Source organism: Triplophysa dalaica, chromosome 7 (assembly GCF_015846415.1).
Source record: "Triplophysa dalaica isolate WHDGS20190420 chromosome 7, ASM1584641v1, whole genome shotgun sequence".
NCBI lineage: Eukaryota > Metazoa > Chordata > Actinopteri > Cypriniformes > Nemacheilidae > Triplophysa > Triplophysa dalaica.
Window position 1 is genome coordinate 19,423,069 of NC_079548.1, and position 115,464 is coordinate 19,538,532.

At 39.2% G+C, this 115,464-nt stretch overlaps 2 protein-coding genes across 2 annotated transcripts; one reads left to right on the top strand and one right to left on the bottom strand.

Annotated features, from left to right (window-relative positions):
* Window positions 1-28,858: 28,858 nt before the first annotated feature.
* On the bottom strand, window positions 28,859-35,624 carry rdh8a (retinol dehydrogenase 8a). Its single transcript, XM_056753933.1, has 6 exons — window positions 35,294-35,624; window positions 32,654-32,815; window positions 32,272-32,451; window positions 31,977-32,070; window positions 30,135-30,318; window positions 28,859-29,975 (listed from the first exon to the last, which is right to left on the bottom strand). Exons 1-6 carry the CDS (start codon window positions 35,400-35,402, stop codon window positions 29,748-29,750), a joined length of 957 nt encoding a protein of 318 aa, XP_056609911.1. The 5' UTR covers window positions 35,403-35,624; the 3' UTR covers window positions 28,859-29,747.
* Window positions 35,625-49,715: 14,091 nt separating this feature from the next.
* Window positions 49,716-112,273, top strand: col5a3a (collagen, type V, alpha 3a). The gene is made up of 67 exons (XM_056752040.1): window positions 49,716-49,959; window positions 59,923-60,090; window positions 60,196-60,409; window positions 60,657-60,819; window positions 69,604-69,726; window positions 73,007-73,465; window positions 74,847-74,966; window positions 75,057-75,179; window positions 75,313-75,363; window positions 75,447-75,488; window positions 76,375-76,437; window positions 77,743-77,817; window positions 78,306-78,389; window positions 79,729-79,785; window positions 79,913-79,966; window positions 80,057-80,110; window positions 80,321-80,374; window positions 85,007-85,060; window positions 85,233-85,286; window positions 85,622-85,666; window positions 86,267-86,320; window positions 86,445-86,489; window positions 87,170-87,223; window positions 87,303-87,347; window positions 87,976-88,029; window positions 89,693-89,737; window positions 90,197-90,250; window positions 91,529-91,573; window positions 91,761-91,814; window positions 92,251-92,358; window positions 92,443-92,496; window positions 92,762-92,815; window positions 92,922-92,966; window positions 93,289-93,342; window positions 94,211-94,255; window positions 94,382-94,435; window positions 94,512-94,565; window positions 94,686-94,739; window positions 94,841-94,948; window positions 95,632-95,721; window positions 95,890-95,943; window positions 96,057-96,164; window positions 96,258-96,365; window positions 96,453-96,506; window positions 96,607-96,660; window positions 96,751-96,858; window positions 97,105-97,158; window positions 99,796-99,849; window positions 100,706-100,759; window positions 100,905-100,958; window positions 101,040-101,147; window positions 101,227-101,280; window positions 101,372-101,425; window positions 101,519-101,572; window positions 101,649-101,702; window positions 101,779-101,886; window positions 102,013-102,066; window positions 102,198-102,251; window positions 102,496-102,603; window positions 105,624-105,677; window positions 105,833-105,868; window positions 106,151-106,204; window positions 106,301-106,610; window positions 108,186-108,298; window positions 108,417-108,485; window positions 109,169-109,402; window positions 110,519-112,273. Exons 1-67 carry the CDS (start codon window positions 49,878-49,880, stop codon window positions 110,663-110,665), a joined length of 5,676 nt encoding a protein of 1,891 aa, XP_056608018.1. The 5' UTR covers window positions 49,716-49,877; the 3' UTR covers window positions 110,666-112,273.
* Window positions 112,274-115,464: the final 3,191 nt, after the last annotated feature.

Consider the following 115,464-nt stretch of genomic DNA (forward strand, 5'->3'; position numbering starts at 1 on the left):
TAAAGCGACGAGACATTTCTAGCATTCCAGTGTCCTGTCGTGTTTGTCTCCTGGTCTCTAATTTGGGAACAGATGTCAGGCTCTGCAAGGCTTCCATCAAACTCAGCTTAAAGGAAGGGGGCAGTAGAAAGCAGCCGCTAAGGTCAGCCCTACTGAAAAATGTCCCAACTACCCAACACACTTTCCACTCTCTAGCGACTCATACATAACACCTGGTTGCACCAGGTTAAACACAGTGGATATTACAGGTTGACTGGAAAGTCACTGGGGGCCATAATATAACAGATGGTCACTATTAGCTGCAATATTGTCCGATTGGGAACATAGCACTTACTGTCTTTTCAGTGTTTCTCTGTCTAGCTAGGTGCACAATGAATCTGAATTGAAGTGTTTGCAACGGCAGCTGCTGTGTTTCACTGTGAGTAAGATAAGTGACACGAATGTGGTCTACTACTGGCTTGCTTGGTTTACAATTTATATGGGTTAGCTAAGCAGGGAGTGACCTTTGAATTACTCACATTACTCATGCACTGAACACCCTTTAGTTTTGCTATGCCTGCAGATTTGAACGGCCAAACAATTTTTTTCTATCTGTGGTTCCTGACATAAAAATGTCTCCTCAACCTTGGATTGCGCCACAACCTAAGTGACTCTGTGTGAATAATAATGCTTTTATGACTGCAGGTACCCAAGAGTGTGCAGTTTCTCACACTCTGGTGGGCTTGTTGAGACACACATACCCCTGAGGATTCCAGATGTGGTCTGGTTTCTGTTCCACGAAAACCGTTAATTACACCATTAAGTCTTCTATAGGCCATAATTAGTGGGAATCAAACTCTGTTCCAGTTCAGGTGCACACTGATTGATTTATATCACCTTGTCTGCTCTCTCACTACTCATCTCGCATGCGCTCTACATGTAACCGTTGTACATGTAACAACGGTTCATTTTTGTTTTTTGTTTTAACATGGTTGTGTCATGGCTTTTGTCAGTTTCAGCTGGCATTTTGGATGTTTCAGTCTCTATAAAGGTATGAAAACAGCTTGGGGATGCAGGAAGAATAGGCAATGCTGTTCTCTTGAGTAGTTGCTATTTTAACAGCTTGTTTTGAGACAGCTTATTCCATTAAGACAAACAAAGAAAGAAGCAGCAAATCCCACAATCCCAACAATAAGATCAGGCAGGAAGAGAAGCTTAAGCAGTGGGAGTCAGGCCTGGGGCAGTGTTAAAGTAGGGGTCTGCAAAAAACGACAACTTTCTGTATCCTTTATGTTAATAAGTTTTTTTTTGTCAATATAGATGAGTCATCTTTGAGTCTTAGTCCTATGTTCCGAGTTTGAAAATGTCTGTAATTGTTATACCAATTTGTTTTTGTTTTTTCTCCGTGCCCCCAACCACCTGTCACATGGAGACCATTCCCAAGTCCCAAATTAAATTCCCAGTAGATTAAATCAAGTCACACCCTGCATTATTTTTCATTGTATATCCTGTTTCGCTCGGAGACGACTTGCTTAACGACCATAAAATGAATCGAAAACATCGCTTATGTTGACTTTAAAAGCCTTTTTCCTGTTGAAGTTTCTTCTCAATGGGTGATGATGCTGAGTTGAATCGTAACAGTAACACTTTCAGTTTAAACACAGCTGGAACGCAGAGGACGGCCGTTGTGAAAACACTGATCTAATACTTCTCTGGAATCAAGAATAAATAAATGCATGGATTTTGTGTGTATGGTGAGCAGACTTGACACAGTACATTTGTTTCTTTAATGGCACATACTTGAGAGCGGTCAAAGATGTTCAGACATTTAAGCGGCTGAGGGCTTTGGCAGAGCTGAGTGAACAGGTAATCTATTTTCTTGATGATTTTACTTCAAAGAGTATACAAACTAGAAAACTAGAGAGCTAAAGGTCAGTAGCAGGTTAAGACAGAAAAGAGGTTTACAGGGTCTTAGAAATCGACTGAACTGCCATAGAGGTTTTTTAACATAATTACATGTTGTAATAAATGATTTTTCTCCTTTGTACTTTGACAGGTCTTTCTGGAGCTTAGAGCTAAGAATGTTTTTTTTAACAAATAAGGAAATGGAAGGCTTTGTTCAAAACTAATGAAGCTTGACAGTGTTCAAAGTCTGTGTTAAGCACGCTATTTGTAATTTTCTTTGGTATTCGTAACTTCACCTTGATTTCCTTATTTAAATTTTACGCTTCCACATTTAGCGAGTTTCTTGTTTTGTTCTCTAAAGTGTTTTCCTATGTCTTGCACATCATGTTGTTTACAGATTTTTTGTGACAGTTACATTGAGGGTGTCTTCAGAAGCATCATATACAAAGGTCATTATTTTCAGTACAGGATAATATACTGTAAACGTGTCTAGGATGCTTTTTGGCACTAGTGAACTCAAAAATGAGTAGCAGGGTGAAGCAGAAAGCACAGCAGCGCATGGAGCAGATGTTAGACTCTGTGTTTATTTGCGTTTCGGTAGGGGGTGTTAGTGTGGGAAAGCTCCTCTCCACGGTTGGAATCAATGGGGGAGAGATAAGCTTATGATGTGGCCTTGGTCAAGCATGGATGAAAAAATGTTTTGGTGTGAGAACCCTCTCCCATGTTGTAATTTCAACATAACATGACTTTAAGCAAGGTCACTATGAGAACTGTCTGTTTTTTCCTCTCCCTGTCTGACAGCGGTCTCTGCACACACTACACCGCAAGCCTTTGGGAACGTATCTTTGGGTCCGGATCTGAAATTTTCCCATCAGGTTTGTGGGTTCAGCGTGGGAATCCAGAGCGGAGATGAGAAGATGTGAGAGAGTATCCTCTGTCACTGATGTACACAAAGAATACTGTATAAGATGGATAAGGGCTGAGAAGCATTCGGGAGTTTGTATACAGCATGCCGGATATTAAAGAAATGGCAGAACAGATTTGAAGACATTTTCTTGCAAGACCCCTATGTTTTCTGAATCCTTGATGCATATATTGCCGTGGTTGCTGCCTGATAAGAACAAGAGCGAACCTTTTATCTATACATGATGTTATCAGTGTTTTCCCATTTGACTTATGGCTTTCTCATTTTACTTTCTTTTTTCACACTCTAAAGTCCATTTCACATGGGACAGGGCCGTCGCAATTGTGTTGGTAATTTTCATTCAGAGCTTCCTAGAAAGTGAGAAATCTCAGGCGGTTTTCATAATGTTACAATGCGCAGACCGTGTGTAAGCGCCACTCATAGACCCAAAATGATGTGGCTTGAACGTCAACTCTTTAGAGCAGACACAAGAGAAGATAAAAAACATTTATAATGGTGGTGGCAAACTACATCAAAACTCCTCCTCCTCCCTAACCACTTTATAATACAATTTGTGGTAATAATAATGATTTTTAAGTTGAGCTGTCTGGCCAAATTTCATGTTTAGGGGTGAAAATAATAACAATTGTATGTTTAACAGAACATTTTATAAACATAAGACATAAATAAATAATTATGGTAAGGCAGCAAATAGAACGCCTTAAACAAAATATACAACAAACCAAAAACATCTCCTAGCCACTACATTCAATTTGTTTATCTAAACTTCCACTAGTTTGTTGAAGTTTAACTTATACACAAGAGTCCTGAGAAACTATAAACAACACGTTTTGGTGTTTTTAACATCATCCGCGTTTGAACCCGCAACACCAACCTGAGAACAGAAATACTTTGAAAAACATAGAAAATCAATAGCCAAACTGTGATAACTGCATGCCACGTCCTGTAGGAAGCAGTCCTAATTTTCTTTTGGTTTGACACACATCTGCGGCAAGAATATATTTGACATTACAGAAGGGAAAAGCAGTTTAAATCTAAAATGCAGATTTTTGTTAGTGGCCTATGTGGCCTATAGCCTTAAGAAGCAGGTATGGTCCGTCCGTCCGTCTGCATCCTTGCGCTGCCCGCATGGCGTAATTTTTTTCATCAGGATGGTCCGTGGTCGTCAGCACACCTCGTCCGCGTCAACCCCTTTTTTGAGGCCGTGCGGACCTGTCACGTACAACAGCGCATGCTCAAGAAAAGTGCGCTAGTCCACAAGGTGGCAATACACACAGAAAGTGTGCAGTGCTGTTGTCAAAGAAAATCGATACAAAACCAACACGCTGAATCCAAGAACAGGATTCCAAGAACGTTTTCTGGGATTGTTTGCAATGGCGAATGACTTCCTCTGTCATTAATTTGCAGTGGGTCTGTGAATGACGCGACTCCGCACTGCCCTCTGAAGGTCTGGTAGAGCACACGTACTCATTTTTACTGCGCATGTGTTGAAATCGGATGTCCGCGCATGAGACATACACGGAAGCGAAAATTCAAGTATACCTCGGGCTTTAAAGCACAAGGTGTCCCCTTTCAACTTCTCTGTTTGTCTTTTTCTATATTTGACAGCCCAAATTATGTATACTACTTAAAATGAATTAGAATGACTTATAATCTCTTAAACTGCCAATGTTACTGAAGCACCAGTGCTGCTCGAGGCAAACATGGAACACTTATTCAGAGAGAAAGTATGAAAATTCGAAGAAATCCTTCTTTTGAGAAAGGGAGAAACACAAGGAAAGAAAGGATTAAACCGTGGTACTCTAAAAAGAAGAAAATACTATAATGTGGCTTTTAACTGTAAACAGAAGTTTGGGCAGAGTTGTGCGGTGCACCCTGTGTGGTCTGTGTCTTTCCTCTCAGCGGTACTGTGGATCTACAGTTCTTAGGCTCTACTGTGAGTTTGTGTGAGTAAAGGGGAGAGGTCCAATAAACAGGCCTTTCTGGTGCACGAACAAGCCCTCTGCCAAATCCTCCTTTTGTCCCAGCACAGACAGCGCCGCCATCTCACAGTCTCTTCTGAATCCATTCCTCTTAGCGGCTGTATGGCAGCATTCACTATTCCTGCTGTTCACAACCTGCACAACAGAAAGTGGGCTCAAACGGAGAGAAGAGGGCTTTCTTTACCCATGTATGCTACAATCTGTTTCTGTGCATCTTTATCTTGTGCTGGAAACAATACTGGCTTTGAAACAGCGCAGGGCTCAGTAGGCATCCATCAAGGTTTGAGTTGACTAGCATAATCTCTGATCATGCTTCTAGCAGGTCTAAAAGTTTTAGGAAGGCCAAGCATTCCTGTTCTGTTATAAAATAATGATAAGAAATCTGTGTTGGGAAAACTAGTGTTCCATTGAGCCATTTTTTTCGTGCAAAATTTTATTTATGGGTACAATTACATGTTCCTTGAACAAATTTGTACAAGTAGTGCTTCTCTGGTTGTCCATCTCACATGAACTACGGCTTGGCCTAGATTCTTGGTATATCAAACCAGCTGGCTCTGGTGCAAGTACTATTATTTTCTCAGTGTTAGTAGTAGGAAAACAAGATTCCTTTAACTGCATTTTGAATAATGCTTTTAAAGAAGCATTGAAAGCAATATCATACTACATAATCTATTAGGGTGATTTGATTTGGTTCTCTTTGAAGAACCAAACTTAGACCACTTCAAGGACAAAGACTACAAAGACAAAGAGCCTAATTGTTATTGTACTAATGCTCCTAAATGCCTTGAAAGAGGACTCGGATTTTGCTTCACTTACCCTTGTGGGATCGGGTCTCAAAAATAATTGCCATTACATGCGTGTTACTATTCATTTTGCTTTAAAGAGTTCACCCTTCTGTCATCATTTATTCCCCTTAATGGCATTTAAAACCTGATATTTAATATTTTATTTTATGAAGTAAATGAGCATAAGTGTTGTTCGGTTTCCAGCATTCTTCAAAATGTATCTTTTTGTGTGTTTGGCAAATAAATACATTCTTACAGGTCTGGAATGACAAGAGGGTAGGTAAATGATAAGATTTTTCATTTTTGGGTGAACTGTGCCAGTTCACCCAAAAATGATTATTCTGTCATGTATTACTCATTCTCTAGTTGTTCCAACCCTGCATAAATGTCTGTGTCCGATTGAACACAAAGAAAGAAATTTGGACGAATGGTTGTAACCAAGCAGTTCTTGGACCCCATTTACTACCATAGTAGAAAAATGACAATGTTAGTCAAAAGTGCCCCAGAACTATTTGCTGTCCAACATTCTTCAAAATATCTTCTTTTGTGTTCTACAAAATAAAAGGCAATGGTAGTCAATGGGGTCCAAGCACTGTTTAGTTACTAGGATTCTTCCAAATATCTTTCCATGGGTTGATCAGAAAAAGGACATTTATACAGTTTTGGAACAACTCGAAATTTTAAAAGTTTGTTTGGACACTTAATAATTCATAAAGACTAGGATTGTAAATACTCCAGTGTAGATCCTTCCTATCTGCACTAACTACACCTGTCGATTTCTGTTGTATCCCGACCCCCATGTGTCACAGTGAACTTTTCTGCACCCAGCTGGAAGGGTTTTTTGAGAATTGGATTTAAAAGCAGAGATTTTCTCTCTCCGTTTTTGTTCTCTCCCACTTGGCAAAAGGGACTTGGAGTTGTTCCAGTTGTCAAGGGGACTGTGATTATCACCATCAAATGCCATTTTGTTGAGTTGTTATTTCAAGTTAAGCCCGGCTTCCCTGCTTCTCTCTGTTTCTTTTAATTTGTGCAGCTAACTCGAGGAAACTCAAAACTGAGCTCGAGATCAGATGCACCCTACACGCCTTTTTCCCACAGTTGGGTGCAGGCGGCACAGGCCAGATATTTGACACTAATCAGTCATTAATAGCGTAATGCAGCTCTTGGCCAAACCAATGAGATCGAGCCTGTGACAGCTGCTGGTATGTCTATAAGCGAGATTCCAAGAACACACAAAAACACAGGGACAAAGAACAGAGTCTATTGTGGAGCTCCCTTTCTTTTCCAGCGCCTGCGTTTCTTTCTGTGTGATAGTTTCAAGATGGCGAGAGAAATATGGGAAGCTTACCACTGGGAAGAAATAGCCAGATCAAATGCTTGGAGAAGGACAAGGGAAGATGAATGAAAGAGAGGGACTGATGTTATTTTAGAGAGAGAAAGTGAGAATGGGTTGAGTGAAGCTTCATAGTCAACGTTTTTGTGGTTTCTTGTAATATTTACATTTAAGATCAAAATGAGGTTCGGGAAGGCAGATCTAAAAAAAACTGTCATCATTTATTAACCCTCAGGTCATTCAAAACTTGTTCATGACTCTTTCTTATGCGGAACCCAAAGGAAGATATTTTGAGAAATGTCTCAGTGGTTTTGTTTCCATACAATGGGGGCCAATGCTTTTCAGAGACCAACATTCTTCAAAATATCTTCTTCTGTGTTCTGCAGAAGAAAGTTTGTCCTACAGATTTGGAAGGACATGAGCGTGAATAAATGACTTTTTAATTCTTGGGGAGATGGAGAATGAGCCTTGAGTGTTCCTTTAAGAATTCTCGTATAACTGGTATCTAGCAGCTGTGAGAGCCCTGGAACCGGCATATGGAGTTGTGGAATCAGCGTGAAACACAAGCAGTGTGCTCTCTGTTCAGCCGGTCTATGAGATTGAGATAACAATAAACCACCATTCTAAGATCCAGAAAGTCGATTGTATGTGTTATTGGAGATTTCATATCACGACAGTGATTTAATCGTTGGCTGAACCCAATATCTTTGTGTTTGAATAATGTTTGGCCTGTCATGTTACGTACTAATCTGAGGTGGATTTCCCCCTCCACGATATTCTCAAAAAGTACAAAGCACTTAAGGTTATGTTATGACTAACAACGATGTAGACCGCTACATCAGCCTCAGACATTTTTCAGTGGTTTTTTGAAAAGCATAAAGATATCAGTGCTTGTCTCCTTAACTAATTTCTTCAGTTGACCTCTGTCATTTATAACGTAAGTAAACAACTGTGGTTAAAATTCAGTCCGAGACATAGCAGTTGTTTTGTTCGGTGTAGTGAATGGAAAAAATGCATGGCACCTCTGGCACCTCTTCATTCTTGGTATAGGGATGTAATAAAGCCTGACTTCTGACTTCACGGTAGGGTTGTGTGTTTGACATGAGTCCTTGCATGAATCGTGAAGGTCCATTTAAAAAAAGAATGCTTCAAATTAGAAGGGGAAGAGAGAGCAGCACTTTCCCACAGTGTTGTGGAAAGCCAGCGTGACCGGTCCTGAGGCCGGTGCGCTACACTCCCCCTGCGGCCACACAGTTAGAGCATTCGAGCATAGAGCCATTCCCTGCTCCAGTTACCAGGCCTGCGAGTGTGTGTGTGTGTTCACATGTGTGTGCGTGTGTGTGTGAAATGGCACTTCTGAAAATGAGGGAGACACGGTACACATACATAACATGAATGTTAGGACTGGGTGATATATTGAACATTAGATATTATTGGGATAATTGTGCTAAGGAATTAAGTTACAAAAAATTGTGAATATGGAATAACATTGTAAATTAAGATCAATGTGTCGAAGACAGCACCAAGAGGCAGCTTCACTCCCCCTGTTTATCTCGCGAGTAGCACAAAACGTAACTCATCATTATGAAGGCGACAGGTCTAGAAGCAGAAGCAGACATGGCAGTAGATGATGAATTTGTTCTTTAACTAATGCACATCTGTATTATGGGATGTTTGGTTTTTAGAAAAAATCGACGATTGAGACAAATGGTGGAAACACAATCTATTTCATTACCTCGAGCAGCATTTACTTATGTTCATTTTTTTGGGGGATCATTGTGTCTTGAGTCAGTGCACATTTTACGCCAAGTTTGTTTTTATTAATCCCATTATGTATGTAGAAGATTGTTTATGGGTCCTTGACAAACATACTATGTATTCTTTAGAAAATGCTGTTAATAATGAGTTCATTTGTATTGTTGAAATATATGTTTATAATATAAAATAGCATAAGGGAGATTTATTTTTAAGATCGTTTTTTCCCCAATTTTTCCCATTTTTTCCCCCACATAATTAACCTTTTTTTATTGGGTCAAAAGAAAGTCACTTCTTTAAATGATTCTAAAACAAAAGCAAATATATGGAAATATATAACCCAGCCATAATGTAACATTGTTTGTATAAAATTATGTCAAATCTACTGATTACTGATCGCTATAGCTTGACAATTACAAAGTTTTAGTTTTTCCAAACAAATAAGCAAATTCAATGTGGAAAATGCAATGTCACTTAATTTTAATGAACGAGTTTAAACTGAAACAAATTCATGTCACATAAAGTATTGGTGATAGCGTAAAGCTATCTGTTGCTGAATTTTTTTATTTTTTTTGGTGACTAATTTGTCTAAATTTGTGCAATGTGAATCATACAAAAACGTCTGTTTAGTAGAAAAATGCAATACTGAAGCTGAAAATGTTGCAATACTGATGATGACGCAAAATGACAATTCTGAAATGTACAAATTAGACTGAATGAATTCATACGAATTACCACTTCCTTCAACAAGTTATAAATTGCACGAGATTGTGTTGACTTGACAGAGTTTCAAAGTAGCTTCCCCATGTTAGTATGAACATAAGAGGATCACCCAGTGATGTGACCGCTTGGCCTGCCATAAGACCCATGATCAACAAAGCACATGTGTAACGTGTAAAGCCGCCCTTACACACTGGCCACCTGTTACATGCATGAAAATGAACTGGACTTGGATCACTTACAGCTAAAATCCTCCCTAAAATCTCTCAAACGCTCTGCCGTGCTCCTTACAGAGCTCCTCAGTTGGCTCACTTCCCCCTTTTTACCCACATTTTATGGCTATCCAATATCATCTACCCTGTGCCATTTGTCTTTTATATCAACATTGTACTTTTAACTTCTAGTCATTGTGGCTGCAAAGGTATGAGACCCCCCCCCCTGTGTGACTGACGTGTGGAAATTATGCTTTTGAAGAGGACTTATTGCGGATTAACATTCACTTTTAACATGGCCCACAACAATTTACCACAACGTTGGCAAAGCATGAACAGCATCGTCCAGATGCAGGATCAAATTTCAAAAGAATTCTGGGACGAGTGTCTCATTCTGGATGTGTTACAGCACCTGTAACTTTAAAAGTCTACAGTGGTAAAAGCTGTAAATGGCTCGAGCTCAGAACCCAAATGCACAAAGTTAGGTTTTCAAATCTCACTTTAGCTGGAGAGCTTAAAGCCAAGAGTTTTCATCCACTCATTCTTTTCAGTGCGACAATGAAACCAAGTGCTCACAGGAAGTGTGTTGGCATGCATTATTTAATAAGTTCTTCGCAGCTGCTGTGCAGCATGAAGTCCATCCGATATCCATTCGGCACGCCGGAGCTATGAGAACTACAAAGGGCTGTAATGCACCCATGCACTAGTGCTCATCTGAATAATTTTTATATGTTCAATCCATGCTTTCATATACTAGAGGCCATGTTTGTTCTCTGACTGTCTCCCGTAGTTTCTGAGTCATGTGGTTCATCGTTCCCACATTACAGATTTGCTGCATGTGGTGCGGTCAGCCTGTTCCGCTTCCTGCGGTTCAGCTTGTGAGCGTGTTTCTGTACACTGACATATTGCATCCATCACGCGCAAATAAGGAGTCATGACTTTCTATGCGTCCATTTTCTTCTGACTTTCCCCCGAGTGGGAAAACCCTGGCATTTTCTTTTCCTCTCGTCTCTCTTCTCTGCTTCCCACAGACGCCCCCAGCATGATGACTTAGACTTCCCACATTTAAGGATGGCTAAAAACAGCATCTTTAAATTGCAACCAGAAGTTCCTCTAACCCCCCTTCATGTTTATGAGGCTAATGGGGCTCTAAGCACTGGGAACCGGTGCAAATCTCACAGCCACGAAGCCTCCTCGGCGTGTGAGAAATTGGCATGCTATTCTAAAATTACCTAAATACACCTTTAATAAGATTAAAATATCATTTAAAAACCCAGCAGCTCATTTTCCAGGACCAGAGTGGGATATTCTCACAGTGGTGATCTGGGTTCACCAGTGGAGCTAAACTGTTACTCACTTCAATGTAAGGGGTCAAAGGTAACCTCCCAGAGGACAGCACGGGGGATTAAATACGTTTGTTTAATGAGATCACTTCCTGTGGAAGCGTAAGCAATGGTGAGAACGCCACCAGCAATATGGAGCAGGACAGGAGGCTGTGCTTCCCACACTCGTAGTAACACGAGAGAGTTTGTTCTTTAAACAATTGTGATAAACACAATCATTACCAGATATGCAATTCATGAAATGTATGAACAATTCCCAAGTTCTGTATCTTCTGAGGATCTTAAAACTCTGTTCTTACATAAACCATTGACACTTGGCCCTTTTAAGACACACATCTATAATTATTTATAAAAGGGTTGTTGAAAAATAATGTAATTGAACCGAATGCAATTTTCCATAAGCTATGTGCCATATATGTGTTTTGGGAATAGAAGCTAATGCACACTGCTCAAGTGACATTTGACTGATCGACGGAATGATGCGAATAACAATTACAATTCAAAGGTCTGCGTCCCAAATTGTGTCTTGTTCTGATTTGATGGCTAATAGATTACAAGCGCTAAATGTGTCCCATCATGTTCATGTCTCTGTCTGTCTCTCATATGAAGGATCCAGGCGGATCTTGGAACTTGATCACTGTGAGACACTCATAACAGATTGTCACTCACACTCTCACGTCCGCTCACAGAAAGTGCAACAAGCTGCCCCATGCAGTCATAATCCCATTCTCACACTAGCCATAGAGGCGCTTTCACAGCAATACAGGTGAGATGTTTGAAAGCATAATGTAACAACTGTTATCTGTTCTCCTGTGATGAGAGAACCCATATAAACCGGCTTTAAGATGTGGGGCATCATCTGTTAAGAGATTTTATAGAGCGAGACCTAGAACGAGAGAAGGTGAGGCTGTATGGACTGACAGTCCCTGAATGTTTTGGCAACATGCACGCTGCAACCTGCAGTTTACATTTGCACAACACGTGTCAGGATTTACATATAAGATGAAAAGGGCTTGCTGTAGGACTATGTATTTTCACACTGAATTCTTATGGTCTTCGGATATTTTAGTATGATCTGCTTTTTGTGCCAGAGACATTGGGTTTAGACTTCGGTATTGCGTTTTTCTAATAATCATAAAATTTTTACGGTTCATATTGTACGAATTTGTAGGAATTATCCACCCCAAATTCCTGTAATGTTAAAGAAATTTGAATACAAAAAAGTACACTTAAAAAAAGTGCTTCAAAAGGTTCTTCAATGCCGTAGAAGAACCTTTTGGTTCCATACAGAACCTTTGACATCTAAAGAACCTTTCTGTTTTACAAAAGGATTATAAAATCCTTTAGGTTATAAAAAGTAAGAAAGAGATGGTTCTTTAAAGAACCTTTTTTGGAAATAGGCTCATTCTCCAACTCCCCCAGAGTTAATAAGTTGAGTTTTACCATTTAGGAATCTATTCAGCAGATCTCCGGGTCTGGCGCTAGCACTTTATGCATAGCTTAGCATAGATCATTGAATCCAATTAGACAACTTTACTCCCATTAAGGTGTAATAATCAAGGAAGTTTGCAGGCGCAGTGATATCACGCAGCACTTGATATCCAACGTGATCAACTGCTTGCACAAGGAGCGTGATATCACCGTGCCTTCTGAGGCCATGTTACGGCAGCAAAGGTCCTTGATTATTACACCTTAATGGAGGTACAGTTCCTTATCATATCGACCTAGAAATAGCAACCTTTCATTTTCCGCCAGTCTTAGCACACAAGATAAGTACAGAAGAGTCAAGTTTTAAATAGGAAAAATATCGAAACTCTTTGGTCATTTTTTAAAGCGATGCTACTGGTCTAATTGGATTCAATGATCTATGCTAAGCTATGCTAAAAGTGCTATCGAAAGACCTGGAGATTGGGTGAATATGCTCCATAACGGTAAGACTCAACATATTAACTCTGGGGGAGTTTGAGAATGAGCCTATTTCCAAAAAAGTGGAGTGTTTAAGTCCTTCACGGCTGAAACAAATATTATCGTTTGTTTTAGATGTAATGCAATGAGTATACACAATGTAAAAAACAATGTATGTTCCACATACCGTGCATGTTTGCATCTCCTCTTTGCCCCGCATCTCTGAAATATGCAGTTTTTTATGAAGCTTATTGCTCTGAAAAGCGAGGTGTGCTATGATTGGCCAGTTAACCAGTGCGTAGTGATTGGTTGAATACTGCAAGCGTGTGACGGAAATGTAACAAACCTCTTACCGTATTTGGAACATCAGGTTCAAAAGCAATTGTACTGACAGGTAAATCCACCTTACTTGCATACACATTTTGGCGGTCTTAGTCAAATCAGACCACAAACTGACGTAGATTTGTGGGGGTGTGGTTACAAGAGACGTTTCAGGAAGGTCTGGGTGAGCATTCGCTTTTGAATAGAATGCATCTTTTGAGCCGACACTTTCATTTTTGCAATTTTACATGTCTAATACATGCATGGGCAAATTATAACACACCAAAGACACAGAAAAACACATATTCGTTTCATATGACCCCTTTAACTGAATGTTTTTTTCTGGAAGCAGAAATGATTCTTCAATGGCATCGCTGTGAAGAACATTTTAAGCTCCTCTATTTTAAAAGAGAGTATACACATAACAAGATTCAATACATACATTTAATAAAACTATTTATTTTAAAATTTTAAATAATCTGAATATTCTCTGAATCTTTGTTCGTTTTGAAAGTTTATCCCACACTGGCCTCTTTTGTTTTCCATCTCTTCTCTGGAAATGATTGACGTTGTTTATCACACTTCGGCCTACAAGCAGGAACATGTCATTCCTCTTTCGGGCGCCGAGCCTGTGTGAGGAGTTGGCAGATTTTACACACTGTGTGGGAATGGGTGCGAGGGTGCGGCCATGGGCTTTGTCTGAAGCCTTGTTTTCTACAAGTTTAAGCTAATGGATGTGTTGATCATGTACGACGGAGTCTTAACCTCCCTTTTCGACCTGCCAGCCAAGAACAACTCTGTGCGTCTCTCTCAGGGGTTTCATTAGACGGAACAAAACCGAAGATAAATAAATGAAGTAACCCCAAAATTGCTGTGTGTGCGTGAGAGAGTTCAGAACTCTTAAAATATCTTGGAGTAGGAATTGAGGAATGAACTCAGATATCTGGATTGTTTCACCATACAAGGACCTGCCACCAGACCACCTCCTCCAGGGTCACCACACCCTCCAGCGGCTAGCGGCTAGCGGCAGCACACTGGGACAGTTCCCCTTCGCCCTTTCGTCTCTTTAATTTTCTCAATTCTATACTTAGGGACTCATAGCACTTTACATTTCAAACTTCACCTTTCTTAACCTGATTTAACTCTCATCCGAATTCATCTGAATACATAAAAAATTAGTCTTTATTTATGGTCACACTAGACTCTCGGCATGCAAAATCTATACGGAGTTCCCTGAAGTGTTTTCTCCATTTCTGATTTTCTGAAAACGTCAAACCGTGACGTATTGATCTTCTATTGGTCTTTGTGCGATATGAAACCACCAGTCATGTGATGCAGTCTTGTGATCTCCTTAACTCAAAACAATTAAGATGACAGCTCATGTTTCTGTTGTGTCTGCGTTCAATGGTAATGTTACTGAAAATGTAAAACACACCTGTATTTCAAAATAAACTGTAAACACGCCTGACAAAAAATAACAGACTTACACTTTTTTGTATGCACAGGAGGGGATTTACATGTTTTGTGTGCACAGCTTTTTGAATTTAAAAAAGTCAGTCCAAACACGATGCTGGCCACCGAAGTACAAAAAGATGTCGTTCTCATGTTGACTGTAGAAAGAGCGATGTCTTATTTATTACATAAAATAAAAGGTCTGTGGTTATTATTAAAAGAATGATATAAGTCAGGCAGGAGTTAGGACCTGCGTTGATATTTTAAAGACTTCCCAACAGATACGAGTTAGGACGGGCGTTACTAAGGCTTTTAGCAGAGATACTGATAGATATCTATGGAGATACTTTCCAGCAGAGACGTTGGAGAGAAACATTGTCTTAAAATCAATAGATCCTCCTAAAAACGGCGTATTGTTCCTTTAAATATGCACTACACTATCAGAGTGACACTGAGAGTGTCAAACACACACGCTGACACGCGTCATTCTACAGATTTCCACAACCATGTGCTCGATTGGTTCACAACCTGTTTGTGTTGTGTGCGTTAACCACACTACCAGACATGAAGAAAACTAACTTAACCTGATTTGTTTTTTGTCAGAGCTCCAGATTTTGGAACTGATTTTAAAAACAACCCTGCAGGCCACCGTGTCTGCCTGCAGACACAAAACAAACAGAATGATTATATGTATCTGTACGAAATGTTCATTCTCACACTGTTTTAGTTATATGCAAACATGCAAAACTGTTCAGAGTTATCAGTATAGTGCATGTAGGCAGTTTTATTAAAAACAGCCAAACTGAGCACAACAGAATGGAATAGAATCTAAGGGACTATTTTTGATTTGTTGTTGTGGCAATGCGTCAAAGCGGAGTTATTTCAAGATGTGATTAAGAGGCTTGCACATTCAAGAGGAGTAAACAGATTAACAGCTTATGTGATGTGAAGTTGTGTTGTAGTCAAAACCACCTAATCCGAGACCAAGTTAAGACCAACCCAAAATCAGGGTGAGACCGAGCCAAGACCAGACCAGCACATCATGTCTAATTTATCTGAAAGATAATCATAACAAGTGTATAATAAGTAAAGTAATTGCAAATGGGATTTTTTGTGTAGAAATTTGCATTTGGTTTGTAGAAGCAAATTCATCGCCAAATAGTCACTTAATGTAAACTACATAACTAGGGATTTTTAAGCTCCTACTTTAGTTTATGGAGTGTCCACCAACAAGTTTAAGTACATATAAGGTGTGAAAACACTTTTATTTCGTAATAAGAGGCTGTTATTCTTACCTAACTTCTTGACTGATTTGTTCCGCGATTCATCGGTCTAATCCCCATCTTTCCGCTTGTCTAGTCTGATTGGTCAGATGGTCTAGGCTGCTGTGATTGGTCTACCGTGAATGAGGCACATGAGCTACAGTGTTTGGGGGAGAAGAGTGAAGTTTTCGAGTGCAGTCCTAGAAAAATGTAGGCGGGACTATGTGTAGTGATGTAAATCTGCGGCGGTTTGCGAATCCGACTAGGGACGACTCGTTGCATGATTCAGGGTCGACTCCCTTTTTTCTAAGCAAATAACTTTGTTATTCATTCACCGTTGGATTTACAACTTGGCAGACTGCTTACTTTCAAACACGGCAACATTACACACTGTAAAATACATATGTAATGCAATATATATGTACTCTTTAAATGTTTGTATGGAAGCAATATCACACTTGCAAGCATGTTCATAATGAAAACAGCTCTCTTGCGTTTGATGAATTATGTTGTAATAATTAGTCATAATCAAGATCGCATGCTCTTTTTTACTATCATATCTTAAATATAGTGGCTATTTGTATTCATTGTATTGACATTTTTCACACAATTCAGTTTTCATTTCCGTCCCTGCACAATGTGAACAAAAAAAATTACATTATTGAATTTGAAGCAGGAAGTTTTAGATCAAACAAAAATCAAACAGTGCACTGGAAATATGGTGATGTTGTTGCCTTGACTGGTCTTGAAACAAAATCCAGAGACGTCTTAGTCTAAAACCAAGACAAAACCAAATATAAATGCAGTTGAGATCAAGACAAGAACAAGACAACGTTGTCTTGAGTATTAGAACAGTATTGTATTCTAACAGTCAATACACTTGTTAAGTGGTGAAATAAGGCAGTGGTTCCCAACCTGGGGTCCACGACCCCCTTTGGGGGGCGCCAGAGTTCACATGAGGGGCGCGGGAGCTGACATACATTGAGGTTAAATAAAGTTGCATCAAATGTTCCACTAATCATTTTATATAAAAATCATGTTCTTACAATGCCAAGATAACGCAGTCAAAAATAGTAATATCTTATATAAAATAATTATTTCAATTTCTGGCTCCATCAGCAGACATTCACACAGGGCTTTGCAGTAGCTGGAAGCACTGACATTGGCTGTTCTCGCTATTGGACTCACGTGAGAATTGTCCTCTGTCAGGCGTCAATGTTCATGTCAACATAAAAATCACAAGGAAAAATAGCAGAGAAACTTTTTTTCTTTTTAAATAAACAAACCACAAAACGAAAGAAGAATGCCCGGCAGCTCCCTCACGGTCGACTACCGGCCACACAAACATAATAAAACATGACAAAAAATCCAGGACTGGTCCTCTCTCGTCGTACACTCCTGTGGGTCGTCCTTATATGCTTACGATCTCCTCCGTGGGAGATGCAAGACCGGTGCAACGCACAGCTGACACTAATCACTCGCGTTCCCTCACGGCTCTAACCTGAACATCTGTTTGAGTATTCATGTAAAAATGTCATTAAAATCTTTAATTTAATTTAATTTATGAATTAATTATTTCATTTAATTTATTTATATTTACTATCTATATATGTGTGTGTGAGTCGCAATTATGTGTGTTTACATAACACACACAAACATACACACACATATATGAGGGTTGGGGGGGCTCCGATTGTCATATATTGTATGTACGTGGGGGGCCCAAGCAAAAATGGTTGGGAACCACTGACGTAAGGAATACTGTTTCCTGGTCCAAGCCTCCACTCATTTCAAGTGAAAAATAAACACTACAATCTCCAGGGTCACAGAATCTCTGACATAAATATCTTAATAATTTTTAAAGAATTGATTGGGGTGTTAATATCACGCCATGAGCATTTTTTGTTATTTTTGTTTGCATTTGATAGGGCAGTTGGTAAATGACCTTCCATACAGTATAAATGGAGCATGACTTCATGCCTAACAAGCATAGTATAATTTCCCCCAGTTTTTACAATAATAGTAAACTCATTAAAACTATGGCATAGCACACATGTAAATATGGCAATTATTTGACCAAAGCTTAATATGTTATATATTTTCTATTAACATTTTTAAAGAAGTGACCTTCTGCCTGGAATTCGTCGATATTCTTTCGGCTTATCAACCAGCTTAAGGTCTCACCCCAGAGATGCTTTTTATATTCTGGGTCTCACTTTCAGTTCAAGCCATGCATATTTTTTTATTTTCTAATAAAATAATTTATGTTGGTACAATTAAATTGTCAGCAAAGCATTTCGGCATACAGTGCTAGATTCGAGGCTTTTAAGATCATGAGAAACATTTTAGTCGAATGACTCCAAGCTTTCGACTCTAAGTGTATGTACATATATGTGTAGATAATATATCAATGTAACTCATGCATACTCTCTCTAGGTCTCCATGAGGTCAGAACCTTGAAATCTCTTTTGAAGACTTTCTTTCCTGCTGTCCCTGGTTCTCATTCAGCTCTGATTCTGTGCCATTCCCCATGTTTCACTGAAGAAGGCTTTACATCATGGGCCCCAGTACTGTTAGCAGGCCGCTTTAATTGCTTCTCTTGTGGGCCACTGCCAAGTTGGATCCCTACAGTGTGAAGAAAGACCCCAGAACAGCATCAGTCCTAAAGTTTTGTTTGACTGTTCTTAGCCAGTCGGGCTAATCCCGTGTCCTTGGTTTATGAGACTTTCGGAGGTTTAGAAGTGCTGGCATGTAGTGAGAGCTGTCAGTCTACACGACTATAGGAGAGCCGTGTGAGAGGGACAGACCGTTGCGAAATAAGGACAGGGCTTTTGTGACGGATTGTGGTCGTTCGGTCGCTGTGTGTGAGGTTAAGTTGCGATGTGAGTCATTGAGTAAAGAAAGCAACATTATCATTACCACATATTTTCAAGTTCCATGGGGGTTTGTAGACAATAGTGCGTGTTGTTTTGTGGTTTGTGTGTGTGATTTATACAGTATGATCTTATTGTTGGTGAGTGTGTTCTCCTCCAGTTCATCTGGCCCCGTTCATAGCCTCAAAACCCTGGGAGAATCTACCTCCAAGATTTCTCAACTGTGTCAGAGCATGTCAAAGCATAATCTGCCCCATGGACGTGAGCACAGCTCTTGAGCAAGAGTACTTTGCCGTTTCCCAACCGATGCTTCCATCTGTGTTTTCGTGTGTGTGAACATTTAGGTTTTGTCATCTTTGTGTTTTTGGAACATCATAACACGTCAATGGAGAGTGATGAGCGTGTTTGGCAGCGGGGTGTCTGCATGGGCTTGTGCGTGTCATGCGCTCGCGTGTTTGATGAAAGGCAGAGGTAGCGCGATGGAGAACGGGTGACGGAAAACGGTGAGCCCGAACCAGTTTTTCTGGTTCCCTGTTATGGGACTCTATTGGACTCTATTGCCCTCTCCGCTCCTCCCAGAGCCTGGGAACGAGCTCACCGCTGTGCCTCAGCCTCTCCACACACACTTGGAAGCCTTTCCCATCCATTTCATGTTTGTTATTTTCCTGTGTGGACTTGTGTGTTGCGGTGAAAGAAAATGGGGAGCAGGAGGGGGTTGTAAAAAAGATGAAGTGCTCGTATATTTCCTGAGCAATATTCTGAGAAAAAGCTGAACTATGTACGTTTTTTAAACAGAGGCATATTTGTCTTTTCAGTTGTGAATCGAACTAACATAAAATATTCATTAAAGTCACTGGGACAAACTCGGCTTTCAGTGTCCTACGAGGTCTTGCCAGAACATGCAATACTTTGGTTTTTGTGTGCCGCTGTTCTTCAATCAGTTCATTCATTTTAGGTTTCTGTCTTTGGTAGAGCATTGTGTTAGAGGCTCAAAGGTCATGGGTTCGATTCACGCACATACTGTTATACATTACATGCACTGTAAGACGCTTTGGAAAAAGCGTTGCCAAGCACAGTGTACGCTCTACGTTGTATGTTTCACTTTTCACAATTTTATAAGCACTGAAAGGTTCAGACACTTTGCTTTTGGACTGAATGAAAGCGTCTGAGGCACAGCATAACAATTATCCCCGGCAACACAAGGGTAAGTGATATAATAGACCTTGAACCAGACGCACATTTGTAAGTGATCCGGTTTCTTTTTTCGTGCACCTTTTTCCCAAGGCTTGATAAAGATTACTCATCAGGTGACAACTCTGGTTCCATTCATTAAACGGATGGGTGAGTCTCAGGGCTTCTCAGCAGGCACATTTGTCATGCGGCAGCGTAATACAGAGCCAGAAAAGAGCCGTTGTCCATACTGTGAAATGCTTTGTATGGCGCGTTTGTGAGGTAGGACCGAGGGAGAGCTGAGTGCCTCTTTCTGTTTGCCTGTGCCCGAGGGGCTCGGACTGGAGGTACAGTATGTGTTGTGTCAGCAGGTTTTTTGTATTAGAGAGTGTGGGTATGTGTTAGAGAGAGCATGGCCTGACCATCTGACCCCCCAGATTATGTTTTAGCCTTATGAGCTGAGAAATACAGGGCCTTCATGCCAGCCCTCCCCACGCCCCTCGCAAAGTCACATTCCGAGGGATGCTTTTCCCACCGAATCCCAAACACACAACTCTATTCTTTCCTGGCAGATGACCAGGAAAAGTGGGTGTTCACATGAGAGGGATTCTGCTTTCTGCTCATGACGCCGGTGACCTCGCATTTGAGGGCACAACCAAGTTCATCCAGCCCCACAACTAGGGACGAACACTGGCTTCTGTCACACACTGACAAGAGTATGCAGGTTCCATAACTCGGACTTGGACACACTTTTTAATTCTCTGAGGTTGCAGTTTCGTTGTTTTGGAGATATGGGCGTTCACAATGATTTATTAATTATTATCCTTAGGGAAATAAAGATTATCATATTGTGAAATTCTAGATGAATTTATTGTGGTTGTTAGAGCATTGTGTCGTAATTTTGTGATGTGTGATGTGTACTAAAACTCTTCTTGAGAAGCATGTGGAATTACCCGGAGTATATGTAAGTAGCTGGAAGCAAAAACAATAGTTTTATGTCTGTCGATGTTTTTCAATATTTTTGAAAATCGAAAGTCTCTTTTTATTATGTAAGGGATAACGTTCAGCCAGCAGGGTGTTATCGTTTCATGTCGGGGTCTTGATTAGCCCTGTCTGGGTTTATTTTGAGATAACAACCGGCTGGATTTACATTATCCCACCTGCATGGCTACTTGCCACATAAAAGTAAATTATTGTTTTAATTTGATATATTCAGCGAGGAAAAAACACTTCCTATCGCAATTATGACACAATATTAAGCATGCAATTTGGCGTAATAATTTGTCTATTTAATCTCATATATGTTATTAATTAGGCATACTTATATTTCACATATTTTTAAGTAAATTATTTCTATGGTCAAAGGACATGCAGTACACAGATGAACATTTGTTACTAGTTTTAAGCCGTTCATTTGGTTCAATCATTTGTAAATATAATGTTATATAGGTTATTAAAAGACATGTTTTTATTCAATTTGCCAAAAATCCTGTCAAAATGAGTTACTGCATCCGGGTTAACGTATGTTTTAAGTTTTGAGCGGTTGATATCTGGGAATAACAAACCGGCAAATGTTGCGAACGTCCAATCAGAATCAAGCATTCCAACGAGCCGTGTAATAATCTTAGTTAATGTTTGTTTTAACACTAATGCATTTCAAGATCAAAATTCATTTTTATTTTAACATTAATGCTACAAATTTTGTAAAACTATATTGTTCATTCTTAGTTTACGTTATGCTTTCACTTATGTTAATGAATGAGCTCTTATTGTTCATTGTTTCTGTTTTTAGTTTCTGCTGTTGGAGATATGTCTTGGTTTAAGCAGTGGCAGATGTTTGGCTTTCTGTTGTATTTCAACAAGGGCAGGAAATGACCTCCGCTGCCAAACACTGATCGCTCTACAACAGCTGTAGTAGTTCCTGCACCTCCCCTGGTAAAACAAAAGAGGAAGACAACACAGGTGATTCTAGACTAAATCTAGACACCTCTAGACTTTTTTCTCAGCTCCGTTTTTAAATATTTTACCACCTTTTAAACTTCTTTAAATTAAATACATTTTATTTCACTCCTCTTATTAAATGTAAATATTTGCCTAGAGCGATACTGTTCTTGTGCACTCATACACACCCTCCACTGTGTCTATTACTCATTCACCCCTCTCCATTACAGTTATTATGAATCACAAAACAAGACTTCAACAACAATTACCAGAACTCATCTACAAACAAACTGATGTCATTTAATTGGTTTATAAAAAAAATAAGCTCAAACTAGTTTAACTCACAACCTCTCATACTCAAAGCAAAATATATTGTACATTTGATGTCTCATATGAACGTGATGCACTGAGCCCCCCGAGGCTCAGAAACACTGATCTCTACCAGACGGACCACTTGTACTTGACAGAATTGAGGACGTAATGGAGAAAACTTGAAAAAGGCAGAAGACGAATATAGAGGAGAAGAAAACCGTCGAATCGGGTTAAAGAGTAAAAAAAGGATGGAAACTGAGAAAGAAAGAGGAAGTTTGGTAATGGCAAGATTTAAGTGTGTGTGTGTGTATGTGTGTGTGAATGAAACTGGGAATGGGGAACAGCCGTCAAATCATAAAGGCATGTTTGCGTTCGGATCGGCCAGACCAAACAGAGACAGTGATTACTTGGAAACAAACATCAGACGACTCAGAAATTTAATTTCCATATTTTAATCAACCTCAATATTTCTTAGTCAACAAACCCTTTTAGGGGAATTTTGCTTATTTAAGGGAACTCTCGTGTGCATGTTTTGTATGAAACTGTGGAAAATTGGAGTGCGCTCCTCATTCACTTGCCAAGAGGTGATGTACTAAAGTTAAACAAATAAAGATGACAGCTAAATGACCTACGTGCAGTCAGCTGGCATTAAGAGACGTTCCCACCCTAACCGGTCCAGAGAGAGAGAGCGGGCAAGCGAACAAGGTTTCTTAGCCCAGAATCCTGGCATCCTGGCTTAGGTTTTAGCTGGAGAAAATGTCAGGGCCACACCTAACAGATTCACTACAGACTCACAGAACTCAAAGAGGTATTTCTTCAGGACAATATGTGCCATAAGCACAAAATACTGTTTTAATATGATAAGAAATCAAAGTAACATTGTGGAATGGTCTGTATACACCTCTGAACACACAGTTATGCATATTATATTGCATTTGTGTCCATGGTCCTCCAAAACTATTACACTTAGCACTTTCAAATTCATGCATTTTCAGTATTGATTTTTGCAGCTGTCATTCTGTGTCGTGTCCTGCATCGCAGTGTTTTAGCAATAACTGAACAAAAATGACACAGTTTTCATTTTGCCTTTCACTCTTACAGTGTGCGGTGGCGTGATCAGTGAGCCAAACTGTGACAGGATAAAACCAACCAAGAAATTTAGGAAAACTGTAATATTCATATTCATAATCAAACTGCTTGGATAAACACCCCACAACAGACCCAAGAAAATAACAAAATTCTCAATTTAAACCTTGTTTCATTGCCACATTTTTTGTTAAAAAAATAAGATAAACCCTAGAAAGATGACTTGAAGGGAGAATACAGTTGTGTTCAAAATTATTCAACCCCCAATGCTGTTAATGGTTTTAGGGAATTTAGTGTACATTTGTAATTGTATTCAGAATGAAATCCTACAAGGACTTCTTAAAGAACCATATGCAACTAAAATGACATCAATTAGTTTTGTAATACAGTAGTAAATGTTTATTTTGTGAATTCTTCATTGACATAATTATTCAACCCCTTAAAGACTACCACTGTGAAGAACAGAGGTTCAATGAAGTGTTTTCAATCAGGTATTGAAAACACCTGTGGATATCAGGGAGCAGCAATAAAGCCTAATAAGCACCAATTAGGCAGCTTTAAAATGACTGTGATACTCAGCTCCTTCTAGACATTTACTGGTGTGGTTACAAACATGGTGAGGTCAAGAGAATGGTCCAGGAAGACAAGAGAACAGGTGATTACTCTTCACAGGAAGGGCAATGGCTATAAGAAGATTGCAAAGATGTTATACATACCAAGAGACACCATAGAAAGCATCATTCACAAATTCAAGGCAAAGGGCACTGTTGAAACGCTACCTGGTCGTGGCAGAAAGAAGATGCTGACTTCGACTGCTGTGCGCTACCTGAAGCGTAGAGTGGAGAAAAGTCCCCATGTGACTGCTGAGGAACTGAGAAAAGATTTGTCAGATGTGGGTACTGAAGTTTCTGCTCAGACAATACCGCGCACATTACTGCGTAATGAAGGCCTCCATGCCAGAACTCCCAGGCGCACCCCCTTGCTGTCCGCAAAGAATAAGACTCGACTGCAGTATGCCAAAAGTCATGTGGACAAACCACAGAAGTTTTGGGATAGTGCTCTGTGGACTGATGAAACAAAATTAGAACTGTTTGGGCCCATGGATCAACACTATGTTTGGAGGAGGAAGAACAAGGCCTGTGAAGAAAAGAACACCTTGCCTACTGTGAAGCATGGCGGGGGGTCAATCATGCTTTGGGGCTGTTTTGCTTCTGCAGGTACTGGGAAGCTTCAGCGTGTGCAAGATACCATGAATTCTCTTCAGTACCAGGAGATATTGGATGACAATGTGATGCAGTCCGTCACAAACCTGAGGCTTGGAAGACGTTGGACCTTTCAACAGGACAATGATCCCAAGCATACCTCCAAGTCCACTAGAGCATGGTTGCAGATTAAAGGCTGGAACATTTTGAAGTGGCCATCGCAGTCACCAGATTTAAATCCGATTGAGAACCTCTGGTGGGACTTAAAGAAAGCAGTTGCAGTGCGCAAGCCTAAGAATGTGACTGAACTGGAGGCTTTTGCCCATGATAAATGGGCAAAGATACCCGTAGATCGCTGCAAGACACTTGTTTCAAGCTATGCTTCACGTTTAAAAGCTGTTATAACTGTAAAAGGATGTTATACTAAGTACTAAGATTGACTGTCACTTGGGGGTTGAATAAAACTGATAATGATGTGAGCTCAGAAAAGACATTTGTGGTTATTTCATTATAAATGTTATGTTATATTTGTTTGACCTACACGTGCCTCTTTGATTTAATTGTAAGCAGGATGACTGAATGATCATAATCAATGTCAAACCGACCAAAACAATCAATTTCAGTGGGGGTTGAATAATTTTGAACACAACTGTATATGACATTTGTATAAGAAGGAGATGAACTCAGATTTCTAGAGAGAGGGATGGAAATGAGGAACAAGAAACTGTTCCGCGATAAAGTGTATTTGTAGGATGGAGGAATGTGTCCCGGCTGGATTAGAGAGAGCAAGAGTTACAGGTGAATAAAAGACGAGCTTGAGTGGGAAAAGAAAAAGGTGTCGAACAGGGAGGGTGACTGACAGAGCCTGTGGTTTGGATGTCGACCAAGAGCAATCCGGCTGGGATCGTGGGAGTAGGAGGAGTGCCAATAATTACCTGGAGTAGGGAAAAGAGAGAGAGAGAGTCAAATCTCTCAACCTTTTCTCCTGTTACCTGCGTATACAACTAAGCCCAGTGGATTACCGCAGTTTCGGTTTTTTGACATCCCTCTCCTCCTCTTCCTTTCATGCTGTGATCGGTCATAAAAAGCAGCAGTTAAAGGGGCTTATGGGGGTCTGTGCTGTGTAAGTTGGGGAGTTCAGTTTTGGTGTCCACAGAAAGAACAGGCATATCATATATCTACCCAGCTGGATGGCAGCGGTGTACTAGTAATTTCTCGCCCAAGCCTGGCACAATCCCCGTAGCCAAAAGGGGGTCAGAGGAGGTTAATAGCAGAAGGAAGATTGAGTCCTTTCATCAGGATTTCGGTCATTTGAATCGTCATTTCAGAGTCGTTCACCCCTGTTTTCAAATTGAGAACAGAATAGGGAATTACACTTTGCAGGGTGAGACATTACATGGATGACGAGACGGGATGGTTAACAAGAAAAGTGCAGTTATGACATTTAAAAGTTTTGTTTTGATAACACAAAGAGCTGTGGAAAGCCACTGAAGGAGGATCACACGGATATGACAGGCAGCTCTGTAAACATGTTTGTTTATTTCACATTGATTTGTGTGTTCTTTAGCAGGCATGCGGAAAGACAGAAAGGAGATAGCCCTGGGTGCTTTACTGGCCTGTTGTTTACACTGGCAGATTTGGACGGGTTGTGCTCAAGCCTCGGTGCTCAGTAATGTGACCCAGATGTTTTGACCTTGACATAATCGTCTACGAAAAGCTCAAACTGATGACAGTCTCACAGGTGATAAGTAACATTTGTATCATAAATCAAGCTGTATCTACACATTACTCATTGTAATCGTTTGTATTGTGATTTTAATTCATGAAATTCCAGTCTTGCTGGCTCCCTAAATCCGTTTACAAAAAACTGTTTCAAAGTATTGTGGAACAACCAAGCTGAACATTAAAGTGCTGCATTCTAATGGAGCTGTCACACTGTCACACCGGAGCAACCGGAAATTATATCATGTCATTCAGCAAAGTTTTTTCAGTGTGTTTTCTGACATGCTGAAAATGTTTTACTTGTGACACATGGAAATGCAAACTTCTTTCCCATGAGCTTTCTCCGTTTCCGGTCTGTGTTAAAATGTAAGTAAAGTTTTATGCAGCTTACTAGGTTTTAGCAGATAGCAGTATGTACTACACATAACAGTAAGCACAAAAACATCCAAATATTACAAAACGACAGTGATGTAAATCGCCACTTATCAGGGGAAAGCCTGGATATGGGAAAATATTTAAGCATCTAGTGGTGAGGTTGTGAATTGCAACCAACGGCTCACTCCACCGCTCCCTTTTAAAGCACTACGGCGGATGACACAGGACGTCACGTTTTCACTTCTTTGCCGAATGAGATAAAGTATTAATGAAACGTGTCCTGTGAAGCAGTTTGTTCATTTAGGGCTACTGTAGAAACAACATGGCGAATTCCATGTAAGGGGACCCAAAGTGTATGTAGTGTAACTAATTCTAAGGTAATAAAAACATAACGCTTCATTATGTAAGGTCTTTATACAAATCTGAACATATAGTAAAGTATATTATATTGCATTTCTGTCGACACTGATCCTTTAAATAATAATTCCCTCAGCCTTAACCCAAAACCCTCACTGATGATTGACTAAAATGTATCCAGGTGTACTTCTAAGAAGAACAGAGTGCCTTAGCAACGCAATATAAGAAAATCTCATCCTGAGAAGAGAATAGCACGCTTGCGTCTAGACGTCCACTGCTCCTGCCGAGATCCCGTGGGCTGAGACCTGCGATGCTCTCTGTTATGTCCAGCCTCTGGGTGTTGCTGTCTGCAAAGGGCTGAACCAGAGATGACCCAGACTCTGAGAGGAACGGCCCAGACGCTGCAGGAATGTGTCAGACAACCAGCATGCCAAAGATAATGCTGGAAGTTTCTGGAAGAATGCTGGCAGCTTTCCTCTTAGTTCTTTCAGTCGTTGAATGTGTACGTCTCCGAGAGCCAAATCTATGCTCGCTTGGCACTTTGTCTAATTTTTGTGCACTGTCTGGGTCGGTGAGTATTCCCATGAGCGGGTCGGTACCTGCCATGTGCTATGTCTGATGATGTCATCGTTGTCTTCCTTGTTTTGCGACAAGGCAGAATAATGGTCTTGTTTAATGAGATTTGTAACTCCTGTATTCGCTCAATTAGTAAAGAGGTCCTCTATTCAATGCCGGGAACCTCGGGCCTCGCTCTCGAATCGAACACCTCCCCACTCCACTACCCAAACCCCCGGTCCATGCCCCACATCCACTCCATATATTCGGGACACACAGCGGCATCTTCCTCCCCCTCAGGACTGCGTTCCATTTCCCTTTTGATTGTGATTGGCAGATTCTTTGTCCCATTGTATTAAGCTGTCGCTTCTGATGAAGACACACGCACACACATGCATGCATAAGAATGCGCACTGGCACACCTTGGCCTTCTCTGGAAGCAACAGGTTGAGCAGAACAAAATGACTCACAAGTAGCAAGTGCGTTCACATTATCTGCAACAGGTTTAGTCATTTGAAAACTGGGGACTCACAGTTTGTGATGCCGGATGCTGGACTCTGCGTCCGTCTGCAGCGGTGTGGCTGAGAGGGACAGCTGGTGGGGGAGGTGAAAGGGATGCTCAATGTTGTCTGAAGAGGTTGTCATTAACACAGCTCCTCAGGGATGGGAACCAGGTCACATTCTCCCACTCCGCACAAAGCAGTGTGTGTGTGAGAAGGCTGGGGGTGCCGAGGGAGGGTGGCAAATGGGGACTAGGCCATGACCTCTTTATATCCATCAACATATCATTGGCCGGGTGTGCGCTGTCCAATCTGCAATGCGTCGGCATGTACTTATGCGCTCATTTGGGTTAAATAAACCCCCTCTTTTGCTCTTTGCTATCTGTCTGCTCCTCGTCTTTCTGATGACTGTCAGGCTGCTTGGCAGTCGTTCACAATCTCCATCCAATCTTTTCGTACTTCGCTCCACCTGATGATGCACGCCAAGTGTGTAAACACAAATATTCTGTGTTCACATTTGTTGGGAGGTGGTTTAGTACTGGCGTTAACCATGTGCTTCATGCCGTACACAAAGTGACAGTGATGTTAAAACACTTGTTGCATGTTTTCATGTTTTCTTTTTGATCCCTGTCTTCTCTGTTCACATGGTTAGAAATCCTCAAAATGCTCTGCTGCCCTCTACTGGTTCCGTTAGGAATTTCTGGCAGGCGTGTTCTTGGCTGACATCCCGTGTCCCTAGAAGTTCCACAATGTTAGGATCTCTTTAAGGTTGTGTTTGGGTTGCTCATCCACTCTCTATTAAAAGCTGAGTTTAAATAACTTCAAGTAAAGGATGCGCCAGGAAACAATAATAGATCAGAATAAGAAAGACAAAAGACAAATGCAAAACTATTAACTATAGTTTAATCCATTTTCACGATTGCTAAAACATAAAATATGGCTTTATTACTGCTTAACCGCTAAAGTTATTTAGAAAAAAAAAAAAATAACATGGACTTAGCTTATAAAAGGAGAGAAACTGATTTGAAACAGACAAAAGTCAGTGAAGTTTAAAATTAACATCTCAAGTAAATCATTAATACATATAAAGGCAACTATGTGATTGTTTGTCACTTCATGAACGATACAATCACTGGACCTTCACGTCTAAGTTTAGCCTTGTCTGTTTAATGACTTTTTAAACTGGTCTTGTCTGGATTATGTGAGTATTTGTTTTGTCCAGATGCAACAGTGTTTTGTAATTCACAAATACAATAATAACTTAAAAAAAACTAAATCCTCTTAAACAGCTTTGCACTCACAGTAACTATTTAAAGTGATAGTTCACCCCGAAATAAATATTCTGTCATCTTTGCCTCATGTTGTTTGAAATCTGTATGACTTTTTTCTTCTTTGGAACACAAAAGAAGATATTTTGAAGAATGTCTGTGACCAAACAACACTGGACCCCATTGACTTCCATTGTATGGACACAAAACCGAGATATTTCTAAAAAAATCTTATTTTGTGTTCCAAAGAAGAAAGAGTCATATAAATTGGATGACATGAGGGTGAATAAACAATAAAATAATTTTTATTTTGGGGTAAACTATCTTTTTTGTTGAATTAAGGATTATCAATGCAACATGTTTATAAATGTAACCTACAAACGTATCTCTTAATATAAATATTTTATTAAGGAATACTCTTGTAGGTTTTGTAGTGGGTTTTCATTTATGTGTGACTTGTTCTCCTCTAAAGAGATGTGTGATGTATGTGTCTCACTGGTGCCCTCTTCAGTCAGGAGATATGGTGCGTCTGCGCAGACAGCTGCATGTCAGGCACTTAAGAAGGCTCATGGTAAAGTGCATAAGCGAGCCAAAGTTAAACAGTAGATTGTAAAAGGCGTGCACTGAAAGTCCACCAGTCTCATCTGCGTACTTCATGGCCACGATAGGCGTGTAGAGGCTGTTGGTCAGATTGCGGAACCGAGGTCGACTGGACTCGACGACTTTCTTGACACACTGGAATGGGGGATATTTATTTAGTTCATTATAGAAGTACATTTCATGTATTAAAATGCATAAATATATACAGGGATTAAAACGTTGTAGCAATACAGCTTGCAGTGCTTTTAAAGAGCATGTAACAGATTTTTCAAACTGGTAAAGACTGATACATACGTTAGCAATATCGTCAGGGGTTTGACCCATTGCCTGGAAGATATCGATGGAGGATGGCAAGTACACATCCTTGAAGTATCGGACTGTATCTGCATCTGCTCCAGGATATTCCATCTTTGCCACTTCCTCCATCATCTTTGTCTCAAATTCTGTGTGTACTGGTCCCGGCTCAATCATAGACAGTCTGGGAAGAGACAATGTTACTGTTTGGTAGGACTGTGAAAATAGATCATTTATACAAATGTTGGATGCAGAATTGTTGTCATTCAAAGTAAGTTTATCAAATTTTTAAGCATCTGAACATTTCTTTTTAAAGTTATAAACCTTGGAATTTAAAATCAAAGATTATAAAACGGTCAGTTCTGGTCCTTGATTCTGTTTGGTTGAGCCGAGTTCCAAGACGTTACAAGATTTATAACGGCGGACCGCATTACATAGCCTAGCTATCACTTTATTTATTTTATGTTATGAAACCTTCCTACACATATGGAATAACTGTTTTATAAAAGCAATAAGCCCCTGTGAAGCAGTGGGTTACATGTGCATTTTATAACAGCTAAGGGAGTTGTGGCACTGTAACCCACTACTTCTTTGATCTTATTGCTTTATTGATATTTCAAGATCTATGTGAAGAAGTTAATATAGATTTGTTTCTTTAAAGTATTTTTTTGGCAAAATTCTTTGAGTAGTTTGAATCGTTTTACTTCTGAAACCTTGAGAGGTCAAAATGAGCTGTTTTTCAAGAAATCGAAAAACACTGTAGGCTACTTTTTAAACGATTAAATACTCTGTTGTCAAAGTTGACAAGCGCTTTCAAATACCTTTAATTGGTTTTATATTTGCAAGTGACAAACATGACGGGTGACAAATGATAATGATTTATGACAAAAAAATAAAAATCACAAAATATGAGGTTTCAGAAGAACAGCAGCGCTACAGATAAATACAATGAAAAATCCATATACACGACCTGTCATGGCCTCCTGTCTGCCCTGACTCACCACCAGACTACACTACCCATCAGCCTTTGCACCCGTCATCCATCGTTGATTACACCCGCAACTGATGCACATCACTGGACTCCTCAAATACTCCCACTCATCTTTCAATTGTTGTCCGGTATTATTTTATGTCAGCGTGTGGTTTGCGCATGAGCCTTCTGTTATTCTTTGTGGATTTATTAAAACAACTCTTTTGGAATACTTCTAACCGTGCATTGTGTAACCATTACATGTTACACTGCCGATCTAAAGATTGGGATCACTCACTCAATATATATTTATTTATTAATTCAACATTTTAACAATAATAGTAAACTTATCAAAACCATGTATTAATACAGATTTAACTGTGAGAATTGTGTTGTGACTAAAAGCATTCCAAATTAATTATGTCTAAATTTAATTTTAGCACCTTCAAAGGAGTCTTTGACTAGAGTTTGGAAAATCGTTCTTTTGGCATTTTGTAAGCCAGCTTCTTGATGTCTCAACCCGGGACGCTTTTCAAACAGTATTGAAAGAATTTCCAACTATGCTGGACTATTATTGTCTGCTTTTTATTAATGATTTTCTGCACGTAATCCATAAGATTTTATATAAGTTTTCCTGAAAGAAATCTGTATGTTGACAATTATATTTTTTTCCTGACAAATCATTTTAAACATTGAAATACACCTTCAGATTAAAAGATTTTAGAGCACCAGAAACATTTTTGTCAAGTGATCCAAAACTTTTAACCAGTAGTGTATATAATTATGTGTAGATAACACATTTCATAAACAGTTGGAATTCAAAGTCCTTGTCAAAACTTTAAGGACCAACTATAAGACAACACATCACTTACTTCACATCAAACTTCAGCAGCTGCACCGCCAGACTCTCACAGAAGCCCTCAATTGCAAACTTAGAGGCCGTGTAGACGTCATTGAATATCACACCTACGGTTGAATTGAATATAAATGCTCTCAGTTATATTGCATTCGCTCAAATCATGTATGGTATGTCTGGTATTTTATACTACAATACAACTGAGTGCAAAACACTGAATGGCTCTATTGTGCCTGTCAACAATTCAGCAGTTTGACAGAAGATTTCATCCATCCACAGTCACCCCTCTGAATCCCACCGAGCTGTCTTACCCTGCAGGCCCATAACACTGCTCATGACGATGATGTGCCCGCTTCGCCTCTTCTTCATGTCAGGCATGATCTCTTTAATCATGCGCACAGTTCCGAAGAAGTTGGTCTCGAATACCTTCTTCATCTCATCCAGAGAGATGCTCTCCACAGGGCCCAGCAATCCCACGCCAGCATTATTAACTGGAACAGACAAAGGGCAGAAGGTCAGTCACAGATGGTTACAAAGGATGAGTTTGACCTTTCTCTGAGGCGTTGGACTATTTACTGGATTATTTATTGAATTCTCATTGATCTTTGAGACTGCTCCTATTGTTTCCAATGAGGTAAACTAGCATCTTACATTACATCAGTAACATGTCTTGGTGTGATCAAATGCACTCACTGAGAATGTCAATGTGACGGTCCTTGACACTGTCGATACACTGCTTGACAGATTCATCACTACACACATCCAAAGCCAACAGCGTCAACGTCGTTCCATACGCGTTGCCTGCCGCTTCCACCAGCCGGTCCTTCTTTTTCAGGTCTCTCATGGTGGCAATGACTTAAAGTGGCAGAGAAACATGTCATCATGTACAGTACAATGTAAGGCTAATACATGCAAGGGCACCCGTGGAGATGTTTCAGTCTGAAAATCACAACAGGAGATTACAGTTTGATTGACTTTGGCTTTGAATATGTCAGATATAAGAGACCAATGTATTCAGTGTCAAGTGTTGCTTAATAAGCCGTGGTTAAAAGATAAACTGGATTTTTTCCTTTTGCACTTTGAACAGCTGAGAGACACTGACCTACATCGTGTCTCTGATTAGGATTACAGGACTGATAATACAGTAAGGTTGTGATGACATTAATCTATTCTAGTTCAAGTTGTTAGACATGACATAATCAGGACTTCTGATGACAACCCCACTCTGATGAAAGTCCCCTTTCATCCTCTCATCACTATTATGTCATTCAAAACCTGCATATGAGTTTCTCTTCTGTGGAACAAAAAAAAGATATTTTGTGAAATATCTCAGTGGTTTTGTGTCCTAACAATAAAAGGGGCCAAATGTTGTGTGGTAACCGGTGTTCTTTAAAATATCTTCTTTTGTGGTCTGCGGAAGAAAGAAACTTTTACAGACATCACATGCGGTTTGATTAATGACGAGAGAGTTTTTGGAACTTTCATCTCTTTAAGTCCTTTTGGGTTTTCTTCTTAGATATATACCCAGAAATCTCTCAAATGTCCCTGTTACTGTTTTAGAAGAGTTGTCAAAAATGACACAAACTGAGCTCAGATCTGCCAAGTCTGCAAAAAAGTAAAAATTATTGCAGAGAGCATTTCTCATATGTACCCAAATCTAAATCTTTTATCCATACAACTTAAATTAACTGTATAGCTCATCTGGAGATAATGCATTTGTGCAAAAAATAAATTAATAAAGCACAGTAGATTACCACTAAATTTTCTGTATTTCTTAAAGTGAATTGTCTCTATTTTCCTTCTACTGCGACCAAATTTAGGAGAAACATCCAAGACAAATTCGACACAGATGAGTTGAGAGTATAAAATCGCATTAACTTTTGCCTATGGGAAAATTATGTTTTGAAAATAATCATAATTTAGTAATAAAATCAATAATAACTTTGTTATATGTTTTGTGCAGTTCAGTTACAAATGTTACGTCATATTTATTTCTGTCGGTTGTGGCCTGTTAGGCTTATTTTGTCCCATTATGAGTACAGACTTGATATGTTCTGACATGATCAACTCCTTTCTGATTCTACAGACGATGCTCCCGAGCATCTTGGGTTTAAGATTCATTCCTTTGGCAGATCAGTCTGTCATCAGATAGTATCCCTGATCAGCCACAAACCAGCTGTTGTTGAAAAGGGCCAGTGAGCGTGACTGGCCTCAGGAGGAGGCCGTGATGCATCTGTAAGGTGATGATGGAGATGCAGCTGCTTGGAAATCTCCGTTTCTGTCTTCTCAAACAAAATTGCACATGCTTACATAAATCATAATCCTGCAAGGAATTACTGAACCTGATGAGCGAAAAAATGTAATCTTGCAGAACACAACATGGCCTGTTTGGCCAAACTGGGGTAGAACATTAACGCTTTGGCGAAAACAAACATCTCATTATTGAAGCTGTATAAGAGTAAGACTTGAGGCAGATTTAACATTCTTGAACGGGCCAATGAGCCAACTTTGGCTGATTTGAAGATGGCGTATATTTCTTCACATTGAAACCAGAACCAACGCAACGTTTAATCTCAAAGGATTTTGTTTTCTGCAGAATGCCACTGTCGCAACGTTCTTGAAAAGAGAACAAAGTTCAAATGGATTTTATTTGGGAGACGAGAAAGAATATATTCTGCAAATAGACACGTTCATGGGATTTCTCTATGTTGACTTTAATAAAAGCTTCCCACTCTCAAAGTAAACCCGCAAGCACTGTATTTGACATTCATGGGTCTTCAAATGTAGCCGAGTAGGAGATAACAGCACAGTGTTGAGATGAAGTCTTCAGATGACCCTAGCTTTAGCCTTCACTTGTCCAGGTCTCAAACTTTGTCCCTCTCCCGACACTCAATCCAGTGTGTGCACTATGGGCGCATTAGACACGGCACTAAACCGGGGCAGCGGTCTACAATTCACAGCCATAAAGAGAGCTTTGTACTGGAGAAGTCACTTGAAAGAGAACTGGCAGTCTCTTTATGATCTCCGCCTGGCAAGCGGTATCCTTGCGGAACCCTACCCAGGAAACTGCGCTTTCACATGATAATAGACCAACGAATGCGGGTTAAAGAGCCTTTGGGTTCAACAACTAGAGTAAATTAAATTTACATTATAAGAGTTCGTACGACGAGACAAGCGAATCCCGTGTTACGTAACAAATACACATCAAACACGTATCACAATAAGACTATAACAGAACTCTTTGTGCAAACTTCTAGATGCGGTCAGTCAGTTTCAAAACGTTCTACAATACGTCACGGTGCTTTTAGAATTCCTGCAAATAAGCGCGTTTACCATGGTAACGCTTCCGTTCGTCCCTGGCCAGCAGCACGGCGATCCGCAGTCCGATCCCAGAGGAGCAGCCGGTGATGAGTACCACTCTCTGTTCGCCGCCGCTCGCCATAGAAGCTCCTGTGTCAGCGGCGAGATGGATCGGTGGACTTTAAAAAACTTAAAGCGGATCGGCGCTCATGTGAGCGGGTTACGCGGTCACATGTCAGGCAGAATCGATTACTGAGAGGAGGCGTAAACACGTGCGATTACGCGTCCGTCAGCATTTACTGTCCTGCTTTGAAAAACACAGATTAACTGAGCGGGACGACGCGTTGCCAACGGGTTTGCCAGTGTGTACGTGTGTTAAAGGAAAGAAGTGTGTGTGTGTGTGTGTGTGTGTAGGGGGGGGGGGGGGCTGGTAAATAAACAGGAGACACAATCAACAGTTAGAATTAAACGGATATACATGTTTATTTATAGAACAAAGTTCTTACTGTATTGATTAAAGGCCTGCATGCAAGTTTCTCATAAATACACACTTTATGTTTACTCATTTATTGTAGTTTTTCTCCTTCTGTCCCGAAATCTGTAATTTAGATTTGTTTTGATGTCTTGCTATTCCAAATATTTACACAGTCCTGCCAAAAACTAGCCCTGTTCATTTTGGTACGATACCAAATACATTACAATAACACGTAACACTATTTGTTTGATATTTCGTTTTATGTTGAATGATCTCAACGTGATATGACTGTACTCTTTAGACGGGACTCAGAAGTAAATGCTTACGTTTAAGAAGCTTATGGAATTATATTAGTCTGTACTGCCATCTGCTGGTATAACTCAGTACCACACATTTACATTTATGAGTTTGGCAGACGCTCCAAAGATCCTTTTATCAGAAACGTTATTTACAAAACATCAGAGATTAATTTACAAGCGAATACACGATGAATCCTCTTTTTACTTACCATACATTACACTTCATTAGCCATCCACTCAGCATCATATTTTTAACTGTCCCCCTATTTTTATGGGGCAAATATGATGATTTCCTTTTTTATGGATAAGTATGGACAAGTTAACAAGTTATGAACCTGCTCTAAATAAATGTAAAACAGTTTTGAATCTTCCACAGTTCCTTATACTATATAAGTGGCCTTAAAAGACAAGTTGATGGTAGCTAGTGCATTGACCAAAGGACAAGGTTATCAGTTATTAGATACTAAATTTAACAGCTGCAGTAATAAGGTATAAACAATAGCTACTCAAACATTTGAATTAATGGTCCGAAGATCCTTTCTCTTTCAGCAAAGGTTCTTTAGTGAAAAAAAGTTTCTCAGACAATATAAAAAAAACCTTTATTTATTTTTATTAGTTTTTGTATTTTTCTTGATAAATTATTCTTTGTTAATTTAGAATCGTTTAGTGAATGGTTGCTTGGTTATGACATCCCGATGAAGAACCTTTTTTAGCACTGTTTGGTGTATTACCACTCTTAAGATATTAGAATCACATATTTCTGGAGCAATCATTTAAACTTTTAAATAACACAATTGAAACAAATAATTATGTCTAAAATAAGTCAAAACTAGCATAATCGATCACTCTTTGTCTAAAATTGGCAGAAAACCTTCTCTTTGCATTTGATCAACCTTGAGAGGCTTTTTAATATAGGAGTTTCCATCTGTGCTGGGCTCTTATTTGCTGATTTCCCCACATCATCTAAAGAAAATTTAAAACATTTTGAATAAATACATTTTCATTTTGTAATGAAAGCAACACAGATATATACTGTATATATACATCTGCCTAAAAAAATACTGTGCATGCAAGCATACACATTTAAATTAAAAGCTCTGCAATGTCAAGAGAAACATTTCACTACAAATCACCCTGAACCATTGAACAATACTGTAGAAACTAGGATTTTATGATTTGTAGAGAAACTAGAGATTGAAGACATGTCAGCCAGTTAGGGGGGTTCTGGGTGGTTGCTAGGGGTTGCTATGTGGTTGTAAAAGTGTTCCAGGTGACTGCTAGAGCATCGCTAAGCCCTTAATTCAAGAGAGCCCACCCCCTAGTCTCTATAATATACTATAAGTAGACTATAGGTTTGGTTTTGGTTCCTCCATCAAAGGGAAGAATTGTCTGCCAGAAGTCCTGTCCCTGATATGACATCTATTTAAGTAGATGTCCTGCATTTTGGCAGCTCTCATGAACTACATTGACTTCATTACACGATTCCCTGACCAAATAAAATCTTTTGAACTGGAAATGTGTGTGTGTGGTCTCCTCCCTGATGTTTCCTGTCTAGGTTCTTCCGGTTCTTACTGACATCCAGAGATGTAATATAAAATAGCCTTATTGCTTTTATGAAACAGTTACTACCACAAGGGCAAAATAGATTTTAAATATGTTTTGCTTGAGTAAAATCAATAAATGGCATCCTCCCATGAGAAGATAAAGTCAGAGATGTGTAAACCGTAACAGAACGTTGTTATGTAACAAAACTATTAATCATTGTTTTGTCTATTTTGAAGTGTTGGTCATGTGTTTATTCCATGATGTAAGGGTCTTGGGTCTACATTACCATCAACCAATCAAATTTCAGAACTATTTTTCAATCATTTGCGTTTAATTTTAGTTCATGGCTGGGTTACGGGATATGGTCAGCTCTGTTAGGAATGTTGTTCCAGGATAAACAAAAAATATTGATACAGGAACGCATCACATTCACAACAGCAAGTCTGGTTCCACTATTCATGCCTGAGCTTTACAGGAGTCAAACTGTTTCATAAACAAAATACATAATCGGACGTCCCATTTCACCTCTCTGCAACCTTGTGCTATATATAGTATTTTATGTTTGATTGTGGTAGTAAAGTTTTTATAGTAAAGTGTCAGGGAGTGTAGTAAACATTTGAGTGTGTAATAACATTGAGATGGGAAAATGCTCGTAAATTTTTACTTTTTTTATTTGTTTTAAGATATTTTCCCATTGTGCTTGGAATGGTTACATGCTGTATAAGTAGCCACACAAACATTAACCAGATGAGGCAAACACTAAAATCTAGGTACAGAGAAATCCTACCCCAAGATCATTTATTTATCAATCATAGTACACTTGGAACTAAATGGGACTATATTTCACTTTAGTAAAAAATATGGAGATAATTGAGGGGTGTCAAAGAGCAAACAAAAAGAGCTTATCCAGAGACCACACGAGTTTGGGCATGTTGGCTGTATTGTCACCACATTAGAGGCTGTGAAGGACTGTTAAGAACCACCAAACAAATGGAGATCACCACCCTTAATCCATTCACGCAAAGTAAAAAAAATTGTGACCCCGGACGACAAAACCTTTTGGGTCAATTTTCCGAAATTGAGATCACATGAAAGCTGAATAACAAACTTTCTTTTGATGTATGGTTTGTTAGGAAAGAACAAATATGGCGGAGATACAGCCGTTTAAAACTATTGAGAAACATTGAGAAAATTTCCATTGAAGTTGTTTATCAGAGTCACTGTAGCAGGCCATCAAAGTTTTTGTATATTTAGGGTAGGAAATTTACAAAATATCTTCATGGAACATGACATTTACTTATTTTCCTAGTGATTTTTGGCGTACAAGAAAAATCTATAATTTTGACGCATACAATGTATTTTTGGCTCTTACTAAAAATGTTCCTGTTCTTCTTAAGACTGGTTTTGTGATCCAGGGTCACAATAGTTTTGCCCTTCATTTTACTGTTATGACACATCATGACACTTATCATAACACACCAGCTTGGACTGCATGAGTCAGATAGTTTGTTTATCAGCTCTGTTGATGCTTTGATTATTTTCAGAGAGATCTGCTTCAGCAGCGCTCTCAATGGTTGTGTTATTGATTGCATCAAGCCTTTGAATGTTTCATCCTGATGGCAGGCGTATAGTTTATCTTGCTCCAAATCCTGAGAGGTTCAGAAATCATCCCTCATATTACATGCTGATAGAGTTACACAGAGTGAACACAAGTTAAGCATTGTGATGAGAATCCTGCCACAAAACCAACAGTTAATGATTAAAGAGAATGGAGAGGTTCAACAAAAGGAGAAATGGATCAGAATTCATAAAGAGCTCTGGGAAATCCACAGGGATTTAACCGCGATAAACAAAAAAGTCAGGCTGTTCACACAAACAGACGCTCACTATACGCTTTAATATCTGTGGCAGTTTTCCTTTCCACCTGCTGCTTTCTTTGAAAATGATTTTTGACTGTTTAAAGTCGGACATTATATTTGTAACAGGTTTTTTTATGTTAAGTTTAAAATTGAATCACTCTCTTATAGAGAATACCGTTAAATATCTACTGAAAGAAATTGATTGGGTTTTATTCTTGCAGAAGCCTCAAGCTTATAGCTGATTGGACAAGGATTATGGATATGAGACAATTAGGGAATATCATCAACTTCTATTGTCTTTGAGGTCAGCAGTTTAATCACATTTTGAAGTGACAGCTCCCCAAAAAATTACAATTCTGTCATTATCTACTCACCTTCTTGTCATTTTAAAACTGTATGACTTTCTTTTTTCTGCAGAACACAAAAGAAGATACAGTATTTTGAATAATGTTGTTTTAAGTAATTGATCATATGTATTGGAAGACCTTTTGTAACTTTCACAGTTGCGAGGCGTTAAGGTCATCTGTGCGATTGTCCTACTTCCACAAATGAGCACTCATCATTATGAGATTTACACTGTGCTTTTTTTTGGCAGGTGAAAAACAGGTTCAGTCCAGATATTTGTGAAATAAACATCTGTGATAATAGTTTGTGGGAAGAGAAAAATAAAGCAAGATCTTTTGGAGGAGATAGTAATTCAATAGCTTTGAGAATCCATCTCGAGGGAAAATCTCCTCTCTGCAAATTTGTTCCTCATTATGCAGCTCTTTCAACTGAAGAAAATGCAACACTGATGATTTTGGAGATTCACACAGCCACTAATATAGATTTTAATGCTGCGTGAGACCAAATTTACAAGGTATTATGTTGCGAATTGTTTTTTCATTCAGTTGATAGAAGAGAGTGTGATTACCTCATTTTACAATAGTAGTACATACAAAGATGTAGAAGTGCTGAAAGGGAGCTTTAGCCTGTAAAAACAATTCTCTGGTGTCTTTCATAAGTTGAGAGAGGGATAAAGAGAAAACTATGGTGTGTGTTGAATTAATAAACAGTAGTGTAGGCCTCTGCATGCTGTCTTCCTCAGCCATCTGTTATCATGTGAATGATGCTTCTCATTGTCGGTACATGTCAGCTTCACATCTATGCAATATTTACATTTGAACAGCATAGCATTTCTTACTTCGACTATGTTGTTTAAATTCATCTGTTACTTACTACTATATTGTGTTATCTGGAATTGACCTTTGACCTCTTTTACTTATAGCATGACTGTACCTCAGCTGGTTGCTCTTGAGTCATCTGTAGATGGCCATGAGATCAGAAGCACGTTTGTGTGGATTCAGTTTGATAAAGTTATTTTGACATCGTGGCTAAATTGTCTGCGTTCAGCTATCAATAGTAAACAAGAATTGTCAACACATTTTAGCAAAAAATTTAATTCATCACCCAAATTGATGCCGAAAAGGCAAGCACTGTTTCCATCTGGGTCTGATCATGACTCTCCATCCCCTGAGGTCTCTATATCAGATGCTTATTTTCTGTTCACACAAATGCTGTCGGTGTCTCTTCGAATGACTCCAAATGCAGATCACATTGAGCAAAATACTTACTAACAGTATTATAAGTGCAATTTGTGCATTTCAAAGAAAAGCGCTTGTGACACCTGCTTATGTGCCAGCTGTTTTTAAGCTGCATCGCTCAGAGTAAGATTTGAAATTGTTCCTGGAGTGAGAAATTGCTCTTCGGTGTCTTCTGTATATAAGACACACACGACTCCAGACTCAATCTCTCTGGGGAGAGTAAGAGAGAGAGGTTCACAGGAATGTTTGCTGCGGGTCAAGAGTGGCTCTCTCGGCTCTTTTGTTTGCTGTCTGCTAAGGAGGTGTGGAATGCAAACTTCACAAAAGCAGGGGGAGAGAGGAAAGAACGACGAGAACAGAAAAAGAAAATGTGCCTTTTTAAATGAAGGGAGGGGAACTCATGAAGAAAAGAAAGAGAATGAAGACTTGTAGGAACGTGGGCAGATGGAATGAGGAGGGAAACGGCGCATCCGAATCTGGAAGTGCTCAACGAAATAGAAGCTCATTAAAGAAATTGATCCTACACGTTAATGATTGTAGGCCCCACCCAATTGTAATTATCAAAATAAACACCACATTGAGAAGTCCTCCATCAAACTAAACAACACAAACTGAGGCAGACGTGGAAAATCTGTCCGTGTTAATACAGCAGCATTTTCCACATCAAGAATGTTTCATTACAGGAAGTGTGGAGATGGTTTCACTGAATTTCATGTGTTGTTCTGGTTTAAAAGCAGTGTGTATGATGTCAATGTAATTATAGTGTCAAGCATGACCATTTTTCCCTTCGTTTTGTAGTTTATCAATTTATTTCTACAATCCACGATGCTTGAACTGTTGGAAAATACTGCGAATAAAATTAAAGATAGTAAATAGATTCATTTTAGTTGTTTTCTGGGCCCATGGCTCTTTTTTAGTGCTCTATCAAATCTACAAACTGTACAAAGGGTTTATTCTTACCCCTAGCCATCTTAGGAAATACTTTAATTTTTAAAGAAACATCATTTAGTTTAGATTTATAAGCTGTTTTCCTCATATATGCATCAAAACATGTTGCCACAAATTCAGAATGTACTGGTATTACTATCTTTTTGGGCCACACACACATCATCCTAAATTTGACCTCAATAGCTGTGACATCTTTCTCCACAAACACTTGACAAATGATTGTGAGAAAATCTGAGAAAAATGTGTGGGAACTTACCCAGGCATTACTCGGGACATTGGTGGCTTTTCTAAAGCTGGACACTTTAATATTATATTCAACATTGATTGAGAATGAACCAGTATTCAATTTAGAATTCAAATGAATCAATTCCAGTTCTTTATTTAAAGAAAGGAAAACCTGTTTTGAATGTGAACAACGTTTAAATGCCAGGGACAGTTTAATTTCGTTGAATCGCTTTTACTGTAAATATTAGGGAAACCAAACAATAAATTGCGATTAATCGCTTCCACGATAAAAGTTTGTGTTTACGTGCACTTTGTAAATTTTGTACTTATTTATGATTTATATTTACCAATCATTTAATGGGTACATAAATGTTTATAAATCTTTTCATTGTATATTTTTCATAAATACATGCATGCATGTATATGATTTAAAAAATACAAAATTAATACACAGACACATATCATGTAATGCGATTGAATGTTTTAAAGTTCTAGAGTGTCATATATTATTAAAGATCATATTTAAATATTTTGTATAATATTAAACTGTGCCACGTCAAAATGATTTGCAGCACCAGGGCTGCATGTGTAATTAGCTTTGTGCAGTTGTTATCTAAGAATATCAGACGAATTTGGCCAATCAGAATGAAGTATTCCAGGACGCTGTGTTTAAAATGAATTAAACTTGAGTAATAAACGATAAATAATACTATTACTGCACAGTGTTGTGGTTTTGATATAAAAAAATGTTTAACAGCAGAAGTGTTTCATAAGGCTGTAAAAAAAAATTGCTGGATATTTAATTCTGAGGGGAGTGTTTCCCAGAGATTCTGAATCTGTTGGTACAGTCATCCAGTAAATCATCGGTCATGTGTGACATACGGAGCTGATAGTAGCCATATCTTATTCCTCAGGTCTGTTTCTCTGCCTCCCACACTGCTGTTTCATCTAGTGATGCATAAATACTGCAGATACCGGAGAGAGTTTTCCTCTGAAATGCTGAAAAAACTATGGATAGTGTTAAAGGAGGCATGAATTAAAATCACAATTTTAACCCGAGCTTTTGTTGTATAAGAGCGAATCGTATTCACGCAAATAAGTGTAAGTGTTAGAACTGAAAACGCACTTGTAACTGAGATTACATCTGCTATTGACACCAGGTCCAGCGAACGCCAGGTTCTGGAATGCACCTATCTATGACAACATTTATAGGTTGAAAACCACCTCCACAGAAAAATATCAACGACTACTTCTCTAGCCCCGCCCACTGATTCCCGCATGAAAGAACCAGTGGCATGGAACCAGATAGAGCGATCAAGCAATAAACAAACATGATGTGAAAGATAGCTAAATATTGTGACACCCCTGGTTATCGAAGAAGATTAAAGTCGCTGCATAACCTTCCTTCGGATGCCGATATTGGGAATGTGGGGTTAAAGTTTATTTATAAAGACGTTCCAGCTCATGTAGGAAAACATGGAGCGTTAGTTCATTTCATTTCTCCAAGGATTCCTTTGTGAACAAGGCATTAAAGATGTAATTAAAAATTAAAAAGCAGTGCTGTGTCTTCAATTTTGGATCCGATAGGAATGGTGCAGCAATTTTATGTGAGTGAAACATTTTTGTACTATGCGTCACTATTGCTTTGTTAGAGATCGCTTAATGTGCCCTGAGCACCATTCACATGCGATTAGTACTACCTGAGGACCTCTAGTCATTTGTATTAATTGCAGAGGTTGTCTGTGATCTTAAGTCCATGGGAATCGGCATCTCTGTAATTTGGTGGGCTCATATATCATTTTTAAGGTTTTTCCACCGTGTGCAAATAAAGGAGCCTGTTTTGAAGTGTATTGGTATTATTTCAGATGCTGGGTGATATCCATAAATTACCGGGCGTCTCACGTTTGTTTATTTATTATGGAAACTCTTGTAACATTTGAGACCCGCGATCATGGTGATCTTTTGTCCGGTTCGGGATCACGGGTCTCAAGTGCAGACAGGTACGGTCATATCATAAAACGCAATACATCTATAGGCTATACTAACTATACACTAAGCCTTGCCATCACATATAAGTCAGTAAATTTGAGTAAAATCATCCCGTGCGATTGCGTCACATGAAGTACTGATGTGGGGAGGTCATTTATAAATCACAGGAGGTCTCCAGATAAAAGTGATGCTGTGCGAAAATTGTGAATGGTGCTAATGTTAACCTAACGTCTCAAACCAAATTCACAGAAGGCTCCAACTACGCAAACTGCTATCCAATCATAGCAGTGGGCCTTTACTTATAAGGTCTTCAGTGCTGCACGCCCATTAAAACCAAGCGTTTGCATAGCTGGCCTCAAAACCAGTGTAGAAAATGGCTATTACTTCTTGATTTAGATGTTTTTGGATATAAAAACCATGGGAACGTCATAAGTAGACCTCATATAACACCAAAAACAATAAACAAGCACTGTTCATCAGCCCTTTAAAGCATATTGTCATTTAATGAGATTTTTGGTTGAGAAATCAACAGTATGAGATGTGTTTTTGCCTCTCTTTCTGAATGTGATCTGTAATTTCCCTGCATGCATCACAGCTTTTTTATTTATATAATTGTGTGAATTATCCCTAAACTTTTATCCTATTTTTCTTAAAGGCTACATTGTACTGCTTTTGTTTAGTCAATACAACATCACGGACATGCTTTACAGTCCACACCTGAATAGAGTGAATTATACAACCTGATTATGTTGTTAAGGCTAAAAAACTTCACTTTCACATTTTCTTCTTAAAATGCACAAATGATACCTTGGCAGGATTGAAGACCCTTTATTATGCTGAACGATCGGATTCCTCTTCTTGGGGACATTGGTGTCGTGTCCCAGCATGTCCCAGCATGAAGCATTAAAGAAAGCAAACTTTCCTGATGTTCGGATCTCCCTTACTCTCTCTAATTCTGTGATTAATGGTAAAACAACGCTGTATATTCTCTTTTCTCTTCCACATACCAGCAGTATCTCATGCCGGTGTCAATCCAAAGCCCTTCCCTGAAGCTCTCCTGAATGACAGTCTCCAGTCTGTATCATCACTAATTCACGAAGACTACTCAGGAAGAAATGATTGCTAGATGAATGCTGCTGATACGCTCGAGAACTTCACTCAAGAGCCCGTCAGAGATATGTCACTGATGTGACCTCAAGATTTGGGTGGCTGTTCTGTTGTTTCTCTGAAAGTGTTTCATTACCTGCCAACTCTTCTATCTTCTGTATGCTTCTGAAGTGTTACACCGGACCCATTTGCGTCAAATCACAGATGTGTTTTAATGCACAGCGGTCCATATGGTTTGTAAAAGTGCTGGCTGCAAAAGAAAACGTGCAAACCATGATGCCTTTGAAAAACAAAATAATGCAGAGATTTCTATATTTAATGATGAGTTGACTGCTCATCAGTTTAATGAGTTATGGGTTGCTCAACACTATCAGCAAGGCATCCATTAATTAGAAGAGGGAAATTGGATTTGAAGATTTTGAGCTTCTAAACTGATTTTAGACTCGGAAACCCCATAAATGGAAACTTTGAAGTCTGAGTCACTCTATCATTTGTTTGGAAGCTGGGAGGTTGTGGACTTTCCCAGAGCCAAAGATAATTTGGACAGCTATGGGGGTTGGTTAGGTAAAGTGATAATGTTATGACTTTAATGTTTAAACAAGCTTTGTAATTTGAGGATTTTTTCTTTCTGTGCAAACATTAAGAATCGAGGTCTTTCTAAAGTTCAGTGACTACTGAAAGTGAAACTTTTCATTGAGAATTTTAATCCTGACAATATATACAATATAGCACAGCCTGTCTTATCTTCTTAAATTTATTGAACAATAAACACATTATAACAATAGTAGGAAAACAGGCTATTATTACAATTATATTGTATCAAGCCAATTGTTTTATGGCAACTTTATTGCTGACAGTCAAATCAACAAAAAAACAGACCAGAATGAGGGCGCTCTGTAGTAAAACACACATGTGCACAGATTTGATCGTAGAGCGTGTGTATGCAAAAATAATAATTGTTAAAAAAATGTTCTTTGACATGGAAAATGCTTAGAGCCACGTCAGGGTCTGAGCAGACGTATGCACCTTTGATTGTCTGAGTGCTGCAAGTTTTGGGAAATATAAGCCATTCTTGCCGCTCGTAAAGAATTTGGTCGTTGACAGGTGCTCTTTCATCAATGATGTTAATAAGACATTGTTTACAAGGCAGATATCTGAAACTGTTCTGCTTCGCAATTTTAAAATCCTGTGCAACCATTGATTTCACTTCTGAAAGAAAGCCATGCACATGTTTTCTGTGCGTACATTCGTTCTATGAATCAGACTGATGCACTTTAATAAATGATCGTAAAATCTAATTGCTTTCCTTTAACTCAGTGGTAAGAGCATTACGTTAACACCGCAAGGTTGTGGGTTCGATCTCAGGGGAATGCAAATACCTATGTAAAATGTATAGGATAAAGCAATGTAAGTCGCTTTGGATAAAAGCGTCTCCCAAATGCCTAAATGTAAATGTAATTAAGGACGGTTTGTATTTTATAAATGAGGTCAATAAGATGAATCTATATGTCATGTTATACTGTGAATATAGCACTGCTGTTAAATCCGGGAGTATCCATTTAAAAAATAGGATTCAGTGTATGATTAAGGTCATTTACTGCTTGTCATAAGAATCGTGTAAAAAAAAGAATAAGGGATGAGGTTAAGTATTCTGAGACCATGTATGGATCCGAAATCTCAAGGAAATGGAGACCTCTGGTTTGAATGGGATAGACAAAGTGCACACTGACATTTAAATGTGGTATACAAGCTCGCTGCGAGAATGTCTCACTCTCTGCTTAAATGCGGCTTCATTCTTAGTAACTATCTGCTAAAACCACAAGGAATGCTGGTCTAACTTACATCAGCCTAGAATGAATTCAAGAAAAAGTGTGTGTGAGGATATAGTGTTTACATAAAGGATCTGTAAAGATATATGAAGATATATGAATTTCACTGTGTGCACTGCCCAAATCCTTCCAATGTTTATCTTCACACTTACAAGGGTGGATTGTCTTTTCAACAAGCGTGTTTCTGTGACTCTGTTAGAAAGAACATTAGCATTTTCATAGTATTGCAGTCAGAAATTATTTAGTCAAGATCAATTTCTGGATTATTTTAGCTACACTCATCTATATTGCGAGCTATGTCTTTTGAAGTTATACTAAAACGTTTGTAAGGAAAAGGTTGAAATGTAAATTCTTATGCATCAAAACACATTTGACACTCATTTATTTATTTTTGGGTGAACAATCTCAATCTGAACTATTAACAATCTGTATTAATATAAATTATGATGGCACGCACTGACCTGACAGTAATAAGCATTTTCTGTGAGGAAACAAATGTAAACAGAGATGCTGTGAGAACACACCAGAGAGACACTGAAGAATGGAGAGATTGTTTTATTTGATCGGATGTCCCAGTCCCACGCTTTCCTCCATGTTGTATTCTCTGATCTAATCTTTTTCCCTATACTGTAGGAGGAGACTTTGACAGGAAGGGCCCGGCATCACTTTCTTCATTCAATTTTACTTCTGTTTAGATTCACAAGATTGCTGGCTCATGCACAAAGGCCTGTCATCATGATGTCAGTCTTATCAGTTCTTGTCGATTAGAGGAATCTGTCCTGTAAAGACTTGTCAGTCTGCCTGTCCAAACCGCACCAGAACTTTAGCCAAAGTTCGGGGATCCAAGGAGATAAAATGGCATATTAAAGCCCTGATGGGCTTTTCCTTTTTATCTATGCAAACATCTCAGGAAAGTCTGTTTGAACATGTGATCTGCTCTCTGGAATTTTGATATGTAAGTAGAAAGAAGTATGGATAGATAATGAAAGACGCATCTGATTATATATATCTGTTGGTCAAATACTAGTCACATGTGCACGGCCAAGCGTAATTTAGTCTAGAAACCCTGGGGCCACCATCCACCTTGTGAGAGATCATGGGATCATGCCCTTTGTGCAGGAGTTGCTCTGGGGAATTGTCAGTCTGAGAGGAGAGATGAGGAGATGACCCTTAACACGGCTCCCAGAACACATCACTAACTGACCAGAGGTGCTCAAGTTCGTATACTTTTATTACACTGAAGGTCAAGGTTTAGTCACCTTTTCAATTTCACCTGTTTATTTCATAGAAAATGTATTGCAACTTCCATTAACTTCTAAGGTAAAATACATAAACAATTGGTCAGATGTATGCCTAGGTCAATTAACAACTATATACTTATATTATTATACATATGTTGTTGATATAATATTCAGCTATCCACATTCCCCTGCATAACTACACAATCTAATTAGTATATAGCACGTCTGTACATACAATTTACTGTCTATTGTCCTTTTGTCTAATATTGTCCTTTTTGACAAATGCGTATGGTCTCTCACATATTTATTTTTTACGTTTTGTTACCTGTGGCTTGTCACTTTTTTTAACCTGTATGTGCACTGGAAGCTTCGGTCACTAAAACAAATTCCTTGTGTGTCCAAGCATACTTTGCAATAAATCTCTTTCTGATTCTTAATCGGTCAAATTTTTGGGACTTTTAGATTGTTTGGAGTTTTGGATTATTTGTACCTTTTGATTTAGATGATTTGGCCTTTTCAAGATATTTTGACCATTTGGAGTATTGACATTGTCTGCTGTGGGAAGTGTGCCAGTTGATGTTTTGACTTTTTAGGTTATAGACATTGACTCATCAACTAGCAGAAATCAAATCAGCTCCATAATTTTTTGCCATGTTTTATTATAAAGTGCTATCATGTTTTTGGCAGACTGATTTGTATACCCTAGTTTAAACTGCGCGCATTGTGATGTAAAACAAGACAATCATAAATCTGAGTTTGCTGTGGTTAAAATAAAACATAAACAACACAATTGTTAAATGATGGATTATTTTCGAAAATGTCTGAATAAATTATTTAAAAAAATATTTGTATTGTATAAATAAATAATATGTACACCTAATAAAAAAAATGTTTTTCAGGGAGCTGTAGACATATATTATATGCTTCTATTTAGAACCTCTAATATCCACAGAAAAAAGTTATCTGACGTAAAATAATGTTCTCCAAACAATTAAAATGTTTCAAAATGTTCTTTAAAGAACCTTTGACTGTACCAAAAACGGTCCCTCCATGGCATCGCTGCTGAATTGTTCAGGTTGGAAATATCTTGCTCTCATGAATCCCACTCGTCCATTACGTGGTGTTATAAACCAATACGCATTTAATTCATACGAGCCTTTAAAACGTTACATCACAATAAAAACCGCTCATGACAAACGCATTTAGAGCATTGTGCAATTTCTGACACGTGTCGTCTAGATTCATCCTCAGAGTTAACCTTCTGAGTCTGGAAGCGCATCATGGGAGAGGAGGGGACGAGGAGAAAGTTTGGGAAGGAGTGAGAGGAGGCAGAAATTGAATGAGAGGGACAGAGCTTGGCGCTCGTGGAGGAGAGAGAAAAGTCTCTCCATCTTGTGCAAGTATAGACAACCGGACCGCAGTTTTTACAGCTCTCTCATTGCGTATGGCTTTTGGGGTTGTACAATCGTAATCTTTTGCTTGAATGATAAAGCACTTCATCGGAGGTAACTGTAGACATGAAGCGAGTGAAGAGGAGTCCCGTGTGCGCAATATTGCCGTTGGCTCTGTTTATTGTGTGCACCACAACGACGCGAGCAGGTAAAGTGTATGAAAACCTTTTCAGTAATGTTTATTTTTAATAAAATGACGTATTTATAATTGATGGGTCATGGGTCATGTATGGGTCATGCGCACTTGTGTCAGATGTGTCGAGTCAACAGTGTTAAAGTTCAGCAAAGTGTTTATTGATTTGTTACATTGTAACTGTCGCGTGTACATCTGCATCACTTTTATTTTTTCATTAAACGTTTCATAACGAGGCTTTATAACTGCGGGGGAAACTCTTGGAACAAATGTTGAATATTCAGTGTTCTGGTTTGAACTTGTTCAGTGGTTTGAAGATGCAATGATCCCGGATAGTTATTTAATTTATGAAGTGTTCATTAAATTGTATCATAAGTCTTTTCTTATAACGAGACCTTTAAAAACAATTTCTTAAAATGATAGCAAATACTCATTTGCGTAATATGTATTTTATTCGCTGCAGTGGGTTTATATTGATTTGTCGCGTATAGTTCAGATCACGATGGAAATAAATTCTCCAGCAGACTGTGATGTCATGTTTGAGTTTGTTCGTGACCCATGTCGGTTTGCTGTGAAACAGTTTAACATGGGCTTGAGACATTGGTGAATGGAGGCTTACAGACCTACTCCAGTAGATTAACATTCCTTCAGTTGGCCAACTGTGCCTATAAAGATCACAACACCAAAAAAGCTGAATCAATCTGAATACATATTGTGAAGCTGGAATGCTGTTACCTAAACATAATACTAGTCTACAAGAACTATAATAATAATAATTTAGTATTTAGTAATATTTTTTGTTATAACAATAGGATATGGTGCTTGATTTTGTTTTTATTAAGTCTGACAACATTTTATTCATTTAAATATTAATAATAATAATTTTATTTTATGCCTATTTTATAGCGGATTCATGAATGTAAAATTGTCTTCAACACTCTCAATTTTTTCTCAAATGGACCAAAATGTATTTATGCAATAGTGAAGCATTCACTTTAAAAGCATTATGTCATTGCTAAATATTCTGAAAACATTATTCCTATTGGAATGTGTAAAACTGTTAGAAATAACATTTGTAATGGAAATGTAAGGAAAGCGTTTTTTTAAAACAATTTTGTTAGTTGAGTGGAAAAATCATTGAAGTGTCTTCAATATAAATAAATTGTTTCAGTATATGCATCCCTGCATTTTGTAGATACAGCATTTGTATGTGCGGATCAGGTCGTAATAGTTCACATAATACGATCTGCAGAGATGTAAGGAGATGCGCAGTTACAGTGGCATCACTCCGGTCTGGTACATCTATGGCTCCTGATGTAGCAGGATGTGGTTAGTTGAGTCAGGTTTTGGGTATTTGCAGGATCGCCCTGCAGAAGTCTGGCATGAGTTTGTATGTGTATAACTGTAGAACGTTGGAACCGTTCTTTACAGTAATGTTTGACGTGGAGAACAAAGGCATTTTATCCGTTTGTGATTCTTCTTTCCGGCTTCCTCCCCATATTTATTTAGAATTTATCTGTGAGCCAAAGGCCTTGAGTCTTTTAGGGTTGAAAGAACTATGTCTGATGTTGCATCTTCTCTTTATTGTTATCACGTGTGTCTGGTTCATTCCGGCATCACTCTGTTCCTGCGGCTTTCACGCGGCCTGATGGGAACTTCCACAAAAGGGCCGCCATAGATGTTCTTTTTGATCCCAGTACAAGTACAGAATAAACAAGCAAATGAAACAGTATGTATGAGAATAGTTGAAGAGATTGTGCCAGCGAGCATGGAAGCTTCCCCTTAGATGTGCAGGGGATCTGAAAAGACTTTCCCCTCTCTAAACAGAAATGCTTCCCTGCTGATGAGGAACATGGGCCATCGTAGCTGCTGTGATTCCATCTGAAATCTGTCGTACATCCAGTAACAATACAAGCAACTGGCTTACAGAAGTGGACCCATGTCTTTTTTTCAATGCAGTTATATCACCTAAAATATTTTTTAGTTGCATTCACAAGTTTTCTGTTGTCAGTGGCGCTTTAGTCGTCAAACAGAATATGGACAATATCTTCTCATTTTGTGGTTGGATAAGGAAAGAAAGACGTGGAGCTGAAATTACATGAGCGTAAATGAATCATTTCATGTGTATTTTTGACTGGTTAGGTTTGCTTGCTTATTTTATGGGGGGGGGCATCAATGTTGAGTTAGGAATGTAGAGATGCAGGTGTTTCCTTTGTGGACCCATTTACAGTGGACGTCTCACTGTGAGCAAACATCACAGAACAAACTTTACAGGCAGCGGAATGTCAGAGTGATGTGTAATGATGCTCAGCTCCATGGCATAGCAGTGCTGTCAACTCAGCAGTTCCCAGACTCCGGATACAGTATCCCACAGTGTTCCAAAGCACCATCTAAAGGCCCACCTACTGCTATCAATACCAAAAACCGAAGTGAAAATTTTGCAGTAGTGCATCAAAGGCACCCGTTCAGCTGGGAAGCTTGTCGTATATTGTGAGAAATAAGACGTTCTATTAAATATATCATGATATATCCATAATTATATATCGGTGTCTTGTTTATTGTTGTAGTACATTCCCGTACAGATGGGTTAACTAAAGTGTCACTTCAAAGTGTGTGTAAATGTATTGTTTTGATAAAGGGACAGTTGAGTTCACCCGAATATGAATATTCTGTAGACATTTACTCACCCCTTTGTCATTTTAGACTTGTATGACTTTCTGTCTCCTGCAAAACGCAAAAGAAGATATTTTGTAGAATGTTGGAAATGGTACCCATTGACTTGCATTGATCCATACAAGAGAAGTGAATGGGTACCGCCGTTGTTCTGTTGGCAACTCGTATGGATGAGAGGCATTTTGGGGCAACAAAAACTAAAGCTCAGCTAACACGAGCCAGAATATTATTTATTATAATCCTTATATATTATTTAATTAAATACATTATTAAATTCAGCTGAAAAATGAGAATCATGTACAAAATCAGTATACACCTAGCATGGCGGTGAGTAAATTAAGGAGTCATTTTCATTTTGGGTGAACTATCCCTTTAAATGATGTCCATTGAGGAATACTCATAGTCTCGCAGGCATATAAGCAAAAGAATGTAGTTTCTTGAAGAAGTTTTTATAAAAAAATAACATGTTCAACACATCACAAAAGAAATTCAGACCTTTGTGGTTTGTAGCTGAAGGGTGGTGATCTAGGAGAGTGTTTCGCCTTGAGAGCCTTTGGGCGTGTCTGAGTTGTATTGTCTCCTCTGTCCTCGCCTCAGTGCATCTACTGTCAAAAGGGTTTGGTACCGGGCCCCTCAAGGTCAGGGGTTAGGGCCAATGTAATTTGATTAGACCTCAACTTCAGAAGGGTGTTGATTTTTACCAATTTAGACTTATACAGATCTTCAATTCAACATTCTATAAACTAACAATCTGTCACTGACATGTACAATAAACTGTATTTAAAGCACTCTGCTTCTGTACATTAGGGTGTGGTACATTGTTTTAAAGAGCTTTGGACCAGAGGCGTCCTTCTCAAAGTGCGGTAAATGATCCTGTGGTCTTGAGTTTTAACAGTGGGAGGATGCACACTGACCGATGCATGCTAAAGGGAGTTCCCTCAAAATAAACTTCATTATACAGCTCATCATTTACCCAAAGACTACCATCCACAGTAACTCAAGTTCTGTAAATACCAGAATAAAACATTATGGGAATTGTCAAAACAGGAGGAAAACAAATTTCAAGTGCAACTAGTTAACCAAAATTTATATTTCAACATATTCAAATATTAGTGCTTTATAAGCTCATTCGGAGAATATTATGATTGGACATACAGTATTGGTGTTTTATTTTACAATGTAATGATTGGACATATTGGTGTTTTATTTTACAATGTTATGATTGGACATATTGGTGTTTTATTTTACAATGTAATGATTGGACATATTGGTGTTTTATTTTACAATGTTATGATTGTATATGGGGGGCACGGTGGCTTCGTGGTTAGCACGTTCGCCTCACACCTCCAGGGTTGGGGGTTCGATTCCCGCTTCCGACTTGTGTGTGTGGAGTTTGCATGTTCTCCCCGTGCCTCGGGGGTTTCCTCCGGGTACTCCGGTTTCCTCCCCTGGTCCAAAGACATGCATGGTAGGTTGATTGGCATATCTGGAAAAAATTGTCCTTAGGGTGTGAGTGTGTGAGTGAATGAGTGAGTGTGTGTGCCCTGCGATGGGTTGGCACTCCATCCAGGGTGTATCCTGCCTTGATGCCCGATGACTCCTGAGATAGGCGCAGGCTCCCCGTGACCCGAGGTAGTTCGGATAAGCGGTAGAAAATGGAGTGGAATGATTGTACATATTGGTGTTTTATTTTACAATGTAATGATTGGACATATTGGTGTTTTATTTTACAATGTAATGATTGGACATATTGGTGTTTTATTTTACAATGTTATGATTGGACATATTGGTGTTTTATTTTACAATGTTATGATTGGACATATTGGTGTTTTATTTTACAATGCTCACGCTGTAAATAGTTCATCATTATTTTTTATTACTTATTTTGGAAAAGCAACCTTTTGATTTATAGTCTAAAAAGCGTGCACAACATGTTTGTGCTGCAGCTTGACTGATCGATACAGTGTTCAGGATGTCCGGTGTTCGAGTTTGTTTGAAGTTGAGTCTTAACTCTTGACAAATACATCGAGAAGCTTCAATTAGATGCGCACCAAAAATGTGTTTAGGGGGTGGGCAGGTTCGCTCATCACACATTCCCGATAGTCTGCAATTTCAAAAGCTCACCTCACATAAGTCTCTTATTCATTAGGCACTTTTTTTTGGATAATGTTTGGAAAGCAGCCTCCGTTGTATAAGCCCCGGCAGATGAAGAATTCACAGATGTGCCAGAGGACCGCATCCGACGTCAGGTTCACAGTATGTGACATAGCCACTGCTAGACATGAGAGATAAGCACTTGGCAAACAGGTGGATCAAATACACAGGTAGCACAGCCTTGGGTCACACGGTTATCAATGAATATCATTTTTAGAATTGGCTCAGGGTTGTATGTTGGCTGATACTCGGAGAGTACACGAATCGGCAAGTTGCTTCTGGATCGGCTCTGGATCTCCAACATGGCATCTGGCCACCTGCCCCAGGCTCCTTCATGATGAACATTCTCTAGACCTGAGGAAAGATTTAAGTGAAGGGCCTGTTCGTGAATGTTTTGTTAACCGGGGACAGTGTAGTTTATTTTGGGCAATGGGCATGTATGTTCATCTCTTTTTCCCAGCCATGCCATAGCCCCTGTAAACACACAGTATTTTCCCATTAAAAGTTATTCATAGGAGTAACAGTCTGTTTTATTCCATTCAGTTTATCAAACCGTTTCATTCTTGCTTGGTTTGGGATGTTATTGGTTTAATGTCATAGTTGTGATGTTTTCTTAAGAAGTAACATCAGAGTCTTGGATGCTTTCAAGAAAGTAAATTCACCGTGAATTAGTTGGGAATGTGCTAGAGGGATTCTCACTCAGAGAAGATTTGTGTTCTCAAACCACTGGCCCACTCTTATTGTGATGTGAATATTTCTGAGGTCAGAGGGCAGATGTTTAAAAGTGCTGCTTTTTACCGTTTCCCTAGAATTTCACACTCTGTGTTCGGTAAACAAGTTCTGATTTCTCTTGAGCAAGGTGTTATAAGTGGGTTGTCGACATCACTAAAAAGCTTTAACATTCATCCACATGTTACATTAAACCAACATGTCTTAATCTTTGCGTTTGCATGACCTCATATTAATATGATTTGTCGAATATTTGTACTTTAACCCAATTATGTTTAGCACTGTCATCATTTACTCAGCCTTGTGTCAAAGACTATCTTCCTTCCACAGAACACAAAAGAGTATATTTGGTAACCAAACAACGGTGGTCCCCATTCACTTGCATTGGTTTTGTGTCCGTCCAATAGAAGTGAATAATATTATTTTAAATATCTTCTATTGTGTTCTGAAGAAGAAAGAAAGTGGAACTGTCCATTTATTTAATATAGATTGTAAATGTATATCCATATCAGTCTCACAAAAACACATCTTGAATAATCAGTTTGCCTCCTGATTTTGCTTCCATCTTGTTCTAATTACATTCAACTATATCAAACTAAACTAATCTAAACTAAAGTGCATGTTTCTTTGGGGGGTTGTCTATACTGTTGGCATTATTTGTATTGTTAGACTCGACTGGTTCTGGATTAGAGAGCGGTCATGTGTCCTGTGAGAAGATCTATTCTGTCAGATATTACACTGCTGCAGATTTCTAAACATCACCAACACGATTCTGCATGTACATGTGTGTCTCTGAATATACAGGGGGTTGGACAAATTATATGGACACTGTATGTGTTATCTGCTTACATACATGTTTCTTAAAGGGATATCTCATATCTCACCCAAAAATGAAAATTCTGCCTTCACTTAATTTTGTCATTCCAAACCAGTATGACTTTCTTTCTTCTGTAGAACACAAAAGGAGATATTCTGAAAAATGCTGGTTACCGATTAATGGCAGCACCCATTCACTTCTATTGTATTGACACAAAACCAATGCAATTTGGTTTGGTTATATTGCTTGGGTCCCAACATTCTTCAAAATATCTTCTTTGTGTTCTGCTGAAGAAAGTAAATCATACAGGGTTGAAATGACAGAAGGGTGAGTAAATGATGACAGCATTTTCATGTTTGGGTTTACTATCTTTTAAATACTGTAATGTTGTACCATTTATCTATCAGAACATTTCACTCCCGCTAAATGAGCCGCCATGATGCCCATATCCCCTTTGGAAATTAGACAGTTTACCCAATATTTTTTAGTTGTTATTTATTTACTTCCAATATATGTTGATCAAAATTCATGTTATATTAAAACAAATATTAGATTTTTAGTTATTTTTATTTATTTATTTTGCATAGTAGGGGCGCAATCTAAAATCTTGCCTAGGGCACCAAGAGAGGCTGGGCCGGCCCTGGCAACAATGGTATCGTCTATCATGAGACCGTTTACCTGCCGGAGCTGTCTCCATTGTGTAAAAGCACAATGACAATTTTTGGTCACTGCTTTTTCAAAAACAGACTTTCGTTTTGTAGATTTACTTGTTGTCGTTTCCGACATTTTCCCTTCATTGACACCCTGGACCTGAGCACACTTATGACGTTTGATGTTTGCGTGAACACGGTGCACTTTGGTATGCACAATACGTTGGCTGAAAACGTAAACATAACTAGTCACAGCGTTCGGCCAGAATGTACTGATTGGGCGAACCTTTTTTGGTCCTACGCCTTTCACAGACGATATATAGTTATAAAAATAGGATTTGACCACTCATCTTCTTGAATGCTATCAAGATGTTACGAGATTACCAGCCAACATAACAAAAAATGTTTCTGGACAGGATCACCCACCCTACCTTTAACATGACACAACCTAGTCAGAATAACCCCAATAACACTGAGTGTTAAATTTATTTTGTCCAATACCTGTATGTGTGTGCGTTTAAAAGCATTTTGCATTACTACAAAAACATAACCACGGTTTAAAATTCCAACTCAGACATGGCGGTCTTTATATGTTTGTGAGAAAATGGCCATTGTGCAGGAATTTTTATTTATTTACACTCTTTTTACGTTTATAAAGTTGAATTGACACAGCCCAGTCTAAAGAACCAAATAGGAGTCCCTGATTTTTCCCATTGTGTTTGAGTCTCACCCTTATTACAGCGCTGCCTTTTTTACAAGTCTGTTGCCATGCTTTCACCCAGCCCAGTATAAAGGCATCTGCTAAACAAATAAATAATGCCATAAAATGCAGTTTTCTTTTTCAGCAACCAGTTGGCTGTCACGGACAAACTCATCCCACATGTTTAATTAACAGAAGAGAGAAAAGAGGCCTGTGGAAACAGGACGGCAACTTACATTTAAGATCCTCGTTTTGCTCACAAATTGCCACTCATGCAGAGGGTTATGGTTAGGTGAACCTAAGTAATTCATTCAATTCATTAGGTGAAACAACACATGCCCCCAAGTATCTTTGAGATAAATCCTTGTTTATAGTTACCAATCGATTAATATAACAGTAATTCATACAATAAAACCACAGCAAATAGATACTGGACCCCCCAAAAATTATGTCATCATTCCAAATCTATATAAATGTATTTGTTCTGATGAACACAGAAAGATATTTGGACAAATGCTTGTAACCAAACAGTTCTTGGACCCCATTGACTACCATAGTAGGAAAAAATACAATGGTAGTCAAAAGTGCCCCAGACCATTCTTCCATATATCTTCTTTTGTATTCAACAGAACAAAAACATTATAAAGCAATTTTTCCTACTACCATATATGGTAGTCAAAGATGGATGAAATTCCATGGTTTCTGACATTCTACCAAATATCTAACTTTGTGTTTAGCAGAAAAAAAGAAATTTATACAGATCTGGAATGATGACAGAACTTTCATTTTGGGGTTAAATGTTGTGTTAATACTATGTATATGTTTGCTAACCACCTACAATCCAGATTAGCAAATGCTACATTTGCTGAAACAACACTAGGCAATGAGTAGTTTTTATAAAATCTTAAAAATTCAAAGTATCATTCTTTTTCATTTCAAGCATGCCACCTGTCTATGTAAAATAAAGGTGATTACACAAGAGACTACATTTCTCTTGAGATTTCAATTCACAAGATAGGACTGCTTACGCATATTGTGATGCTAATACGACCCACTGACAGCAGGTGGCAAACAAAATATCTTTTAACAGATGTTTGTGTACATTTTCTCTTGATGATGGCAGTATATGTGAGGAAATGATGGAAAATAACGGTATAAAATATATCTAACTAGCATAATTTTCTTGTTTCGCATGTTTATAAACTGAGCTATCACTGTGCATTCACACCGCCAGCGTCCACCAAATCGAGGTCATGTCATTCATTTCAACGGAGAGCCGGCAACTTATGGTGAAACGCGCAACGGTAACCGTTGGCGACACGAAGTGGGACGCGACTAAGTTGTGATTTGCTGAACTTTATGCAAACGAGCGACTTTCGGAAGCGATTATCAACAGGAGTAAAGCAGCGGAGCTCACGTCATCCGTCCCTCGTCAGTTAATGAAGTGTTTGTTTATAAATGTTACTAGAACAATCAAAGCTAGGAACGCCTTCTAACAACCTCGTAGCAAGAGACTGGGACTGTGGCGCTACAGTCAGCAAGCAACATTTTTCACTTCATTGTCTCAAAGTTTTATTGTGATTTCACTGTGAATCCCTTTAATGTGACTGTAAGCATGAGAGAGCAGACGGGGTCAGACATTTGAAGGAGGTTTTTGGCAGGTGTCAGCTGCTGTCAGGTGTTTGTTTAACTCTCTCAGACCAGACTGTGTCATAACTCAATCCTATAATGACACCCCATTGATAACCACCTGTGGACTTGATTCGAGCACGGCTGCGTCTTGGAGCTTCCAAGCAGATAGACACACCATAAACTGGCTTCAAATCAGCAGCTATCAGCCAACAGCTCAGCCTGTTGTTCATTCTTGCTGAAACCCAAAGGGGATTGGCTTAGTGAATAACACAGCTGCAAAACCATTACGATTTACGTAAATGCATCAGATTTCTTCTTGTGTTCCTAACTAGTATTTTTCATTAAAGAACACGTATAACATTGGTTTGACTTTCCATACCTTAAAGTAATGTAGTTAACTGCACATCTGTAGTCGTATTGTTTGTTAAAGGAGAGATTCCAAAGAGGCCTGCTGATATCATAAATTGTTATCGAGGTCAATCTGCCTGTATTGCTTACCATTAACACAGTATTTAATGAATGTGTCAAACTACTGTTTCTGTTTTATAAACATCTTTTGAACAAAAGTGTTGCATGCAGACCAGTGAGTGCCCAATATCTAAATCATCTTTCTCATTGTACAGGCAGTGTGATAGATGTGTTACGGGTGCTGGAGCTGTCTGAAGACATGGAGGGTGTGTCAATAGAGGCCGGCCTGTGTACTCCGAGAAATGACACAGGAGAGACAGACATGGCTTACAGGATAGACAAAAAGATTCAGCTGAGTGTCCCGACCAAACAGCTCTTTCCAGGTATGCACCCTTTGTACTTGCACAACCTTTCATCCATCTTAGCTCATGAGTATTTCACAGACCGTGTTATTTATGAACAATGACTGTTTGCCGTTTTCTTTCTAGACTCTGAGTTCCCTGAGAACTTTTCTCTGATGACCACAGTGAAGGCTAAGAAGAACTCGCAGTTCTTTCTGCTGTCTGTGTATGATGAGCAGGGAGTTCAGCAGCTGGGACTGGAGATGGGCAGGTCACCTGTGTTCCTCTATGAGGATCACAAAGGCCAACCATCTCCAGAGCTCTACCCCATTTTTAGGAAGATTAACCTGGCTGATGGAAAGTGAGTTGTGTGACAAAGAATAAACAGCAGAATGTTACTTCAAAATATACTTAACGCTATTTATTAGTGTAGTCGCAGTACAAATGCGATACGAACATATGCGCACAATGTGAAGATATGGTTTAGTTCAATTGGCTTTGTCTGAGTACCACATGACCAATTAAAGAACAACTATTTCACATTTAGAATTTCAACATCAATTATTTGTCTTTTGACACTGATTGATCCTATTTTCATTTCTTCACAGATGGCATCGGATAGCCTACAGCGTTGAGGACAAGTCTGTTACAATGTATCTGGACTGTAAGAAGGTTCAGACCCTGGAGCTGATGCGAGGAGATGGGCCTGTGGTCAGCACGGAAGGAGTCGTTGTGTTTGGGACTCGATTACTAGATGAGGAAGTTTTTGAGGTAAACATCAAGCACCTGGTTTTTAAAGGTCTAGTTGAACGGGCAGTTTCTGTTAATCTCATATTAATCTTGAGTACCTGTAGAGTAGAATTGCACACTTTGTATCTTCTAAAATTATTTAGTTGGATAACATTCAAATAGATAGATACAGCTGTACAATTATTTCCGAAAACATACATCATCCTGGGGGTGGACGGGGGAGGAACTAAATCACATCATCATCATTATTCCTGCATAACTGTTTTGATTCACTATAAATTTGTGTTGTTTACATTATGCACGTACGTGCCAAATGCCAACAAAACACAGACACATGACTTAGTTTCTCTTACCGCATGTGTTTAATGTCCGGCATCTTTTAGCACTGGGACCGCTCCCTTTATCAGTTTCATACAATCTGCAAATCGAGCTTTACATCAACCGTTTATATAACATCCATCACTGAAATACCAATCTTGATGGTAGGCTGGTCTTCCTATTGCTTGTCGGTTGATGTGTGGGCGGGCTATTTATTTTTAGCCTTGCTGTGGGCGTGTTTCTCAGGGAGAAGTTATTACGTAATTTTTTTTCATGTTCGAAAAAAACCTTACAAAACCTATTCGAACCATGGGGGGGAGTTTCGAGCACAGAAATACTACGTTATTCATCCAACTCATTTTTTGACAAGTTGACCATGTCAAGCATGAGAAGGCAGCACGTTGTAAAGAAGCCCGAATGAATGAAACAGCGTTAAATCGCCCCTTTAAAGTTATAATCAAAAAAGATAAAGCTGTGTATAGACCACTTCAGAAGACATTAAACAACACCGGTCCAGCGCTGGTCCAGAAGAATTTTCCCGTTTCAACACTACACAAACGTTTGAACAAAATACAACCAACAGAACATTTATAACCGAATCAAAATGGTCTATATAGTCAGTTACCAGAACTTCTCATCATACATGCATAGTTATTTTAAAGGATGTTTTCTTTTAATGAATTTAACTGGGGAATCTCACCAACACAAAAATGTTTAAAACATTAGTATACCACGTTACAATGAAACCAATACCTGGTATTGTTCAAAACATTTCCTATTATCTACAGTAACTTTATCTCCAAAAATTCAACCAAAAGCCAAACAGTATGATCCATACACTAGTCTTTAGATTTTCCTTTTAATTTCCCCAGATATTTTTATTTGTCAAAACAGTGACAACCACAAACACCTTTTGTGCTGTTTCCCCTTTTTCTTTTTGCCTCCCTCACCGCTCTCTCCACATAAAGCCTACGATCGAACTCCTGTGACTTTCATACAATCAGCAAACAAGAAATCTCTCTCGGGAGATGACAGTGACTCTCACATCAGCATATTTTAATTTCATACACAAATCATATAATGTTTATGCATCCCTTTGTTCTGCTGGAATGCGCGGCGGCAGTTTGTTTGATGTTTAATTGAGCAGTTTAAAGTGAATTGGGGTCTTGGCTCCTTAGAACATTGTGATTCCCGGGCGTGTTTGCACATGAGGTTACCTGGAAATAGCACTTAGCTCACCTTTGAACACTTGCATTAATGCTGTCTGACTGAACACACATCCATTCACAATATAGTTGCATTTTGAAACTATACGTTGAGTCTTTATGGGGTCTTCTAAAGAGGACATAGTAGGGTTGTGCGTTGTCTACCAATTTTGCATCGGATGATGTCTACAGATAAAACATTGCGATGGACGATGGGGTAGTGCATGTAGTTATTAGGTCACGCGCGTCTTCTCTATACATACGCAAGCTGCGTGGATAATAAGGGGCAATTCACATTCGCGTGTTTAGTGGTAGGCGCGTGCAAATACTGAGTGTCGTATCGAAATGGGAATAGTTCGGTGGTGGGTCAGTTGACTAGAGAAAGCGGCACGGCTCACGTTTTCAGCTCGGTTTTAGACCCGTAATGTGAATCGTGCGTCGCACACTTATCTACACAAGTGAGCTGCACGGATATTACGGCTGAGTTCACACCAAACGCGAATTAAGCATTTTTCGCGAGTGAAAAGGATGTTTTCTTTTAATGAATTTAACGGGTGAACCTCACCAACACAAAAATGTTTAAAACAGTAGTATACCACATTACAATGAAGTGTCTCTCAGCTATCAGCGATGGATAATGCCATCGTCTAATGGGCCAACCCTTTGATGTAGTCTGTCATTCTTGGTCAATCCAAGCATCAGCCCACTTTAAGGCATCTATTATCTTCATAGCATGGGGTCAAATGTCAGATGCTTGACAGACTCCTGTTTTATAAACCTTGGGTATTTGGTTTCATTGTGTTGTGAGTTTTAGGTTGCGCTTCTGTCTATATGATTATCTGGGTGTTCCTTATCAGTTTGAACATGCTACTCTGTGATCTCTCGTTGCGTGTGCTTCTCGGTGAATAAATCGTTTTAGATGAATGTTGGATTACAGTTGAAGACCAATCACTGTGTCAGCTATACCCTCAGGCTTATTGGAGAGGTGGGTGCTCGTATTGGGCCATCAGCCCGACATCTCCAGCCAGTAAGATGGAGGGCTGTCAGCCTAATTGACATGAAAGGTTTCTCTGTCCACTTGCAGCACAGAAACCAGAGAGTTTTTCAAGTCCAATGTAAAACGTGCAACATATCCTGAAGCCGCCCACTGCAATAACCTTACACTAGCCATGTCCTCCCATTCAATTTGTCTCCCAAACTTGTTCGACGTTCTGCTCTTATTGCAGAAACCTTATAGCTTAAGTGCCCATCCCATTCCATTCTTCCACACTACCCCCAAAAACCATTACAAAGTCCTATTGTTCAACAAATTCTGTCAAGAGCAAGAAACTTCCCTGTGAGCTTTCTTTATGAGGGCTGCGTCTAAAAATATGCTACATTTCAAGCAGTATAAGGAGGTAGGAGAGCATCAAGGTGTGTTTCAGTCTAATGCTTGTGTAATATAGACCAACATCTGATTCATATTTTTAAAGTTTATATATATATATATATATTTAGCTTTTAAAAAATAAAACAGTTTAATGGATGGTAAGACTGTAAGACATATTTATGCTCATATCCTATTTCCCTATTTTAAAGGGATAGTTCACCCTAAAATGAAGAGCATGTCATACTTTACTCTAGTGTTGCTTTCGTCAACTATTATTCAATTATTACTAAATTATGACAAAATATGGTCGTCAACGAACCTTTATCACGTGACGAAAACGAGACGCAACGTAAATGCCGGTCGTGTGACGATGACTATAATTAAACGTATAATGCAATATTGTTAATGAATAAAAACAAGAAAAAATGTGGTTTACAAAATAAAAGCTATGCTAAAATGTCTCTTCATTTTCGCTGACCAAAACGAGACGAGACGAAATGTTATAACGTTAATTCGTCTGATGCTTTATCCTAGATGCAGAGCAGAATCCTGTTATTTAAATGTGATCTGTCTGTTCTGCGTGTCTGAGTGAATTATGTGCACACGACACGATTGGTGGTCGAGGATTTATCAGCGTTGCACTGTATGAGGATATGAACAAATGAACTTCATCTCCAGAGTTGCTCTGTGAGTTTATTTTACCAGCGTTTACTCATTGAGTGAATCTATCGGCAAACACAAAAACAAAAGCGTCTTCCAAAAGACCCGTCAAAATAAATGTCCCGATAAATTGAACACCGAGACAAAAAATACTTTAGTGAACTATAGTATTTGCTATTGAAAATTGTAGTGCCCTTGTAGTGAATTGATAAACACTGTGTACTAGAGTAAAGTTCAAAAACTTTTACTGCAGTTTAGTTTACTATAGTTACTGCAGTTTAATTAAATGGCCCTAATTTATCCACCTGTATGTAACATGAATGTCTTTTGTCAGTTACCTACCTTGATGCAATGTTTGGGCGGTGCTACCAAACTTTAAACCTTTCTAGCTCCAGTGCTTTGTGCAAAAAAAGTCTGCATTAATTTACCGCATTCTGTATGCTAAAGGGCACTGAGGGCACTCACTCTTTTCCTGTTGGTTCTTTACAATGCTGGCAAATGTAACCTTCCAGTTGACTTGCGAAATCACTTCCATTTGTTTTATTAATAAAGGATATTCAAACATATACTCTAAGGCAGCACAAGACATTTGCTGTATCCAGGAGTAGGACTAAACAACATGAACTCTCTTTTATTCCCCGTGCTCTAAAACTGTTTTATAAATAACTCTCAGGCGTCTGATTGCAGAATGTTTTTTTAGTGTATTTAGAAATTTTTAGTTTTATATTTATTATTGGTGAATATTAATCTATCCTGTCTGTAACACGATTTTATGCCTTTTATAATTAGCAAATGTTACCTTTGGAGCATGTGTTACCTTTTTCAGCTCGTGGAGTAATTTGACCAAGACCACCCAAATATGTACACAAGTTATGTGGGCGTTCTTGTAAATCTCATTGTACCGTCGCCGGCAAAGCATGATATTCATAATATTTGAAAAATTGTAACATTTCCGTGCAGTATTCGACCAATCACTACGCACTAGTGACCTGGCCAATCATAGCACACCTCGCTTTTCACAGCGATGAGCTTTGTAAAATATCAACGAGTTTCAGAGAGACGGAGCAAAGAGGAGATACAAACATGCACGTTTTTTAACCTTAAATCATGTATAAAAATTATATTACATCTAAAGCAAAAAATAATATTCATTTTAGCAGAGTCAAATGACCCCTTTAAATGTCATCAGTTTTCGTCGACTTAAACTAGTCGAAAATAGTCATGGATAATTCTGAGTAAAATAAGACTAAAATGCTCAGACTTTTAGTCGACTGACTGACTACACTAAAAAGAGTATGAACGTGACTAAAACTAATAAACACTAAAATGAGAGCTTGACACAAAGACTAGACTAAAAATTAAAATTCAATTAAAATTAAAACAGGCTGCCAAACACAACATTACTTTACTCAACCTCAAGTTGTTTCAAACCTGTATTAATTTCTTTGTTCTGATTAACACAAACGGAGACATTTTGAAGATTGTAGAAAACAAACAGTTCTGGGGCATTATTGACTACAATGGTAGTTCCTTTTCCTACTATGGCAGTCAGTAGTGACCCAGAACTGTTTGGTTACAAACGTTATTACAAACATCTCTCTCTGTTTTCAGCAGAACAATAAAATGTATGCAGGTTTGAAACTGAATGACAGAATTTGTCTTTTTGGGTGAACTATCCCCTAAAAATGTACTGCTTATAAATATTTTTTTCCATCCCTAAAACTGTATTTGCCATTGCCAGTTTTTTAATGGTATTCTTTTTATTGTTGCTTGTAATTATTGATTTAAATTCTGCAGTCATAAAAAGCTCACCAGATCAGACACAATATAATGATGGCTTGACATAATGATCTGATACCAGTATGCTTTAACATTCCTTCACTCTAAAACACGTCTGTGAAATCACTGACTGGCCAGCGCAGCAGCTGTCTTTGGTTTTAGGGCACAGACAATACTCTCTCTCAACACTTCCAGATGTTTGAAGCATAACATCTGATTCTGTCGCCAAATTAAAAGCCTCCACCACCTCATGTGCTCTTAAGAATTAAAGGGAAAAATCCCTTCCTCAAAACACTGTGAATGTGATAGATCATGACTCACTCTCCTCATTTATCGCTCCCTCTTGGTCCACATTCAAGTTCACGGTTGTGATCGCGCAGCACCTGGGCCAGGGGTCACTCTGAACTGGGTGAGGCTGGTACTGAGGGATGTGAATGCACAACCTGATCTCAGGCCAGTTCCCAGGGCCTGGATCGGGGGGAATCCAGTGGGCTTATGTTCTAACCCAGATCCCTCAGCGTGGGAGAGCTGCTCTGGAGCCTAGGGACTCGGTCAGGACTAATAGTCTACATCTATTGCTTCCAGATTCCTACAAATTGCTTAAGAGCTTGGGAAGTAGGCTATTGGAAAACTGAATTCAAACACACACAAAACAAACACCAGACTTTCCACATCTGATATGGTTTTGAGGCTTCAGTCAGTTGTTTTTGTTTAAAAATCACCGGGGACCCAAGATGTAGATAGGATTCCATCCGTAACCAGTACATGTCTAAAGCATTGATTCTACATGGTGGCCTGAAAACATACAAAACTATGTTAAAGGGATAGTTCAACCAAAAATGAAAATGTTCGTATAATTTATTCACCCTCATGTCATTCCTGACCTATATGACTTTCTTTCTTCTGCAGAACACAAAAGAATATATTTCGAAGAATGTTGGTAACTAAACAATATAGGACCCCATTGATTTTTAATGTATGGGCACTATACCACTAAGACATTTCTCAAAATATCTTCTTTTGTGTTCCACATAAGAAAGAGTCATACAGGTTTCGATTAACATTCGGGTGAATAAACAATATTAAAAAAATATATTTTGGTGAACTATTTGTTTGTTTTTAGCAGTCAGATGGAGACAATAGATATAATAGAATATAAATCGGTTACATTCCATTCCATTCCATTTTCTACCGCTTATCCAAACTACCTCGGGTCACGGGGAGCCTGTGCCTATCTCAGGAGTCATCGGGCATCAAGGCAGGATACACCCTGGATGGAGTGCCAACCCATCGCAGGGCACACACACTCACTCATTCACTCACGCACTCACACCCTAAGGACAATTTTTTCCAGAGATGCCAATCAACCTACCATGCATGTCTTTGGACCAGGGGAGGAAACCGGAGTACCCGGAGGAAACCCCAGAGGCACGGGGAGAACATGCAAACTCCACACACACAAGTCGGAAGCGGGAATCGAACCCCCAACTCTGGAGGTGTGAGGCGAACGTGCTTACCACTAAGAATCGGTTACATAACATGATTTATTTTTCTTCCAAGATTACATCTGTTAGTTTGAGAAATCTGGCTGTGTTTGACTGGATCTTGGGTATTGCCCTTTCTCAACCTCTTGTGATTCCACCCACCGGTGTACTGGACAGATCCCAGGGATGAGTCACATCACTCCACTGACAAATCTCCATTGACCCGCTGATGAAGATCTCTTCATTGTGAAGATTAATATTTTATTCTGAATCAAGGGAAAAGTTAACCCAAAAATGAAAATCCTGTCATCTTTGTTACAAACCTGTATAACATTCTTTATTCTGCTAAACACAAAGGAAGATATTAGTTAGAATGTCAGTAACCAAACAGATCTCATCCCCCATTGACTATTTATTTTCCCTAATATGGCAGTAAATGGTGGATGAGATGTGTTTGGTTACTGACATTCTTACAAATATCTTTCTTTGTGTTCAGCAAAACAAAGATATTTCTACAGGTTTGGAACAATCTGAGGGCGAGTAAATGATGACAGAATTTTCAGTTTTGGACGAACTGTCCCTTTTAAGCATTAGTTTGGTGTCCGAATAAGGCTGAACACTAAAATTAATCAATTTGGTGAAATTGCAGCTGCCTTTCAACAGGGGGCGCTCTCTTCCACAGAACAAGAGCTCTTAAAGAAGTGTTCATGGTGTTTCAGTTTATAAATGCATTCACAGTATGTGTGCTTATGCCATGTCTTACAGCGGTGCACATAGTCACTCCGATCTGCTATATGCCAAACAATTCGGTAACCTTAGGGTTACTTTCCCTGGGCTTTTATTTCTCATCCCCTCATCAACGGTCCAAGGACGATGTTTCTGGTCGTCCCCTTGATAGATTACATCCTGAGTGCCTCACAGTCAGACATGCGAGGCATTCCTGATACCCGCTGTGCCGGGAAAGACACTAAATAGCTACTGATTAAAATGCAGCAGTAATTTTATGGTGAGGTGATGCTGCCTCTAGATTTCAGTGATAGGAACCAGAATACAATCATTTGCATGAGATCCCCCACTGTGGCCACGTAGCAGGTTTAGCTACATAAAGATGACTATGTCATTTTGTGTAATGTTGTTCATTAATGTATAACTGGAAGGAATCTACAGTGTGGGTGTGTGTAAGAGAGTTACTGTGGCCTTGAAGCTGAGGTAAAAGTTGAAATGAAGAATGTTTCTTGTTAAGCTGAAATGATTCACCTTTACACAGAATCTGTTTGGGGTGCCATACCAATCTGTGTTATGCTGTTTTCAAAGGAAACCTTTGATAATCTAATAATTTTCCTCGAATTTGAGTCATTTTCTGTGTAGACACGTTCAACATTTTTTACCCCTTATTTCATCAGTGTTACACAAGTTGTTTTTCATCTTAAATCACTGTTCTGCTTGGACTCAGCATGTTCATGGCTTATATTAAGCAAGGTTCTTTGTATTTCTCTTTGATGAATTTCACCAGTGCATCTGAATATTACACAATAATGGAAATGGTTTATTAAGAGCTCACTGGCCTAGTTTAAAAGGTTATTCTTGTTTAAGTCTATCTAATATCTACCTATCTGAATTTTACGCAATAATGATAGAGATAGATGGATAGATAGATAGATAGATAGATAGATAGATAGATAGATCTCTCTTTTTCTCAATTTAAGTTTAAAGTTACAGTATATGAAATTAGCGGCACGGTTAATTAGGTGGCGAATTTCCTCCCTGTTGAAGCACTACGGTGGCTGACACAGGACTAAGATGTCATCTAGTTTTCCGTTCTTTGCTAAGTGAGATAACGTATATGAAATGCAAGTGTAGTGCAACTTGTCCATTTAGGGCTAGTGTACAAACAATATGGTGAATTTTGTGTCTCTCTCTCTCTCTCTCTCTCTCTCTCTCTCTACTTGTACATTATGTTGACCAGAGTTGTGTTATGTGTGTTGTATAGGGTGAGATCCAGCAGCTCCTGTTTGTGGATGATCCACAGACTGCAGCTGACTACTGCCAACACTACACTCCTGATTGTGACAGTCCATTACTTTATAGAACCCTGACCGTGGAGCCGGAGGAGGTTAGTGCTTCCTCTACACTCACCTTACTGACACAAAACACAGATGTATGCCAATGAATGACCAATACAGTTAAACTCAGACTTCAAAACAAGGTTTCGCTGCCTTCTTTCCAGCTTCCAGACTTGTTTTCCTCCTCAGATGTTTTGTTACGTTCAGTTCCTGTTGTAATGTTCTCCTCAGACTCCTTGTGTTTTAGCATTTAATCATCATTTGCACGGAGACACTTGTCTTTCCAGTGAACCTTGCACAGCCCACTTCACACACTTTTCCACAAAATTGCAGAACTTTATGAGGACCTAATTTGTTTCAGCTTGGCGAAACATGTTTTTCTCTCAGTCTCTCTTGGATTAAAACCGTCAAAAATGTTTTGGGTGTTTGAGCTGCGTTGGCTTTACCCGCCCGCATTTACATTTATCTGTTTGCATTTATTATTATTGTGGCTCGTGGGCTCTGCTCCCGGAGAACTCATCTCAGTCAGCCAGTAAACTAGGACGAGTTTGCAAATGAAGCAAGTTGTTCGTGCCTGAGGCCTGACTGTTCATCTAGGGACTTTAGCCTAATTCTAATGAAGAAAAAAATCTAAAGAGTGTGACCATAATGAGCCTTGGTGGTCTCACAGCGATGCGTGTTTGAGTACAGATTTATTTGGGGTCTCCTATTTTCTTTATTTCATTATATCCTGTCAAGTACATCCAGCGTTTTTAAGTGTATATTGACTGACAACTGCCATTGTTTGGACAAACAGGTAGTCGTTCCTCAACTCATTCTATTGGTTGAACTAATAGTGCTACTGTACACGTAGAGTTTACATTTCTCAGCAACTAACTTTTCACTGCACATTAAAGACAGCATGAAATCAAAATAAAAATGTCATATTTTAATAGAAGATTGGCCTTCAAATCTGCCTCCATTTTGTTAGCAACACTCATTTTCCAGTGATCCAATCAGTTCTGATTGGACGAAATCCATTCCCGCCTTTCATATTTCTCATTGCAAAAGCTGTATCACTCAAATATACCGCACAATACAGAAAAGAAGGCACCGTTACTTCTGTTTCATGTTTTATCACGTCACTACCTACATGCAAAACAAAGGGAAAACTGGAGGCGGTCAATACAAACCAGCAGAGATTCGACTACATAAGGAGTTTAAAATATCATCTTATTGTGTTGTTTAGTGCCAAAATCGACAGAATAGTCTCCAATTTGATATTTGGATATGTGGATTATGATTTGGGTTTGTGTCTAAAAATATCTCACGTATGCCTAAATCATAAACTGGGGAACAATGTTATTTTTCACATTGTGTTAAACTTTTGAATGTATAGGGTATGCTCGCAAACTTTAGTAGTTATACAACTAGCAGTTAACATTTGCCAGAAACTAAACAGTGAGAAGGCTCATGTTATGTGTCAGGTTTATGCATTTGCTAATATATGCCATATTTAGCATACGCAGGCATCTATAGATGTACGCTCTCAGTTCAATCTTTACTATAAACACTTGGTTTCTCTGTCTGTTAGGTGTAGATCTCAGGCCACTTAACTGGAGTTAATCCTGTCAGTTCGTCTCTGGATCCATTAAGTGAGCGCGAACAGGTCGGCCAGATTCCGTGGGTTAAAGATAACTTTTTTAAAAAACAATTGCGGTCCTCGACAGTGAGTGACATGTTTAAAAGATTAAACGTTAAAGTTTAATCAGATTTTTTTTAGTCATTCTCAAAAAGCAAGCAAACAAAACGTGCTCCCTAGTTTACTCTTAGTACTGTGGTCAGAGGGATTTTTCTGCCGCCAGCTAAACTCCACCCAAAAAAGAACGCATCACAATGTTTACTTACAGGAAAGTCGTCAATAAAAACAGCTGTTGCATGTTGAAATGGAACTGGCAGCAGACTGGCAGGTGAAGGGGAGGAGTTAACAGATGCTCCGCCCAGGACATCAAACATACATCATTAAAGATGGATAGTCATTACAGGAAGGAAGGGAATTTTCAGATTTTACCCTAAGATTAGGAGGCCACACAAATTTTCAAAAGAGAATGACCCACATTGATAAACTATTTGCAATAAAACGCTGCAGTATTTCCTGAAAAATATTTAAATTTTTAATTGAACTGAGACTTTAAAATCATTTTGCGGGCAATGTTGTCAAAACTATCCCCATTCACAATGATCAGCGAAAACGACTAAAAAAGTTGTGTACAAATATGCACAACATCAGTGTTGTCACAGTTGTGTTTTTGTCGTTTAGACATTTGGAAAGTCATGATCTAATTTTCAAAAACGTGCACTTTAAAACATGTTTTCAAAAGTTAGCATTTTATGCCTCTAAAATGCTGCCGTCATGTACAGTAAATGAAAGGCCAAAATGCAGAATTTATTTCGTTTTGAGTTGAAAACTGTATTTTGTGAACAGGATCTAGGATAGGGTAGGAGAGAAAATTGATCAAATCCACTCTACATCAAAAGTCTGAACATTTTGTATTTAAAAACTGTTCTGGATCTGTAGTATCGTGTGATTGTTTGGTTGGGAAAGAAAGAACATGTTTTAGCAATTTGTGTTTGTTGTGAACACACACGTGCGCGTGAGTCAGCGCAGTGAATAATCATGTCAGTGGGTTAGCATTTTCCACGGCCTTCTGGGAGGAATGCTTTAGGTCATCAGGAACATTTGTTTCTCCCACGCCCCGCTTTGTGTAAGTGCAGTGTCTGCGTAGATCTCTCTAAAACTTGGCTCCAGGAAAAGTGTGTATCGGCAGGCCGTTCACAGGCAGAGCCATTTGGCTTTCTGTCCCCACTACAGCTGAGAGAGCGGGGAGTAATGGCAGGATTCATCAGCATTGCTCACATTATTGACCTATTACCATTCCTCTCACTGATCCGATTCTATTCTGCCCGACTTGGCATTTCAACACTTAGCTTGGTTCTCACATTATTCATATAATCTCCCCCCGACAGGCCTAATCAAGTCCATTCAGTCAGGTCCTTTGGTAATGGCTTGTAAGCAGCTCAACTCTAGCCACTTCAATGGTGAGCTGATAACGTAGCGAATATGAATTACGAACAAGTTGAACTTCAGCGTAATTTGCGATGAGAATAATACATTTTCTTGATGGAATCAGCCAGCCGTCCTTAATGTATAACCGCCACGGACAAATTATGCAGAACTTGCCAACTTGAGTGTCAGTAGCATTTACATCTTTGTTCATCAGTTGTGTTTTTATACTGTCTCAAATTGTTTTATCTGTTCACGTTTGCCCTACCCGACCTTTGACTCCAAAGGCCAAACCGATCCATAACCTCGATGAGGTCATGCAGAGCGATGAACCTGAGAAACCAAAGAAACGCTCCAAAAAAAAGGGAAAAGGCAAGAAGAACAAAAAAAAGAGGGACAGATCTTCTAAGAAGGGCAAAAAAGAATCCAACAAGAAGAAAGAGGAGACGGAAGCTCTCGAAGAAGGTTTCCTTGAGGTGTCTTCAAAGGTTCCAGAGTATTTGGCCCAGGAATCTCGGCATGTTACAGCTGAATCAGAGAAACCCACATCACCTCCAACAGAGGATCCCAAAACACCAGTAATAACCGTTGAGAAGATGGCCTATTTACCCGACATGCCCACGCACGAACCCGACACATTTGTGGAGGAACGCACCAAACAGACCACTACAGTGCCCAAGTCAAACCTTGAAGAACATTCGGTATCACCTCCTGCACTTCCCAAAGATGAGTCTCCAAAGATGGAGGTAGATCGTAGAGTGCCAGTATGGTTTCCCATGCTTTCCCATCCCTCCCCATCGTACTCCTGATCAATCACTTACTCCCTCTCACACATTTTAACCATGAGTGTGTCTTCGCCCAATCACCCATAATACTAACCAGCCTGTGCCATTCTAACATCCCCAATGGTGCACTCAAAATCTGTCACATGACGTCACAAATCTAGTGTGTTGTCTTAAAGTGATGGTTAACCCCCAAAATGAAAATTCTGTGATTTACTCACGCAACCTGTATGAGTTTCTTGCGTCTGCGGGGCACAAAATATGACATTTTTAAGAATGTTGGTAACCAAAAAATGGTGGCACCCATCACTGTGGTTTTGTGTCCATACAATGGAAGTCAATGGGTGTCCGTGTTGTTTGGTTACCAACATTCCTCAAAATATCTCCTTTTGTGTTCAGCAGAAAAAAGAAAGCCATACAGGTTTGAAATGACTTTACGAGTGAATAAATAATGACTGACATTTTAATTTTTAGGTGAACTATCCCTTTAAAGAACAATTAATTTACTTCAGAGTAATTTGAATAGTGCTTCAAAGAGGCTTTACAGAAAATTTAATGAATAGAGATTTTTTTTCTAGAATATTTAAATAATTATTTCTAGAATGAATCACACTTAATGATCATGTTGAATCGAGAGTTCTCACATAGCTCATTTTAACAGTGATACTTGGATGCTTGTCACATTCAGGTTGACTGTGAGATATGATGCACATAAAATTGTGGGATAGAGTTAGTGGCCATCAAACCTTAGAGTGTACTTTTATCTGCTCACTTGGCATGCTTTATAGATCGAAATGAAAAGATGCGCTCCCAGACAAAATGACAAATAGAGCCGAGCCAGGCTGAGTTTAATCCATTTTCATACATGTCTTTTATACATTTATCCACAACAGGTCTGATAGATGCTGTTTCGCACTGTGAATCACAAGCTTGCGCCGAGACAAACCTCATATGCCGATATGGCTGTGCCAAGTTTGCTTCACCTTGCCTTCACGCTGTTACAGCTGCCACCAGAACATACGGCTTTCATGCTGACATCACCATTTGTTCATAAACCTCCTCCTAAGTACCTATTACCCCCGATTTCTGATTTATGACTTCGTAACCAGAACCTTTCCTTAACACAACACCTGTGAACTCATTATAACACCTGTGAACTCATTACACTAACATTGTTATTCAACGGTGACCTGGTGATCTGGAGCACAGTTAATGTTTTTAATGCACAATCTGGGTTGGGGGGAGGCAAAGTAATGCAGAATCGAGATGATTGACTGTGCTTGGCATCTCCGTGGTTATGGTTGCCATGGCTGTGTGTGTATCTGACTCTGCTGTGTGTGTGCAGGACGAGAGGCCAATTAAAACTCCGGAGGTTGAGGAGTTTAGTGATGACCTTTACAGCGATCAGCATGATGAACTTTTGGTCTCCACGGTAACGGTCGGCCCCAATATTACAGATTATGAGGTATGTGATATGTTGCGAGGCATGAAGGATGAATTTTGAGGGGTTGAACCCTGACAAGTGCTGTTAAAATGTTTTGGGTGTGATTTATAGATCTTGGAGTACGATGAGTTTAAAAACCATTCGGACAGTGAGCAGGTGTTTGAGGAGTATGAGGTTTACGAGGACCGTTTTGACCCGGCAGAGAGGGAGAAAGCAGTTACATGGGATGGACAGGTAGAGTTTTGCTGTGTATTTCCACACGTTAAGTGGTCAGTTAACAGTTAACCACTCACAGCAATTGGTGTCCTGGGTATTCCAAACTGCCTTGACCTAGAACTGATCTTTTTTCTGTTCTTCCTCTTTGCAGGGCAGAGGATTTGAGCAGGGACAGAAGGGAGAGCCAGCTGTTATTGAACCAGTGAGTGATACACTGAAATACACAGAAATACTAATTTGTTTCGGCCTTTGTGTATTTACATAATGTTTTTTATATTAACCCAGGGTACATTATTCAATGGACCTCCGGGACCACCAGGACCAACAGTAAGTGTTGTTTACAATGTTCCCATCTCATCCCTGCTGAATAAAATAGAAATCCAATAGAAACCATCACAGAAATTCTAATGATTTTCATTAAAATACCACAATGAACCTTTTGCTTTTTCCATTAAAACCATGACCATTTTTTTTGTAGTGTATTTTGAGCATCATGCCAATAGGATTAAGTAGTGTTCTGGTGATCAATGGTTATTAATCACCATAATGGTGTTAATGGTGATCCCATAGGTCAGATAACATCCCACCAAGGAATCAATCACATACCAGTGGACACCATTTTAGTTTCCATTAAGATCAATACAATTCCCATTATAACCATTAATTGCATTGAATTTTCAATTTTGTTTAGGGCAGGGTTCCTTGAAAGACTATATTTTTGTGTTATTCGTTCAAGTTTTTGCAGATAGTTTTTATTAGTTAGTTTGACTTAAAAAAAAACTGTGCAAAAGCTTGCCACAAAAAAATTTAAGTAATATTTACTTTTAAAAAAACTATGTGCAAAAAATCTTAACATTTTTTTTTTAAAAAGTAAAATTGACTTCTAAACTGTTTGCAAAAACTTGCGCAAATTATCACAAAAATATATATATTTTTCAGTATTGTTTTTTCAGCTGGGATATAGTCCATTGCTTTAAGATTTAACAAAAGTTAAAACACTTTAGCTTACTCTAAAGAATTTAAAGGTTTGTAGATGAAAGCAGACCAAATGAAAATTCACAGATCAATTATTGGGTAAATGCTGTGTTTTATGTAAGCATACTCTATTTAATATATGATATAATGTTAGGTTCTATATTCAACCAAAACATATTTGAATAGAAAAAAAATCTTGATATCATTTTAATTTGTGTCTTTTAATTTAATCTTAAAGGGCCTTCCTGGCATTCTTGGCATCACCGGCCCTCCGGGACCCAGTGGAGACCCAGGTGATAGGGTAAGTGTTCCCATCATCACGTGACCAACATGACCCAGATGGAACCCCGAACAAGCAGGACAAATCCACAGAGACAACAGAGGATATGAATGGACTCATGCACAGATGGAGCAAACTTCCCATATGATTCAGAGGCGCTCTAAGGGACCACCAACCTCCACCGAAACCTTAAGCATCAGGGAGCCATGACTCATCTCACAGTTTGACCTAATTTGCTCCGGACAGTGTGTCTGTTCGTATAGGGTGACTCACTCTTTATACGCCTTCCCTTAGCAGGGGGAAACAGACTGCCGACTTCCAACCGCTGTAAAGAACCTAAATTTATCAATTACCTCTGACAGTTGGGATGAAGATAGATTATTCCTCAGTCTCCGCTCAGTTAAACACCTCTGATCGCTTTGGTATCAACTTCTGTGCAGTGTCAGCTTCACAAAACAGTTGAGTTTTAGTAAAAACATCAGACTTGGCTAAAAAAGCGTATCCATTTGGGATGAAGGGCCATTTTAGCTTTGTGTGTCTATAGAGAGCTTATAATATTTTGGAAGCCAGGAGCCAGAGGGATTTATCATTTCTTTTAAAGATTAAAGAGCAGTGTTGTTCAGAGAGGACTGATGGTGGACAGCTTTGATTAGCTGGTATTTAATGTTTTAAGCAGGCCATATGAGCATGTTATGCTTTGATACAGCAATAATGTACAACAATTTCAACAAAAACTAAAAGTCACAAATTCAACGATTGGTACCTATTTCTAATGCTCTCACCTTAAAGTGACAGATCACCCAAGAATGTAAATTGTGTCATCCTTTACACACCCTCAGATTGTTCCAAACCAGTATACATTTCTTTTTTCTGCTTAACACAAAAGAAGATATTTGGAAGAATGTCAGTCACCAAACAGATCTCATCCCCCATTGACTCCACTAGTATTTTTCCCTACTATGACAGTCAATTAGTTTGGTTACTGACATTCTTCCAAATATCTTTCTCTGTGTTCATCAGAAGAAAGAAATGTATAAAGGTTTGGAACAACTTGAGGGATTGAGTAAATTATAACAAATGTTTCATTTTTGGGCAAACTGTCCCTTTTACCTTGATTTTACTACTGTAACCATAGTTTAAACATTGTACTATGTATCTACAGTAATAAAGATGGTAATCAATCTGCCAAAAACACAGTTACTTTAATAAAACCATGGTTAAGGGTGTAAAGAAAGTTATTGTTTTATCAAATTTGTTTTACTGGTACATTTACTGGTGCACACTGGTGCTGTCAATGAATTGTGCTAACTATCTCTCCTTCTAAAGGGTCCCGAGGGACGTCCAGGCCTGCCCGGTGTTGATGGGATCCCGGGTCCTCCCGGCACTTTCTTGATGTTACCCGTAAGTTATTCCCTCAGTAGTGCGTTTAAAACACTTGCATACTCATTTGCAGGACTTGTTTGCCTGACGAAAACAACAAAACTTGCATTACAAAACAGGCTTCGATAACATACTTTGGCCACATGGTGGAGCTGTGATATAGTCAGACCTAACTGCATCCTGCACATGTCTGTTAAAGGAATGGTGCAATCAAAAAATAAGTTCATCATTCATGTCATTTCAAACCTGTGTGACTTTATATGACTCTATTTTGAGAAACGTTGGCAACCAAACAACATTGGCCCACATTGACTTCCATTGTATGGACACAGAACCACAGAGACATTTCTCAAAATATCTTCTTTCGAGTTTCCCAGAAGAAAGTTTCCAAAGCATGAGGGTGACTAAATGACAGAATTTTTATTGTTAGGTGAACTATCCCTTTAACGTGTGTATAATATCTTTTCAGGATAGTGTGGATATTATATGTGTTTCTTTTCGCCTCTCAGTTCCAGTATGGTGGAGACTCTCAGAAAGGACCAGTAGTATCCGCACAGGAGGCGCAGGCTCAAGCCATCTTGCAACAGACAAAAGTAAGTCCCAAATTATCTTTGGCACTTAAGCGTAACTGCACCACATCTCTGGCCTTTCTTTATTTAGTGGCACTGTATAATCAGCGCTGTGTGCTAATGCAAGCATTACTGTTGCTAATGCACACACTTAACTTAAATGAACTCATAACCAAGTATTAAATTGAGCTGCATTAGTCGTCCCACGGCGTTTGTGCTACGGGAATGAATGATACCTGGAATCCTGCAGCTAATCGAGGAGACGTGTGCTATAACTTCTGAGAGTTCAGACTGAGAGTTATAAGAGTTTTTGGCTGTCGTACAATGAAACAGGCAAAACCACATCAACTTTTATTATATGAAGGGACCTGTGTAATTTCTAGAGATAAGCTTGGGTTGTATTTTAGACTTGGGGCAATAAAACTTAAAAATGCAATTTTGGTGTACTTGTTTAAGTTATCTAAACTAAATTCTTTCAGTTTCTGTATTTAACAAATTTCTTAGTCTTAATTTGCATAAATCAGACACCTTTACTTATGCAAGCCTAAATGAGCAAGAAGAGACTGATCTCAGAACTGGCATTAGCACAGTTATTGCCCACTTGTAACATAACTCATTGTACAGTCGAAATGTACCTTCGCAGTGACTAAGCACATGCACCTCTCTTCTAAACAATGGTAACCACAAAACTGAAAAATATGTCAAACTCTTCTAATTATCTAAGAGAATTAAACATTAAACACTACAAGTCTTTGACTTTACTAAAAACATATAAAATAATCATATTTTTTTAATTGCAGTCTGACTCAAAGCATGCTGGGAATTGGAAGTCCTTCTTGACCAATTGTGTTGAGTTAACATGTTTAAATTAAGTAAATTGAACAAGGAGCAAATACAGTTTTTGAGTTTGTCAAAACATCAAGTTAATAGAAAAAATCATTATACTTTACTCAAAAGTAAAAATGTGCTTCGGGAACTTAAAATATTTAAGCAAGTAGTACTTTTTTTTTTATTAAGTTTGCATAACTTAATCCGTTTGATTATTTGAACATTTGGGTTTACAGTGTAGAGCATTGCATTAGCAATGCAAAGGTAATGGGTTGATCCCTAGAGAACACATAGACGGATAAAATGTATATCTGGAATGCACTGTGGATAAAAGTATCTGATAAAAGCATAAAATTCTACATGTAATAGTGCAATTGCACTTATCAAAAAACTTGTTGGACTGTGTTACAAGTAGCCATGTATCAATGCTTGGGTAAGTCAGGTTTCCGTGGACTTTGGATATAAATAAATGTCCTAATGTGGGTTGCAGATGAGAGGAAATCTGAAACTGTTCCTGTCTTTTCTTTGCTTTTAGCTCTCACTGAAGGGCCCTTCAGGTCCATTAGGTCTCACGGGGAGGCCGGGTCCAGTGGTAAGAACCTGAATTTCGTTTCCAGTTTGTTTTACTTTCGTGCTCTGCTTTAAATTCAGATTGTTTTGGGGTATATTGGGTTTGAACTTTCTATCTTTGAAACTGTAAAAATATATTTTTGTTGCAGGGTCTTCCAGGTCCCAGTGGGCTGAAAGGGGACAGTGGAGAAAGCGGGCCTCCGGTAAAGAAACGTCCTTTCATATTTCCTTTTAACATTCAGGAAACCTTATAAACCCATTGTCTCTGTCTGTTTCTTTTATACGGTTTTAAGGGTCCACTTGGATTACCGGGCCCTCCGGGTCTTGATGGAAGACCAGGAAAGAGTGTAAGGGTGAACATTATCTATATCAGTGTCATCAGAGATCAGCCGTGGTGCATTTCTCTTAAACGAATTAACATCTTCATGAATACGAAATGAATTGGGCAAAATGCAAATCCGTTCATATTGATGCACTGTTTTTTTCATGAATTTTCCATGAGCATTGCATAGGATAGAATATAATGTCAGCCTGTTGTTCTTGGTTTTACCTCACAGGGCCGGTCAGGGTCCGATGGTGGTCGAGGGTCTCCTGGAGAGCCTGGAGCAAAGGTCAGTCTTATTATAACAGACTGCATCATACTGAAAATAGATGTGACTTGTTGCTATTTGACCAATAATCAGATTCACTTTTAGTTCCAAAAATCCATAGGTGGGACCCGAGCAATATAGTATATAAGAATTTGATCAAGCCCCTGGCTCTGTGGGCCAATAAGCAACCACATAAAACTCCCTAGCAACACCTTAGCAACCGCTCTGGCGAACGTAGCAATCTTGCTAATTTCAGTCTGAATACACTAGCAACTACTCTTGCTGCTACTTGTTGAGTTTTGCAAGGTCAGACCCGTCACATCTTCTACAGAAGAATCAAAATGATAAGGTTTTGTCAGGGGTTAACTTCAGTGCGCCTGAACACAAATCGTAGATAAAACGGTCAAAGCTAACGTCTTAAACGACAACGCCTGAAACGTTCAATTGGAACCAAATGGTTTCAGTTGTTCAAGGAACATTTTGCTATTGAAGGCCACGTTGCATTGTGTGCACTTGACAATAGAGAGCATTCATCCCTGTCCAGCTGCGGGAGCCATCAGTAAATAAATCACATAGAGCTGTTAAGCACAACAGCAGTGTGTGTGATGAGAAAGTGTGAGGTCCTCCCATGGCTCTCTGAGTCCCGGCACCGGATGCTGAGAGGCTGAGATTCTCAGCAGATGGGAAGGATCCTCAGAGGCGGCCTGTCAAACCCTGCCACATGCCACACAAACACCTCTGCCCCATAGTCACTGCTTGCATCTGTGTGTTTGTGTGTTTGAACGAAGCAAACTGGCTGCATTTACAGTGCACAGCTTCAAGTAGAAAATATTTTTACTTGGCGTTTATGTTGACTTTAAAGAGAACCAGCAGTCTTTGCATTAACAGCAAGATGTTCTGTTTACTATTGTGATCGTGGGGTAAGGTTATTTTGTAAGCAATACAAGAGCTTGAAGGGCGACATGAAATAGGGTCCCTCCAACCCCTCAGCCGTATGGTATTCACAATATTGCACAATCCTCAAGTACCTTATTGTTTTTATAAAACGACTACAACACGATACAAATATCATCAAGTAAATATAAACTTGTTTTCTTGCAGTTTTTGAGGTCTGAAAAATACAAAACATCTTTTCTGTTATTTTTACCTGTTTCTCCCGTTTTCATTTTCTGCAAATAGAAACAATGTTTTTATTTGAAATTTAAAAGAAATATTGTTAGCAGTTCACAGAATGAAACCAAATCCATAATTTAATCTGAACACATGCTGTACCTATAAATAGTAAATAAAAATAAATTGAAAATAATTTAGTAACGGTCTCTTAATGATTTTAGCGACTGTATCTATTGATGAGAATCAAGAACGTTACAAACTTTTTAATAAAGTTTTTCTAAAATCAGAAAATTAAAAACATTGCTGTAAAACAAAATAACAGCCTAATGTTATTTTCAAAACTTGAAATAAACACAAATAAGCACAACTCCCCACCCCCTGAAATAAGTAAAATGTGGTGATGCTAATTTACTAGAGGAGAAAAGTCCTACAAGTATTTTTGTGCATTTATTCATAAATATGTACAGTGAGGGAAATAAGTATTTGATCCCCTGTAGATTTGTAAGTTTGCCTGCTTACAAAGAAATGAAGGATCTATAATTTTATGGTGTGTTTATTTTAACTGATAGAGACAGAACATAAAAAAATCTGGGATGTTTTTTTATATAAAGGTTATAAATAGATTTGCATTTCAGTCAGTGAAATAAGTATTTGATCCCCAAGCAAAAAATAACTTTGTACTTTGTGGAGAAACCCTTGTTGGCAAGCACAGAGGTAAAACATTTCTGATAGTTGGTCACCAGGTTTGCACATGTGTCAGGATACATTTTAGTCCACTCCTCTGTAAATCTTTAAGGTTTCTTGGCTGTCGCTCAGCAAATATGAGTTTTAGCTCCTTCACAGATGTTCTATAGGACTAGAGACTGGATATGACATTTAGTATGCTTCTCCTTAAGCCACGCTTTGGTTGTCTTGCCAATATGTTTTGGGTCTTTGTCATGTTAAAGGCACATCCACAACCAATCTTCAGTGATCTAGTTAAGGGAGGAGGTTCTCGTCCAAGATTTTACGGTACACTGGCCCGTCCCTCAGCCCCCCAAACGGGTTGAAGTCATCCTGTACCCGTAGCAGTGATAAAAAGCCCTAAAGCGGAATGTTTTGAACACTGTGGTTCTCTGTAGGGATGGTGTTCTTGGCGTCATAGTCAACATTTCTCTCCCTATAAACACTGGAGTCAATTTTGGTCTCACTGCAGTTCCAGCACTTTCACCAAATCCTTTTCTGAATCATTTTGATGTTCATTGTCAAACTTCAGACGAGCCAGACGGGCCTTCTTGAGCAGGAGGACCTTGCGGGGTCTTCAGCATTTTAATCTATTGTGGCATAGCGTGTTACCAATGTCTTGCTTGCTAACTGTGGTCCCGACTGTCTTGAAATCATTAAAATGCTTCTTCTGTGTAGTTCTGGGCCGATCTTTAACCTTTTTCATGATCATATTTACCCCATTAGGAAAATCTTGCAGGGAGCTCCAGAACAAGGGCATTCGTATTAGTTATTTTGTGTTTCTTCAATTTCCAATTAATCGCACCAACAGCTGTCTCCTCACCAAGGTTCTGTCTGTAGCCATTCAAGGTTTGTGCAGGTCTACAATCTTGTCACTGACATCCTTTAAAACCCATTTAGTCTGGAACATGGTGGTGAAGAGGTTGAAATGGAAGATACAGATTCTGTTGGCAGGCATCTTTTATATCGTTGCTGTTTGGCGGAATCCTCGCATCTCCAAAACCATTATTTTTCATCATGCATTTTTTTTTAGTTATTAAACATTGTATCGTTAAAGTTGGTATTATACCTTATATTGCTATCATATACTGTTGTGTACCAACATTAACACAACGTTTCCCCCAAACCATGTTTAATCGGAGATAAAAGGTTTATGATTTGGAAGCAGGGAGATATGAGATTACGCTGTCATTGATAAGAATGTTACAGACACAAACGTCGCTGCTGCCAACAGTGTTCATCTTTGACAAGAGACGACGAGGCTTTAAGAGCTAATGAAAGCTAATGATCGTGGTAACAAACCTCTTCTTAAACTCTATTTTAAACGTTAAAGCTATGAGTGATGCAATACCAAAATAAAACGATAAACTGACTAGGCTGTCTAATACAGGCGGAAATTAATCTGCATGCAAATAAAGTCGGCGGTCCCGTTGAGACTCTTGATGAGAGAAAAGGCTTCAATAGTTAACCAAAGCTAACGACTGTGGGAACATACATCTTCCTAAACTCTATTTAAAAGGTTTAAGAACTATAAGTGATGCAATACAAAAAACAATGAGCTGACTAGGCTGTCTAATAGGCGGAAATTAGACAAATCTGCTCGCAAATTTTCCTTCGTGGCTCACAGGCTTCCTTCTGCACCGAAGCATTACAGCTATCGATTTTTAACAAAACAGGCCTACTCAAATGTATCTAACCTAACTATTTTCACTCGTTATTGACAAAAAAAGTTGTCCGAGTTTCAATCAGGAGACGTAATGCCGAGCGGCTCCAGCGGAGTGAAGAAGAGGTGGAGTTACGAGACTTCCCAGTTGAAGTGTCCAATGGAGTTAAGAGATTTGCTCTCAAGCTATTTTCAACACTTTAGATTGGTAAATAATTTAAAAAAATAACAGACCCACATGGGGACTGACCAATAGGATCGATTTGTGAAAAAACATGAAGCTGACCAAATTTGGACATAGGAGGTTTCCACCCCGCCAGCAACGATATACTTAACAAGCTAATTGAGGAGTACTTTCTTTAAGTTGGACTAGTCTGTGGACTAATCTGTGGTCCATATAGGCACATAGACAATTTTCTTTGAAATATTCTGTCTCTATCAGTTAAAATAAACGCACCATAAAAATTATAGACTCTTCAATTCTTTGTAATCAGGCAAACTTATCAAATCAGCAGGGGATCAAAGACTTATTTCCCTCCCTTTATAGTGCCACGATGTGTTTGGAATGGTTAACATTTCTGTTTACACACAGTATAAATTTGTTAATGTTTAGGTTTTTACTCAAGTAACATCTGATATTCAATTATACGTATTAGTTCAGTTCAGTCATGCAGTTAACCTGCTCCCAATTTTCATGGACAAGCTTTGATAGTTTCAATATGGCGGGTATACTGTATATTATATAAAAATGAACTTTGAGTAAGAATATGTGAATATTCCTGATAATCAGTCATGTTCTTTCAAATCCCTCTATCCTCTCCGGGACACACTGGAGATGTATTATTCTGCATTTTGGTAATTCAGCGCTGTAATTTCACGAAATGATGAATTATTATTCACCTCCATCACATTATGCTAAAATATGTGCGCAAGCAGCCTTTATTATATCACAAAACTGATTGATCAGTGAGACACTTGCAAGAAGATCCAATATGCGTCAAATACTGAGGGAAAGAAACGGATTGAAAGTGCCGTAAGTGCAGCCGTTGCGGAAAGGCCTGAGTTATGTTTAGTTGATGAAGTGTACTAGGCCAGCCTGTGTTTAAAAAAGGTTTTTTGTCAATCTTGCTCATGGATCTTTGTTTCTTTTGCAGGGTGACAGGGGCTTTGATGGACTACCTGGTCTTCCTGGGAACAAAGGACACACAGTGCGTAGAGAACAGAGAACCGCTTAATCAAATCACACAGTCTGTTTACTGTTCAGTCAGGAGTGGACTTGCCTAAACGCTTTGCTTTGACCGTAATAGGTCCTATGATCAAATTCTGACTTTATATTGTGCGGCATGTCTCGTTTGTGATTTTCATCTGAACGTTCCGCAGGGAGACCGAGGAAAACCTGGACCCCACGGTCCACCCGGAGAGTCCGGTCAAAAGGTAACACAGATTTGCTTTTCTTCCGTCCTGTTTTAGTCTTTTATCAGATTACAAATAATCCGTTTAAAGATCCCCTGCACCGCCCCAATTATGTACTCACAAATCGCATGAAAGAGTCATGCCGAGCATCGGGTGGGATGTTCTCATTATGCAAAACGGAAAAATGTATGCAGCAGCCATTCGCATTGATCACAGCTTTCAAGAACGACACACATCCAGAATATTTTTGCATATATAAACCTCATCCCGCCTGACAGATAAAGCCTTTTCTGAAGTCGATTATATAGTGCAACCAGTCCGACAACCGCAATGCTGATTTTTGTTTTCGACAACAGGGCTCGGACGGACCCGCCGGACCAATGGGACAACCGGGAGAACCTGTGAGTGACACGAGCCGACCCGCAGACAGACACATACACACACAAGCTCAAACACACAGGTCTTTGACGTCCCACGGGCAGCTCCGTGTCCCCGCTCAAGAACAGGCTGATTAACGGTGGCTCAAGCTCCATTTAAGTCTCGGCAGGTGAGTTGTGATCCGTGGGGGCCCCGGCTGTTTAAATGGATCACCCGGAGCTGTAAGGGACTTAGCGTGGATCGAGTGCTATTACGAAGCCGTTCCCTCCCGAGCTGAGAGTGAAGAGAGAGAGATAAATGTGAGGATGGAGATAGATGAGCTGGGAGATTGGTGAAGGGAAAAGATGAAATTCTGGCCCGCGTGATTATATTTCCATATCAATCACCTCCCTGGAGATCACAGATGTGCCTGTGAAACAGGTGGCTTGGCCGGTGTACAAAGACCAAGACTGACAAAAACAAAACACACACACACATGTACACAAACCACCTCATATACATCACTGACAAAAGTCCCGAATTCTCATAACACCTTTAGTCATTTACTGCGATTCAATCATTAACACGTGTGACCTTATGTTAATTAGAGTTTATAATTCATTTCTGATTGTTTTTCGTTACAGGGGCCAAGAGGACTTGTGGGGCCGAGAGGACCACCGGGTCCACCTGGGCAGCAGGTACGACAATCATCCACGCTTCAAATACACATAAAGTAGAGTTTGCATGCACGGCGTGCATAGAGATGCATCTAGATGTTCGACTGGGAAGTTTTTGTGAATAAATGTTCTGTTTTGCTTTTAGGGAATTCAAGGTGTGGATGGTCTTCAAGGGGCAAAGGGCAACCTGGTGGGTTTATAGAGCTTTTCAATGAAGTTCACCACGCATACATGCTGTAATAAACAATGTCAGCCAAGTTTGATGAGGTTGTTTAAAACAGCTTGCCAGATGTTGTAAGCTCATTGGAACCAATGAGAAACAACCCAGAGAGGATCGGGTACACTGCCAGCTCTTGTGAGCAAAGTGACCCCAGGTGTTGCATGAATGTCTGTATTAATTCAGTCTTAAGTCATGGATGCAAATTGGTCATCAAATAAAAGAGTCACAGTTTGACTACAAGATGTAGGATAGCATATGTGGCATGGTTGCCACAGAAAAAAATCAATTGCCGTCATGGTTTGTGGGAACAAACACATTTTTTTTGACATAAATCCACGAAACGGGAGTTTCTGTTGACAGCATGTAAGTGAATTCTATGGAAAATATCTGTGAAGCTTGCCATAATATAACGCTCATTTAACCGGTTTATGAGGCGACACGTGACAAAACTGTATTTCCCAGTGTTCTCTATGGCAGTCTGTGAGTGATATACACAAGATACAGCAGCAATTACACACCTAATGTGCATTCTTTAGTCCTCATTTTCTGTACTGAAATCTTCTGTCTTTGAAAGGTAATAGAGGCAAAATAATATGATATTGCCCAATGTGCCATATCACTTCTGATGACATATTTTTTTCTTTTCACAGGGACCACCAGGTGAACCTGGACCTTCGGGTCAACAGGGCAACCCTGGCGTACAGGTATGCATTTAACTCCCACGAGACATACATTATTCATCACATGAAATTGATGACAGCAAGCTTTTTTTCTTTATTTCAGGGCTTCCCTGGTTCGCAGGGTCCTATAGGCATGCCAGGAGAGAAGGTAAGCCCAGCTTTATTTAAGTATTAAAGCACTAACCTTTGACCCTTGGAAGATGAACATCTTAAAAGAAGTGTTGAGTGTGGCCAAGTGAGCGTCATACTCTGGGCGCTTTCATTCAGATCTCCAGAGGAAGCTAGACAGATAATCAATAGAGAAACTCAGCACACACAGATACAGAAGTACACACACACACCCACACATCTTCAGTTAAATGTGTGCTGGCATATTAAAGATTATGGATTGCAGTTAACAAGCTGGGTATAAAAGATGCTTTGGTTTGTGGCTTGGATCAGTGGGGATTCGGTATTGAGCTGAGTGAGGGGGAGAGAACGAGAAAACGTGTGGAGGATTGGCCAAATGTTTGGAAATGTCCTTACAAATATAGAGGAGTATGCAGAGAACATTTGAAAGGATCATCACTATTTGAAATGCTCGGCCAAATCATATTTAGCTTTTAGTAATCTCACCATGTCATTAGGTTTATATACGGGGTTGGATAATCATAAATTATTACATAATATTAGGGTATTGTAAATAAATGTTTTAGAATGAAAACCATTGCGTTTATTTGAAGTTCTCAGTAAAATAGCTTCGAAGATCTTTGCGTGTGTTTTCTGTTTATAAACAGGGTCCTCAGGGGAAACCTGGATTGGAGGGGATTTCTGGGATCGATGGTCCTCCGGTAAGTCTTGCAATCAGTTTGAATTGTTATTATAGTGTTGTTTTAAGTTTTATTGTAATTTCATTGTAATTTTATTATTGATATATGTGAGCCTGGATCACAAAACCAGCCTTTCTCTTGTCAATTGACCCGCTGTGCACGTGAGGTACTCTGAAAAGTGGAACTTTTTCCATATCGATGCGGCGCCGACGTGTCTAGAAAAAAATGTGCGATCCTGCAACGTGTCTACATTTAAAATACCAAATTTGCGCGTGTGTCAATTGTGAATCTCCCCTTAAGTAGCACGGCAACATTTTTTGTAAAAGCCAAAAATACATATGGGTCAAAATGATCCATTTTTTAATGGCAAAAATCATTAGGATATTAAGTAAAGATCACGTGCCATGAAGATATTTTGTAAATTTCGTACCGTAAATGTATCAAAATTTTATTATTGTGAGTGGATGGCCTGCTACAGAGCCTCTGATGGACAACTTCAAAGGCAATTTTCTCAATGTTTTTTTTTTTGCACCCTCAGATTCCAGAGTTTGAATTATTATCCTATCAAACCATACACCAATAGAATGCTTAATTATTCACCTTCAGGATCATGTAAAAATCTCGATTGTTAAAAATTGACCCATAAGACTGGTTTTGTTTTCCAGGGTCACATATTAATAATATTACTATTTACCATTTTATTTTTTATGTTAATTTTAGTTTCATGAAAAAAGGCATGCAAATCCACAGGCCATAAGGGCTTATGTGCATGACAAAATAAAGTAAATCTAAATTTAATAAACAAATCGTCCACAAACTGAAAACTAGTCCATAAATGTGTTTATGTTAAAGCAAAATAGTCAAATTTAATAGATCAATTTTGTTATTTGCTTTAACTATTTTATTATTTCCAAAAACACATTAAAAAATATTTTTGTGCACTCCAAGTACATTTACATTTTATCCAAAGCGAATTACATTGCATTATACTATACATTAGTTTTTTGAAGTATGTGGAATTCCTGGGATGGAACCCAAGATCTTGGCGTTGGTAATGCTTTAACCATTGAGCCACTGGAAAGCTATCAATCAATTTATATCAATTAAACCTCAGTCTGGTTGTTTTAAACAAGTTATAATAACTAAAACGGATAACTACGTAATAAAACGATAAAAGCAAAGTTATCTGTTTTAGCAAAAAACAATTTATTTGTTTATTTTTTATGTGGATATAGGTTACATTTATGTATATTTTGGCTTAAGTTTAAAGATAAATAACTTTCAGATATTTTGACAAATGAATGAAATAAAAAAATTGAATAGATCTATTTCCTAATCAGCATCTCTAAGTTTTTCACATCATTTTTAGCCCAATATTGGATTTGATTTCAATGAAATGTTTTACCAGTTTGGGTTTTTGTAAACGATTCAACTTTGAACCCATCATAGACTTATTTTTTTAAATGACTTATAATATCCTGACCATCCAGCACGGACACAAATGCACAAGCGTTCTGAAAACATTTTTGGGGCACGATTTTCATTCAAGCTCCTTGCGATAATCCAGAGTCCTCAGACCAGGCCTGGCCTTTCGTGTTGGCTCATTAGCTCTCTCACAGAAACAGGATGTCCCCTAATCAGCCCGCTGTCATTCTAACACCTGGTTATTCTGTTCAAATCACAGGGTCATCCAGGAAGAGAGGGACCCCCTGGGGAGAAAGGACACCAGGTGGGTTGCAATCAAGCGCGCGCACACACACACACACACAGCTCCACTGACCTGAATAAGCTGTGAAAATCTGAAGAGGAAACAGAGAGTGCCAAGTCTCTAAATGCGGCAGCACGCGGAAAGCGGCGCTCTGACAGTTTTCGCTGTCTAAAGCCTTTTGTCATAGGCGCTCCAGCTGCACTCTCTGAATTATCACTGTACACAAAGCGTGGCGGCACGCTTTTTATGCACGCAAGCCATCACGGTAATTGCAAATTCGAATCAACCCATCGGCATTGTGTGGTCATTGTTTCATTTTCACTGCCGAACCTTTACGTTATGTCATCGCCACCGAGCGTTCATGAAAACGTATTGTCGGGCAGACGTTACACCGTAATAGTTCAATCATACACAAATTATGGGGCATTGTAAGTTCAATGGTTTTCCCAACGTTAAACTGACGTTGTCTCTTTTATTCAGGGTTTATCGGGAGCACAGGGGCCGATTGGATATCCTGGACCTCGTGGAGTCAAGGTGAGAGGGGTTTAATATCACAGGTTGTACAGTTAGCTTCAAAGGCACGTAAAGACGTGCGGACTGGTGCGGTGGACTTTTTGATTGACAGTCTGACTGTGTGAGAATGGCAGCTGACTGGCTCAGGTAGATCAGTTTAATTCTCCCCGGAAAACCTTGACAGGCCGAGGAGCTTGTGACGGACAGCCAAAACGGCTACAAGGAGGAAAAGGAAACCCGTCTGGGCTTGTTTGTGTCTGATACCTTTCAGAATGCGGTCGAAGAACTGAAAAATGACTTTTTGCTTGTTGAACTGGGCACAACTACTGGCACATAAATCTGCCATGATGGTGTACTCCAGTATACAATTGTCAATGTCTATATTAGCGACTCTCTTCTTGTGCAGCTCTGTTATGAAGGAAAACATGTAGTAAAATGTATGTCTATATATGCATAGTTGGGTAGGTCCTTTGTCAAAGTTTGTGCATCAAATAAAACAGACAATTCACATTTAATCAGTTCATTACATAATAATTGATGTATCATAAGTAGATGCACAGATATATCGGGCAATAATCGGTATCGGTTGATTAAAGCTATTTTGTTTAAACAACGATCGGGGCCAATATCCTGTAAATCAAAAGAGGACAGAAAATGCTACAAGTTAGTGCTCTTTACATACAAAATGTTAAGAAACATCACCGGTCTGATGTTCAATAATAGTCATTATAAAATTTATAACATTCACAAAGTTAAGAAATAATAATTTCATCTTCTAAAGGTCTGTCATAAGACAAATGTCTTTTTTTGAGAAACCAACTTTAGGTCTTCCGAAGCATTTATAAAATGACATCCATTTAAGTTCAGATTTTCGTGTGTATTATCAATACATTCACGAACAGTTAAATGTTAAATACAAGTTTACTTAGAATGAGAATTAACATCGTGCAGTGTGCAGTGAATTTCATAAATACATAAATGATATTTTGGACTTTATCCGAGGAACTTTTGTCTTTTCTGCTGTGTCGGGCTGCTGTGTCAGCACTTGTCCGATGAAGCATTTGGGTCCTGCAGCGAACCTAAATAAAATCCCCTGATCCATATTCTATCATTCTGCAATTTATACATATTTCCTCCAGCTCTGTGACTCTTATTACTTTCTACAGTTTGTGCTAGTACTAGAAAGACGTCAATATCTAAGAGTCTGTTTTTCAGGTGAACATTCCCTATACCTGAGGTTTGGAGATTGAGCAGAGATCCCCGCGGCACACACTGATACATTCTGTTCTTTTCTAACAGGGTGCAGACGGAGTGAGAGGACTGAAGGGTAGCAAGGGGGAGAAGGTGAGAGAGAAAGAAATAATCCTCCCGCTTTCTAATAAAAAAGCAAAGGGAGAAGTCGACACATTCACTTATCAGTGTGGAGATAAGGCCATCACATGATATATGACTTTCGATAAAGTTCCTCGAATGTACTAATATTTTACCCGATTTTGTTTCGAGTTTATTCAATCCAGTTTGTCCATAACAGGGTGAAGACGGTTTCCCAGGGGCCAAGGGTGACATGGGCATCAAAGGAGACAGAGTGAGTCTTTAATGGTCCATAACAGCCTGAACAAACTATCATTACAAGTGGCTTTTGTTTAGGGATTTGAACAAACCTCTAACTCTGAATTAAATCTGGCTCATAACCCATCATGCACCGTTTGTGTTAGACATGAATAATGGGATTCGTTGAACGGAGGTTTGTGTTGCTTTTCAAAGAACAAAAGTCTGAGTTTCAAAGAACTCAGATTTACAATTTGCGAGCGGTGAACGATAAAACTCACTGAAACTTCTTTAGACGTATGTTAAAAGAAAGACCGGTGACTTTTTCAAGGGCCCAAATGTTCTTTGACCAGGACCAGTTTTAAGGGACAAGCATCACTTGTGAACCGTTACTTTAATGGATATACTTTCATAGAATGTGGTTTTATTGCTGATGTACGTGTTTAATAGTTATTGTGTGTGCACATTCTCAGGGTGATAACGGGCCTTCTGGAAGCAGCGGTGATGATGGGCCGGAGGGGCCGAAGGGTCAGTCGGGACCACTGGGAGAGCTCGGATCCCCTGGCATTGCAGGAGAAAAGGTAAGTGTCGCTTCTGTGTTTACACACTACTGGATAATGCATTTAAATAATGTTTTCTTATTCATCTCCTCATCACGTCTGCAGGGGAAACTTGGCGTTCCAGGATTGCCTGGATATCCAGGCAGACAGGGTTCTAAGGTAAAGCGACGTCATCAAAATAACAACAAGTTGCTTTTACGCTGTAGGTTACAGTCACGCTGCATTAATATTTTGATATGAAATTTTAACCGAGGATGATTAATGGCCATTTAGCTGTTTTATTAATAGCTTATGCGAGGCTACAATTAATATTTGGCTTATTTATGGTAATGGGACTTCAGAGGTTAATTTGTGGTTAATTAAATGTAGAGGTTGATTAATGAAGGGAATGTGGTAATTGATAAGCCTTCGTGTCGGCCCACAGGGATCGTTGGGCTTTCCCGGAACAGCTGGCCTGCCAGGAGAGACAGGAAGGAGGGTGAGAGGCCTGTGCCATACTACATTGTACATTGTCTTAGGGATCGCACACACTGCTGCACGAACGCCTGTGTGCACTACACGCTCATTTTTTGCTTTCTTTGCAGGGTCCTTCAGGACAGTCTGGTCCAGATGGGGAAAGAGGTCCAAACGTAAGTACTGACCATGCCAGAGACCTCAATAGTTTAACTGCATTCACACGCATAGAGAAGCAGCCAATAATAATTGATTGAACCATCATTTTAATTATGCATACTTTTCAGAGTCGCGCTGCAGTGGGAAATCAAGATCAATAGAGATTTGTTATATGATTCGCTATAGGAGCTATACTGTATGACTGAATACTATACTGTCTTTCTATTTTGCATTAAAGTAAATCCATTTTATGCACTTGTCCATGACCCAGAGGTCAAAGGTGTGTTTTGTAATTTGTTTGTTGACTGTGATGAAATAAAAAGTGGGGTTTACCTGCAGGGCTCACGTGGAGGAAGAGGAGCCAGAGGACCAACTGGAAAGCCTGGGGCCAAGGTGAGAAATCAGTCCTTTTGAGATTAATGTCACGTCTCATCTATTGGTACTTGTGTAGAAACTGAATTATGGTGTCTCATTCAGCCTGCAGGATCTGTCGTGCCAATGAACGACACAATCCAGTATCAAATGCTGTTTGACACGGAGAGTTCACCCTTCGTGATAATGCAGCCACATGCATGAACAGCAATAATTTTCGATGTCAAAACGCATTTGTTGTGGAGATGTTAAAGTGGTAGTTCTCTCAAAAATGAAATTGATTTCTTCATTTATTCAGCCTCATGTCATTCCAAAACTGTATGGCTTTGTTTCATTTACATCCCCCATTGACTTCCATCAAGGGGACACAAAACCACCGGGACGTTTCTCCAAATATTCTCCCTCATGCAGGTTTTGAATGACCTGAGGGTAGATAAATGATGCCAAACCATATATTTTGGAGTCTTTAAACGAATATAAGCAGCTAGATTTGTGTCTAAATCTTGGATCTTTATCATAAACACAACCTAATAGACCTGCTTCTGTTTATGATGTTAATATTAATCAAACAATAATACTTATGAGAAAAAGAAAAACCTTCGCTGCGTTTCATTTATTTCTTTGTTCTTAATTACTTGAATAATTATGTTCTGTTTACTTGAATAATTCCTTTGAACACTTCAGGGCTGTATGCCATTGTTTTAATTAAATCACTGCATATTTATATTAATATTTAATGTTTTAAAAAATGAAGTGTGTTCATATTGTTTGCTGCTGTGGCATCAAAATCACCATTAAAAAGAGAGAAATTTCACTGCTATTGGTATCAAATTATACTCTAATGATGTGTTTATTATAATATATAATCATTTCAATGTGCTTTCTTAAGGGCTCTTCTGGTCATGATGGTCCACAGGGTCACACGGGAGACGGAGTATGTTATCTATTTCATTTTCCTCATATTACTCTGTCAATTTAATAGCCTTAATGACATTTTACAATTCAATTCATTGTTAGAGATAAATGAATAATAGTATTTCTATCCTTCTCTATATTTCAGGGGCCTAAAGGGCCACAGGGACGAGAAGGAGAGGCCGGTCCGAGAGGACCAACTGTAAGTGAATAGTAATTCCAAAAGAAACGTTCACGTACGAACAAAAGAACTTGAACGTTTCGATTTGTTTTTTAAGGGGCCCCCGGGAAAAGATGGATTGCCAGGTCACCCAGGTCAGCGTGGCGAGCCAGTAAGTTTTTATATACTTTTTAAGAATTGTTTTGTTAACATCTAAAAGCTATTTTATAAAACTAAAAGACGGAAACTGAAGACATTTTCAGAGCACTTACGTTTAAACCTTTTCACGTAGGGGTTTCAAGGAAAGACGGGTCCTCCTGGCCCTGCTGGAGTGATTGGACCACAGGCGAGTTGATCCTGCATGATCCGCTTAATTTCTCTAATAATGCAACATTTATTTAAGTATATGCATTGAGCTAATAATGCGATTTCACACGCCTCCCTCAGGGGAAAAATGGAGAGACCGGTCTGACGGGCGAGAGAGGACACCCAGGTGCCCCAGGACCCCCTGGAGAGCAGGGTCTGCCCGGGGTTGCTGGCAAAGAGGGAACCAAGGTTAGTTCTCAGCATTAGAATAAAAATGAAAAGCCAGCTGTGCTGTGATTGGTCAGTTACCCGTGTGTAGTGATTGTTCGAATACTGCAAGCGCGTGACGGAAATGTAATGCCTCGTACCATATTTGGAACATCAGGTTTCAAAGCAATTGTACTGACAGGTACTCCCACCTTACTTGCGTACACATTTGGGCGGTTTTAGTTAAATCATACCATGAACTGAAGTAGATTTGTGGGGGTGTGGTTACACAAGGCATTTCAGGCAGGTCTGGGTGAGCATTCGCTTTTAGATAGAATGCATCTTTTGTTCCAACACTTTAATTTTGGCAATTTTACATGTCTAATACATGCATGAGCAACTTATAACACACCAAAGACACAGAAAAACACGCATTCACTCCATATGACCCCTTTAAGCATTAAATCAGGGGTTTTCCATCTGGGGTCCAAAAGTTTATTCATATATGGGGGTCCTTGGCATCATAAAGTTTGAAAACCCCTGCATTAGATCATCGATATCATCACGAAACCAAACACACTTAGTTAAATGTTACATTGCTCATTACACTCCATATGTTTCCGCTCATTCAATATAGATGAAGTTCCCAGCATGAATCATAATGGATGACTCCTAATGAATGAGTGAATCGTGGAAACAGAGATTCATCTTTCTGTGTTCTCCAGGGAGATCCGGGCCCTGCAGGGGTGCCAGGCAAGAGCGGTCCTGCCGGACGGCGTGGATTCAGAGGAGAAAGAGGCTTACCTGGCACTCTGGTAACATGCATCAGCGTTTCTCCTTCAGCCCGCAGAGAGAATATCTTATAATCCCCTTTGCAATGACCACAGTCTTTACATTGCTATATAGTGGTTTCAGCAAAAATAGATGTATATTTTTAACATACGTGTGTTCTCACCCCCCCTTCTTTGTTTGTGGTTTAATAGGGTGCTGCCGGTCTGAAGGGTGGAGAGGGCCCTGCTGGCATTGCAGGACCAATTGTAAGTGATATTTCATTGTCCAACATCCGCCTGTTTCCTCACCTTTGTGTTTTCTGCAAATCAGCAGAGCTGTCACATAATGTTGTTCACCTAAGTAAACCGTTGCACTTCAGGGTGCCACAGGAGAGCGAGGCCCTGCTGGCCCAGCAGGTGCCATTGGTCAGCCTGGCCGTCAGGGAGGCGTCGGCCCCGCCGGGCCAATGGGAGAGAAGGGCGAGTCGGTGAGTCGATAGGATGCTGTACTTTCCAAATTGAGTACTTTACTGCTGTGCTAGCTTCTGGAATAATTACAAATTACCCGTGTTCCTATTCAGGGTGAAAAAGGTCCTGTTGGCCCTGCCGGGCGAGATGGAGAGCAGGGCCCCTTGGGATTACCTGGTCCTGCTGGGCCAGCTGGGCCACCTGGAGAGGATGGTGATAAGGTAAGGAGTCTTTCTGTGTTTGTAAAGCAGATCTGAGCGTGTTCATGCTCATGTTATTGGTTATTTATGGGCCGAGTGTTTTTTCAGGGCGAGACAGGAGGGCCGGGACAGAAAGGCAGCAAGGGAGACAAGGGAGAGGCGGTGAGTATGGCTTCACACTGTAGCTTGTCAGAAGCGCTGAATATTGCATGAACTTTCATTAGAGGTGTGAAACAATGCCACTCTATATCTTATCTCTCAGGGACCCCCAGGGCCAACCGGGATCCAAGGACCCGCTGGACCGCCAGGATTAACGGTATGTGTGTCTCAATGTAAGCGAGGATGTTTAGAATTCTGTGTGTGTACGGTCTGTGCGTTTACAGTCCGCCGATGATGTCGCTTTCAGGGTCAGGATGGAGAGCCAGGACCGCGGGGACAGCAAGGAATGTTTGGCCCAAAAGGAGACGAAGGACCAGGGGGGTTTAAGGGGACTGATGGACCGACGGGGTTGCAGGTACACAGATGCAACTGACACATGAAACCAGGCCTATGATAAAACAATCAATAGTCAAAAAGCTGGATCTTAAACTTTACTTCTGAGTTGTTGCCATGTCGTGGTAAACGTTCTGTCAGTTCCAGATATTCTTAACCACGTTTGCAAAACCTCGGTTCATCCTTATCCAGTTCTCACAGTTCAATGAAGGGGTAAATCCACCTTAATTCTCCAAAAACGCCTCTCAATTTTCATGTGTGTCTTCAGGGAATGCCGGGACTTCCTGGAGAGAAGGGAGAGAGCGGCCATGTTGGATCTTTGGTAAGACTGCTCACATGAATGTTCTGACATCAAATCTGCTACTACCATTGGTTATGTTGTCTTTGAACAAACCTAAGCACAAGTATTGAATTTAGGTGACTATCTAATCCCACAAACCTTCCCAAAATATCTCTCTAACAGGACTGAAAGTAAGATCAAGGTTAGAGATTACTCCTTGCGAGACTTTGGCATCATTTATGTTTTCGAGTGTCAGGGCCGTGTAAAGAGAGAATGACAGGAGAAAGAGAGAGAGAGAGCGAGCATGGTGCTGGTTCAGAAGTGGAAGGCATGACAGCTGCTAATCAGATTACTGTGAGCCGGGGCAGTCTAATGAGCATGCTCCTTTGTGACAGTCTTCTAGCAGCTCTGTCAACCATGACGGAATGCAAAACAAGATTCTCAACAGTTCCAAACGCTCGCGCGATTAGATTAAGTGCATCAAAACAGAGCGGTAACAAGGCCATAGGACCTCATTGAGAACGTCTCATCCATGTGTGAATGCATGGATCTTGAGATTTCCAGCCGCTGATGCGTAGCCAGCGAGTTTTTCAGTTTTTTGTGTACCAGTTTGCTGTAAATAGTTCACTCAAAATAAACATTCTGCCATTGATTATTTCATGTTGTTCCCCACTCTTGTTGGTCAACACCTGTGACCGACTTTCTTCTGTGGAAAAAAATGACAGGAAACAATGTCTCATGACATAATAACTCGCTTGTGTGCTGAATAAAGCACCAAAGACTGTTAGCAAAAAACTTTTTCCAAGTACGGTCTTGTTGAAGGGGTCAACTTAAAGAGTTTTACAGTAAAATCAATGACATCTTACGTTGTTTATTCTACATCCTGAAGCACAGTGCTATTCATAACAAAGAAGTTTATGGATGTAGCGTAAATCAAATAAATGACAAGAAAACATTTGAAAACAAACAGTAAAGGGATCACAAAGTCAGCAGTGATTGATTTGATGTTACTTCTGTATTTAATTACTATTATAATAAGAATTCCTATGATAGAAAAGATCATTTATAATCTTTTTTTTAAATCACAGTAACTCATATTTAGAAACCAACCAAAAAATAAATAAAACCGTTTTGCTTAAAATGAGCCGAAATGATTCGCAGTGCATGAGAGGAGAAAGGCATGTTAGGTCTACAGTATATTGATATAGGTATCGGATAAAATGAGTTGAAAAATATTGGATATCGGCAAAATGTCAATATCGTTCATCCCTAGTGTAGATGTAAAAACATTTTAGAAATAAAACTGCAAAACTGTAATAGAAAACAGGACCATTATAAAATACACAGAATACATGGTGTTATTAAGGAAACAGCATAAGTGACATCATGAGATGTCATGTCAGCCAGTGTGATTTTACTTTCAAATCGCTAAAAGGGATAGTTTACGCAAAAATGAAAATTCTGTCATGATTTACTCACCCTCAAGTTGTTCCAAACCTGTATAGATTTCTTTGTTTGGCTTAACACAAAGGATGATAATTAGTTATGGTAATGTTATTGGTAAATATTGGTCATGTTTGCAACTGACAGTTCTAGGGCGCCATTGACTACCATAGTAGGAACAATTATATATACTGTATATAATAATCATATGTTTATCATAAATATATTTATATATTATATGAAATGTAATTTTTTTCTGTTGAACACAAAATATAGTTTGAGGAATTGAGTAAAGCAAACAGTAGAGAAGGAGAACCTATGACTACCATTTTATTGTTTTCTTCTATAGTAGTCAACGGTGGCCAAGAACTGTTTGGTTACGAAAAATCTTTCTCTGTGTTCTACCGAACAGAGATATTTAGTGTACCTCACATTATTTTGATTACGATAACTATAAAAATAAGTTTTAAATATACGTTTTTATGTTCTTAATTTAGGAGAACAGAGGGGCTCACATTACAACTGTAATGATGCAGATAAAGACTGATATTGTTTGGATCACATTCAGAAGGTTTTTTCTAACAACAAACAACATTCTTTCTTTCTGAAAGTCTTGTGTGCATTAAGTGTTTAAGTGAAGTCACAATGTACTATCACAAATTGAATCCACTCAACAGGATATATATTACATCCCTTTGTGTTCCACAGAAGAAAGTCATACACATTTCAAACAAGGACAGGAAATTGTCATTCTTGAAATCCAGCCTGAATCCATCCATCCATCTATTCTGGGGTATTATGTGGTGTTGTACGTTATTGACATTACACCAGTGCTCCTCGCTGTTCATCCTTGCTCCTGTATGTGTAAAGTCCGACCAGCCAGATTCCTCGCGCAACACTAACATCTCGGCAGAGACCACGTGCACCGCCTTACCTCTGCTAGCATCGAGTTTTGGGCAGTTTGATTGATAGCACGGGTTCCGCCCCGCACGGCGGTAAACGGGTCGCCTCAGGAGTCGAGAATTCATTGGCTGTAACAGTAGAACGAAGAAGTTGGATGATTCTCATTAAATCCCAGACACAGAACAGCCCGCCCGTAATAGCCTGTCACATCCACGTCAAACATGTAAAGAAAAACACCCCTCCGACACAGAGAAAGGTGCTGATTGTAGGAAAACGAGAGAGAGGAAATCTAATGATATGTGGACAGCGCTTAATCTTTCTCTCTCTCATCAGGGCCCTCCAGGACAGCACGGTCCACGTGGCCCGCCGGGACCCATCGGGGGTGAGGTAAGTGTCATTATGTTTTTCCTCCTGTCTGTCATCCCGCTGCGCTGTAGGGGTCTCGTCCGGGACAGTAGATTAGCACTGATTAGTGGCTGTGCTGTGCTTAAACGTCCCAGCACTGCGGAGTCATAAAACGAAGTGTTAGTTTCACAACTCCAAATGCTTAGCTGTTCATGTGGATCACGCTCAGCAGACGGTACCCCCCCCACACAGTCTCCTACGAGGTCACGCACATACACTTCATTTCTCTTTGCTCAGTCTTTCATCTTCCCCGTATCGCTTTCTACCCGCCCCCCTGCTGATTTTCAGCTTTCAATTATTAATAAGTCGTGGGATATGATCCCTCCACAAGAGTTATATTTACTTCTCTATGAATGATTAAGGCATATTAGACTATCATCCCTGAGAGAGAGTTATATTTACCTCTATTTAGGGCCGCCTTTGAACGTCTCCCATGTGTTAATAATTGAAAAAGTGGAGAGAGGCACAGCAGTGACCCGTACGCTGACGTCCTCGTGGAGATGCACGGGATGATCATGTGCAAAAAAACACATCAGTAGTACGATATCGAGGAAGATGTGCGCCTGGTCATCCCACATGGCCATTACTTAAAGGCACTCAGACTTTAGAGTAGCCAGTACGGTTTAGACTCAAACTAGCGAGTGACTTCTAAATGCATCCGCCTCAGCCAGAAGAAAGAGGAGCAATATGGCGTTTTAGCTTAATAATATGTGATTACATGTACACGGCGCTCGGTACTCTATAATCTCATCACTGTAATGTCAACAGTCTGCGAGTGGAGGAGACAGCCTTGCATGCATTATGTATAAACTGACTTAGTTTTGTTCTGTGTGGCTAGGGTCCTCAGGGCATGCCGGGCGGAGTGGGCCAACCAGGAATGGTGGGAGAAAAGGTAGACCACTTTCTCGCCGTGTTTATGCATTGTGTGATTTATGGGGGCGATTTTGTTTATTTGTTCGAGGGTACTGCCTTTGCAAGTACGCAAACGTGTATGTCTAAGTATGATAGATGATCGCTTCCTCTCTTGCTCTGCTTAGGGTGAAGACGGAGAGGCGGGGAGCCCAGGAAATCCGGGTGAAACTGGCCCCCCTGTATGTACTCGCTGCTTTTTTAATTTTGGTTGTCATTGGTTTTTCATAGCACATAAATCACAAACTGCCCTCTATTTCTAGGGAGAGAAAGGTGAGGTGGGTGAGAAGGGAGATACTGGCCCCCCTGGTACTGCGGGATCACCTGGGGTCCGAGGTATCCCCGGAGCGGATGGACCCAAAGGAAACCCGGTGAGTGCTGATGAATCTCATACGGACAGTAAGAATAAGAGTATGGTTTTACTCTGACCTCACCTTTCTTGGTCAACAGGGTCCTATTGGATTTCCAGGAGACCAAGGACCGTCTGGAGAGCCAGGTGCTGATGTAAGTGCTCCAGGACTTCCTATCTGGGAGGCATTCTTGATGATAAATGTACATTTGTGCCTTGCATCATAATCATTAGTGTTGTTTGTAGGGTATTGACGGCGGACCAGGAGCCAAAGGGGATAATGGAGATCCCGGTAAAGCTGTAAGTTGGCTTCTAGAGCATTGTTTTTCAACTGTTCGGTGATACTGATGCACATTGAAACACATAAATCTCATTCATGTTCTGTTTCTACAGGGACCCCCGGGAGCCTCAGGAGAGCCCGGCCCTTCAGGACCACCTGGACGGAGAGTGAGTTTGCCCACTCTTTTTTTTTTTCGCTGATGTTTCTAGGACTAGACCATTAATCCCTGTTGCTTCCCCACAGGGTCATGTGGGTGTTGGGGGAAAAGAAGGAAAGCAGGGGAAGAAGGGGGGAAAGGTGAGGTTTAACACTAAATGTAAACTATTACCTGACATATGTTATGACGTAAACAACTTTCATCATTCCTCTCCAGGGTTCTGCTGGTTCTGAGGGTGCAATAGGGAAGACAGGGCCTGTGGGACCTCAGGGACGTCCTGGAAATCCAGGTCCAGAGGGACTGTCGGGCATTCCAGGCCCTGCTGTGAGTCCAAACACATCTCTCCACATCACTGGACTGTAGATAACTGATATCTAACCACGCGATCCAACGGTGCTCGACCTTTCTGAACACTTAATCTATCTTAAACCGATCACTCTTCTTCTACAGGGGGAGCAAGGGTTAAATGGACCCCCGGGGCAAACGGGACCTCCCGGGCCTATGGTAGGGGTTTCGCCGCTTTTTCTCTCTCATATCGATCTGCAACTGTATCAAATACAGCTTTAAGAGAAGAAGAGAAATGATTTGTGGCCTGCAACAAATTTGACTATTCGATGGGCTTTTGTTTTATATAGGGGCCGAGTGGATTACCCGGACTGAGAGGAGATCCTGGCCTGAAAGGAGATAAGGTATGAGAGAATCATGAATTCAGCGTGAGGTATCATTACCTGACTGTATTGTGCCTCTGTGCTCTTTATATAAGACCAAAATAATATACAGCCTGCCAGAGCCGTATGTAACAGCTTGACATTAACAATTACATGTTTCACTACAGTAAACTGCAGGACATCAAAAAGAAACAAAATTGTTTCACATTGTGATGATTCAATGCTCTGGCCGCAAATCTTTACAAATCTTTTTCGTGCTGTCCAGGGTCATGGCGGACTGATCGGACTGATTGGACCTCCAGGAGAGATGGGAGAGAAGGGCGATCGAGGCTTTCCAGGACTTCAGGGAGTGCAGGGTCACAAAGGAGATGACGTATGTGTAACTGTATATGGTCAAATGTATATGTGACCTTGGATCATATAGAAAGCTGAAGAAATGACCATTCCATTGATGCATGGTTTGTTAGGATAGGACGATATTCGGCAGAGATACAATTATTTGAAATTCCTGAATGTGAGCTTGGAAAAATAAACTAAATATTGAGAAAATCCCCTTTAAATGTGTGTATCAGAGGCGTTGTGTAGAAGGCCGTTGCTGAAGAAACAAGTTTGTATTAACACTCTATATTGACTTATGCCGTGGTCAGACTTGAAATTTGTTCGGACGGTGGTACGAAAAGTGAGGGGTATTCCTCCATTTTTTTCATTCCAGTTCAGAGAGGGTGACGTTTTGATCTTCTTTACGCCTATTTCACAAAATGGCGACAGAGACCGATAGTAGGGGAAAACTTTTTCCGGCCGCACTGCTGCCATAGCCATTCATTCAGCTTATTTTCTCACAGGCATTCTCTTTATTTAGCAAAACAAAAGTGGCATATGTTGTCCGATTTATTCATGGTTTACTGGGAGATGTAAAAATATGGAAAACAAACATTACAAAAACATTTTTTTTCGAGCGATTTATTTATAATCAAGGTCAGATATATGAGAGGCAAATCAGCATGAAAGGACTTCTTCTGGTCTCCGCAACTGTTCTGCGTAGTGAACGGAGCTACACCATTGACCGGACAAGCGTTTACCCTTCTTCCGGTTTTGTAAAAGTCACGCTGTGAAATAGGTCTATTGCTCTCACCCACTCAGGTCAGAGCTCACCAAACTTAAACTTTGCTACGCAGCGATTATGAAATATCTTCAGACAGCTTGCATTTCCAGTTTGACGCATGCGTATGAATGGAAGTCAATAGAACGAAAGGACAAGTGTGACCACTGGTTTACTGCTGCATTCACTCACAAAAATAACGTTTTAAAATATTTACGTAAGGAAATTATTAAAAATATTTTCTTGGAAAATAATCTTTACTTAATATACTAATGATTTTTGGGATAAAAGAAAAATAAATAATTTTGAGCCATGCAATGTTTTTTGGCTACAAATATACCCATGCTACTTATAAATGATTTTGTGGTCCAGGGTCACATTCAGTATACACTATACATTATAAACAATATGAAGAGTTTGGTTCCAAAATGAGATAACTAGGTTTTATAAAGTGAATTCACTGTCAAAGAGGGGGGCCATTAAAAAAGACATTGTTTCTGGTCCTTGATTCTGATTGGTTGTGCTAAGCCGTTGAAAATTCCTAAAAACACACAGCTGACTGCATCACTGTGTGTTGCTGCATATGTGTTGCCTGGCCACCACTTTGTTGTATCTGTTACTGAGGAAAGGCGGAGCAATCTTTTTTCTTATTATTATTACATTTTATGTGCTGTGTTATATATTATTAAACCTTGTTCCATATATGGAATAACCATTTTATGAGAGCAATAAGCCCCGTGAAACCATGGTTTACAGTGATTTTATATATTTTTTTAATAACAACGCCCCTTAGCTATTATAAACTCACTGTGAACCTAGGCTTCTTGGGGCGTATTGCTTTAAAATACGATAAATATTTATTCTGTCAGAACTTCAGAAAGTCACAGCGAATTCTTTACTTTTTGTCACAGAGGAGTTAAGTGAATAAAATATAAGGTGAATTCAGGTTGATCGGGAGACTTTTTACTACAATGTGTCAAAAAATGTCACAATCAACCTTGAATTCACCTTACAATTGATTAAAATGACATCCTGATCGTCAGTGTTGGGTAAATTACTCTAATTAGTAACATGTAATTAATTACTTTTTCAAATTCAATAGTGTAATTACCAGTGTTGGGTGTATCTAGTTACTAAGTAATTAGTTACTCTATTTTAATTACTTTTCCCTTGAAAAAGTAAAGTAAGGGATTACTCATATGTTTTCAGTAATTTAATTACAGTTACTTTTGATGTACTTGTGATGTACATTAAATACTTTGTGAAATATATGCGTGTGCAATAGTGTAATTGACATCAATATTCAAAGTCTTACTTTAAAATCTGTGCTCACATTTGTAATACTTTGGTCAGTTAATAATATTATTTATTTGAATGAATTAAATAAGCTGTTTCATGTCTATCCTTTAATCACTTAACTAATCAAGGTTGATGTAGGATATAGAAAGTAATTAGTAATAAGTAATTAAATACTTTTTGGACAGAGTAATTTGGACAGTAATCTAATTACACTATTGAATATGTAATGAGTAACTAGTAATTAATGACCTTTTTCAGAGTAACTTACCCAACACTGTTAATTACATTACTGTACAAATTACTCTCCAAAAATATTTAATTACTAATTACTTTCTATATCCTACATCAACCTTGATTAGAATTGATTCAAGGATAGACATGAAACGGCTTATTTCATTAATTCAAATAAATAATAAATAACTAAATATATATTTTTTTAATTATTTGACCAAAGTATACAAATGTGAGAAGGATACATTAAAGTATTTAGTTCAATTACATCAGAAGTAACTGTAGTTAAATTACCGAAAAATAAGAGTAATCCCTTACTTTACTTTTTCAACGGGAAAGTAATTAAATTACAGTAACTAATTACTGTAACTAGTTACACCCAACACTGCTGATCGGTGTCAATTATCATTTCTTAAGTCATAAAAACACTAGAGCGACAGTATGTCACATTCTCTAGAAACCCAGTAAAAATAAGGAAGAGTCAATAAAAACAGATTTTTAGCTTTTTACATGTTTTTTTCTGGGTTTGTTTCATACTAGAGTTTTTCTTTTATCAACTGTAGTTAATCTCTTGGCGGTAATATCAGGGGCTATATTAATAGTGATTTTAATTTATGCGTTCAACATTATTTTCTACTCTTTCCTAATGTAAATGTTTATACTTGTGCACATTTCTTATGCCAAAAGATAGCAAGTTGTAATTTGTGATTTATGAGGAAAAAATTTATCTTATTTGATGATGATAGTAATGGAATCTCTCTTAGGGTGTTTCTGGTACCTCCGGTCCTACCGGCCCACCTGGACCCCCTGGATTAGCTGTGAGTTGTCTTTTTTAGCTTTGTTGCTTGTTCACTTGTTTAATCCTCAACTATGTTGTGTAACAAAAGTTGTTTTTAAAGATACCCAATATAAAGTTTAGCTGAGATCATAATGCCTGTTTTTCATCCCTGTTGTTTTCTTGCTCACTGCTTAGGGTTCCATTGGCGAGAAAGGATCTAAAGGAGATGAGGTCTGGTATATTTTTTATTGCAATCATCTTCATTCATCCTCTCTGTGATGTTTATGTTGATATAGTATGTATTTGTACTGGATATGTATTAAAGTTATTGGAGTTGTCCTGCCGCTGTTATGAAACCGAACTGAGAGACCTTGACAGTGCAATCCTGCTACATCTACAGATAATCCCTCTGAATGAATTACCATATAAAGCGCTGAGTCGGCTTTGGCCTTTGGGAGAAATGTCAATTTCAGAGATGCCTGACTAAAGTGTTTCCGTTTCTGTCATCCACAGGGAGCCATCGGTCCGAGAGGAGATACAGGACCTGCCGGAGCACCCGGACCACCTGTGAGTTATCATACTCTCTCCTTACGTTTCTTTCTGTCTCTTTCCTTATCATTTGCCTCTCATGTCTGCTCACGTCCCATCGCTCTGTACCTCTAGGGCCTGCCAGCAACCATGATCGAGCCATTGCCAATCAGAGAGGGACGTAAAAAGCGAAGGAGACACTCAAACAAACAGGCCGGCACAGCCATAGAAGAGCAGGAGGAGGAGGAAGCAGTTCAACTCAACATGGAGGACTTCCTTCAGGCGGATGAACCTCTGGATGATCCCGAGGGCATGGAGGAGGTGTTTGCGTCTCTCAACTCCATGAAAACAGAAGTGGAGCTCATGAGAAAACCGCTCGGCACTTTCGAGAGTCCCGCCCGCACCTGCAAGGAACTGATGTTGTGTCATCCAGAATACAAAGATGGTGAGGAGTCTTATTGTTACACAAACACAATTTTGTATTTTAACAAATCCTAATGAATGGGTGTTTATGAAAGAGTGTTTAAAGTGAGTTTTTCTGTTCAACCAGCAGAAAACCGCTATTGGTTTGATGTTGGGTATTCACTGTCTGATATTACAATTTTTAATAGTGGACTCCAGTTCAAGAAATTCATGTATAAAACTAGGGCTGTCACAATGTAGCGTGATATGTAAAAACACTGTTGAACACAAAAAAAACACAATGGTAACAAAATTCTCCACTAAACCCATATTTTGAGTGCAAATTGTTAGCCAAAAGACACATATTAAAGATGAATTTGAATGATATCAACGGATATTTTTGTCTTAATAAATAGACTTAATTTCATTTTGTAATAAATAGGAATATATAATACTGTCAGTCAATTGTATCTATAATTGTATGCATGCTCTTCTTGGTTATTGAATTAAACTCCAAATATGAGGGTAAGGAGGAAGAAAAAGAACCAGTATCATTGTAGCTCTTAAGGTAAAATATTAAACGGCTGCAAAACCACCACCCTACTGTTACTATTACAGATAACGTTGCTGTATTATTAAAAATATTATCATTTATGACCCTGGACAACAAAACCAGTCTTAAATTGCAGGGGAACTTCGCCAAAAATAAATTGTAGGGGTAAAAATTACAGATGTTTCTTTTTGCCAAAAGTCATAAGTATATTATGTAAAGATCATGTTCCATGAAGATATTTTATAAATTTCCTATACGTAAATGTATAAAAACTTTCTTTTTGTGAGTGGATGTGGTGCTATAGTGCCTCAGATTAACAACTTCAAAGGCGATTTTCTCAATATTTAGTTTTTTGCACCATCAGATTCCAGCTTCGTAAACAGTTGTTGTTCCGCCAGATAGTGTCCTATCCTAACAAACCATATATCAATAGAAAGCTTATTTCTTTAGCGTTCAGATATATAAAAATCTCAATTTCGAAAAATTGACCCTTAAGACTGGTTTTATCGTCACATTTGTGTTAACGCAGTATTAATAATCACGGTTGTATATTTGCGATTATTGACAATATTGCTATATTGTGACACTCTACATAAAATTAGGGGCTAAGCCATGTGTCCACCGAAGCGTATACGCCTGCGGCCTGCATGTTTTGTCAATTGTTTTCAACAGTTACACTGCGCTTTAAAAAAAAGCTGTTTTTCCCATGATCGGCTTTCGACCGAGCTCCCAGAGTTGAAAAATGCTCAACTTTGAGCAGAACGCTGCGCAACTTTGTTTGTCCCTCGGTGGACAAATCCCCTTATCCATCTTTCATGTATGTTGTACTATAATGTTGTGGAACCTAAAATCAGTTGGGCTTTTTCATGAATTGAAATGAGTTTGGATGTGTTTTAATTGATTTTTGTATCAGTCATGTATTGGCCATATCTTTGTACAGTTTTTTCAATTTTTCACAGCCAAAAAAATACCTTAGTTACACTCGTCTCTGCATTATAAGATGGAATATTTTAAGTATTTTACCATCAGCTTGATCAGTTTTACGATATCCTGTAATCCTCTCAGGTGAATATTGGATTGACCCAAACCAAGGCTGCCACCGAGACGCCATGAGGGTGTTTTGCAACTTCACCTCAGAGGGAGAGACCTGCCTGCACCCTGACAAACGATTTGAAATGGTGAATGCTACAGCACACTCAGAGAAACTACACACGTCTTCCTGCAGTCTCAGTTCAACAGGCTTTCTAGAGTCTGGAGGAAAACATGTCTGATCTGTCTCTTCATCTCTCTGTACAGGTGAAGTTGGCCGCTTGGAACAAAGAAAAACCGGGCAGCTGGTACAGCCAATATAGAAAGGGCAAGCAGGTGCTGTTCTCTTCAAACGCTTTCCTCTCATTTTTGCAGTCTGACTGTCATCATTCATGCACAACTAAGTTTAGATCTAGAAATGTTTTTTTTGTGCAGCAGTTATTCTTGGAATTCTTTATAGTAGATCAACAAAACGGCTTGTTTTTGTAAGCATCTTTGTGACTGTGATGCTCGGCCTGGTGCAATAAATAAACCAGTTGTTTGACTCTCAAATTACTGGTGAAAAATGTTAAAAGGTTTTTTTTTCTAAACTGTCAAGAAATCAAGTGAGGCATTTCAATGAGAGTGTTTATTTCCACTATGATGAAAATAAAGAAATAAGGGATGCGTCTGGTCTAGAAAAGAGATGCAATGGTATTTATATGCGGCTCTATGTGAGAGGCCTCGGGCCAAACTCTCTTGGGTGCGTATGGGCGACCTCCATCCGTCTTGCCTCATTAAATGATGGTTGAGATCAACAGCTAAGGCCCGTTTCAGTAGGAGCTCATTGGCAGGGTGTGACGTGTGACCTTGTTACGGAGATCGAGTCAGACAGATGTCAGTCTCTCCTGCCTTCATTAGAAACAAAAATGTCGGCAAGGTTGCAAAGGTGGCGTGGATGTTGAGCGATATGTGTGTCTGGGAAATCATCTCAGATTATCTTGAGTGTTTCTTACCCCTGATTCTCTTCAATGCTGCAGTTCTCCTACATGGACGTCGATGGAAACCCAGTGCCTGTGGTACAGCTGACTTTCCTGAAGCTTCTGAGCGCCACAGCCAGGCAGACCTTCACTTACACCTGCCAGAACTCCATCGGCTGGTACGATCTGACGAGCCACGGCCACCAGCACGCCGTACGGTTCCGAGGCAACAACGACGAGGAGATGACACAAGCCAAATCCCCCTTTATCACATCACTGTATGATGGTTGTCAGGTAAGACGACTTCTGTTCCTGTAGATTAGGTGGTAGAGGATTATGTCAGCAGCGCATAGTCTAGGTTTGAATGCAAGGGAAAGTGTTGAAATTGTCACGTAAAATTTGTGGCATTTTGCTACAGTATGTGAACCCAAAAATTAATTATGGATGTGATTTGAAAAGGGTAAACGATTCTAGAAAAGTCACTGAAGAAGTCACATTTTTACTCCTGACCATAATTAATGGGAATAGAAAAACATATGATATGATTTCAATAGAACAGAAGAGAATATGATTTTAGTTATAATATATATTATAATATTATATTCATGAAAAAATAGCCTAATTTTTTCACAACTACAATTATTACATAAAACCACAATAAATCCAAAAAATATTAAAGAAAAAATGATCACATTGATTTTACTGAAGACAAGTTCGATTTTATGTGTATGTGGACACCCCTTATATATAGGTAAAGACAAAAAGAAAAGACCATAGAGTGATATTCTAGTGAAGTGTGGGCTTTCAACTTCATGGCCCCTTGCCTGTTTCCGCATGACAATGCTCCTGTTCACAAAGCAAGGACCTGAACACCTTTGGGATGAATTGAAATGCAGACTGTGAGCAGACCCCATCGCCCCACATCAGTCCCTGACCTCACCGATGCTCGTATGTCTGCATAGGAGCACATGCCCAGAGCCATGTTCCAACTTGTGGATAGCCTTCTTAGAATAGTGAAACCTGTAATAGCAAGCTACTGGTTTTGAAATCAAATACTCAACGAGCATCTACTCCATGACTAAGATGTTTGGGCATCCACATACATCAGTCATAGAACTTATTTAATAAAAGAGAGAAAAAGCACTCAGACTTGGTTTCTTGCAGTTTTAATGAATCACCCAATTAACCGCACATCTGAAGAGGATGAGGAACTAAAAACAATCTAAACTAAAATGATAAAATAGCACCAAAATAAGCCTGTTTCAGCAGCAGTTTAATGCATTATCCAGTAGCAAAGCCTCGCAGGGATAAACTCGGCAATTCATCCAGAAGCAAAAATACGCTATAAAACACAAAGTATTCAAACTCGAAAAGTTTCTTTCAGCTCAAAACCTATTCTTTTTCTCACAGACACGCAAGGGTCAAGAAAGGACAGTGCTGCAGATCGACTCGCCGCGCTCAGAGCTTCTTCCCATCCTTGATGTAGCCGTGTCAGACTTTGGGAATAACAACCAGAAGTTTGGATTCCATGTCGGACCAGTCTGTTTTACTGGATAATATCATACACCTCATCACTTCAGTACTTACCAACTGAAGAATCAAGAGCAATATTTATTACGTCAGATTAAGCGGTGGGTTTGTGACTTTCAAACAACTGATGGACTATAAAACCCACAGGGCTATTCAAAGGTGCCAATCACTTAGCACATTTCTGAAAGGGAACTCTTTCATCTTTTTTCTTTTATGATTGTTATTTTTGTCTTTTTATACTCCGCTTACCTGTGGATTTAAACGAGGCGTGAATTCACTACAGTTCAAAGAACTGCTTCAAGCCGAACCTGACGTGGAAAAACAAACTTGTTTAGGCGCTTGCCTTTTATCTACGCTACAGACCATTTTAGCCCAAATCACAGTTGTTGAATTTGCCGCCTGTGTCACGCATATCTTGTTTATTTTGTAGCGCTGATTTTAAATTAATTTGCTACTTGAGGGATTTGGCGTCACCGCTGAGAAGTCAATATTACGAAACTCCAGTTTTCCAGCCTCGATTGAAAGGTGAAGTTTACGAGTTTCCACCCAGATCTATTTGCGATTCTCCCCGCGAATATTCCGCGTCGCATCAAACTCGCAGTGTTACTCATCTTTAATCAGTGTACGCTCATACATAAACAATGTTAAATAAGACCGCAGCTTTTCAAAACGGAAAGCGCTGCGTGTGCATGACTCAAATGGAGCCCAGCTGCTTATTAATATGTAAAGTAGTCCGCTCACTTATAAGCTGCTTGTCTTGTTAGCGGGCCGCCTAGTATGTTTCCCTGTCAGTGATCCATGTCTCCATGGTGCTAGTGTACAGCCGAGTTGCTTTATAAGTGTGTGGTGATGAATGAGAATCACATTGTTGGATGTGAGCTACTGATGTCAGATTGAAGAGCCTACCCCAAAAAAAACAGCTTTGCTGTTCCAAGATGCCACCCACCCGCCACAAGATGGTTTGAGGGTGCTGGTCAATCAACTTAAAATAACAAATCAGCAGGGGACTTACTAAATTACGCTTCTTGTTTTAATATGAACTCATATGAATTCACAATCAGTTTGAGATCCTGGTTGTCAACCTTGGATTGTTTTTAATGCTGTTTTGCTGTGTACATGTGTTGATACATTGTCTTGTTTGTTGTGTTCAGAATATTTTATGTTATACTGTGGTGCTAAAGATATTTTTTGTGTTTTGCTATGAGTAGTGTCATTTTGTTTTATCAGGGGGCAGGTCAAGGGAGGACACCTGTGGTGCTTAACAGTAAAACAAACCTATAGAGAAATACTATCGGAAGAAAGAATATGGTGCTTATCTAGTGGTAACCGATTTTGTTCAGTGACCAAATACAGAAGCATAGTTTACATATTTTTTTAAGGAAACAAAACATGTTTATTATCTGATGATGATAAAAAGCGTTGATGGTGAATTCTTAACCATCATAATGTTGTCTATACCAAATTTGTTACTAGGCACAGCCGATATATCGGTATATTACTAGCCTTATCGGTATATTTTATGCTGTCCTCAATGCCCCTCAGCCTGACCTCTGAGCTCTCTTGTGTATAGTGTCTGTGCTACTAATTTTTACATAGTGTACAGTTATTCTAATGTATGGATGAGAACAATAATCTGTTGCCTAACGGTTGTTTTTGTGAATTAAATTTTTTTAAAGGAGACCTTTTCATTGTCTTCAGAGTGATTCTGGAGAGGATCAGAGGAACGGTGATGTCTTGTCTAAAAACAACAGACAAGCTTGTCTCTATATTAGCCACAGCTCCAGTCTCTCGCTCTCTCTGCGCTTGTAATCAACATCACTTCCTACCTCGCAGATGTAATCAACTCTGATTCACTCCCCAGTTCATTTATTTCAATTAACTTTTGTTTCCGTCCCCAGGAGAAGGAACCGAGCTCAGAAGAGGAAGCAGACAGCCCTTTACTCGTACGTGTGCGTAAATAATGAAATGACTCTGGATTAGAAAGTGAGCCAAGGAGAATTAACCACATCTGCGGAGGGACACAATGAAATAAGGGAGGGAATTGGCAAACCCGCTCACCTCCCCTTCGTTCGTCCCCGTCTGCGGCTTGTTTTGCTAATGCGCTGTTCTTTTCTCCTCTCAACCTCTGCAATTATTTATGAGCGCGCGAACGATGGAAACCAGGAAGAGATACCGGCTCGCCTCTTGAAAGTGAATAAATTGCCTTCGTGCTGTTGGCACAACAAGCGCGTCTAGATTCACCTTATTATCGCATTTGGACTACAACAGATATTCAGAAGTGAAATGCAATCTCTCACCTGTGATTTCAAATAACAGATTTGGGATGTTTTTCCTCTCTTAAAAATTGATGTCTTGCTCAATTGTTGTGCTTGAAATTTAATCTACGCAAGTACGTGGACGTTCAAAGCGTTTAAAGAGACTTTTTCTGATCAAGCTCTCAATTGGTTTTAAAGTGATCGTTCACCCAAAAATTTGAATTCTGTCATCATCGTCTCTTGTCATTTCAAACTTGTATGACTTTCTTTCTTCTGCAGAACACAAAAGAAGATATTCTGAAGAATGTTGCTCACTGAACAGTGCTGACACCCACTCACTTCTATTGTATGGACACAAAGCCAATGCAAGTGAATGGGGGCCAGTAACTCAACATTCTTCAAAATATCTTCTTTTGTGTTCTGGAGAAGAAAGAAGGTCATTCAGGTTTGAAAAGACAAGAATGTAAGTTAATGAACACAGAATTTTCATTTTGGTGGTCTATTTATACAGCACACTGTGAGAAGTCTACATCTGGCGCATTATCTTCTACCTATTCATGTTAATCCATTTTATGTTTTATTATTTTTTTACTTTTATATAAGACAAATCTTACATTTATTCATATATCGTTCACATGCCATCCGACTGCTCTCACTGTCTCCTCGTCTCTTAGGGATAAAATGGACACTTATCCTCATGGGACACTTCTCAAGGTCAGCATCAATCAGAAAAAATGCTCCATTTTCTCCTCTTTTAACTTCCCTCAATCCAATCAAATTTTAAGTATCTTAAGCGCTCCGCCTGCAAAGGTCACTCCCCGCATCTGATGGAGAATAGCGATGAAGTGGAGGTGCCTCTTCACATGCGACATCCAGCTGTGCATTGACATTGTCTGAATGCGAGCGGTGCCATGTTTCAGCACAGAATGATAGCTGACCTCTTCCTTAGGTTGTAAAAGCGCTGATCTACATTGCTGATGTTCAGAGACCTCTGGCTCAGAAGCATTGAGATATTCAATCTTGTTGCTATGTCTCCACATCTAATTCTGTTATCTTGTGGCCTCTTGGTGACGTCCTGTGATCTGATAAGAGTAATTGAGTAAGCAGATCCTTGAGTACAAGTTCAGCCAATATGCTTTAGTGTTTCTAGACCATTAACTTTCCAGCATCTTTAACTTTTTGTTCCCCAGTTTAACCAGGTGCTTAAAGGGATAGTTCACCCCAAAATTTGTTTTTTGTAATTAATTCATCCTCATGTCATTGAAAATCTGTATATGCATTGTAAAGAAAAATTACCTGGTTGAGTTAATTCAACTTAAAAATATGAGTCAACACAACAAGTTTGCATTAAGTTGAATTTACTCAAACATGTAAGACAACCAGGTTACTTTTTTTAAGTTGAACCAACAAAAAACTACTTCATTTTTTACAATGTGACATTTTCTTCTGTGGAACACAAAAGAAGATATATTGAGAAATGTGTCCATACAATTCAATGGGAGCCAGTGTTGTTTGGCCACCAAGATTGTTTAAAAGATCTTATTTTGTGTTCTACAGAAGTAGGTCATACAGGTTTAGAATAACATGAACGTGATGTAATCATTTCATTTTGAGGTGAAATATCTCTTTAAAAGGTCGTACCTGTTAGCATGACCCAACAAAGTAAATACAATTTGTTGAAAATACTTTAATAATTCTGTTAGATGTTGTGCTCAAATTCTTTTGTAAGCATGGAACAGACTGCTACCCGTCACAGCAGTTGCTATCATAGGTCTTGCTATTAAAGGGACTGTTTACTTGTGGTATTCATCAGGCAATCGTTGTCTTGATGTTATTTTCAAGACTCATTAGTCACATGGCATCTGGTGACGAGCTTAAAAATTCTGAGCACAGATGGCAGATTTCAAATTGAGTACTTTGGGTACTTAAATGAAGTCATTGTCATTCTTTTCAGCGCAAAATCGCTGCGCTGTTACTGCCCACGGAATGCATGCAGCTAATTGAATTTTGCTTGCAACTGAGATGCGAGCATGTTCTGTATGTTTTCTAGCCGTCATAGCTGCAGTAATTCATCAAATAGGGATCAAATGATGGAGAAGAGCGTTATGTACCAGGCATACTGTGGTCGAGCGCACTTTCAGCATTTTAAAGAGCTGATTCAGGTGCTTGGATTGCAGTGTTGTTCTTCTACACCCCCAGTAAAGTTTGCCAGACTGTAATGATCTGCAGCATTCTCCATAACTTATCACTCACAATTGCACTCTTCCATTTGCCTTCGGAGGAAACGACGGCCTTGTAAATTTCATGTAAATGAGATTTCCAAAACATTTTCATGATTTTAAAATGAAAATGAAAATGCACCACAAAGTCTTGGACAGTATTTCCCAGAGGAAATTTGCATTGCTCAGACATTGCTCTTTTATACTGTAGTTGTGTAGATTTGATGGAGTTCTTAGTGGTGTTTAATTTAAATATAAACTTAGTTTCAGAAACCAATTTTGAAGTTATATTAAGAGTATGCATGGAGCTGTACAATGAATGTAGATTGTAGAGGTACAATAATCTGAATTT

Bases quoted from the DNA above. Each gene is read 5' to 3' on its own strand.
- rdh8a (XM_056753933.1), bottom strand. From the start codon at position 35,402: ATGGCGAGCGGCGGCGAACAGAGAGTGGTACTCATCACCGGCTGCTCC. The intron at 32,452-32,653 runs GTGAGTGCATTT...TGTCTGTTCCAG, and splicing joins CCGTCACATTGACATTCTCA to TTAATAATGCTGGCGTGGGA. The intron at 29,976-30,134 runs GTATGTATCAGT...CCCCCATTCCAG, and splicing joins CCCCTGACGATATTGCTAAC to TGTGTCAAGAAAGTCGTCGA.
- col5a3a (XM_056752040.1), top strand. From the start codon at position 49,878: ATGAAGCGAGTGAAGAGGAGTCCCGTGTGCGCAATATTGCCGTTGGCT. The intron at 100,959-101,039 runs GTATGTACTCGC...CTCTATTTCTAG, and splicing joins CGGGTGAAACTGGCCCCCCT to GGAGAGAAAGGTGAGGTGGG. The intron at 108,486-109,168 runs GTGCTGTTCTCT...TCAATGCTGCAG, and splicing joins AATATAGAAAGGGCAAGCAG to TTCTCCTACATGGACGTCGA.